This window comes from Mytilus galloprovincialis, chromosome 1 (genome assembly GCF_965363235.1).
Source record: "Mytilus galloprovincialis chromosome 1, xbMytGall1.hap1.1, whole genome shotgun sequence".
Lineage (NCBI taxonomy): Eukaryota > Metazoa > Mollusca > Bivalvia > Mytilida > Mytilidae > Mytilus > Mytilus galloprovincialis.
This window is the reverse complement of record NC_134838.1, coordinates 131760791-131904969: the sequence shown is the minus strand read 5'-3', so window position 1 is coordinate 131904969 and position 144179 is coordinate 131760791. Positions and strand designations below refer to the sequence as shown.

General features: G+C 33.1%; 3 protein-coding genes across 3 annotated transcripts in view; all 3 read left to right on the top strand.

Moving 5' to 3' along the window:
- The first annotated feature begins 26846 nt into the window (after positions 1-26846).
- On the top strand, positions 26847-87456 carry LOC143067416 (uncharacterized). Its single transcript, XM_076240715.1, has 8 exons — positions 26847-27231; positions 30502-30743; positions 45571-45781; positions 79831-81325; positions 82487-82820; positions 82944-83063; positions 84629-84710; positions 87452-87456. Exons 1-8 carry the CDS (start codon positions 27012-27014, stop codon positions 87454-87456), a joined length of 2709 nt encoding a protein of 902 aa, XP_076096830.1. The 5' UTR covers positions 26847-27011.
- Positions 87457-96645: 9189 nt separating this feature from the next.
- Positions 96646-100660, top strand: LOC143060233 (uncharacterized). The gene is made up of 2 exons (XM_076233554.1): positions 96646-97134; positions 99140-100660. Exons 1-2 carry the CDS (start codon positions 96778-96780, stop codon positions 99728-99730), a joined length of 948 nt encoding a protein of 315 aa, XP_076089669.1. The 5' UTR covers positions 96646-96777; the 3' UTR covers positions 99731-100660.
- Positions 100661-126367: 25707 nt separating this feature from the next.
- LOC143060217 (uncharacterized) overlaps positions 126368-144179 on the top strand; it is a 25600-nt gene continuing 7788 nt past the window's right edge. Inside the window, exons 1-2 of the mRNA XM_076233552.1 lie at positions 126368-126753; positions 138409-138641. Of these exons, the coding sequence (XP_076089667.1) occupies positions 126534-126753; positions 138409-138641 (453 nt within the window). The 5' untranslated portion in view covers positions 126368-126533. The remainder of the gene's footprint in view (positions 126754-138408; positions 138642-144179) is intronic.

The following is a 144179-nucleotide window of genomic DNA, read 5'->3' as shown; positions in this document are numbered from 1 at the left end:
CCAAGTGTTGTTACTTTGTAGCAGATACATCATCCAAGATGGCCGCCAGCAGGGGACTTAGTTTAACATAAGACCCTATGGGAAATGCATACAAATGACTTCTTTTAGAGAACCACTGAATGGAATAAAACTAAACATTGCATGAATGTTCCTTATGAGGTGCTGACCAAGTGTTGTTACTTTGTAGCAGATACATCATCCAAGATGGCCGCCAGCAGGGGACTTAGTTTAACATAAGACCCTATGGGAAATGCATACAAATGACTTCTTTTAGAGAACCACTGAATGGAATAAAACCAAACATGGCATGAATGTTCCTTATGAGGTGCTGACCAAGTGTTGTTACTTTGTAGCCGATCCGCCATCCAAGATGGCCGCCAGTGGGGGACTTTTGAATGAAATTAAACATGTTCCTTTCCTTATCAATGAGGTTGTGTTGTCACTTTTAGCCAAATTTTATATTTTTTCATATGATTTCAAAAACCCAAGTAGAATCAGGTGAGCGATACAGGCTCTTGAGAGCCTCTAGTTAATTATTGGCCTAGTTTTCAAGTTGGTCCAAATGGGGGTCCAAAATTAAACTTTGTTTGATTTCATCAAAAATTGAATAAATGGGTTCTTTGATATGCCAAATCTAACTGTGTATGTAGATTCTTAATTTTTGGTCCCGTTTTCAAATTGGTCTACATTAAGGTCCAAAGGGTCCAAAATTAAACTTAGTTTGATTCTAACAAAAATTGAATCCTTGGGGTTCTTTGATATGCTGAATTTAAAAATGTACTTAGATGTTTTATACAATAAACAATGTATATTCACTTTTACTACCAACCAATCTTTACCATTCAGTGATAACAAGCACTTTATTTTACATTTTAATATTTTATGATGTATTTAAAAGAGTAGTTATTGTTGCAAACGCCATTAGAAATTTGAATTGATATCAGTTTTGGAAAAAGGGAAACGGGGATGTGAAAAAAAGGGGGGGGGGTTTAATTTTTCTCATTTCAGATTTCATAAATAAAAAGAAAATTTCTTCAAACATTTTTTTGAGAGGATTAATATTCAACAGCATAGTGAATTGCTCAAAGGCAAAAAAAAACTTTTAAGTTCATTAGACCACATTCATTCTGTGTCAGAAACCTATGCTGTGTCAACTATTTAATTTTAGATTTAAAAAGTTTGAAGAAGAAATATTTAATTGATTTGTAAAATCTTGACATTTGTTTTGTGTAAAAAAAAAACCATGTAATGTCAAAAATTTAATCACAATCCAAATTCAGAGCTGTATCACGCTTGAATGTTTTGTCCATACTTGCCCCAACTGTTCAGGGTTCGACCTCTGCGGTCGTATAAAGCTGCGCCCTGCGGAGCACCTGGTTTATTTTATATTAGAACTTTGTAAAGTTGGTTGAAAATGACTTTAAAGACAATTGTCGACAACTTTACGGTTGGGTGATTTTTGGAACAAATGCGAAGTAAGGGTTATTTTGAACAGACATAAACCGAGTTCACCGCTTTTCAATATACGCACCATTTTCACGATTTTGTCATTTAAAGCTTGGCTAATGTCATGAATTTTCCCGCCCTTATTGTAAGGAAACTGCAATAAACATCTGAGTAAATGCCAGGACTTTCTGACAACCAGCGACATGCAGTTTCCGGCATGATCCAATGAAGCCTTTCACAGCATACAATTTCGAGAAGACTGTAGCCTCTACAATAACCCAAATCATCCACAAATTCAACAAAAATGGATCAGTTAATGATAAGCCACATCCCGGGTTCAAAAAGCAAGAAACGCTCAGCATACATTTGGTCTTTAACATATCCGATATCGACTCTGATGGATGTCCAAAGGTCACGAGAGTTCAATGGTAGTCAAGGTAGATCCTCTGAAGCAATTTCAGTAAAGCACCATTTGCGCAGAAATTCAACAGTTAAAGAACACCACAGCCGACATCTTAATGGCCGTCTGGCGTAAACATCGAATTCTGTAGACCAAAAATCATTCATTATGTACCAAAAATCGTCAGTGGTGGTTACATAGACGTTTGGCACCCGCCTTGGCCAAAAGTCATGCGTTTCGCCAGATTTAGGTCCGATAGAGCAAATTTTGCATCAGATTTGACATGGTTTAGACGATGAAAACCACCACCAATATCAAAAAGTCAGCTTGAGTTTGCTTTGCAGGACAAGTGGAATAACATTCCTCGAGATCACATTAAACGTCCGGGATGATCAATTCCGCGGCGCTGTCGAGATTGCACTGCACAACAGGGTTGTAACATTTTTTGTTAGGACTGTGATTTGATGATTCGACATTGGATGTTTCGTTTATCTATTGCGCCCGAAAGATGACAATGAAACATTTTTGTTTGATATCGATCTATTGTTAGAATTGTTAATTTTCAAGAACAATTCATTTTGAAAGATCATGATTTCTAATATAAATTTTATTTTTGAAAAACCAAGTGTTGCGTTTTCATTGGCACTCAGTATATATAAATAGAACCATACAAATAGTTAGCAAATACATATAAAAAAAAGATGTGATATGATTGCCAATGAGACAATTCTCCACAACAGACCAAAATGACATAGAAATTAACAAATACAGGTCGCCACACACCCTTCAACAATGAGCAAAGCTAATGCAGCATAGTCGGCTATAAAAGGTCTCAAAATGACAATGTGAAACAATTCAAAGGAGAAAAATAACGCTTATTTATGTACAAAAAATAAAGAAAAAACGAATATGTAACGCATAAACAAACAACAACCACTGAATTACAGGCTCCTTATATCATGTTCTCAGATATCATCTCCCAATTTAAAAAAATCACGAAAAATTGAACCTATTATGTGTTGCTCTCCTAGCTATAAAATGTGTCCAAAATCAAAGATGTGGAACATATTCTATCATAATCATTTGGTAACTAATACAATTAGTGTCTCTTCCATGCCTGTCTTGAACATAAAAACTAAACTACATATAAAATAAACAATACTCCTAATGCTCCGGTTGGTTGTCATCGTGCAACACAGTTAATAACACATATAGGAAAATCATAGAACTACTTTATCATAAAACACTGTCAAACATTCAAACATACTATCCACACTCATCTGTGTCCACACTTGTTATTAATTATAATATATCATATTGTAAATATAAAGATATCCGCTTAAATATTTTTAAATAGCTCATCCGACCCACTTTATCCGACCAGTGAAATGCTCCGAATATAAACGGAGATAAATACCTGAACAGAATACCTGTATAGGGAAATAACCTAAAGTTTACAAACTGTGACATCGAACGTGAATGTCGTTTTGTGTCTACAGGATAATGACGATCATTGACTAACTTGTTTCGTGTTGTAATATACAATGTAAGTTACATTTAATACTTTTTAAATGATTAAAACTTTTAAGACTTAGTTCGTTAAAAATCAGTCGAAATGTCAACTGACCCACCCCATTGACCAGGTCAGGAATAACCACCAATTGGTGGATTATACCTCAATTGACGTATAATCCACCAATTGAGGTATATTGGTATAGACCAATTGATGTATAATGCATTTTTTTTTGTAATAGAATGCTAGTGTGAGATAGGAGCATGATTTTGCAACTTGCAACCTATTTTATGACCCTTATTGAGTCCTCTGAAAGTTTCAGTTTTTTCAAAGCCTGTTGCATCTCTTCAGAATGCATGTGTACAACAATTCTTTTGTTGAAACATTTGTGCTATTGACCATAATTGACTTTTGATAATGAAAGTCAAGTATTAACAAAGAGCTCCGTTCACCTGTTGAGTTGTACTCATGATCGCATGACTGCAGACAGTAATGATGTCCATTGACAGGTGATTACAGGTAAATTTGCCAATCAAGAATTGACAAGATGACAATAGAAGAAACTGCAAATACAATTATTGATTAAATGTAATATGTTATGTCACTATACTAAACTAGGAATGTTTGACAAGTTTTCATACCATAATATGGTTTTAAGAAAACAATGCTCCATTTTGATAGAATAATTTCTTTTGAAAAACAAAGAATTATACACCAATTGGTCTATACCATTATACGTCAATTGGTGGATTATACGTCAATTGGTGGATTATACGTCAATTGAGGTATAATCCACCAATTGGTGGTTATTCCTGACCTGTTGACTTTTCCAGGTACAATAATTATCTTCTACATCATAGACATCTACAACAAGGTCTTCCCATAAAGATTCCTACATATATAAATCGTCGGTGACGACGGTAATGTCAGTAATTCGTCTAAACTCGACCATTTGGATACCTGATATCAGATTATGGCTAAACCTCAGACACTTAATCAAATGGAAACAATATTTTATTTACAACTCTACCTAAATGGACAAAGGAAGATAACTTCAATTCAAATGTAGTCTTAAATTCACATTACAAAAATGATACGAAATGAGAGCAACTTTATCATTGTATGTGTTTAGAGAACGTGATAGACACACTTATTTAAATTAATGGAAATGTTTATTGTATCTTTCTTTGTGTTTAAAGATAAATATTGTACTTTGAAATTGTCTTGAATTTACATGAAATATTTGCCTCTTGATGTCAAGTAACAATTAATCAATCATGCATTCCTTATATTTTTGGACATTTGGTTTATTTCTGCTTTAAGAAATCCAGATATATGTGAAACCAATGTGACGTGAAATGCTGGAATTTGGAAAAATTAACTGAATACAGGTTAGTAAGAGAAACAAAAAGGTCAATACATATCTAAAGATAAAAATCGAAGTTTGTGACAAGGCCAGCGTTATTATAAGGGAAAAAATACAAGTCAATGATGTTTGGTATGTAGTTTTATTAGCATATTTCATTTCCGTGGATATTACATAGTCCCTTTTTTTTCAATCTAAATACTTATATAAAAGAAAGACGAAAGACACCAGAAGGAACATGTTCGATATCATCTGTTGAATGGCAATTCCATAACGTAATAAATTATATCCTTGTCAATCGGAGGAGGATTCTATACAATTACTGTCTTTTGATGAGGTAAATGTGCGATTTTATTGTCTTTTGAAAAACTGATATTCACTAAGGCCAACGGCCGAAGTGAATATCAGTTTTTCAAAAGTCAATTAAACCACATCTTTACCGACAGTAATTTTTTTTATTCCATATTCCGAGAGAAATGAATGTAATGCACATATTTACCAAAACCAATTGTACATCAAACGTATTTTACCAAAATTATACACGTAAAAGCACGCGACGTTTTGCGCGGTGAATATCCCTTTTCCGCAGGTGAATATGCTTATTTATTTATAGTCACATTCATATAGAAAACCCTTTTTTTTATCAATATGGAATAAACTTCTTAATGGTTTTCGATGGACCGAAATTTTCGTCCATCAGTCCCATGAAATTTCCATTAAATCATTCTCTAAAACTACATACTAGAGAAGAGGCCTTGGGCGCTGTGTTCAGAATGCTTAAGTCTAGTTGTACGATTCTATCGTCCCTCGGCAACTTTATGTCAATAAATACGTTACCCATCTTAAATTCTGACTACATCCACTGTGTCTAAACCACACCGGCAAAATTTGCTCGGACTCGATGGTATCTAACATCCGGCACAATGACGGAACACCAATAGACAAAAGAAAGGTAAGTTTCTCCTTATTTTTTTATTTTTTTTATGATATCGAAGAATATATATATACAACATATACAACTATTTTCTATTGTGAGATGCAATATTTTCTACAACCGTTCTATATTAACGGAGAAATAAGTCAAAATGAATGTCAAAATGACGAATTGAGTGAACCTTGCCTCGAAATTGTTTAATTTCTCGTTAAATTGTTCACATTGTACGGAAAGAAAGGTACGGGAAGATAGATATTGACACGGAGATTGCAAAATTAGTTATTATGAGCATCTCTATAATTGTATCTCTGTGTATGGAACGAAAGAAATGGGTCATGTCAAAATGGAACTGGCCGGTTTCGTCAATGTATACAACCCGGTTTCGTCATAGATTTCAAAATGCATAACCCGGTTTGGTCAAATAAAAAAAATCATAATCGCATTAAATTATAATTGACTATTTAACTGTAGCGTTCAAAAGGAGTTTGGTGGGTCGTTGGAAAACAAGTTCGTTCACCGGACAACGACTTATTATTTATATGAGTCTCAGATTCAAATAAATAATAAGCAAAAACTTGAATTTCTACTCTTATAGAACACAAGTATTTTAATTTACTTTGCATTTCGAAATTTTTTAACAGCATATTGCGATTAAAGCTCTCTAAATATGCATTTTCTATATGAGTTATGGGAAAATATGTTGAACATGTTTAAACTTGACATTAAAGTTTACGGTCTTAATGCCCGCGTCACACTGTCCCGATTTTTATATACGATGGACACCCGAATGCGAAAATTGTAAGTTCGTACGAAGTTGGTCCCGATCTCGTTAAAATACCAAAAAGTGACCGAAGAAAGTACGATGAATATCGAAGTCTATACGATGGTGCCGAAATTATATACGATAGCAAAAGATAGACATACGAAGGTTAACCGAAGACGGGTATTTAAGCTTCATATCTCAGCCGAAGCCTACACGATGGATCACGAAGGCTACACGATAGATCATTACGAAGGCTACAGGATGGATTACGATGATGGCGCGATGGCCATACGATGTCTAAAAGATACGAAAACAATTTCGACAACATATCGTTTCTGTACAAGTCTGCCATGCATGGCGGGAAATCGATCTTTTTGTCTAATTCTTATAAAACTTAGTTTATTATCCCCTCGCCTATTACATGTACGTTGCGTGTATATAAAATTGTTATTGACACTCTAGACCCAAAATGCTCAAAACTTGGTATGGTGTTACTCGTTAAGAATATCTTAAGCGCTATTGACTTTAAAGTGCAAAGGTCGAGGTCACAGTGGCAGTTGTAATACAGGGCAATATCACCCTTGTGTACACTCTAAAACCAATATGCTTCAAAAGATTTTAACCACATTTGGTATATGGTCAAGGTCATGCAGATGGACTTGTTTTTTCTCCTCGAAATAGCATAATACACAGGAATTGGTTGCTCATTATTTTACCTGCTGGTTCTAAAGACAATATTAAAGGTATTTCCAGTTACTGAATGTTTTGGTTGATTTCTAGAAAAATAGTTTATGTATCAAATATGCATATTCAATTTACCATTTTCTGCATGTGTATATACAAATATAGTTTTCTATGGTCGGGTTGTTGTCTCTTTGGCACATTCCCCATTTCCATTCTCAATTTTATGTCCATATTTGTCCCCAATATGTTACATACGAGGGGATGCCACGCTCGGCATTGCCTTGTTTGAACTGTAAAATGTGTGCACTAGTCTGAATAATCACCCATAATTATGCCCATGTTTACTGATCTATCTTAAAGGTAAGGTAATGGGTTCGTTGATCCCTTTTATTCAAATGAGCTCTTTCCAGGAGAATATCATAATAATATAGACAAAAGGAAGGATGTGGGGAAAGCAACAAATGCGGCAAAATATGACATATAGAAAACAAAATGGTTATGGAGTAAATATTCGTGTGACAACAACTCAGACGATACATAAAAAAATCAGAATAATGAAGAAAAAGTTGGTTTCCCTATATACGTGTACCTGCAGTGTTGGTGTACGAGGCGCGTTTATGATTTTCATTATGTTACTTGATATGGAAAATTGACAAAAAATAATATTTTATTTGTAAAAGTAAATCCTGAGCCTGTAATAGCTGCTCTTCTTGTTCCATTTGAATTAATAGAAACAACGCTGTAGCCTTTCTTGTTCTCATAGAATCATATGATATGAGCTCCATGTTTTGTGAACGTCTTTCTTAACTGTCATATTAGACTGACCAGTGCATATCGCGCATGGCACTTTAAATGTATTTTAACGCAAAAATTAACTTACATTTAGCTGGATTTATTGCCGTCGTAGTTCCATCTTGTCGCCTTCGTACTTTTATTCGATGGCAACACGACGGGATTACGAGGTCTTCACGAAGTCGTGTTGCCATCGTTAGACCTTCGGATATCTTCGTGATTCGTTCGTGTAGACATCGTAATGTCAAAACTGCCCGATGGAAACGATGGAAACACGAATGCAATACGATGTGCAAAGATGCATTCCCGGTGACATTACGATAGTGAGGATGGTGATACGAACTCAATACGAACCCTCAACATCGGACGCACCTTCGGGGATTTTTTAACATGTTAAAAAATTTAGAACCCTTCCCGAAGTTGTCCCCGAAGGCTAGAAAAAGTGGCCGATGGTTCTACGATGGTTAAAGATGGCACTACGAATAGCCCGATCTGGATACGATCAGTCCCGATTTTGAAAATTTCCATTATCGTGTTGCGATCGGCGTAAAAATCGGGACAGTGTGACGCGGGCATAAACACGAAACACACAATTGATATGTGATTTTCTCGCACAAAAGGATGGACACCTTTATAAGTAATCTAATCATTCTATGTGTGTTATCTTTTCTACAATCGTTAAAAATAAATCTTCTTAAGGATAAACGTTGATAATAAGACAACTGTATATGCATGCATAATCGACATAGAAAATGAATGTAGGATTACAACTACCATGCATTAAAATAATTTTTTTATCCCTTATTGTAACTATACTGCTATGTAAAAATCAGTATAAAAGTCTCAGGTCATCGACAAAATTCAATAATAATTATTTTGTTAACATTACTAAAAAAAAACGAGTCTGTACTGTCGCCGTTGTGTTATGATGATCGTACACTGACGTTGGTCAATATATTTTGACAATATATACGGACAGACGGATTCAGTTTATTTCAAAGTGGACGTAATTCGAACAACTTTTACATACCGCCGAGCGTAGCGAATCGAACAATATTTTGATTATTTTTTGCTTTACAAATTCGTTAAATACAGGAATCAATATAGTTTTGGCAACCAAAGGTGGGGTCGGGGCGTGCAACCTATACGTCATCTAGATTCGCCACTTATCTTATAAAGTGTATACCGAATTAAAATATTGTAAGAAATGAGAAAACAGGGACACCCGGGAAATCGGATTATGTGAGTTGGATTATGTTTATTATAATAAATGCCGAATATCAAGTTCTTTTTATCGATTTCTATACATTTTTTTCAAATATATATAAAAGTTATAAAGCAAAAATGAGTAAGGAAGACAAATATACAAATAAATCGACTTGGCTGATATCCTAATAAAACTTATTGACCTTTAATTACGAGTTTTTTTTCATTTCTTTGCGTTTTTACACGCCCGTCCCAATTTTGACAGGACGTATTATTGTATACACCCGTCTGTCCGTCCGTCCTTCCATCCGTCCGTTCCTCCATCTATCAGTCATTCGGTCCGTCCGCTGTCCGTCCGTCTGTCCGTCTATCTATCCGTCTGTCCAGCATAAACATGTCGCACCGTAACTTCAGGACAGCTTATCTTATTTTCTTAAAATTTAACATAGTTATTTCTTATAATGTTCAAACGATCTGCAAACCTTTTAGTGAAAATCAAATTAAATCTTTTTGAGTTACAGAAAATGTAAGTGAAACAGAAATATGGGTTTTTTTAACATGTCGCGCCATATCTCAAAAACTATTTATATTCCATTTAAAATTAGTTTGAAGTTAAGTGAAATAAGGGATACGCCTTTCATTAGGAACATGTGTATTATCATAATTAACTATGTCCAAAAGTGCCCTTTTAAAATAGATTTTAACACGCCAAGTTTACTTTACAATAAATATATATTTAAATTCTCGAAAGACAATGTTCAGATCCGTGCCAAAGTTTCTTTTCATAAATTGTTTGTTCAAAAAAACCAAAAAAACAACCGGGTGATATATATAGACGAAACCGGGTGATTGTGTAGTAACAACATTGACGAAACCGGTTTATTTTAATTTGACATGACCCTTTTCTTTCGTTCCATACACAGAAATACAATTATTGAGATGCTCATAATAACTAAATTTGCAATCTCCGTGTCAATATCTATCTTCCCGTACCTTTCTTTCCGTACAATGTGAACAATTTAACGAGAAACTAAACAATTTCGAGGCAAGGTTCACTCAATTCGTCATTTTGACATGTATTTTGACTTATTTCTCCGTTAAGATAGAACGATTGTAGAAAATATTGCATCTCACAATAGAAAATAGTTGTATATGTATATATATATATTCTTCGATATCATAAAAACAAAACAAAAAATAAGGAGAAACCTACCTTTCTTTTGTCTATTGGTGTTCCGTCATTGTGCCGGATGTTAGATACCATCGAGTCCGAGCAAATTTTGCCGGTGTGGTTTAGACACAGTGACATCCATCTTCGCAAGTCTGACAGGCGGAAATGCCAAAATAAAAAATATCATCCAATCAGAATAAGGAAGGACCTTTGCCAATATAACCCCGCCTTTATACGATCTATTTAATTTCAACCTGCACATCCAGACCACTATTGTTTATTAATCATTGTTTTTTCAAATTGTTGTTATAATATTGTACTTTATAAGTATTCAACTTCGTAATTTTTTTAATTATTTTATTATGGAGTTTAATGCTTCCAGTCCTTTTGAGGACATTACAGGTAATGATGTATTGTTACAAAAGGAGTTGGTCCTCAGGGTGCTACATCTAATCTGTCTGTTTCTACCCCTACTGTAGCAGTGTCATAGGTCTAATAGTTGTAGTAGTGTAGCTGTTCTTGCTGCTCTGTTTACATCTTCTGTTAAGCATCAGTTATTGTGCTGGTCCACTGGTTCTACAAGTACGACATAACCTTCTGTCCTATTTTGAGGGCAAGATTCTTCATCCCAATCCAGTGAAGGTACATCTGTTCGCTTGGCTTCTCTCAGGGATAGCTTCAAAGAGAGATGGTTTTCTGAATGCAAAGCCAGACATCTCTCCCGAGCAGTTAGAGATTCAACTCGCATCGTCTCTGATGCAAGGTTGCAATCTTCAGTAGTCGGTGTAGTCTAAATTTCTGCACAGCAACTTGCAGACTTTCTGATCCACTTTTTTTAAGAGAAAGATGTATCTCCTTCTACTATTAAAGTCTATATATCAGATATTTCTAGGACGATTTTACTGGTAATAATAAATTCATATTTCTTTTAGTGAGCCTACTGGTCCTAACACCATCGCAGGCAAAGTACTAAAACAAAACATCGAAATATGAACAGATATCCTCACTTTTATATTTACAAGATCACTACAAACAGGCAAAGTACCATCTGACTGGAACCACGCAAACGTCACACTTGTATTCAAAAAAGGGGATAAACACAACCTAGGCAACTGTAGGCCTATATCCTTAACATGCATAGCTTGCAAATTACTCGAACATATATTTGCAAGCAACATGATGAATCACCTAGAAACAAACTACACTCTGTATAAATTGCAACATGGATTTAGGGCAAAACGATCATGTGAATCCTAAGTCACCTTACTGATACACGAATTATTCCAAAACAACGACAAGAACATACAAAATGAAATACTTTGGCATATCAGATTAAATCACTAACTGGGTAGAATCCATTCTTTCAAACAGAACTCAAACAGTACTTTTAGAAAACATGTCATCTTCAAAAATACCAGTGTCATCAGGTGTACCACATGGTACAGTGCTAGGACCAATACTATTCGTAATCCACATAAATGACCTCCCAGATAACATCCAACATAACAAAATCAGACTAATTGCAGATAACAGTATAATCTACCGACAAATTAAAACTCAAAACGACTGCCTCAAGCTTCAAGAAGACCTAGAAGCTGCCATACATTGGCAAAAAGATTGGCGTATGTCTTTCCAACCAGACAAGTGTAATATCATAAAATTGAGAATGGAAATAGAGAATGTGTCAAAGAGACAACAACCCGACCAAATAAAAAACAACAGCAGAGGGTCACCAACAGGTCTTCAATTTAGCGAGAAATTCCCGCACCCGGAGGCGTCCCTCAGCTGGCCCCTAAACAATTATATACTAGTCCAGTGATAATGAACGCCATACTAATTTCCAAATTGTACACAAGAAACTAAATTTAAAATAATACAAGACTAACAAAGGCCAGAGGCTCCTGACTTGGGACAGGCGCAAAAATGCGGCGGGGTTAAACATGTTTGTGAGATCTCAACCCCCCCCCCCCCCTATACCTCTAACCAATGTAGAAAAGTAAATGAATATAACAACCATAAGAAATCCCATCCACTTTTATTACATCATGTATGGACACATCTTTTAATCTCTAAAACATGCAAAATACTTAGGTCTCACCATCTTAGCAGACTTAAAATGGAACACCAACATCCAACAAACCGCTGCAAAAGCAAATAAATCCTTAGGTTTCATCAGAAGAAACCTTAAAGTCCAAACACAAACAATTAAAGAAAGAGCGTACCAAACACTAATAAGACCAAAGTTAGAACACTGCTGTACTGTATGGGATCCATTTACAAACGAAAATATAAAGACACTAGAAACAGTACAGGGACGAACGGCAAGGTACGTGTGCAATAGACATCACAACACCAGTAGTGTGACTGAGATGCTAGACACCCTGAAATGGCAAATCTTACAAGAACGCCGACTACGAACAAGGCTTATAATATTCCACAAAATGAAAATATAGCCATTCCATCGCATAATGTAATCACTACCCTGAGTGATTAGTGGATTATAACAGGGAACATCAGGAGGAGCTTAGACTCCTGAATGATATTGTAACAAGCCAATATTTGAAATAAATATTTGTTTATGTTGTTAAAAAAAAATGAAATAAAGGCAGATATAAATTTTCTTTTTTCTGTCAAACCATCAAAGACTGGAACAAACTATCATCTGAAATTACTACAAACACTACTACAAAAAACAAGAAAGAGTGCACTCACGCACGCACGATGTGCTCCTTGATACTTACTCTCATCTTAAATAAACAGATACTCTTGTTTTTATCTTATACCAAAAAATAAAAATAAAAAATAAAATATTTAAAACCAAATAAAAATTGTATAAATTAAAAACAGAGAAAAATTGTAAAATTGAAAAAACGAAAATATTTAACCAAAAACAACTTTGAACAAGAAATATTTTGTTAATTTTTTTATGATTCAAGCTCTAAATTACTCTGTATTAATCGGAGTCTTACTTGTATATATTTTCAGTGAACACGGAGTCTTTTTCACGCACTTCCTCTAATTTCAGGTTATTTATTCCTGTTAACAAAGGAAAACAAGATTTGTATTCTAAAACTAATTCAACTTGGATCTGTAAAACTATTCAATTAACGTACAACTCTTCTAAAGAAGAACTTAATAGTATGCTCGTTAAGGCCCATGATGTTGGAGCTATTTATTTCACATGGGTCCTTTTTATTACGCTTTGAGGAAGTTTAGTAGTCATCCCTGTTAGACTAGACCACTTTTTCCCCATAGACCCAATGTTAAAGCCGCCATTTTGTTTGGAGGAGGGAATTTTCGACAAGGGTCAAGTGGTCATTTTTTTTTTATTTAGTAATATAATTAGGGAAATGTTGTGTTTTCTTAATTGATAATTAATTATGTCTTAATTTATAATTAATTATGACAATTAATAATGTAATTAAGTATAATGATTAATTTTTAATCAAATATTTCGTGATGACAAAGTCTAATTCATATTAAATTGATTAATTTCTACTCGGGTAAATAGGGTTTGACCCAATTAATTAATCCAGACAAAACTTTTCTTTTTTGTTGTTGATGACCAGTTCAAGAATACACAGTATGTCATCCTTTGTATTTCAAAACATGTACAGCGTATTCCAAAATATTTTCTTCAACTTTGCCGTATTTTATATGACCTACTAAGTGAACCGTACATTCAATGTTTACATGAGTATAAATAGATGTTTGTGTAAATGTTATTTTTATTGACAGTGAACGTTTATTTATTTTTTGTTTTTTTTTTTGTTTTGTTTGTGAAAGTCGGGTGATATCGATTGTTGTAAATTAGAGACATTTGTTTCAAATGAATATAATCAAAAAGTGATAACTTGGGTCATGTTTACATTTTGACCATGTTAAACTGACGCTATCAATAACTGGATTATACCGGTTTATACCAATACGTACATAGATAAACAAATTTCAGACCGATTCTCGCAATGTATCTTTTTTTTTTTAATTAAGACTTAATAAACAAAGAAAATACACCCAATAGACCCTCACACACACACAAACAAACACACACAAAACACCGTATAATGTAATTTATAAAGAAGTATAAAAGAAATCGGTAGACCTGACCAAAACCGACACGATTTGTTGTTGTTTTTACAGAGAGATCCCCCGTTACGATAATAACTGGTCACTTAAATTAATCCATGTGAAATAAATGATAATTATTAACGCTAATCAATTCCATGAATAAATATTTAACGTTATCCGATAATTTGGGCACATCCATCAATTTTAATCATGTTAAAATGTGATTTTCTGGTAGCAGCAATAAAAACACGACTTATCAACATGGCGGACATATTTAACTGAACAGGTAAAATTTAGGGGAAAATGGATCAGTCCAATTTAAGGGGGATTAAGGAGGATATGAATGTTGATTTTTTATTAAGATCTGTGTTAAAACGATTTTTTCGTGATTGTTTTCTACATAAGTGTAATAAAATGTCATAATTAATATTGTTTGTTATGTAATTCCGTATTTAAATGGGTTTTTAATTTGTGAACATCAGAGTTGTTTTCCCTATTGGTGAACCGGTCCACGAACCACTATAAATACGACAAAACTCAGGTGAGTTCATGTCTCTTGATTTAAAGTTCCAAGGAACCACCACGTCATTTCGAACTGAAAATAGTTGTAAGTATTTAAACACCGTAAAATATTCTGATATATGGAGATAAACTAATTTTCTTTAACTAGAAAGAGTAACTCCGTTCCAATGGCAGAGAGTGTGGTCCTTTATGCTCGCAATTGCCTTGGAATAGATATCAACACGCCACCTCTGTTGATATAAGGGTGATTCTTAAAGGTTATTAAATTCTTAACTTAATTAATGAACATACGTATTTTAATAAGTAATAATTATATTTCAAGGTTAATATACATGAACATCTAGAGTAGATTTCCACGTGCATGTATGTGAATGAGGCTCTAGTTGAGGTCATTTAGCCAATAGCGGATGTTTGGTGCTTGACATGACCTGTCCACTGTTATGAGTCTGACTATTCATCCGATCCTACACATGCATGGTCTCGTTTATCGAGGGGAGACTCCGCCCTTTTAGGAGTCAGCGTGAAATCTTCTGAACGTTTCTCGTAAAGGGCATCAGAAATGTTTAGATTTTCATGTATATTTATCTGTTTTATGATTATTAGTTAATATTTTCGAGAAAATACATATACTATCAATAAAAAAAAAAGTTTGGTACAAAAAAAAATAAATAATATACACTGTGAATTTGGTATTTTTTATTTGTAATACAATTATAAAAGAAAACAATTAGATTAAAAGTCTTTAACATCACTGGCTTTCACCCATGAATTAAACTTGGTTGGCCAGTTTAACCATTTGATATAATATTGTTTATAGGGTCCTCTTCCTTTTGTTTTTAACACTTTCTCAATTTTCCACAAGGAATTGTTTTTGACGTTTATTTGTTGGAGTTCAGATTGGTAGTAGGATCCAGAAATTTCATCTCCATGGTAATCTTTGATGCGATATAACGGTGTCATTCTTCTCCAGAATCGTCCGGATATCGTGAATACCTCACCCGTCCATTTTTCGTCATATTCCCGAGAAAAAATATTTCTCAAATATGTAAGTCTAACCCGATCGCCAAGTTTAAACCTGAAGTGGTAAATTTTCTTTAACTTTCCAGAATGTGGTCTTGAAAAATATTTCGATAAGCGGACCGTTTCAGCATTTTCTTTTTTTACTTCTATGGGTGCCATGTCGATAGTGCTATGAATAGTGTGGTTGTATCCATCTGCAAAGCTTTGAAGCTTGTCTATGTATCTGTAAGACTGATTGTACGAAAAGTAGCGATATATTTTCGCTTTTATTGTTTTTATAACACGCTCGGACACTGATGCTTTGACCTCATTCAACGCATAAAAATGATTAATCTCTTCCTTTTTAAAAACTGTCTGAACTCTCTTTGCCTTGAACTCCTGTCCCATATCCGTTCTTATTCTATTTGGAACTCTTCCTGTTTTAAATATGTCTTGAAATGCAGTTGCCACGGACTCGCCTTTTTTATCTTTAAGTTTTCGTAACCATAAATACTTTGAAAACACATCGATGACTACCAATACGTATTTATATTCTTTGTTGTATTTTGAAAACTTCACCATATCCATAAGGTCAGCAGACCATTGGTCATCTATGCCAGCAACAACAATTTCCGTTCTATTCTGTGGTCTCCTTAATGGTCGTTGTAAACTGTATGGTTCTTGGCTTTGTAACCATTTTCGTATCTTATATTTACTAATTTTGTACTTCCCTTCTTTTTGTACATAATTATAAAGTTTGTCTGGTCCAGAAAAACTGGCAGGATTTGACGGAATGAAGTAAATTTCCTTTAGATATTTCTCCCATGCAGACATGTTGTCAACACAAATATCAAAATGGATATAATGAAACGCGTGTTATACAGTACGTTATAAAGGACTAGTCTTCCTCTTGTATATCTTCGTCAGTGTCCTCTTCATCATCCTCATCGTCATTATCCTCAGTGTCAGTATTTATTTCAAAGTAATCATCATCAAATAATTCATCAAATTGATGTCGCTTTTTCATGAGAATACGCCGAATTTGAGTTTCGTAATCTGTATCGTTTTCAGCAATATCCTGAATTTGTTGTACAATGTCAGAGTGCACTTTGCTTTCATCTAGGGGAACTATCAGTTTCAACAATTCAGTATAGCGTTTAAAAAATTGACGTTGAACAATATGGCTTATTTTTTCATTGCTTCGTTGAATTGCATCTTCCTCATTCATACCTTCTTTCACGTACTTGTCATATTTTGTATCCCAAGTATCTTTCGCTGTATCAATGGCTTCATGTAATAGGCTTTTATATCCTTCATTATCGTCCATATTAACATCTTCACTACCATCGTCTGAAACACTATCATATTTAATCCATTCTGAGGTTGATTTTTTTGAAGGACTTTCATTTCCTAGGTCTTCGTTGTCTCTTTTCCTTTTCAAATATTCGTTTTCTGGACACCAATGTTTGATATGTCTTTGTAAATCGTGCATGCTGTCAAGCACTACTCCACAATCGTCACAGGAGGGCATTTTTTCATACGTCTGTTCACCAGGACCGTCTTCGTAAGAATAAGGAACGGGTGAATGTTGGACTGTTCTTATATCATTTGAAGTAGGAATGACTTTTTTGGTCTTTGCTGATTGTTGCTGTAAAACGTTTCCAAGCAGTCGGTTCGTTTCGGGTGTCGTTGGTTTTAAATCCAGAAGAAGATAGCCAAATGGTTGACTAGTTGATTCTTCAAATTTTTCTAAAAAGTATGGTCCTTTTCCAGGATACATTTGTCTGCCTAAAGTCATTATCTGTTGTTTATCGACAGGGTTGTTAAATAATACCAAGTAGTGACAATTTCTTCTCTGTGTAGGATCTTTACTGAAGTAAAGATTTTGATTTAATACTACAACTGATAGATTTCTATGATGGCTACCTTCCGTAAACAAGTCTGTGATTCTAGGATCTTTTGCTGATGTTGACATTAAATCGTCCAAAATTATCATATTTCTTACACTTGGGTCTATATAACTATCCTTCTCTAAATCAACTGGTATTCCTTGTATAAATTCAACATATGGTCTAACCGTCTTTTGTATTTCGTCGTAGAGTGGTTGCCAACGTCTGTATAGCCATAGTATTCTGTGAATAGTGGGCTGAATCAATCTTAAATTTTGAAGAAGATGTTTCACAAAAAATGTTTTGCCACATGATGTTGGTCCGCTCACCGTCATCGTGAATGGATGTTTAAAAACAAAGTGTTCTGTTTCCTCCTTCCGAGGCGGCAGAGGCATATCCTCATTACGCGGTAGCTGCTGATCCCCCCTTTGCGGCGGCGGCGGCGGCGGCGGCGGCGGAAGTGATGTTCCTTCCCTCTGCGGCGGCGGCGGCGGCGGCGGTGATGTTCCTTCCCTCTGCGGCGGCGGCGGCGGCGGTGATGTTCCTTCCCTCTGCGGCGGCGGCGGGTCTTCATGACTGCTCTGCGGATATGGTTCAGTGATTCCATGTTTGTTTCTATGATGTCGAATCATAACGTCTTTTCTAGAAAATTGAAGTTTACATACGGGACACGTTTTATCGTCCATCTGTTCTCACACGAAGGCAGCTGTATACTGATATATCTATCCAGTGTTTCAATTTATATATTTATATTTGATAATACGGCATTATGTATTTGACAAAAGAGTTATCACTGAAAAGTTCATTACAAAACCTTATGGATACTAGAATGTGTAGCTTCTTAATCTTTTATAGATGAATGTAATTGCTTTTCAATTAAAATATGATTTAAACAAACTGTTTGCTATTTTGTTTATTTATTTACTGCGTATATATAACATATACCGAAAAAATATTCAAACAACAATGAAAGCACAAAATGAAACACATTTATCTTCAAATCTTTAAGATTATACATACAAGAAGCGAGGATCTCATTTTTACTATTTAGATTCGACTTAATTAACAGATGCAATCATCTTTAATCATCTATAACTGACCACCAAAAAAATAAAATCACAAAAATATTGAACTTCAAGAAATTCAAAAAGAAAAGTCTCTAATCAATTGGGAAAATAAAGAAAAATCAAACACACAAACGAATGGATATCTATCTATTTAATTAATTTGATGATCAAATAACTTAATTAAATTATTTTGTTTCATTGTAATGACAATGTCATATATTTGTATGTTTGGTCGATTAAACCATCACTTAAAATTCTGATACGCCATTTAACTGACCAAACAACCATGGTCTAAAACTATAATCAATCAATATGACCATTTGACCAATGTCGACGCTACATAGTAATTAGCAATTTAATTAATAGACTTAGTAATATTATTACTTGTCATAACTAATTATTAATTAAGGAAACACAACATTTCCTTAATTATATTACTAATAAAAAAAAATGACCACTTGACCCTTGTCGAAAATTCCCTCCTCCAAACAAAATGGCGGCTTTAACATTGGGTCTATGGGGGAAAAGTGGTCTAGTCTCATAGGGATGACTACTAAGTTTTATCTGCAGATTTCTGAAAATTCGTCCATTTTCTCTACCTGCAATCTTTACCTTCTCAGGCCCACAGTTTGTATTTCTTATGACCTTTAGTTTCCGCACAAGGAGGTGTTTTCCTCCTCGTCTTCTTATTAAGGGGATTCAGCTTTTTGTTAAATTCTTTATTTTACCCAGACATTATGATGATCACGTATTTATTGAGAAAAAATTTCATATACTTGTAATCATAAATAAAATGTCCCTTTCAACCTCCCCTTTATATTCAGATTACTTTCTAGGGCTCGTTTTACTTTAGAAATTAACATCAATTTTCTTTATGCATCAACCAACAGCTGGCCACATAAAAAAATAATGTGATAGAAAAACTACCTCTAACATCAAAGTTAGTTGCATTATTCATAAAAATCACATTAAAATCTTAATCATCCCAGTCCTTAGTGTCGGTTGCTAAGGAACATAATTTTCCTGAGCAACCAAGGAAAAATTAACCTCAAAATGACAAAATTTCAATTATGAACAGCTCATTTATTATGTCAGATAGCTTTTAATAAATTACCATTAAATGAACAACAGAATATGCTTTATAAAGTCATATACGGTGAAATACAGTATAGAATGTCAGAGCTAATAACTATTTTAGGTACTGTGGATCTTAAGAAAAAAGAGTCAAATTCGACCAAATTTGGTCCCTAAAATATTTATTTTGTAGAAATATAGCCAAAACATGACTCACTACACTTAAAGATTAGGTATTTAGCTAATCATTAATGAAAAAATATCTCTGGGTAAACATATTTTAAATCAATGTCGGATAATTCAAATTGGATCATATTAGGGTCATATTAGGGGTGTAAACTGTTCATGTAGGTCAATTTTTTATATGTTTGCTATCATATATTGCCAGACAATTTCCACCATATAAACCAACTAACATGTTATTTTTATGTTGGTGTTTGTTGATAATGTTTGTTCAAATGACGGACCTATGGTTGACAATAAAAAACCTTAATGCAAACCTTAAAAAGAGGGGGGGGTGTAGTGACATTATTTTTTTTTTTTTTTTTTTTTTTTTTGCACAAAAAATTTAGAAATAGAGAGGCACTAAAATCAAAGAATTTTTGGGATGGTTACTACAAATGATTTTCTTTAAATACAGAGATAAACAAAATGGGTTCATCACTAGGTTCATTATCTATACTATTAAACGAGAAGACCTCATTTTTGGTGTCGCTTCTCTTCTTTCCACAATAAATTAATCAACACGCCTCCGTGTCCTATAGGTACAGTGCATAGTCGCATTTGTCATCCATTCATATGATTATTCAGATTGAGTTATTTTAGGAGAAAAACGAGAAAAAAGGCATCCGGGTATTGTCCCGTCATTGTACGAAATTTTAAGTCAGATTAGACTTCCGGTTTGCGTTTTTCTGTATACTTTGAACATACATATACTACGAATAAAGTGTATTTTCAGAATTTTATCTGCTATCATTTTCAAGTTTACTATCCACGGCAGTCACAGAGTTTATTAAATAGTGAGGGTCTGTATACTATATCAATGATCACCATGGATCGATTAGTAAACTTAGAATTGAAAGTAAATACGCTTTATTTATATAGTAATGAATGTTCATAATATACAGATAAGCGCTAAAATTATTCATGTGAACTTTTGATACTTTTTCTCCAGTCATTAAATCTTTTACAAAATTCATTGATTACAAAAAAAAAGAAGATGTGGTATGATTTCCATGTTGAGATAACTCTCCACAAGAGACCAAAATGACACAGAAATTAACAATTATAGGTTACCGTACGGCCTTCAACAAAGAGCAAAGCCCGTACCGCATACTCAGCTTCAAAAGGCCCCGAAATGACAATGTAAAACAATGCAAACGAGAAAACTAGCGGCCTTATTTATGTACAAAAAATGAACGAAAAACAAATATGTAACACATAAACAAACGACAACCACTGAATTACAGGCTCCTTATTTAAATAAATGTTCATAACATACTAAATGTATGTTCATATTGAAATTGATAGAAAACCAAAAATTTGGAACTTTTGAAATAAAGGTGGAGGGTAAAAAAAACATTTTCCTGTCCCCAATAACCTATGACTTATGCTACTTTTGCTGAAATTCTACAGTCATTCTGTATTTAACAAAATTCTTCCAACAACACTTTACATACTCAGGCTGATACTTTAAACTACGCTCTGAATGCGAATGCCCGCGATTTCGCGGGTGTGTTCTAGTATTTATGGAAAATTCATCAATTTATTTTACAGGGTTTACTTTGAGTAATTAAGTAAAAACTCTTTTGAATCAAAACTGATCATATAATTTAGTAATTTTACTTCAATTCAATTTAAAGTAAAGGTTAGAGGACAAAATACTACATCTTTGTTGAAAAACCGTAATTTTGGAATGAAGTGTACTTTAGGCAGATGCTAATTTTAATAAGTATCACTTTTTCTATGTTGTGATGTTATGCTATTGTTTCAGAACTAGAGTTTCTAAAGAGCCTGTGTCGCTCACCTTGGTCTATGTGAATATTAAACAAAGGAAGCGCTTGATTCATGACAAAATTGTGTTTTGGTGATAGCAAGACAAGACAAAATATTTTATTTCCTCAGACACAAACGTGTACAAGAGGTCAAAACAAAATAAAGTATACATATAAATCGATGGTGATGTGTTTGTACATCTTACTTTACTAAACATTCTTACTGCTTACAATTATTTCTATCTACAATGAACTTGGCCCAGTAGTTTCAGGGGAAAATGTTAATAAAAATTTACATATTTTATGAAAATTGTTAAAATTGACTATAAAGGACAATAACTCCTAAGGGGGTCAATTGACCATTTTTGTCATTTTGACTTATTTTAGGTCTAACTTTGCTGTAAATAATTGCTGTTTACAGTTTATCTCTATCTATAATAATATTCAAGATAATAAACAAAAACAGAAAAATTATCTTAAAATTACTAATACAGGGGCAGCAACCCAACAACGGGTTGTCCGATTTATCTGAAAATTTCAAGGCAGATAGATCTTGACCTGATAAACAATTTTACCCCGTCAAATTTGCTCTAAATGCTTTGGTTTTTGTGTAATGAGCCAAAAACTGCATTTTACCAGTATGTTCTATTATTCGTCAAGGCGGCCATCTTGGTTGGTTGGCCGGGTTACCGGACACATTTTTTAAACTAGATACCCCAATAATGATTGTTGCCAAGTTTGGTTTAGTTTGGCCAAGTAGTTTCAGGGGAGAAGATTTTTGTAAAAGTTAACGACGACGGACGAAGATTTTCAAAAAGGGGAAATAACTCATTTTTCGAAATTACATCCAAATTAGTTTGAGCATGAAATTTTCAATTGCTGGAATATGTTATATGATAAATTTACCCTCAATACATCTAAAAATAGTTGTTTTCATAAGAAAGGTTTATTTTATAATGAAAATATTCATATGAAAAATATTTATTTACAAATAGAACGTAAAAAAGGGGAATTTCAGGGTAAATTACAATGACTAGTATTCCTCTTTTGGCAACTTTCTGCAACATTTACCCAAGAATTTTTTTGCAGCATTTTGTTGACAAAACATCAATAATTTTATATTTCATAGTCCTTTATGTGAGGATTTCTGCGTTTTCGATAAAATCAGATGTAAAAAATGACAAAAATCGGGAAAAAACATGCAGTTTTTTGTGTTAGGTGGACCAAAAAACTGTTTTTATTCGAAAAATTTGTCAGTTAGCAGTTTAAATGATTGAATTCTTCTCTTATACCCATGAAAATAACAAAAAATGTTATGCTTTATCTCATTTTTACCATAAAATACGATGTTAGCCATTTCTCCTTGCTATACTAATAGATACATATGATGTCATATTGTTTCCATGGCAACCAGACTATACAGATTTTTTTTATTGATTTTTTTTTTAATTTGACTGTTAGTTTGGACCATTTCAACTTGAAAAAAAGTAATCGAAAAAAAAAAATCTGGCCAAAATTTTTCATATTTGGTCTATTATTACAGAGAATTGATGTTAAAAGAATGATATAAAGACATTGTTATATGGGCACAAGTCATCACTTATAAAAAAAAATCAAAAATATGTAGTCAGTTAATTTATAATTTATAATAATGACCATATATAAAGACAACAGTAGTAGTTCGAAATTCATAAATCGATAAAGAAAAAAAAAAAAAAATCCGTGTTACAAACTAAAACTTAGGCACTCATTTTAAAGTACAGCTATTTGTAAGATCCAGGCAGGGGGTGATTCATGTACGTCTCAGAACTGCTTTATTCTTTTATATAAAAGGCAGCTAAGATTGAAATAAAGTTTGCAAGCTTTTTTTTAAATTTTGTTGAACGGTTGCTATGGAAACATGCAGCCATTTTTTTTAGGAATTTATGATGAAATCGGGCATGAAAATTGGAAAATGTCTACTTTTTGGTTGCAGCAATTTCATGATAATGGCAATTTCAAGAAAAAAAATAATTTCAACATATAATTAGGCATTATTTGAAGTTTATACTTTGATGTTGAGGTTGTGAATTTTTTTTTTTTTTTTTATATTAGGCTAAAATGGTATTTAAAAAGGTGCAAAAATCTGTATTTTGACATATTCTGAAAATAGCTTAAATATCATACTTTAAATCAAGAAAAATTGACATTGAGCAGACCAGTTCATTATAAACTATGATTGCAACTAAAGTTCATACATTGAATTATTAAAAACAGGAAAAAAACATCTGTTTTTTTTTTAAATTTGTTGTTACCATGTCAACAAAAATTGGTAAAATTCATAAAAATGACAAAACACAATACTTGTTCATTATCAAAAATTTTGCTATTATTTTATATTAATGTAATTGTTTGAAAATGATAAAAAAAAAATATGTAAGCTTTAATTTAAGTGGCTGAAAGACCATAGCAACCAAAAAAAGCCCTAGCAACCTGTCTGAAATTGCTGAATTAATTTAGAATCAGCATCAAATACATGGTTTTCTAGGTATTGGATACATATAAATAATGGAGTTTGAATAATATACTCAACAGTTAGATAGTTAATTTACACTTGATCTGCTTTTGGTTAACATTGGAACAAAAAAGTTCAGATTTGATACAAACTATTATGTACCTTATAATATCTGTTTTGCAGCCCTGTAAATGGACTTCTTTCAACCATAATCAACAAAAATCATATTTCTCTATATTTACAACTCATATATCTCTTGATTTCATGAAAGGTCATTTGTTTATTGTAATAACAAAGTATGGCATAGAAATTTTAGATGGAGAGACAAGGTTAATGTTGTAGGACTGCTGAGTTTGGTGCATGGTTTCCTCAAAAATTTGTATTCCTGGATTTTTCTCAATATCTCAAAATTCAAATTTTATTTTGGTCTAGAATCGTAAAAGTGAACGGTGCGTCTAAACACTGCTAAGGACTCCTCAGTGCACTAAAGACCTATACAATGCCACTAAGGACTAGTAGGAGTGCTGTTATATATATTATTTTTACATATTATGGTAAAGATAGATATTTAATGCAAAAAATTCAAATTTTATAGAAAAATGATCATAAATAAATAAGATATTCCACATTATTTAAACGGTTTATTCCTCCTATTCCCACTTTTTTATAAATCTGGTAAGAAAAGTTAAAATTTCATGCGGGAATAGGAAGAAAACTTATGCAAACAAAGGATTATACTTAATCAACTTTTAATTGGCCAATGTTTTTTTGGATAGGAAATAGGTTATTTTTGTATATGTTTGAATTTTGAGTTTTTAATTCAAATAAAAATGAAAGAAATGGAATCAAATTGAGAATGGAAATTCTGAATATCAATAAGTGAAAGAGACAAAAACGTGACCATATAGCATAAAACAATCGAAATAAAGAAATGTAGCAAATTATCTAATATTTCTTTTATAACACAAATTCAAAAGTAAAGTCACGCAAGCATTATAATATATAAGAGAACTACGGCACAACAGAAGCACAACATTAAAATGTAACACACACATAAACGAACTATAATATAACAATGGCCATTTGCGCCTGAAGTTCATACGGAAATCATGTTGTCAAGCAAGCAATTCAGAAAAAAATATAATTTTCTTGTTATTTGGACAAATTAAAGAATTTTCCTCAAAAAAGTATATGTACATGTACATTAGTTGAAGAATTAAAACTAGCCATTAAGTTATAAGAAACATATACAATCTTTTTTGTTAAGTTGAAGTTTCAAATTACTTTAAGTCTATAGTCGTGTGTTCGTAATAAGTCGCTAAAAAAAGATTTCCGGTGAGTGAAATAGCCAAAGTATTTGTCAAATCTTCGAGTACATATAAACTCTTGTTTATTTTAATTATTTTGAAAACAAAACAATAACAATTTTGTCTCCTGAATAGCCATGATGAAAAACTATATTTTTTTTATAATTGAATCTTGCATTATTAGTAGTTGGATTGCTAAGTTGCATTCTCTCTAGTGTAATCAGAGGTTTGTTCACCTCAATGGCGAAATATAGCAATATTTGAAATTCAGTATTTTACAACTTATTCCCCGATTACAAACTTTAAACCGACTGTACTTCTGTCTATCTGTCCATGCATCCTTCCGTCTGGTCTGGTTGGCACTCTTACATGTACAAGTCTTGCCAGACTGCGATTTATATTAATCTTTTATCATAGATTTTTATAATCCATGTCATGGAAGAGTTCGTAAATTCAATCATCTAAATTATTAAGAGTTTTGACCCTTTGGAAATATTAAAATTATTCGTAAGCACTATCGTGTGAACAATTCCTGCCAGATCTTTGTGAAAAATATGTTATAGGTTCATATCAGCAATGTCGGAGACAGTCAATCTTTTTTTCGAATGTGTTATGTGCCTTAGAAATATAAACTTTATACCAGATTTGTATTACCTTGAGCAACATGATGGGTTCCACATGTGGAGCAGTACCTGCTTACCCTTCCTGGACACTTAAATCACTTCCAGTCTTTTGTGGGGTTCGTGTTACTGAACCTTGAGTTTTCTACGTGTGCCTTGTGTGCAGTTATTTGACTGATATGTCCTTTCTAGCCATGGCGTTGTCAGTTTATTTTCAATTTATGAGTTTGACTGTCCTTTGGGTATCTTTCAATCCTCTTCTATATAAAAATGTGCATTATAAATGCTAACACTATACATGTTTTGTCAGATTTTTATCAAATTAATATTAAATATTGATAACAGAAATTTCTCTGACAACATCAAAATTAAGTGCTGATCAATTTTGTTAAATGAGGTATGCTCCTCTTTTTCTACGATAATTCAAAATAAATATTAAAGAACAAAAAACAAACAAACAAATGTGCAACATTGAGGACATTGGGGCTCTGTTCTTTTGTTTATTTTGAATAACTTTAAAGAAAATATTTTCAGATGTTCTCCAAGTTCAGAAACAGACCTCAGTAAAATTATGAAAAGCGCAGCTATGAACATACAGATCCAAATATGCATTAATTGCTGTGATGAACTTTGTCTGAGGAAATAAAAACAGAACTCTGTAGAAAAGATAGATAATCTGCTAAATTATTAAAACCTTTCATCATGGCATCTGGACTTACACAAGAGGAAGAAAACTATGTGCGGATGAGCTTGCTACTAACAGGAATATCTCCTCGTGCAGCACGAGCTTTGTTTGATCAGGAATTTGCTCCATTATGCTTGAATGCCACTATAACGAAAGAGTACAATAAACTAAGAGACCTTCAGTCGAAGCGAATAATTAACCAGCCGCAATGGAACTTGCTGTTCCCAAGACGTCCCGGTAAGAAACATTGGCCTAGCTTTGTTAACATAAAAAGGCACATGTCTACAAAGAGTGATACCAAATAACAAAATTAGTTGTGTAATATTTTATTCTCATATATTTCATGATGGTATAATACTAAACACCTAACGGGAGGGATTGTGCCTGATATTCATATGATGAAAACATAATCCATCAACCAGTTTAATTGAGGTCTGGAGCTGGCATTTCAGGAGTCCTTTTTTTATTAATGTATCATTTTTAAGTTTCTTTTTTTTTTTATCTATTCTGACATCAGACTCGGACTTCTTTTAAACTGCGTATTGTTGTGTGTTTCTTTTTTCTACATTTGCTAGAGGTAAAGGGGGATGATTGATCTCACTAAACTCTTTGTTAGAGTTGTCTGATTATTGATTTTAGTTCATTTATGTATTGTAGAGTTTAGCATGACGTTCATAATCACTGAACTAGTACACATTATTGTTAAGTGGCCAACTGAAGCACGTTTCCGGGTGCAGGATTGTCACGCTCTGTTGAAGATCAATATGGTTGACTGCGGCTATTGTCTGCTCTTTGGTCGGGTTGTTGTCTCTTTGATATATTCCCCGTTTTCATTCTCAATGTTATTGCGTTTCCAGTTGTGCAACCTAATAAGTAATTTAAAATCTCTTCCTTAAGGTAGCACAATACAAAGATTTGTTTACTTCCAATCACTAACCTTTGAAATGCTGTAACTTTCTTATGAATGCATAGAAAATAATAAAAGAGGTATATATAGATAGATAAAATATTTATCTTTTAAATGAATGCAATATTTTTATTATGTAATCATTATGTAATCAATTATTATGTAATTAGTGGCAAAATCTGGGTAAGTTCACTTGAATGAATTTAGCTCGATCATCTCTTTAACTATACAGAAAATTTTAACAAAATCTTAATCAACACATTTTGGGCTTCAAAAGAGTGTCTCAGATTGTCTCTATGGTATTCCATTCTCTCATAAACCTCTAATTAGTGTAAACATCCTAACCACATAAAAGAAGATAATGATTAATTAGGTGTAAAATTTGTTCTATACAATCTATCTAAAATCTGAGACACCCTTTTGCAGATAATGGCCATAGGAACAACATATAATAAAATCAACCCTCTAGGGACACCTATGCAGAAGCTAATTTCATTTGAAAGTGGAAATTTGGTGAAAAATATTTTAGACACGGTTAACATTATAATTGGTTACATAATTGTTGCATAATACTAATGTTGCATTTATTTGAAAGAGTAATCTGTAAGCTATCCAAAACTACCACTTTTATAAATTTTCAAGCTTTATTAAGAAAGTTACAGCATTTTAAAACTTGGGAGTTAGAGTTATAAAATCTTTGTATTGTGCTACCTTAATGTAGCAATATACAGTTTGGAGGTGGGTTGCGCATCTTGGCCACCGTGAATTGTTTAGTTCTACTTCTATATGAAAGTTATTGTGCAATAAAATTGATTGTTAGATTGCTTGAAAATGATATAGACTTTGAAGTATGTTTATTTAAACATCAAGATTAATTTTGCATGTTACAGACTATTTTCTGTTTGACAGTCCATATTTTCACATCTGGTCCATAAATAGTTGTAGTGTCGTAACGTCAAAGTTTTCCAGGAAAATCACCGATTGGAGGATTATGTATGCTTGAGGCATAACAGATAGATCATATGGCAAAATTTGGGGTCATTTGCTTATATGCATAGCGGCCATTTTGCCTTATCATGACGACAGTAATTACAATAGGATTATATAAGCCTCTTAAGTAAAAATGCCAATATGCCAATACATATGTCGGTCGAATGAACAATTTTTTCGCATATAGGTGAATTGTACAGGTTTTTAGGCTTCTGTCCGTGTACAAATGGAAATTGTCTACTCTGAAATCTTTCGGCCTTTTAAGTTTAAAAATCGGAAGCGTAACCATAGTAGTATTGCTATATACAATCTTATCAAATGACGGAAAATTGTAAAATAGCAAGATTCAAAACAGAAATACATATGCAAGAACATATTGTTCATGATTTGTTCGCATATAGGGAAACACCTTGTAGGTTAAATTTTAAAGTTAAATAACTCTTACCTGCTTTCTTAAGTTTTCGGCCAAATTCTTTTAAAAACATGATGATTTCAACCTTCCCATTTCGTAAAAAGTCAAATTTCAAGCATTTTCCCTTAGAATTAAACAATTTAGTTTGTAAACATCCGCCAAAAGGAAATTTTCAAATATACATTAGTTTTAGATACATGATGAAAAAAGGTCTGGATTATCCTCAAATCTAAAATAAATTATATATTCAATCTTAAGCTAAGGGAAGTATTTTGATCAAAAGGGGCAAAGTCACGTGGTGCAAATCATTTAAATAAAGTACCTTTGATTTTACCAGATGTTGTTTAAAAACACAATGCAAGCAGGCACACACACAATTTGTTCCCATTTTTAGGGAACATGTAACTGAATTAAAAACTATTGTTGTTGTTGCCTGTAAATAAATATTAATGTGTATGCCTCCCTGTGGTAATGGAGCCATTTCGTTTTCTTGTCTCTGACTCTATTGTCATCGAAAGACCTAACTCATAGTTATACTGTACAGTCTTTATTATCAAACAAACAATAAAGAACTTCAACACATAAAATATATCCGTCATAATAATGCTGTGATGGATCCAGGAATTTGTCAGAGGGTGGTCACCTAGGGAACCCTGAAACAATCTGTTCTTTACTGTGTATTTCTTTACGGAAATTTTTTTAATTTGATTCATTGTCTTCACTAATCAATGAGCTTTTTTATGTCCCACCTACGATAGAAGAGGGGCATTATGTTTTCTGGTCTGTGCGTCCGTCTGTTCGTTCGTCCGTCTTTCCGTGCTTCCGTCCGTCTGTCCCGTTTCAGGTTAACATTTTTGGTTAATGTAATTTTGATGAAGTTGAAGTCCAATCAACTTCAAACTTAGTACACATGTTTCCTATGATGTGATCTTTCTTATTTTAATGCTTATAAGATTTTTGATCCCAACTTCACGGTCCACTGAACATAGAAAATGAAAGTGGAAGTTTCAGGTTTAGGTTTTTGGTCAAGGTAATTTTGAGGAAGTTGAAGTCTAATCAACTTGAAACTTATTACACATGTTCCTTATGCTATTCCACTTTCACGGTCCACTGAACATAGAAAATGATAATGAGAGTGGGGCATCCTTGTACTATGAACACATTCTTGTTTTATCTTGCATACATCATTTTATTTTAGATGTACCAGATTCTAAAACATTTGACGTAACACTGATTATAACTTTAATTAGACACCTGACTGATCTGACCCCTCCTCGTGGTGGGTATGACCAGTTACCATCTGATAATGAAACGACACCAACCTCAGATTTAGCCAGGATAAAATATTACAGAAACATCTTGGCTCACCTGGATGAAGGGAAAATAAACAATACTACATTCAAAACTATGTTCACCACAGCATGGAACGATATAACTGGTGTAAGTTCATTTTAAATTAAGTATTCTGTACTTGCCATATACGTTAGACATGTACTGGTTGTAATATTTTGAATTTTTAAGATTCCATCTTTCCAGCTCACCTGACCAATAGGTTTTTTTCTCATCACTTGACATCCATCGTCAGTCGTCCACCGTCGTGATATCACATTACAAAATTTGTTTCCTTTGAAACTAATTTGTCAAATCTAACAAAACTTAACCTTAAACATTGTTAGAGTATGAAGTTTTAAAAATGTATCCGATGCCCCCAACCTGCCCAACCAGCATGACTGACATGGCCTTGGTAAAATGCAAGTTTTGTCTGTTATATTGAGAACCCCTATAATAAAGAAAATTTTGACCGGGGAAGAAATGTCCAGAATGTTGAGAAACTGTTGTTCATTAACATCAAAACTGTCAGGTGACTTCGTCTAGGAGTTATCGTGCCCTTAAATATCATATTTCACTTTTTATTTCATTTTGCTCATTATTTTGAAAACGTGTATAGATAGAGGAAAACTTTATTTTGAAAAAACGATCAAAAAGACAAGATTTACAAATAAGTCAACGTGGCTTAAATTGTCAGACGACTCCTTATTGGAGTTATTGTCCTTTATTATGAATTTTACCTTCTTTTTTTTGGCATTGATGATTATTATCTTACGAAACTCTTTTCCTCTGAAACTTAAGGTTCATTATAACAAACGGACAAATATGGCTGTATTTACATGTCAAAAATTACTCTGAGTACATACTTTACTGTGAAGTTTGAAAAGTTTTAATGCCTGACATCCACTAGATATAATAAAGTTACATGCATTTTGTGTTTCAGAAAGATAAAATCTCTTTTGGATTTTGATGGGCATTTTTTTTTCCTTCATGCAAAAGGTGTGAAAATTAACTAAGTTGCGGTACAACTATGAGATGCTCCGTCAGGTAAAAAAACCGGTTTGTATTGTTTTGATTGTCCTTAATTGACATGGACAAGAGTTATCTTCACAACTATAGGTGAGTTAAAGAGTTTATCTGAGTCAGTGAGTGGACAGTATCAAAGTAATTCAGGTGTTTGTTTATTTTCACACCTTCTGCAGAAAGGAAAAAAATGCCCATCAAAAACTAAGAAAGATTTTATCTTTCTTAAACACAAAATGCATTTAACTATTATATATCTAGTGAAATTCAATGCTAGGCATTAAAACTTTCCAAACAGCACAGGGAAGTCTGTACACAGAGTAGTTTTTGGGGTGAAAATACGGCCATATTTGTTCATTTGTTATGATGAACATTAAAGTCATAAGAAACGAGTGACCGGTGAAAAATAGTGTTCTTCCAATTCTTGAACCAATGCATACAAACATATAAACTTAGTCTTCTGTTCAAGAATTTTTCATTTTTTTCGCATAAAAGCGTTTATACTGCACTCGTTCTATTTGAGCAGTCAAACTGCGTTGACCGTATATTTCTATGTCATATACAGTCACTGACATGATATCACTTTTCCTCATGAATATTTAAATAGAAATAGTCGAAACTATCTTTAATTATTCATACGACCTCTTCAACCTGTTCTTGTTTCCAATGTAAACAACGATGCGTTTAACCACTCAAACTTGTTTCTTCTATAATTTTTGTAAAAAATATATTTCACTTGTTAATATTTTTTTGTTTGCAACCTATAAATCATTATGTTTTATGTTTATTGTTGATATTTTAGTCTATAAACAAATGAATTTCGTTCACCACTGTTTTCAACAGGTAATGATGTACATTTCATCGTGCTGTATATTTCTCCGCCTGTGTGATATGAGGCCTTTTTAAAGGGTGATTTCCCCCAATATTTAAATCAAATAAATAATATTAACACAATGAACAACAATTGAAAATGTTTTTTAGATTGCAGTATAAAGACAATAATAGTGCATTGACTTGACATATCAACGATATAAGGATTCGGCCCGAAACGGGGAAAGTGCTCGGCACAGCCTCGCATTTCCCCGTTTCTATGCCTCATCCTTATATCGTTGATATGTCACGTCAATGCACTATTATTGTCTATAATCGTCAATTTTTTTTCAATCGGTCAGTGTTGTTGTGAAAATATGGCAGGTAATTTTAAAAAGTTCGTGTTTTGAAGCCGAAGTTTAACGATTGTCACCTGTTTGTCAACTGTTTGTCAACAATCAACAAAAAATCAACAATAAAGCATGGAAATTAAGCACGTGTTTTTAAAACATGTAAATTCAGATAATAGTTTATTTTAAGGACATCCATGCGTATTGCGGTCACTGGCTTTTTACCAGATGGGTCACACTGAGGTCACTTTGCATACGGAAAATATGTCGGGGGGAATTGCTTCCTGTAAAGTAAAGTTCTTCTTGATATGAATAAATTAAAAAATTTTCTTCAGAAAAAAGTCTATGTACATAAGTTTCATAATGAAAACTATCCATTGAGTTATAAAAAAAACATATGCATTTTTTTTTTTAATTTGAGGTTTCTTATGACTTTAAAGAAGTTATTGAACTCAAATGTTTTACCCTTTTTTGCCTTTTTGTGTAATATCTTAAAAACTATAAAAGATAGATAGAAACTTTATGATCAACACAAATAAGTCAACAGGACGTTAATCTATAATGATGATTTTTTTCTAAAAAGTGTCCATTACAGTTTACCAAAAAGAAATAAGGAAGTGTTGTCTAATTGTATATAAGACATCTATATACAAATGTTTCCTAAGCTATTGATTATGCTTCATTGAAATAACACATCTTAGCTGAATACGATCTATAAAATTAAGACACAATTCAACCACGTATCTTTCATATCCCTTGCAGTACTTCAATAGAGACCTTCAAATATTAGCAGACTGTTTTCTGTACATTTCTAGGCTATCAGCAGATTAGGTGGACATTTGATAAAGCACGAGTGTAAAAAGTCATTTTAATCTGTGTTATTAAACTGATGAAAACTGTTTTCTGTACATTTCTAAGCTATCAGCAGATTAGGTGGACATTTGATAAAGCACGAGTGTAGAAAGTCATTTTAATCTGTGTTATTAAACTGATGAAAACTGTTTTCTGTACATTTCTAAGCTATCAGCAGATTAGGTGGACATTTGATAAAGCACGAGTATAAAAAGTCATTTTAATCTGTGTTATTAAACTGATGAAAACTGTTTTCTGTACATTTCTAAGCTATCAGCAGATTAGGTGGACATTTGATAAAGCACGAGTGTAAAAAGTCATTTTAATCTGTGTTATTAAACTGATGAAAACTGTTTTCTGTACATTTCTAAGCTATCAGCAGATTAGGTGGACATTTGATAAAGCACGAGTGTAAAAAGTCATTTTAATCTGTGTTATTAAACTGATGAAAACTGTTTTCTGTACATTTCTAGGCTATCAGCAGATTTGGTGGACATTTGATAAAGCACGAGTATAAAAAGTCATTTTAATCTGTGTTATTAAACTGATGAAAACTGTTTTCTGTACATTTCTAAGCTATCAGCAGATTAGGTGGACATTTGATAAAGCACGAGTGTAAAAAGTCATTTTAATCTGTGTTATTAAACTGATGAAAACTGTTTTCTGTACATTTCTAGGCTATCAGCAGATTAGGTGGACATTTGATAAAGCACGAGTATAAAAAGTCATTTTAATCTGTGTTATTAAACTGATGAAAACTGTTTTCTGTACATTTCTAGGCTATCAGCAGATTAGGTGGACATTTGATAAAGCACGAGTGTAAAAAGTCATTTTAATCTGTGTTATTAAACTGATGAAAACTGTTTTCTGTACATTTCTAAGCTATCAGCAGATTAGGTGGACATTTGATAAAGCACGAGTGTAAAAAGTCATTTTAATCTGTGTTATTAAACTGATGAAAACTGTTTTCTGTACATTTCTAGGCTATCAGCAGATTAGGTGGACATTTGATAAAGCACGAGTGTAAAAAGTCATTTTAATCTGTGTTATTAAACTGATGAAAACTGTTTTCTGTACATTTCTAAGCTATCAGCAGATTAGGTGGACATTTGATAAAGCACGAGTATAAAAAGTCATTTTAATCTGTGTTATTAAACTGATGAAAACTGTTTTCTGTACATTTCTAAGCTATCAGCAGATTAGGTGGACATTTGATAAAGCACGAGTGTAAAAAGTCATTTTAATCTGTGTTATTAAACTGATGAAAACTGTTTTCTGTACATTTCTAGGCTATCAGCAGATTTGGTGGACATTTGATAAAGCACGAGTATAAAAAGTCATTTTAATCTGTGTTATTAAACTGATGAAAACTGTTTTCTGTACATTTCTAAGCTATCAGCTAGATTAGGTGGACATTTGATAAAGCACGAGTGTAAAAAGTCATTTTAATCTGTGTTATTAAACTGATGAAAACTGATTTCTGTACATTTCTAGGCTATCAGCAGATTAGGTGGACATTTGATAAAGCACGAGTATAAAAAGTCATTTTAATCTGTGTTATTAAACTGATGAAAACTGTTTTCTGTACATTTCTAAGCTATCAGCAGATTAGGTGGACATTTGATAAAGCACGAGTGTAAAAAGTCATTTTAATCTGTGTTATTAAACTGATGAATAAAATTGAGAAAGGAAATGGTGAATATGTCAAAGCGACAACCACCCGACCATAGAGCAAACAACAGCCGAAGGCAACCAATGGGTCTTCAATGTAGCGAGAATTCCCGCACCCGTAGGTGTCCTTCAGCTGGCCCCTAAAATATGCATAATAGTACAGTGATAATGGACGTCATACTAAACTCCGAATTATACACAAGAAACTAAAATTTAAAATCATACAAGACTAACAAAGGCCAGAGGCTCCTGACTTGGGACAGGCGCAAAATTGCGGCGGGGTTAAACATGTTTATGAGATCTCAACCCTCCCCCTATACCTCTAGCCAATGTAGAAAAGTAAAACAATAACAATACGCACATTAAAATTCAGTTCAAGAGAAGTCCGAGTCTGATGTCAAAAGATGTAACAAAAGAAAATAAATAAAATGACAATAATACATAAATAACAACAGACTACTAGCAGTTAACTGACATGCCAGCTCCAGACCTCAATTAAACTGATTGAAAGATTATGTCTTCATCATATGAATATCAGGTACAATCCCTCCCGTTAGGGGTTTAGTATCATACTATCATAAAATATATGAGAAGAACATAACCCGTGTCATGCCAACAACTGTTTTTTTAGAAATAAATGTGTTTAGTTCCGATGCAAAGACCCTATCAGTGAATCAATGTTAAAGCCAAAATATGCAATCTTTAATGACCTGACAACAGTATCGTAACTATATCCCCTTTTAATAAGTCTATTTAAAGGTTTTGTTAGTTTCTGAGGAGAATACTGACATTTTTGTGCTTTATAAAGAATATTTCCATAAAATTTTGGATGTGAAATACCTGAACGTATAAGATGTCTGCATGTTGAGTTATATTTACGAATTATTTCCTTATACCGGTGATAAAATTTAGTAAATGTTTTGACCAGTTTGTGATATCGAAAACCCTGGTGTAATAATTTTTCAGTAATACATAAATTTCTCTCGCTAAAATCTAATACATTGTTACATACACGAGCGAATCGTACAAGTTGAGATATATAAACACCATAAGATGGTGACAAGGGAACGTCACCATCTAAAAATGGATAATTAACAATAGGAAATGAAAAATCATCTCTTTTATCATAAATTTTTGTATTAAGCTTCCCGTTTATGATATAGATATCAAGATCGAGGAAAGGGCAGTGGTCATTGTTATCATTAGCTTTATTTAAAGTAAGTTCTACAGGATAAATTTCTTTAGTATACATACTGAAGTCGTCATTATTTAGAGCCAATATATCATCCAAATATCTAAAAGTATTGTTAAATTTTTGTATCAAATGTTGTTTTGATGGGTCTTTGCTAATTTTAGTCATAAATTGTAACTCATAACAATACAAAAACAGGTCCGCAATAAGTGGTGCACAGTTAGTCCCCATTGGAATTCCAAACTGTTTTCTGTACATTTCTAAGCTATCAGCAGATTAGGTGGACATTTGATAAAGCACGAGTGTAAAAAGTCATTTTAATCTGTGTTATTAAACTGATGAAAACTGTTTTCTGTACATTTCTAGGCTATCAGCAGATTTGGTGGACATTTGATAAAGCACGAGTGTAAAAAGTCATTTTAATCTGTGTTATTAAACTGATGAAAACTGTTTTCTGTACATTTCTAGGCTATCAGCAGATTTGGTGGACATTTGATAAAACAGGAGTGTAAAAAGTCATTTTAATCTGTGTTATTAAACTGATGAAAACTGTTTTATGTACATTTCTAGGCTATCAGCAGATTAGGTGGACATTTGATAAAGCACGAGTGTAAAAAGTCATTTTAATCTGAGTTATTAAACTGATGAAAACTGTTTTCTGTACATTTCTAGGCTATCAGCAGATTAGGTGGACATTTGATAAAGCACGAGTGTAAAAAGTCATTTTAATCTGTGTTATTAAACTGATGAAAACTGTTTTCTGTACATTTCTAGGCTATCAGCAGATTAGGTGGACATTTGATAAAGCACGAGTGTAAAAAGTCATTTTAATCTGTGTTATTAAACTGATGAATAAAATTGAGAAAGGAAATGGTGAATATGTCAAAGCGACAACCACCCGACCATAGAGCAAACAACAGCCGAAGGCAACCAATGGGTCTTCAATGTAGCGAGAATTCCCGCACCCGTAGTTGTCCTTCAGCTGGCCCCTAAAATATGCATAATAGTACAGTGATAATGGACGTCATACTAAACTCCGAATTATACACAAGAAACTAAAATTTAAAATCATACAAGACTAACAAAGGCCAGAGGCTCCTGACTTGGGACAGGCGCAAAATTGCGGCGGGGTTAAACATGTTTATGAGATCTCAACCCTCCCCCTATACCTCTAGCCAATGTAGAAAAGTAAAACAATAACAATACGCACATTAAAATTCAGTTCAAGAGAAGTCCGAGTCTGATGTCAAAAGATGTAACAAAAGAAAATAAATAAAATGACAATAATACATAAATAACAACAGACTACTAGCAGTTAACTGACATGCCAGCTCCAGACCTCAATTAAACTGATTGAAAGATTATGTCTTCATCATATGAATATCAGGTACAATCCCTCCCGTTAGGGGTTTAGTATCATACTATCATAAAATATATGAGAAGAACATAACCCGTGTCATGCCAACAACTGTTTTTTTAGAAATAAATGTGTTTAGTTCCGATGCAAAGACCCTATCAGTGAATCAATGTTAAAGCCAAAATATGCAATCTTTAATGACCTGACAACAGTATCGTAACTATATCCCCTTTTAATAAGTCTATTTAAAGGTTTTGTTAGTTTCTGAGGAGAATACTGACATTTTTGTGCTTTATAAAGAATATTTCCATAAAATTTTGGATGTGAAATACCTGAACGTATAAGATGTCTGCATGTTGAGTTATATTTACGAATTATTTCCTTATACCGGTGATAAAATTTAGTAAATGTTTTGACCAGTTTGTGATATCGAAAACCCTGGTGTAATAATTTTTCAGTAATACATAAATTTCTCTCGCTAAAATCTAATACATTGTTACATACACGAGCGAATCGTACAAGTTGAGATATATAAACACCATAAGATGGTGACAAGGGAACGTCACCATCTAAAAATGGATAATTAACAATAGGAAATGAAAAATCATCTCTTTTATCATAAATTTTTGTATTAAGCTTCCCGTTTATGATATAGATATCAAGATCGAGGAAAGGGCAGTGGTCATTGTTATCATTAGCTTTATTTAAAGTAAGTTCTACAGGATAAATTTCTTTAGTATACATACTGAAGTCGTCATTATTTAGAGCCAATATATCATCCAAATATCTAAAAGTATTGTTAAATTTTTGTATCAAATGTTGTTTTGATGGGTCTTTGCTAATTTTAGTCATAAATTGTAACTCATAACAATACAAAAACAGGTCCGCAATAAGTGGTGCACAGTTAGTCCCCATTGGAATTCCAAACTGTTTTCTGTACATTTCTAAGCTATCAGCAGATTAGGTGGACATTTGATAAAGCACGAGTGTAAAAAGTCATTTTAATCTGTGTTATTAAACTGATGAAAACTGTTTTCTGTACATTTCTAGGCTATCAGCAGATTTGGTGGACATTTGATAAAGCACGAGTGTAAAAAGTCATTTTAATCTGTGTTATTAAACTGATGAAAACTGTTTTCTGTACATTTCTAGGCTATCAGCAGATTTGGTGGACATTTGATAAAACAGGAGTGTAAAAAGTCATTTTAATCTGTGTTATTAAACTGATGAAAACTGTTTTATGTACATTTCTAGGCTATCAGCAGATTAGGTGGACATTTGATAAAGCACGAGTGTAAAAAGTCATTTTAATCTGAGTTATTAAACTGATGAAAACTGTTTTCTGTACATTTCTAGGCTATCAGCAGATTAGGTGGACATTTGATAAAGCACGAGTGTAAAAAGTCATTTTAATCTGTGTTATTAAACTGATGAAAACTGTTTTCTGTACATTTCTAGGCTATCAGCAGATTAGGTGGACATTTGATAAAGCACGAGTGTAAAAAGTCATTTTAATCTGTGTTATTAAACTGATGAATAAAATTGAGAAAGGAAATGGTGAATATGTCAAAGCGACAACCACCCGACCATAGAGCAAACAACAGCCGAAGGCAACCAATGGGTCTTCAATGTAGCGAGAATTCCCGCACCCGTAGTTGTCCTTCAGCTGGCCCCTAAAATATGCATAATAGTACAGTGATAATGGACGTCATACTAAACTCCGAATTATACACAAGAAACTAAAATTTAAAATCATACAAGACTAACAAAGGCCAGAGGCTCCTGACTTGGGACAGGCGCAAAATTGCGGCGGGGTTAAACATGTTTATGAGATCTCAACCCTCCCCCTATACCTCTAGCCAATGTAGAAAAGTAAAACAATAACAATACGCACATTAAAATTCAGTTCAAGAGAAGTCCGAGTCTGATGTCAAAAGATGTAACAAAAGAAAATAAATAAAATGACAATAATACATAAATAACAACAGACTACTAGCAGTTAACTGACATGCCAGCTCCAGACCTCAATTAAACTGATTGAAAGATTATGTCTTCATCATATGAATATCAGGTACAATCCCTCCCGTTAGGGGTTTAGTATCATACTATCATAAAATATATGAGAAGAACATAACCCGTGTCATGCCAACAACTGTTTTTTTAGAAATAAATGTGTTTAGTTCCGATGCAAAGACCCTATCAGTGAATCAATGTTAAAGCCAAAATATGCAATCTTTAATGACCTGACAACAGTATCGTAACTATATCCCCTTTTAATAAGTCTATTTAAAGGTTTTGTTAGTTTCTGAGGAGAATACTGACATTTTTGTGCTTTATAAAGAATATTTCCATAAAATTTTGGATGTGAAATACCTGAACGTATAAGATGTCTGCATGTTGAGTTATATTTACGAATTATTTCCTTATACCGGTGATAAAATTTAGTAAATGTTTTGACCAGTTTGTGATATCGAAAACCCTGGTGTAATAATTTTTCAGTAATACATAAATTTCTCTCGCTAAAATCTAATACATTGTTACATACACGAGCGAATCGTACAAGTTGAGATATATAAACACCATAAGATGGTGACAAGGGAACGTCACCATCTAAAAATGGATAATTAACAATAGGAAATGAAAAATCATCTCTTTTATCATAAATTTTTGTATTAAGCTTCCCGTTTATGATATAGATATCAAGATCGAGGAAAGGGCAGTGGTCATTGTTATCATTAGCTTTATTTAAAGTAAGTTCTACAGGATAAATTTCTTTAGTATACATACTGAAGTCGTCATTATTTAGAGCCAATATATCATCCAAATATCTAAAAGTATTGTTAAATTTTTGTATCAAATGTTGTTTTGATGGGTCTTTGCTAATTTTAGTCATAAATTGTAACTCATAACAATACAAAAACAGGTCCGCAATAAGTGGTGCACAGTTAGTCCCCATTGGAATTCCAAACTGTTTTCTGTACATTTCTAAGCTATCAGCAGATTAGGTGGACATTTGATAAAGCACGAGTGTAAAAAGTCATTTTAATCTGTGTTATTAAACTGATGAAAACTGTTTTCTGTACATTTCTAGGCTATCAGCAGATTTGGTGGACATTTGATAAAGCACGAGTGTAAAAAGTCATTTTAATCTGTGTTATTAAACTGATGAAAACTGTTTTCTGTACATTTCTAGGCTATCAGCAGATTTGGTTGACATTTGATAAAACAGGAGTGTAAAAAGTCATTTTAATCTGTGTTATTAAACTGATGAAAACTGTTTTATGTACATTTCTAGGCTATCAGCAGATTAGGTGGACATTTGATAAAGCACGAGTGTAAAAAGTCATTTTAATCTGAGTTATTAAACTGATGAAAACTGTTTTCTGTACATTTCTAGGCTATCAGCAGATTAGGTGGACATTTGATAAAGCACGAGTGTAAAAAGTCATTTTAATCTGTGTTATTAAACTGATGAAAACTGTTTTCTGTACATTTCTAGGCTATCAGCAGATTAGGTGGACATTTGATAAAGCACGAGTGTAAAAAGTCATTTTAATCTGTGTTATTAAACTGATGAATAAAATTGAGAAAGGAAATGGTGAATATGTCAAAGCGACAACCACCCGACCATAGAGCAAACAACAGCCGAAGGCAACCAATGGGTCTTCAATGTAGCGAGAATTCCCGCACCCGTAGTTGTCCTTCAGCTGGCCCCTAAAATATGCATAATAGTACAGTGATAATGGACGTCATACTAAACTCCGAATTATACACAAGAAACTAAAATTTAAAATCATACAAGACTAACAAAGGCCAGAGGCTCCTGACTTGGGACAGGCGCAAAATTGCGGCGGGGTTAAACATGTTTATGAGATCTCAACCCTCCCCCTATACCTCTAGCCAATGTAGAAAAGTAAAACAATAACAATACGCACATTAAAATTCAGTTCAAGAGAAGTCCGAGTCTGATGTCAAAAGATGTAACAAAAGAAAATAAATAAAATGACAATAATACATAAATAACAACAGACTACTAGCAGTTAACTGACATGCCAGCTCCAGACCTCAATTAAACTGATTGAAAGATTATGTCTTCATCATATGAATATCAGGTACAATCCCTCCCGTTAGGGGTTTAGTATCATACTATCATAAAATATATGAGAAGAACATAACCCGTGTCATGCCAACAACTGTTTTTTTAGAAATAAATGTGTTTAGTTCCGATGCAAAGACCCTATCAGTGAATCAATGTTAAAGCCAAAATATGCAATCTTTAATGACCTGACAACAGTATCGTAACTATATCCCCTTTTAATAAGTCTATTTAAAGGTTTTGTTAGTTTCTGAGGAGAATACTGACATTTTTGTGCTTTATAAAGAATATTTCCATAAAATTTTGGATGTGAAATACCTGAACGTATAAGATGTCTGCATGTTGAGTTATATTTACGAATTATTTCCTTATACCGGTGATAAAATTTAGTAAATGTTTTGACCAGTTTGTGATATCGAAAACCCTGGTGTAATAATTTTTCAGTAATACATAAATTTCTCTCGCTAAAATCTAATACATTGTTACATACACGAGCGAATCGTACAAGTTGAGATATATAAACACCATAAGATGGTGACAAGGGAACGTCACCATCTAAAAATGGATAATTAACAATAGGAAATGAAAAATCATCTCTTTTATCATAAATTTTTGTATTAAGCTTCCCGTTTATGATATAGATATCAAGATCGAGGAAAGGGCAGTGGTCATTGTTATCATTAGCTTTATTTAAAGTAAGTTCTACAGGATAAATTTCTTTAGTATACATACTGAAGTCGTCATTATTTAGAGCCAATATATCATCCAAATATCTAAAAGTATTGTTAAATTTTTGTATCAAATGTTGTTTTGATGGGTCTTTGCTAATTTTAGTCATAAATTGTAACTCATAACAATACAAAAACAGGTCCGCAATAAGTGGTGCACAGTTAGTCCCCATTGGAATTCCAAACTGTTTTCTGTACATTTCTAAGCTATCAGCAGATTAGGTGGACATTTGATAAAGCACGAGTGTAAAAAGTCATTTTAATCTGTGTTATTAAACTGATGAAAACTGTTTTCTGTACATTTCTAGGCTATCAGCAGATTTGGTGGACATTTGATAAAGCACGAGTGTAAAAAGTCATTTTAATCTGTGTTATTAAACTGATGAAAACTGTTTTCTGTACATTTCTAGGCTATCAGCAGATTTGGTTGACATTTGATAAAACAGGAGTGTAAAAAGTCATTTTAATCTGTGTTATTAAACTGATGAAAACTGTTTTATGTACATTTCTAGGCTATCAGCAGATTAGGTGGACATTTGATAAAGCACGAGTGTAAAAAGTCATTTTAATCTGAGTTATTAAACTGATGAAAACTGTTTTCTGTACATTTCTAGGCTATCAGCAGATTAGGTGGACATTTGATAAAGCACGAGTGTAAAAAGTCATTTTAATCTGTGTTATTAAACTGATGAAAACTGTTTTCTGTACATTTCTAGGCTATCAGCAGATTAGGTGGACATTTGATAAAGCACGAGTGTAAAAAGTCATTTTAATCTGTGTTATTAAACTGATGAATAAAATTGAGAAAGGAAATGGTGAATATGTCAAAGCGACAACCACCCGACCATAGAGCAAACAACAGCCGAAGGCAACCAATGGGTCTTCAATGTAGCGAGAATTCCCGCACCCGTAGTTGTCCTTCAGCTGGCCCCTAAAATATGCATAATAGTACAGTGATAATGGACGTCATACTAAACTCCGAATTATACACAAGAAACTAAAATTTAAAATCATACAAGACTAACAAAGGCCAGAGGCTCCTGACTTGGGACAGGCGCAAAATTGCGGCGGGGTTAAACATGTTTATGAGATCTCAACCCTCCCCCTATACCTCTAGCCAATGTAGAAAAGTAAAACAATAACAATACGCACATTAAAATTCAGTTCAAGAGAAGTCCGAGTCTGATGTCAAAAGATGTAACAAAAGAAAATAAATAAAATGACAATAATACATAAATAACAACAGACTACTAGCAGTTAACTGACATGCCAGCTCCAGACCTCAATTAAACTGATTGAAAGATTATGTCTTCATCATATGAATATCAGGTACAATCCCTCCCGTTAGGGGTTTAGTATCATACTATCATAAAATATATGAGAAGAACATAACCCGTGTCATGCCAACAACTGTTTTTTTAGAAATAAATGTGTTTAGTTCCGATGCAAAGACCCTATCAGTGAATCAATGTTAAAGCCAAAATATGCAATCTTTAATGACCTGACAACAGTATCGTAACTATATCCCCTTTTAATAAGTCTATTTAAAGGTTTTGTTAGTTTCTGAGGAGAATACTGACATTTTTGTGCTTTATAAAGAATATTTCCATAAAATTTTGGATGTGAAATACCTGAACGTATAAGATGTCTGCATGTTGAGTTATATTTACGAATTATTTCCTTATACCGGTGATAAAATTTAGTAAATGTTTTGACCAGTTTGTGATATCGAAAACCCTGGTGTAATAATTTTTCAGTAATACATAAATTTCTCTCGCTAAAATCTAATACATTGTTACATACACGAGCGAATCGTACAAGTTGAGATATATAAACACCATAAGATGGTGACAAGGGAACGTCACCATCTAAAAATGGATAATTAACAATAGGAAATGAAAAATCATCTCTTTTATCATAAATTTTTGTATTAAGCTTCCCGTTTATGATATAGATATCAAGATCGAGGAAAGGGCAGTGGTCATTGTTATCATTAGCTTTATTTAAAGTAAGTTCTACAGGATAAATTTCTTTAGTATACATACTGAAGTCGTCATTATTTAGAGCCAATATATCATCCAAATATCTAAAAGTATTGTTAAATTTTTGTATCAAATGTTGTTTTGATGGGTCTTTGCTAATTTTAGTCATAAATTGTAACTCATAACAATACAAAAACAGGTCCGCAATAAGTGGTGCACAGTTAGTCCCCATTGGAATTCCAAACTGTTTTCTGTACATTTCTAAGCTATCAGCAGATTAGGTGGACATTTGATAAAGCACGAGTGTAAAAAGTCATTTTAATCTGTGTTATTAAACTGATGAAAACTGTTTTCTGTACATTTCTAGGCTATCAGCAGATTTGGTGGACATTTGATAAAGCACGAGTGTAAAAAGTCATTTTAATCTGTGTTATTAAACTGATGAAAACTGTTTTCTGTACATTTCTAGGCTATCAGCAGATTTGGTTGACATTTGATAAAACAGGAGTGTAAAAAGTCATTTTAATCTGTGTTATTAAACTGATGAAAACTGTTTTCTGTACATTTCTAGGCTATCAGCAGATTAGGTGGACATTTGATAAAGCACGAGTGTAAAAAGTCATTTTAATCTGAGTTATTAAACTGATGAAAACTGTTTTCTGTACATTTCTAGGCTATCAGCAGATTAGGTGGACATTTGATAAAGCACGAGTGTAAAAAGTCATTTTAATCTGTGTTATTAAACTGATGAAAACTGTTTTCTGTACATTTCTAGGCTATCAGCAGATTAGGTGGACATTTGATAAAGCACGAGTGTAAAAAGTCATTTTAATCTGAGTTATTAAACTGATGAAAACTGTTTTCTGTACATTTCTAGGCTATCAGCAGATTAGGTGGACAGCAAATGAAGGAGGAGTGTGATATATTGAAGACGAAGATACTGGATCAGAGTAATCAGGAAATAATGCTTGACATTAAACATTCCAATGATGAAATAATGGAACTGAAAAAAGCCAATGAGGAGATGACAGTTGAAGTGCAAAAGTTGAAAATATCTCTTGAAGATACAGTTCAATGGAATATAAGAGGTAAATATTAGGCAGTCAACAATAGTACTATACAAGGATTAGGTTCTTTTTTGGCCGAATTGACCCTAAAAAAACAAATATATCTTTTGCACTTAATCTGATTTTTATGCCCAATTGTGGCGGAGCCGGCATTAAGTTGTACACTTGCTCGTCTGTATATCAGTCCGTCTGTTTGTCCATCTGTTCGTCTGTCCTTCCGATCTTGTTAGCCCTCTCACGTGTACTTTTCTTGCCAGGTTTTTATGAAACTTATGTCATTGGTTTATATCACCAATGCATTGGACAAGAATGAAACTTAGTGACGATCAATTATTTGTAAACATTAATTATATTAAAAATTGCATTGTTAGTGCTCTCAATTGCTTTTGTAGACGAAATACGCGTCTGTTGTATATACTAAATTTAGTCCTGGTATCTATGATGAGTTTATTGTACAATTCTTGGCAGATTATAATGAAACTTATATCAAGGGTCAATATTAGCAATGTCTTGGACAAGTTCTGATATCTGCCGATCAATTATTTTTAAAGAGTTATGCCCCTTTGAAACATTAATCTTATGGAAAATTGCATAATTTGTAGCAGATTCATCATTCAAGATGGCCGACATTGGGGGACTTCGATTAACATAGTACCCTATGTACTATACATACAAAGTCTTCTTTTAAAGAACCACTGAATAGAATGAAATCAAACATGGCATGAATGTTTCTTATGAGGAGCTAACCAAGTGTTGTTACTTTGAAGCGGATCCATCATCCAAGATGGCCACCAGCAGGGGACTTTGTTTAACAAAGGGTGCTATAAACAGTTTCGTATAAAAAAACTAGGGGTTATTCCCCGACTAAAAATAACCAGGGAGGGAAACCCCTGTTTATTTACTCAATTGGTGAAAAAGTATCATGTTTTTTGTATTTGATTGTAAAAATTAGTTAATTAGCTTTCAATTAAAACAGGTTGAATGATGGAAATAATTTTGAAAATTATATTAACTTTACATGTTTTGAGGGGAGACAACACTGTAAACATTCTGTTTTTTTGGCAGTGAAAATTGAAAACTTATTTGCAGCCACTGTAGCTCTTTTCGGAGCAGGAAACCGTACCCTGAAACAAGATTTTTTTGAAAGGCCAGGTAAAAACCTACAAATTTCATACAGTTTTGATTATGTAAAATTTGCATGAATCATAGCTTCATGGGTGTGCACATGACCTGGTTTCAAGTTTTTTATGTTCAAATTAGATCTTTTTTTGCCCATGTTCATTGGATGGAATATTTTTAATATATTAAAAGTACACATTATTTTTATTTCATTATAAACTAGAGAACATTCTGATTCCAGTGATATCTAGTTTTATACAAGTATCTTTATTAATCAGTCCACCACTAAGGGTCACTTATGCATGGTCCCTCAAAATGTGACGTCATAGAAAAAACTGTTGATTGCACACAAAGGACCCTACGGACAATACATACAAATGTTTTCTTTTAGAGAACCACTAAATGGAAAGAAACCAAACCTGGCATGAATGTGCCTTATGAGGTGCGGACCAAGTGTTGTTACTTTGTAGTCGATCAATAGTTCAAGATTACCGTCATCGGGGGACTTTATAAAACATAGGACCTTATGGACAATACATACAAACGTCTTCTTTTAGAGAACCACTAAATGGAATGAAACCAAATATGGCAAGAATGTTCCTTATGAGGTGCTGACCAAGTGTTATTACTTGGAAGCTGATCCATCATCTAAGATTGCCACCAGCAGGAGACTTTGTTTAACATAGGACCCTATGGACAATACATACAAACAGATATAGGAAGATGTGGTGTGAGTGCCAATGAGACAACTCTTCATCCAAATAACAATTTATAAAAGTAAACCAACGATCTAATCTAAATACAAAATCGGGAAACAAGAAACACTAATGAACCAAATCAACAAACGACAACCACTGAACATCTGCTCTTCTTTTAGAGAACCACTAATTTCAATGAATTTATTGGTAATTTTTGTAAACTTTACAACAGTCATATGCTTTTGATTAAATTATGTTAAACCAAATTTGGCCTCACTCATTATTAGGGTATCTCTTATGAGTTTAAACTATCTTTACATGATTTCCAAATCTAAAGGATCAATCATGCATTGGTGATTTGATAGGGATTTTATCTTTTGATTAGATTGGATTTTCTTTATATATATATTTCCTGTCCTTTTTATTAAAAAATTAACGTCGGTATCAGCTTTTCTTTACTTTCAGCATTGTTCAGAATACTATTCATGTCCACATTTTGAAAACAAAATCATTTACGGACCGACCATTTAGCTTCAAAAGGGGTTATGTTCTTTTCTGAGTAGAAAATTATTTAGTTTTTTCAACGTTATCACACAATTTGTTCTCGAATTTAACACTAACATATACAGTATTCGAATAATCAGGAATCAAAATGTTATTTCGTCATCTGTTTGACCTCATTATATTTTTTCTCATAAAATTGGGAATTAAAATGTTTTTAGGAAAAAGCCATCAACCCACTTTTGAAGACTAATGGTCGATTCTTTAGTGCAGTGATATAAATTGTCCTTTACTGGAATTGTTTGGATAAGATATTTATTGATGCTAAAGTAAATATTTTAATAAAAAAAAATGACAGATAATATGTCGGTGAAACAAAAAGTTCAAATCTTATTGTAACTTAAATTGGCCATTGACTCACTGATCATGCACGGATGATTATTTTCATAAAGAGTCTGGTAACAACTAAAAAGTGTTCGTGTATCATCTACAAAGAGTCCGCGTAACACCCGTTAAAGTACTGTTTTTCTATAGCTCTGCTGGGGGCAAAGTCGTAAAATATTTTAAAACTCAATTTGTGTTGAGCAATGTTCTCTAGTGTTGTTATTTGTACACTACTATCAGATTGTTTAAGTTAGTTTTCTAACGCTCTCATCTTTTCTTCCTCAGGCATAGATAACCTTAGCTGTATTTGGCAAAACTTTTAGGAATTTTGGTCCTCAGTGCTCTTCAACTTCGTACTTTATTTGGCCTTTTTAACTTTTTTGGATTCGAGCGTCACTGATGATATAAAAAAGAAGATGTGGTATGATTGCCAATGAGACAACTATCCACAAAAGACCAAAATGACACAGACATTAACAACTATAGGTCACCGTACGGCCTTCAACAATGAGCAAAGCCCATACCGCATAGTCAGCTATAAAAGGCCTCGATAAGACAATGTAAAACAATTCAAACGAGAAAACTAACGGCCTTATTTATGTAAAAAAATGAACGAAAAACAAATATGTAACACATAAACAAACGACAACCACTAAATATACAGGCTCCTGAGTCTTTTGTAGACGAAACGCGCGTCTGGCGTATATACTAAATTTAGTCCTGGTATCTATGATGAGTTTATTTACAACCACTGGGTCGATGTCACTTGTGGTGGATATTTATTTCCCCGATGGTATCACAAGCCCAGTAGTCAGCACTTTTTTTGCTGACATGAGTTGTCATTGATATGGTTATATTTATAAATTTACTGTTTATAAATTTTTAAATTTTTTGAAATACTAAGGCTTTTCTACCTCCGGCATAGATTACCTTAGCTGTATTTGGCAAAACTGATAGGAATGTTGGTCCTCAATGCTCTTCAACTTCGTACTTTATTTGGTCTTTTTAGTTTTTTTTTATTCGAGCGTCACTGATGAGTCTTTTGTAGACGAAACGCGCGTCTGGCGTATATACTAAATTTAGTCCTGGTATCTATGATGAGTTTATTTATTATTAAATTCTGCATATTCTAATGACATTTCATCTCTGATTTTCTTCATATTAATATGTATTTGCTGCTTGAAGCAAGTCCCTAAATTTGTCATTCTCTGTTCTAAATAATTCCGAAGGTAATCTTGGTTTTGTTTTATTGTCAGCTTAAATGCATATAGATCGTCTGTTGATTTTTCGGATGTCATATTTTTGGAACTACCACTTTTATCTGTGTTGGTCGGCATTTCGTTGCCAATGTTAGCTTTTTGTGATATCGGTTTTGACAAAGATTTCGTGTTTAGACGTTTGGCTCTAGGATAGTATGTTTCACTGAAAGTTTCAGATGAACTATAACGATGAGATCTGAAGTTTGGTATGTTTTTGTATCTATGCATGGGAGTGATGTGTCGCAGTTTTACCTTATTTGAATATCATTTACAATCTATTTTCCATCTTTATCCCTGTTATATATCATCGTGTTTTTAGAAACGTAAACAACGTCCTTGTTGACGAGCCTGGCTTCCGCCTTTGGGGTTAATATGCATGGTACCTATATGACACAAATGCATAATGATTAATTCATTGTGGAAGGAAGAGAAGCGACACACAAAATGAGGTCTTCTCATTTAATAGTTTAGAGAATTATAATAGATAGATAGAAACGTATACAAGCAAAGATGATCAGCAAGACAAGATCTTGCAATTTAGACAAATGGAGGAAATTGTCTGACGACTCCTTATTGGAGTTATTGCCTTTTCTTGACAGTTTTTATACGACTGCAAATTGGTATTGGTATCACGTTGTCGTCGAAATCTATGAAATTTAAACACAAGGTTTGAAACCTCAAAAGGAAGGTTGAGATTGATATATGGGGATATGGTCCCAACAGTTTAGGAATAAAGGGGCCAAAAATTAAAAAAAGGGGTAAATAACTTGTCGAACAGTGTATGTATCTCTCTGAAATTATACCACAAGTTTCCATACCACAAAGGGATGATTATGATTGGCTTTGGGGGGTTATGGCTCAAACCGTTTAGGAATTAGGGGCAAAAAAGGGGGAAAACAAGAGTTTCCTGGTTAATGGTCAATTACTTAAGTATTGGTCTTTGTATCTCTATCAAATAGACATTGGACCATTAAGCATTATAAAAGGGATATCATTCGATTGATTCGTGATATTTTACAGTACATAGTAGAGAACAATATTTTTGGATTTTTATTTTGAGAAAGCTTTGATTCTTTATGTTGGGATTTCTTGCTATAAATATTACAAATTCTCATGCTATTAGTATTTCACTTTTTTCATATGCTGAATCTAAGTGTGTATTTGGTCTTTTCTTATTGGTCTAAAATTGTTGTCATAAGTCTATAAAATTTGTTTTGTTTGATTTAATAAACATTAAATAAAAATTTAAAAGATAATAACTGCAATGTTATATTTGAATTACCTCCCTTAAATTGCTTTTAAATTATGTAAAGTTAGTATGAATCATTTTTTTAGCTATTTCTAGAAACATCACATATAGTAATGGAAGTATTTATAATATAATAATAGTGTATATCAAAGGATTCAGTGGTAATACATTTTCATATTCAGAATTCAATATCAATTGTTTGGGTTTTAGCATTTAGAGGAACCTCCCTTACAATGGTTTTGTTATAAAGAAATATTGTATTGTCTTGCGTTGTTAGCTGACAATTTATTTTTATAAGTTACTAGTAAATTTTAGCCATGATTATGTATGTCATTTCCTTTTTAAATACTTTTATGATGTATTTAAATGAATTTTATGGTTGCAAACACCAATGGAAATTTCAATTGAGATTATGACCATATCTTGAGGGGAAAAAAATCTTTTTGGAAAAAGGGGAGGTTAATAATAATAAATTTGGGGTGGGGTTAAAAAATTAGAGGGGATGGGGACAATTTTTATCAAGATTTCAGAAATTAAAAAGAAAATTTCTTTTTTTTGATAGATAGATAGTTTATTTTTCATAAAACCATCCAAGTGCAGAAAAGTTAAAAAAAATAATATACATGAAAATAATAATGCATAAAATATCAGATATCACATAATATATATTACTAGTCATATGGTGTGTCAGTGACCCAGTACGATATATATGGGGTGAGTGCGACGCTTGAATACCCATATTGAATTTACTGACCCCATATATATCGTATTAGGTCACTAGCACACCATGTAACGAATCTATCTTACCGACTATCTTCACATGAAGTATTTTGACTATCGGCCTATCAAAGTGATCAAGTCTTCAATACTTAGTATTAAGATCCTACTTCCATTTGTCTATACAGAAAACAAATGCTAACAATACCAAATCTTTAGCTTTAAATTTGTTTTATAAAAGAAAATCTCTTCAAATATTTTTTGGGGTAAAAAAAGGAGGGGGGATAAACAAATTAATTTTTTGAGGGTCAATTTTATTCAAGATTTAAAAGATTGTTAATTTTTCATAGAAAAATTGTATGTCACAATTGCTAATTCTTGAATATTCCCTGAAAACCGATTTACTAAGTATAGCGTAAGAGCACAGTGTATTGCACAAAAGCAAGAAATTGAATATAATTCAAATTATATAACCAATTCTAAGTTCTTTGACTACAGTTATTCTGTGTCAGAAACCTATTATGTGTCAAATATTTAATTACAATATAAATTCAAACCTGTATCAAGCACAAATAGTGTGTCCATTTTTGCCCCAACTGTGCTAGGTTGGATCTCTGCAGTCGTAACCAGCTGCGCTTGGCGAAGCAATTTTATATCACTTTAGCTCACCTGGACCAATGGGCCAAGTGAGCTTTTCTCATCACTTGGCGTCCGTCGTCCGTCGTTGTCGTCTTCGTTGTCCGTTAACTTTTACAAAAGTCTTCTCCTCTAAAACTACTGGACCAATTGTAACCAAATTAGGCAACAACCATTATTAGAGTATCTAGTTTAGAAAATGTGTCCGCTGACCCCGCTTGCCAACCAAGATGACCGACATGCCTAAAAATAGAACATAGGGTAAAAATGCAGTAATGGTAATTTTACGGAAATTTTGCAGTTTTTGGTTATTATCTTGAATATTATTATAGATAGAGATAAACGGATCTATATTTTCATAGTTACTTAGTATTAATTACTATCTTCAATATTGGTCCTATAAACAGAAAACTTCATTGTTTTTTTTTTTTTGTTGACTAGTATATCTTAAAAACTATATTAGATAGATAGAAACTTTAAGCATCAAAAATGACCAGCAAGACTAGAGATACAAATAAGTCAACATGACACAATTGTTAGTCGTTTTTTATTTAAGTTATTGACCTCCAATAACATTTTTTTCCCTTTTTTGCCTATTATCTTGAAAACTGTAATAGATGGATAGTAGAAACTTTAAATAACAAAAAAACAACAAGACTAGATCTACAAATAAGTCAGTCAACATGACCAAAATTGTTTGTCGTTTCCTTATTGAACTTATTGACCTTTGATAACAATTTTTTCCCTTTTTTGCCTATTATCTTGAAATCTTTTATAGATAGATAGAAACTTTAAATAGCACAAATGATCAACAAGACTAGATCTACAAATAAGTCAGTCAACATGACCAAAATTGTTTGTCGTTTCCTTATTGAACTTATTGACCTTTAATAACAATTTTTTCCCATTTTTTGCCTATTATCTTGAAAACTATTATAGATGGATAGAAACTTTAAATAGCACAAATGATCAGCAAGACAGGATCCACAAATATGTCATTGACATAATGGGCGAAAGCTTCAGTCGGCTTATTATAAGGTTTTTTTTAACATTTGTTTGCATTATTTTGCGTATTATGGTGAAAACTATAATAGACAAATAGAAACTCTAAATTGGAAAAAAATAGCAGCTGGATAAGATCTACAATATGCTAACATGACTGAACTTGTCTGTTACATTTTGTAACTCTTGATAGAGATATTCCTCTTTAATAATGATTTTTTTTGTGTAAAAAGTGGCCAATGTTGAAGATGCAGGTGAGCGACACATGCTCTTTAGAGCCCGTTTAGTTTTACGGTTTCCCCATTATGATTAACATCATAATAGACAAATAGACACTTTAAATCACAAAAATGATAAACAAGGCTAGATCTACTAACAAGTTGAATCTTACACATATAGTTAGTAGACTGTCACTCTTTATAAGAGTTATATTTTGCGCTTTAATGAGGATTTGTTTTGCCCTCTTTTGTGTTTTGAGCAAAAGCTAAAGACGATAGAGAGAAACTAAACAGACTAAATGGTTAGCAATACAAGATAAAAAAAAACAGTCATGAATTCTCTTCTCGTCTACAATGTTAAAGAGTGTCCTTTGTTGAATATGTACGTAGACCAAGGTGAGCAACATCGGCTCTTCATAGCCTCTAGTTTAGTTATTGACCTTGTATCTTGGATAGATAAAATATTTGCAAATAAGAGGACTTTGGAACTCTGTTCTTTTATTTCTTTTGCTTGTTTACAAAAATGAATTCTTCAAGTACATTGAAGATATAAACCTATACTTATACCCCACGCAACGAAGTTGAGGAGGGGATAATGTTTTCGACCCGTCCGTCCGTCTGTCCGTCAGTTCGTCCGTCGTTCCGTCAGTTCGTCCGTCAGTCAGTCAGTCCGGTTCTTGTCATCGCAACTCCTCTGAAACCACACAACAGAATTTCATGAAACTTTGTAGATAATAAGCACAAACTATATAGATGTGCATATCGAGAGGAAATTATGATTCTTTTTTTTTCTAGGATTTACGCTCCTATGAACCTATTTACCTCAATATACTACTGCAACAGTTTGTCATCGGAACTCCTCTGAATTCACACAACAGAATTTCATGAAACTTTGTAGTTATTAAGGACACATTATGCAGATGTGCATATCGACAGGAAATTATGATTCAATTTCTTTCTGGGAGTTATATATGCTCATTTGAACTTAGAATTTTGGCCTGAATGTACTACTGCAACAGTTTGCAATCGTATCTCCTCTGAAAACACAAAACATAATTTCATGAAACTTTTTAGTTAATGAGGAAATAATATGTAAATGTGTATATCCACAAAAAAAAATTATCAGTTGACTTTTGTAGAGTTATGAGTCTTATGGAATCTGATGAGATTGTGTTTGTTCAATGACAATGTGGGGACGTGAGGTATGTGAGCGTGCTCACAAAAGTTCTTAAATTTTTGAAAGAATTTTATGAAATGGATTTTATTGGTTTATATTATCAATGTACTTGCAGAGTTCAAAAATCAGTGCCAATCGATTTTTTTAAAAGAGTTAAGTTTACAAAAATGAACAACAATTCTGGTAGACAGCAACAAATGACACACATACAATTATGGCCTTTGTTAGTCTGGTTCGTTTTTTAATTTCAGTTCATTTATATGTTTTGGAGTTTAGTATGACGCCAATTTTCGTATTTGTTTAGAGGCCAGCTTGTTTTTTACTCATTGATCGGGTTGTTGTCTCCTTGACAAATTCCCCATTTCCATTCTCAATTTCGGATGTAAGAATGCGGCGGAATTATACATGTTTTTAGCTCAGCCCTTTCCCTAACCTTGGATAGTTGTTTAACAGTGTAAAGATTGTTGCCAATCTTTAATTTAAAAACAATATCTTTGGTTTCTGGATATTAAATGATGACTAAACAACTTTTAAAAGTATCAGAGATTATTATTATCAATAATAATAAATACAAGTAAATGAAATACAATAGATTAAAACGTTTGAATGTGTTTTTCGTGAATGCGTTATTACCTCTTGTAATCTTTCAAGCTTGGTTCAAATTCGTTTCGTTATAAGAAAAATCCGGTTTTTATAAGACTTAGCACGCCTTATCCTTGCGTGTAAGAATATAGTCCGTAGCCGGTCAAGGTTAAATGTTATTCTTAACGTTATCGAGAATGTAAACATAGAATTATATTGAAGGAATGGACAATTTCATCCGACTTTACACCGATTTAGGAATATAAAGCAGGTAAAATGCAGTTACTAATGAAATGTAGGATTAATAACAACTGAAAAACAAATGATGTTTTCCGAATGCCACATGTTGGCGGAATTTCGTAACGCAAAATAGGAAACTGTCAATTTTGCCGGGAACAATATTTTCGGCTAAACAAAACTATGAAACTATAATTAACGTTCATAACACTGCCCTCCGTCAAATTAAATTTCGTCTCGAAATTACAAAAAATATTAAAAGTGATATTTTCTCAAATTAAAATAAAGCGATTTTTACAAGCACCTGCCGTGGAGCTTATGAATACATGTATACAAGTAAATTGCAAATTTTATATATGCATATAAATATTTCCGGTCATGTCTCAATTAATTGGATATCAGGATATCACGACACGTATTATTGGTTATGTTAACAATTATATCAATGAAAATAAACACAATTTATATACAAATAAATGTTAAGTATGTAGAAAATTAAAAATGTTCACATCTTCTTTTTGGCACCACAACCACACTTCGTATCCTTTTGTTAGGTTCCTGATAACTCCTCTTTCTATCCTTTCTTCTTTCTTCCTTCTCGCTCGTCTGGTTTTCTTTATTTTTCTGGTTTTGTACATGTAGTTCTGCTTTAGTTTGATTGAGTTCAGATTTTAAATTCTTTTTGGTTTCTTCCATCTTATTTAAATAATTTTCAAATTGATTTCTCTCTTTGACTAATGTGTCTGTTAGATTTGATATCTCTTCTTTAAGAGTAAAAATAGTTTGATCTTCTTCTGTCATTTCAACAATCACAACTTCCTCTGAATATTCAGGTACAGGTTCAATATTTTCTTCAAAAGGTATGTTACTGGGTTGAACAGAAGTATATTCTATTGGTATGAGTTGACCATTGGGACTTATGTCCAGCTCAAATTTCTTATCGGACTCTATACAATAAACTTTATCGGATAACATTGTATGACAGGAATTAACAGCACTAATATGCTTAGGGAAAGAGCTTAAATGTTTCTCCCATTTAAATTTGTTGATGGCTCTAAATTTACACAAAACACAAAAATATGGTACATCATTCTCTGGTAAATGTCTTTTTAAAAAATGATCCACAGCATTTTTCCTTTTTCCTTTAAATTTACAAAGGGAACACTGTAGGAAAACCATTTTACTGAAAATACATAAAATTAACAAAATGTTTATAAATCTTAAGCTATATTTCTATTATCATATCAACTTATAGTACATGTACATGTACAAGCTGATTAGTATTTTATGAAACTCTTGTCAATCAGAAGTACAGGACTTAAGTCTGTCAAAATGAACTATTTCAATTTTATTCTTATAAGATATTTCATATACCACAGGACTTAAAACTTTTGTAACCTTATATGGACCAACCCAAGGTGACTTAAATTTTTTATTAATGTTTTTATCAAATTTATAGACAAGGGACCCAACTTTATATTGACTGTGGAAAATCCTAGTATCGTGATCACGCTTCTGTCGTTCTGCATATGATTTCAAGTGATTGCGTGCAATACTGTAAACTTCCATCATCTTAGCTCGTAATCTGGTGATATACTGATCCTCGTTGTCGTAATCTTTTTCCTTTGGAAAAGGAAATAAAATGGAACTGGAAATGTTGATTTCCCTTCCCAGCATCATGAAATTAGGGGTGTGTCCAGTTGCAGGATGTGGACTACTTCTGTAGGCTGATAAAAGAAGATTTATATACAAATCCCAATTATTAGCATTAGAATTTATGAAACTTTTTATCATTCCAGCTAATGTTCTATTAAATCTTTCTATCATTCCATTTGATGATGGATGATAGGCTGTGGTCCTAGTCTTGGAGATTTCTAGTAGTTTACAAACTTCTGCAAATAACTGGCTCTCAAAATTCCTTCCCTGGTCAGTATGGATCTCCAGTGGTGCTCCAAATCTGGCTATAAATTCCTGAACCAATTTCTCTGCTATAATGTCAGCATTTTGATGAGGAATTGGGTAGACTTCCATCCATCTGGTAAAATAGTCGCCTATGACTAAAAGATATCTATTCTTGTTTTTGGTAATAGGCAAAGGTCCCATTATATCAATTGCTATGCGATCCATTGGATTACCTACTCTGTAATCCACCAGAGGTGCAGTTGGCTTTCTTGAAGAATTTTTCAATCTGTTACAAATCTGGCACATTTTAATGTGAGATGTTACATCTTTTCCAATTCCATACCAGGTGAAATTTTGCCTCATCTTGTCTTTTGTCTTTGCAACTCCTAGATGTCCAGAAAATGGTGTATCATGACAATTTATCATGATTTCCTTTTGAAGAATGGCTGGAACTATTAGCTGTAAATTGTATTTGCCATCTTCGTCTAAAATCCATTTTTGGAATATTACACCCTCTACAAGTACTACATTCTGCCAATTCAACCAGTAACGCCGTACAGCAGGGCTCAAACTTGCCGCCTTATCTCTATCTGGTATAGAACCACTACTCATCCATTGGTGAAGGATTTTTAGATTTTCGTCCTCTTTTTGAAATACAGACATCTCCTGATTAGTATACTTGGCTAACCACGTTCTGTTTGTACCTGGATTTTTGTAATGTTGTTGTCTGGTTGTGACCCTTATTTTACTCTCTGTGTCTTTACGATGATCTATCTTGCTGCTTAATTCTTTGATGTTGTCAATTTCCAACTTAAATTTCTGCCAGTCCTCCATTAGGCCTTTGCAACATTTGCAGTCTTCCTTATATTCATCTCTCTTCTGGTGTTCACATAGCTGATCATTGTAGTCCAACCTTGACAGTGCATCAGCATTGCTATGTTTGATACCAGGGCGGACAGCAATATCAAAATCATACTGTGCCAAGGACTCAATCCACCTTGCTAATTGACCTTGAGGGTCCTTAAATGAATACAACCATTTTAGTGCAGCATGATCAGTTCTAATGGTAAACTTATTGCCTAACAAATAATGTTTGAAATGGTGTATAAAAGTCACCATTGCCAAAAGCTCCCTTCTTGTCACACTATATCTCTGTTTGGTTTGATCTAACTTTTTAGAGGCATAAGCTATGACTTTTTCCTTTCCATCTTGTATCTGCTGAAGGACACGACCTATACCAATGTTTGAAGCATCTGTGTCCAAAATGAATTTTCCATCTGGCTTAGGATATGCAAGTATAGGGGCTGTGCATAGTGCTGTTCGAAGTAGGTCAAAACTCTTTTGTACTGCATCGGTCCATTTAAAAATTGTATCTTTCCTAGTCAAATGACTCAATGGGGCTGCAATATTACTGAATCCTCTGATAAATTGTCTATAATAATTACAGAGTCCCAGGAATTGTTGTATTTCTTTGGTGTTGCTAGGTGTTTTCCAATTTTGAACTCTTTCTATTATCTGGGGGTTAGGTTTCACTCCATGCTTACCAACAATATGCCCTAAATACAAAATTTCTTTCTTAATCAAATCACATTTGGATGGTTTTAACTTTAGTCCTGCTTTCTTCAATCTAGTCAGAACTTCCCCTAGGTGTTGAAAATGTTCATCTATATCAGAACTAAAGATAATGATGTCGTCTAGATAAATCAATAAGGTTTGCCATTGTAATCCACGGAAAATGAGTTCCATGCACCGTTGGAATGTAGCTGGCGCATTACATAATCCAAATGGCATCTTGGTATACTCGAACAACCCATATTTGGTGATGAATGCTGTTTTTGGAATATCATTTTCTTCAACCTGCAGCTGCCAGTAACCACTCTGTAAATCGAAACAGGAGAATACAGAAGCTGAGTGAAGACAATCGATGCACATATCTATTCTCGGAATCGGGTAGGCGCATTTAATTGTTAGATCGTTCAAAAATCTGTAATCAAGACACCACCTAACAGTTTGATCTTTCTTCCGTACTAGGACAACATTTGATGCCCAAGGTGATGTGGAAGGTCTGATGACTCCGTTATCCAACTGGTCTTTTAAATTTTTCATCTCTTCACCTTCAAATCTAATGGGAGTACGTCGTAATGGCTGTCTTATTGGTGCTGCTCCAGCAGTATCAATTTTATGCTTTACAAGGGCACATGTACCTAATTCTGTTCTATTCGAAGCAAATGCGTCCTTATTTGTCAGCAATAGATCTCTTAATTTCTGACGATTAACTTCATCTGTAAGATTCTTTGAGCTCCTTTCATAGATCCTGCAAAAAGTCTGGCATCATTTGAATATCGACCTTATTCATCTGGTTACCATCATTTTCTGCACCACTGATCTTCCATATCTCTGAGCTTTCAGTCCATGACTCTGGAATTTTAACTGCTTCCTTATTTCCTTGATCTGTCAAAAAATCTTGAAGAGTTACACTGTGTTTACTATGTATACTGCAACTATTGGTTGATGTACCACATCTATTAATCTTCTTTTCTTCAAGGTCAATGACTTCTGATATATCTTGAACAGGATGAAGCTCCCCTAGCAGATAATTTTTTCTCAATTTGACAGGGTGTTCATCAAGGTTGATTAATCTAACAGGTACTTTACAACTGTGAGCATCGACTAATGTCCTTGCTACCATAATTTTTCTACTATCTTCAACAACTGGTTCAAGTATAGAATACCGGCTGGACAATCCTTCGGTGTCATAACCCTCTCCAGCAATAATTATCTCAGAATTGGCTGGTATGGTAATTGCTTCTTTTATCCTAACTCTGGCTATACCATCTATTTGTCTTGTGGTTTGGCATTCTATCCATTCACCATTTAATTGGAGTCCCCTCTTGCAGTTGATGGTAATGTCCTTTTCATCAATCAGGTCACATCCTAACAATACATTATCTCCAATTGGGGCTACATACATGGGCCATGTGAAAATCTCATTTCCTAGTTTCATCTCTATCTGTGCTATTCCCCTTGTTGTCATATGCTTCCCAGCCTCTGCAACCACTAAATTCCTTGTTGCCTTCTTCAGTTCTGGTCGCATGTCTTTTGGAATTTTAGAATACAGTTCCTCACTCAAAACTGTCACCTCCGCTCCAGTGTCAATAACTGCCTTGGTTTCAACCTTGTTAATGACCAAAGGAACAGTAATGGTAGCTGCCCTCACCCGATCAATGACGATATTTTTCTCTATTGCCTGACTCGGTTCAGCACTGCCAATTACATCACTAGGTGTACTCTTCTGTAATTCATCAAATCCCTCAAACAACAAATTCAAGCTCAGATCATGAGTCAATGCATCAAATTCATCTCCACATGGTCCATTCCTGGTAGTTATATCCTTAACTTCAATAATTTTATCAATGGCTGATACTTGGTCGACAGTCTCAGCCCTTATTAGTTTAAAGAATCATCTTGTGTCTCATTGCTGTTGGAAAAATCTCTGTTTTCTGTACTGCTTTTATTTTTCTTTGGTTTTTTACAGTCTTTGATGTAATGCCCATCTTCGTTGCAATTAAAACATCTTGTGGTTCTTGTTTTTGTTCTATTGTCTTTGTTATACGGCTTGTTTTGCCTATAACCTTGGTTAACATTTGGTTTGTTAAATTTTGTCATTTCCTTCTGAATTATCTCCCCTAATGACTGAGTGATCCCTCTTTCAAATTGTGTAAGTCTCTCCTCAGTTACGTGTCTTTTCCCGCCAACTTTCCTTATTTCGATATCATCTTCACCTTCATCAAAATCAACAGTTTCCTGCATACTCAGCTGACGGATGTTTCTATCTTTATTTCCTCTTTTATATGTTTCATACAGAGTCACCTGGTGGATTGCTTCAGTCATACTGGTAATTCTCTTTGTCAGTAATTCTATAGCAATGCTCTGGTCGGGTAATCCCCTTAGCATGTACTCTACACTCAATGTACTGTGAGTGGCTACGTCAATAGTTGGAAATGACCGTCTGACTAGCATTTCTACTCTGGAAGCATATTCATGGATGTTTTCTTTGCCCTGTTTCCTTAATGTATGCAATTCTTGTCTATACGTCTCTGGATAACCATGGTCACCAAATCTATTAGACATAGCTGCACATAGCCCAAAGAAAGATCTTTTAGTCTCTGGTGAGAGGTAGGAAGCATAAACCATTGCCTCATCTTTAAGTGCTGTTACTAATTCAATGGCTTTAGTATCAGTATCCCATCTGTTTATCTCTGCAATGAGCTCGAATTGCATAAAGTAGGCACTCCATGGATCTCTGCCGTTGTAAAATGGCACTCTGTTTCTTCTCCCATTGTCTATCTTGGAGTTTTCAATATTATGGTACTGTTGCTGTGGTCTGCCATATTGTTGCTGGGGTCTGCCATACTGTTGCCTAGGTAACCAGTTTGATACTGAGGAATTGTTTGGATACTGCTGGTAGTCTGGATGTTGCTGGATTTCAGGCATGATTGTACTCGTACAAGAATAGTTTGGACGATGCTGGATCTCAGGTATTGTCGTATTTGCATAGGCATATGATGGTTGTGGCTGGGTTTCTGACAATGCTGTATCCATATATGTATGTGTAGAACGTTGCTGGGTGTCTGGCAATGTTGTGTTATTATAGGAGTAGGTTGGACGTTGCTGGGTCTCTGGCAATGTTATATTGTTGCAGGAGTTTGTTGAACGTTGCTGGGTCTCTGGCAATGTTGTATTGTTGCAGGAGTTTGCTGAACGTTGCTGGGTCTCTGCATAACTATTTGGACTTCTGATAACAGGGTCAGATTTACTCTCAGTGAAATGTTGAGCATTATTCTTCATCTGAAGGTTCTTAAAATTTCTTAATGCCTCTAACTCTTGTCTCATCTTTACCATTTCTTCACTCTCATATGATTTCTGAAGGTTTTCATTTCTTAATGCCTCTAATTCTTGTCTCATCTTTATTATTTCATCACTCTCACATGATTTTTCTCTTGTTATAGTCGCTATAGCACTATCACTCTTACTTTGAGTTGGGAAAAGAAATGGGTTTGTGCTTACTTCCCTTTGAATATTACTCGCAGTACTACTAAATGGCCTGGGGCTTGTATTTATTTCCCCCTGGTTTAAACTAATAGCCTGGTTTGAGGCTAAATAATTATGAGACGTGACATCCCCAAATGAGCAGGTATCAATATTTGTAGATGCAACAGACCAAGTGGGAATAATTGGACTAGCTAATGTGGTAATACCCCTACTAAGTGAATTGGACCCCTGTGGTATGCGAGATCTGTCTCTTAAATTATACATTTTACTTTAATTGCTAAATGAAATCAAGAGTTTCAATTTACTAATCAACTTGGATTAAACTTTATCCTTGTTAATCTTGTAGTTTTTCAGAATTATTCAACTTAGATTACTTTTTGTCCTTGTTGAAATAGAAAAACAATTTCCTGTCTTACTTTTAAAACACCTTTTAAATTATGAATATATCCTTATTTTGTGAAATAGACTATATAAATAACAAATTTGAAATATACTATAAATTTTTCAACTTTGACCTTTTCCAAATATTATTATATTTACAACTTAGATTTATATTTATCCTTGTTGTAAAAGAAAACTTTTGAAATAGACTATTAAATATTAACTTTGAAATAGACTATAAATATAATTACTGGACGGTCTGGACCTATTTGAATTATTATGGTCTTAATATTTAACTTGGATTCAGATTTATCCTTGTTAAAATAGACTTCTAAATTTAAACTCAACTTGGATTAGAATTTATCCTGGTTGAATATGGTATTTACTTTTACTATATTTAAACTTTCAACTTAGATTAAAATTTATCTTTGTTGAATTGTACCCCTGAACTATTTAATTTCAACTTGGATTTTTATTTATCCTTGTTGATATATATTAAATTTTAAATTATGACCTTTTCAACTTGGATTAGAATTTATCCTTGTTGATATAGATTCTGACCATCTATTATACTATATCCTTTTCAACTTGGATTAGTATTTATCCTTGTTGATATAGATTCTGAGAACTATTATATTTTATCTTTTTCAACTTGGATTATAATTTATCCTTGTTGATATAGATTTTAACTAACTATATTATTTTATTTCAACTTGGATTAGAATTTATTCTTGTTGAATTTAAAATTGCTTAAATATATACTATAATTTAATTATATTCACCAACTGTACTATCTATTTCTCAGCCTTCGTTGAAGTGTCTTTTTTTATGTTTAGGTTTTTTTTTTATGTGTAACCAAATATCATAAAATATGGACAAAAACAATGTATGTACTTAACAAATGCGTGCCTAATAAAATATTCACGTAGATTCTTAAAATTTTCTTAAGAAAGAAAACTAAATTCGCTGCCACCAGTGTAAAGATTGTTGCCAATCTTTAATTTAAAAACAATATCTTTGGTTTCTGGATATTAAATAATGACTAAACAACTTTTAAAAGTATCAGAGATTATTATTATCAATAATAATAAATACAAGTAAATGAAATACAATAGATTAAAACGTTTGAATGTGTTTTTCGTGAATGCGTTATTACCTCTTGTAATCTTTCAAGCTTGGTTCAAATTCGTTTCGTTATAAGAAAAATCCGGTTTTTATAAGACTTAGCACGCCTTATCCTTGCGTGTAAGAATATAGTCCGTAGCCGGTCAAGGTTAAATGTTATTCTTAACGTTATCGAGAATGTAAACATAGAATTATATTGAAGGAATGGACAATTTCATCCGACTTTACACCGATTTAGGAATATAAAGCAGGTAAAATGCAGTTACTAATGAAATGTAGGATTAATAACAACTGAAAAACAAATGATGTTTTCCGAATGCCACATGTTGGCGGAATTTCGTAACGCAAAATAGGAAACTGTCAATTTTGCCGGGAACAATATTTTCGGCTAAACAAAACTATGAAACTATAATTAACGTTCATAACAAACAGCATAACATAACAACAAACTACAAAAATCAAGTCCTGACTCATCATATTGATGTTAAGCACAAACAACAGCTAACAAAGAGATGCAAACTACCGATAAAAAATCACTCACAGCTAGTTAATGGAAGCTAGTTCAAAGTCCGATTTCACTTGATAAATATAAATCCATGTTTTCATAGACAAAATCATTAACCAAAGCAAAGTCAAGGTGACATTCAAACTCATAGTTCAAATGCATTTCCGTGTTACATGTCCAAAGTCCTGTCCGACTTTTGAATGCCTTCAAGGATATTACTTATGTGTCTTTTTAGCTCACCTGGCCCATTGGGACAAGTGAGCTTTTCTCATCTCTTGGCGTCCGTCGTCGTCGTCATCGTCGTCGTCCGTTGAGTTTTACAAAAATCATCTCCTCTGAAACTAGTAAGCCAAATTTAACCAATCCTGGCCTCAACTTTTAATGGGATAACTAGTTTAAAATGTGCCCGACAACGTGAACCCCGCCTGTCAACCAACATGGCCGACATGGCTAAAATAGAACATAGGATTAAAATGCGAGTTTTGGCTATTATTTTGAAAACCGATTTAAATAGAAAAAACTGACTGCACAAAAATGTTCAGAATGTTGAGCTCTACCAATTGTCCATAAATGTCAAAATTGTCAGACGACTTCTTATAGCAGTTATTGCCCTTAAATGACAAATTTTACCATTTTTTTCATTTTTGTCTATTATCTTGAAAACAATAAAAGATGCAGAGAAACATTAAATAGCAAAAATGATTAGCAAGACAAGTTCTACAAAATAAGTTTAATGTCGAAATCCTCAGCTAACTCCTTATTAGAGTTATTGCCCTTTGATGATGATTTTCCAATTTTTTGCGTTTTTGCCTCATATCTTAAAAATTAAAATAGATAGATAAAAACATAAATTAGCAAAAATGATCAGCAAGACAAGATCTACAATTCAGACAACATGGAGGAAATCGTTTGACGACCCTTTATTAGAGTTAATTATTGCCCTTTAATGACAATTTTTATCATTTTTTGGGGTTTTTGCCTTAACATTATAATAGATTAATAGACTCTTTTAATCACAAAAATGATCAGCAAGGCAATATCTACTAACAAGTCACATTTCGCTTATATAGGTAATTGCTGTCACACTTCAAAGGAGTGATTATCTAGTCGCTTAATTTACCCTCTTTTGTGTTTTGAGCAAAAACGTAAGAAGATAGTCAGAAACTAAACAGATTAAATGATCAGCAATACAAGATCAACAAAACAGAGAATTTTGTCATGAAGTCTATTCTCATCTATAATTTTGAAGAGTGTCATTTGTTGAATATGCACATATACATGTACCAAGGTGAGTGACACAGGCTTCTAGTTATTAAAGTGTCCACCATGATGCACATGGTATATGTCGTAAATAAGTATGGAATGTCTGTCTGAAAGTTTAATGTCACACACTTTTTATAATATCAGGAAAACAAGGGGTTGGGCTAGGCTATTATTTTATGGGCTATATATTGTTTATAGAATACAATAGAGTGACTGAAGATTCCAAATGTATATTCAAACTCCTTAAGTGGAAGACAAATTGAAAACGCCATGGCAAAAAAACCAAAAACAACAGTCTACAAAACACAACATAGAAAACTAAAGACTGAGCAATACTAACCCGCTTAAACACGAGGTGATCTCAGATCTCTGGAAGGGTAGGCAGATCCTGCGCCACATGTGGCACCTATCTTGTTCCAAGGTTAACATGTCTATCACAGACCTTCACCTAATCTCAAGGTTATCTGTCTGGGATATTTTACATGATATTTAATTAACATTAATCCATTATTGGACAAACACAGTGAATAATATATTTTATTATATGACTATAAATTTTCTGTTTTCTCATTGGCTAAAAGCATAGGAAATCCTCTTTGATAAAACATTATATTCACCGCGTCAAAAATCACGAGAGGTTAATATAAGATTTGGAACAACGTCCGTGTACCTAAATATAGAAACGGGGAATTCTTGTTAGCTATTTAAGGGATGTATAAATAATATGGTTTTTAATTGGAGGACCGAATAAATATCAACCAATCAGCGCTCTCGACATAAAATCGTTTCGATCTAACAGACGACAGTTACATGTTTCCGGCAACAAAGTATGGCTGTTGTATTCAATATTGTTCATGTTTTGTTCTTTAAAAATTGAAATGATACAATATTCTTCTAGTTTTAATTATGCAGAATTAAATATGCCTAAAAATCAAACCCAAGCATAAAATAAAAACAGTCTAGGCAAAATACCATCTAACCAAGGATATGTTTCACAATCTAAAAATATGAAAATGACACTGAAAACTAAAGAGTCATATAATAAAGCAATTGTTGACTTTTGATATCAGTTGATACAATGATTTATCAACCCCAGATGTGATATTCATCTCGGCCGTTGGCCTTGGTGAATATCACATCTCTGGGATTGATAAATCATTGTATCAACATTGGCCTTGGTGAATAGCACATCTCTGGGGTTGATAAATCATTGTATCAACCTCATCAAAAGTCAATAATTGTATAATATAGAAATAAGAAGATGCGGTTTAAATGCCAATGAGACAACAGTCAACCAGAGACTAAATGACATAGAAGTTAAGGTCATTGTATGGCCTTCAATAATGAGCAAAACCAATTCCACATAGTCAGCTATAAAAGGACCCGAAATAACAAATGTATAACCCCGTTATTGCTGAAGGTGCATTGAAATGAACAAGGAATTATTGACAAATTGAAGGCCTCTCTTGATTTTTGTCTCGCCTGCAACGAAAGTTGCAGTATGCGAAACATAGAGATTACTATCTGGCGGAGGCGGTGTAAACAAATTGTATAAATCTTTATATTTCAGAAGGTATTAGACCTGGATGCTTTATATCTTGTATGCAGATACCTTATGTTTTGAAGTTTTCATCTGTCATATGTCCATTGTCCTTGACCTCATTTTCAAGGTTCAGCGACAGGATTGTGGTAAAACACAAATTTTAGAAACATCTCTTTGTACTAGGATTTTTATTTTATAAGTATGATATGATGTTGCAAGTTGATTCTCAATGTCAAATTTGCAGATAAAACTTTGTTGCAACTTTAAGGGGAAAAGGGAGATGATACCAAGGGGCAATAAAAAGTCATAAGTCCAATATAAGCAGACAACATTAGATACATTGTTTTTTTAATTGATTCTCCTGACATGTTGCTTCAATATGCTGTTCTGTATCTTTAAAGTTATGGTGTTTTTATTCTTCAGATAACTTCTGTTATGTGTGCCTCACCATTCTCTCAATTTTAGACGAGTTTGTGTACTAAAATTTTAATAAGACCCAAACCACCTATTCTTGGCCCTCATTTCTATCCACGTTAAAATTTTCACTTCCAAATATTTTATAAGGGGCTGGATCAAAATACCGTTATTGTCAAGCCTTTGACTTTTGTCGAAAAAGCGAGACATAGCAATCCTACATTCCGTCGGCGTCGTTGGCGGCGGCGGCGTCCACAAATATTCACTCTGTGGTTAAAGTTTTTAAAATTTTAATAACTTTCTTAAACTATCCTTGATTTCTACCAAATTTGGACAGAAGCTTGTTTATGATCATAAGATAGTATCCAGAATTACATTTTGTAAAAAAAAATCCTGTTTTTCCGTATTTATCTTATAAATGGACTTAGTTTTTCTGCCAGTTAACATTGCATACAGTCTGCAGTTAAAGTTTTTAAAACATTTATTAGATTCATAAGCCAACCTGGATTTTTACCAATCTTGGACAGAATCTTTTTACAATCAAAAGATAATATCTAGAGGATTTTTTTTTAATAATTTTACCCCATTTTTGTTGTGCCTGCGACTAACAACAAAAGTAGGCAAGACACTGGGTTCCGCAGAACCCTTATGAATTTTGTTTGGGTAATATCCTTTTTGCATGACTCTGTTTTATACATCTCGCTTTTGTGTTATTGTGCTATGGTGATTTTTATTCCCCCGCAGTAGCGGATGGGGCATTTAGTTTTACCCTTGTCCGTCTGTACATATGTACGAACGTAAATCCGTACGTCCCAAAATTGGTTTCCGTTCTCTAACTTGAGTTTGCCTCAACCAAATGTTATGAAACTTATACACAATGCTTATTACCACAAAACACAGATCAAGTTTGAACTATGGTGGCGTCACTTTAACCAATCTAGAGTTATGTCCCTTTATAAATGGGAAAAATTGCAAAATTTTTAGTTTCCGTTCTCTAACTTAAGTTTGCCTCAACCAAATCTTATGACACTTATACACAATGCTTTTTACCACAAAACATATATCAAGTTTGAAATTTGGTGGGGTCACTTAAATCATTCTAGAGTTATGCCCCTTTATAAATGGAAAAATTGCAAAATTTTTAGTTTCCATTCTCTAACTTAAGTTTGCCTAAACCAAATGTTATGAAACTTATACACAATTATGCTTATTACCACAATATATAGATCATGTTTGAATTTTGGTCGGGTCAAATTAACCATTCGTGAGTTATGCCCCTTTATAATGAAAAAAAAAAGTTTCCGTTCTGTAACTTAAGTTTGCCCCAACTAAATATTATATAAACCTACACAGAATACTTATTACCACAAAACTCAGATCGAGTACAAATTTGGGTAGCCTCACTTTTATCGTTCTTGAGTTATGTCCCTTTATAATGTTGTATGCAAGCGGGGGCATCATCTGTGTCCATGGGGACACATTCTCCATTTATTTGTATTCTTGTCTTTCGTTTTTGCTTAAGTGCTTTGACCGCAAAAAAAATGTGCAGTCGTATATTGGTATCGCGTCGTCGTCGTCCAAAGATACTTAGTTTCCGGACAATAACTTTAGTTTAAGTAAATGGATCTCTATAAACAAATAATTTAAACCACAAAAGGAAGGTTGGGATTGATTTTGGGGGTTATGGTCCCAACAGTTTAGTAATTAGGGGCCTAAAGAGGGGTCCAAATAAGCATTTTTCTAGTTTCCAGACAATAACTTGTGTGAAAGTGTATGGATCTTTCTGAAATTGTACCACAAAGTTCCATACCATTAAAGGAAAGTTGGGATATATTTTGGGGTTGATGGCGCTAACTGTTTAGGAATTAGGGGCCAAAAGGGGCCAAAAACAATACTTTTCTAATACTTTGTATAAATTGCCTATTTCTTGACCAATTTCAATGGGGTTTTATTCTTGAATTCTTGGGGTTCTTTCATATGCTGAAGCAATTCGTGTATTAAGTTTTGGGATTTTGGGCCTCGTTATCAAATTGGTCCACATTGAGGTCCAAAAGGGTCCAAAATTAAACTTTGATTGATTTCATCAAAAATTGAATTATTAGGATTCTTTATTATTCCGAATCTTACCATGTATTTAGATTTTTTATTTTTGTTCCCTTTTTAAAATTGGTCTACATTAAGGTCCAAAGGATCCAAAAATAAACTTAGTTTGATTTTAATAAAAATTGAATTCTTGGGGGTTATTTGATATGCTGAATCTAAACATGTACTTAGATTTTTTTATCATGGGCCGAATTTTCAAATTGGTCCAAATTGGGGTCCAAAATTAAACTTTTGATTTCAACAAAAATTGAATGTATAGGGTTCTTTGATATGCTGAGTGAATCTTAGCATGTATTTAGATTTTTGATTTTTGGGCCCCGTTATCAAATTGGTCCACATTGAGGTCAAAAGGGTCCAAAATTAAACTTTGTTTGATTTCATCAAAAATTGAATTATTGGGGTTCTTTGATATGTTGAATCTAACCATGTATTTAGAACTTGGATATTGGACCATAATTAACGTTGCGCACAATGTTCCTACAACCCGACCGTTTACACCAAAAAAAAATTGTGTTGTTGGTTGATTCTGTCTCTGTTATTTTTGTGGTGTCTCTTTACTATGAATTACCTTAAGGTGTGGAAATCGATTAAACAATTTTTTACCCGTCGTAAATGGTGCCCCGTGGTAAATAATGAAGGAAAGGAAAAATGGGACGGAAGTATACGTTTTTCTATAGATAAATTTAAACAAAATTATAAATGTACAAAACATGAATTATAAAAATAGAAAATTTTACTGTGTCAAAACTATGTTCCGAGTCTAGCAACACGCATCATTTTTTTTTTTCGACAACCATAAATATCTTTTTAAATATTTGACCATACGATTTGTAGTGATTTGTTCCTTTTTAAAATTGAAACAAATTCAACACATGTAACGTCGTATTTTTCGACGTTTTCATACGTTTGGACAAAATGACTACCGTTTTGTAATGTTTCGTAAAATTTTATTCCTTTAAAACACACACATGTAGTTAATAAAAAAAAATCTAGATATTTTGTACTTTTCGTGTATCTAACTTTTGTTTTGGTAAATTATAAATTACTTATTGCAATATCAGGTTAAAAACCCGCATTAGTTGCTTTGACAAATGGAATATTAACTTGGACAAAATTACTACCTCTTGTCAAACGACTGTAAAGAGAAGATTTTTAAAGAATCTATTTTTTTTAACTCAAGAACAATGAGGCAAATGTTTGTACTTTTGGTAGATGATATTATTCTCTTACTTTTTCAAGACACTTTCTGCTATATCTTCTTATAAAAATCACTTGAAGTTGTTGAGTCAACGAAAAACGTCGTTGGATATTTTTCTTATTTCAGCTTAATATGCAGCCACCGAGTCAAATGGCATTTGACAAAATAACAGCTTTAATGTTACAAAAATCGGCACATGTCGTTGTTTCCGCCAAGTTTCAGGTAGATCAAAAATTTAGAAATAGGATCACTTTACATAAGAGTTAAAACAGTTGTTCCAAAATGTAACGTTGGACATCCGTTTTTTGCACAATGCTTTGTTGTTTTAATCCTCAAATATACAAGATATCACTAAGCATACGACCACGAGCTATAGGAACTTAATTAACAACATATACTGAATTTGTTTTTAAAGTGATTACTGTTTGCTAACATTTTTTTGTTTTTGTTTTACGGAGGAAATTTCGATAATTCTGTTTTAAATCATAGGGGTTGTAAGAACGAACAGCGTGCGTAACGTTAATAGGTAAATGTCCAATTTAAAAATTTTAAGTTCTCAGACCGCATTCATTCTGTGTCAGAAACCTATGCTGTGCCAAATATTTAATCACAATCCAAATTCATAGCTGTATCAAGCTTGAATGTTACGTTCAAACTTGCCCCAACTGTTCAGGGTTCGACCTCTGCGGTCGTATCAAGCTGAGCCCTGCGAGCATTTTATTCATTGTTGACATAGTTGTTTGTTTTTAAAGTGATTAAGTTTATATAACAGTACAAGGTTGTGTACACCCCTTTTTAGTCCCCTACTGATGAAGTTGAAGGGGACTTTAGGATTGCACTCTGTCCGTCTGTCCGTCCGTCTGTCTGTCCATCCGTCAGTCCAGCAAATCAGCTTTCCACACTTTTTTTTATTTGTTCTTGAAGACATTGATTTGATATTTATTATATAGTTTCATAGATCAAGTTCTAATTTTGTTCCGGTCTGATGATTGAGTCCAGAATAATCATGGTCCATATCTAATGTTAGAGTACTACATTTTGTATATTAAACCATATTTCTGTACAAAGAGAGATGACTCATTTTTTTAAAGACATTCTTTGGTTAATTGTTTTTTTATTTTGTATAAATTGATTTTCTGAATGCTATATACATAAAAAAAAATGAAGTGAAAGATAATAATCTATTTTTATTAAGGTACACAGGAAAAATTGCAACATATGTTTTTCATATGTTTTCAAAACATATGAAAAACATATGAAAATCATATGTTTTTCATATGTTTAGTTTAAACAATATTTATTCAGATAAATCAACATTAAACATATTATACAATGAAATAATATTAGGGATTCAGAAACAAGCAATTTGCTTTTACAAATCTGTCTCCCTTTAGAGACATAATACACTTATTGAACAATACATAAATATAAATACTGGCATGCTCTGTAATAAATATATGAATATGAAAAAGGTGAAAAGGAAGAAAAAAAAAATTCATGAGAAAAATAAAATAAAAATAATAATAAATAAACGTGAATAATTGTAATTTATACAGTGTGAAATGCTTGGGTTCCTATTGAGCGATGAGGCATTAACATCAAGGGTTAAAACGTTTACTTTTAATAATATATTTTTGCACCAATATGTTTTGAAACATATGAAAACATAAACTTTAAATAAAGATTACTTTACTTTATATGTAAGCAAACATAATTATGTTTAATGACATATGTAAACATATGTTTTCCATATGTTTTTCATATGTTCGAAAACATATGTTTTCATGTCGGGCCTAAACATATGTAAACATATGTAAAACATATAAAAACATATGTTGCAATTTTTCCTATGTATATATTTCATTACATTACATGGTGTATAAATAAAAGTTGTTGACATTTTATAGATAAGTTACACATCTATATTAGTTTGTGACAAATGAGAAAAAAATATTTGGAACTATTAATTATATTTGATTATAACTTGAAAAAAAAATACATTGTATTACATCATATCTAATTTTAGAGTGTTTCCACACTTTTTTTTTCATCATGCCTGAAGATATTGATTGATAATTGGTATATAGTTTTATCATGACAAGTTACAGATCAAGTTCAAATTTTGTTTCGGTCTGATAATTTTGTGCCGAGTTATGATCCTTGGACTTGAAAATTTCACTCATATAATCAGTTTTCCACACTGTTTTAGTCATGCTGGAGGATTTTGACTTGATATTCTCTTTTTGTTTACACCATGACAAGTTATAGAAAAAGTTAGCATTTTGTTCCAGTATAATTAATTTTTAGCCAGTAGGGGACTATATGTATTGCCATGCAATACTCTCAGAATGCTTGTTTTGATAATTTTACCTATTATGTCTGTTTGTTTTGTTCGCAAATGTTGTCAATATTGTAACAAACCTAGGGTTACTGTCATACTGTTTAACTCATTCAGGAGGAGTGGACTCATCACTTAACTCAGCGGCAGTATGAAGAAACAGATTTGTAATACATAACAATAGTATTTATTTCAGTCGTATTTTGACTTCTTCTTTCAATATAATAAACATCAAAATGATACACATTTATCTTTCAGCAATTAAAACAATAAATCGGGTGGTCAATATAAAAGGTAGTTGACGGTTCAAGAGATTGATTCAGAATGACATGTTGTTCTGCAGGCTCCTATTTATGTGTTTTGGCCCTAACTATGACGTAAGAGTAAACGTCCAATCGTCCAATCAAAAGCAACGTTTCTTACGTCTTTTGGCTTGAAACGTTCAAGAGGACAATCAGATTTCGTTATTATTAAATAAATACTCCTTATTGGCTTGTCCTCATTTTGTCCTTCTTGTCCGAATTTTATTTAAAAGCGAATAAAACCAAAAGGACATTTCTACATAATGCTATATTTAAACGGACAGTAAATTCCTTTCTCGATACGGCGTATGAACTTGGGTGTAATTTACATAACCTTACGCATTAGATATAATGCTTAAATGAGATCAATGAAAACCCTGTTCTATCATAAAGACAATGTTAATGAAAAGGGAGGCACAAACATAATAAATACGCAATTTATCTGCATTGATAAAGTGTTAACTTAAACAAATAATAATATGAGATCGCAAAGTGAAAGTACAGAACGGTGTCATGGCAGATGTAAACAAGTTGAATCTCACGACGATATTTGTCAAAATAAATCACTATATGACAGGATAATCAAAGTATTACATAGGTAAACATTACCAAGATATACATATAAAACTGACCCTTATCGCTTGCAAAGTACAAATAGTTTAAATCATGAGTATGAAAGTCAATGCATTTATCAGTGTTTGTGCACTCTCGAGAAGTTGACCACCCGGCAATATTCAAATAAATATATGTCATATACAATAAATAATACGCTAAATAATAACAATAATAAGTCCAGATTTGTCACAATTTCCCCCACCCAAGTCTTAAAATACTCCTGTATTTTCTGGAGGTAACAGTATACCAGTACTTTTATTCTTTACTCAGACTCTGGATTCTTTAATCTTTAATGGAATATATTCACACTGTTTAATTATATCATCCACACTTCTGTGTCTTCAGAGAATTCATCTTTCTGTCATCTGTAGATAATTTTCACTATTACACTCTGATAGCAATTTCTGATAAGACATTGGACACATTTAAAAACCATAGAGAAACACTAGAGCCATTCACGAATTTCTTCCACTTATCTACAAAAAAACACAGTATCACTTTAACATCAAATAATAATTTCTGTTGACGCTGCAACTATAATTATTAACTTCCTTGGAAATATCACAATATTCCACCAAATTTTCTAGAAAACCCCCTCTTTTCAACCAACTCTGGGGTGATCAGTCCCTATAGGCAAATCTGGGCTACGTTTCTAGAAATATCACATAAAAACTGGATGCATTCACAACACTGCACCAATACTTCTTCATATACACTATATCTCAACACATGAATAATCTTATTCATAAAAAAATAAAAATAACGAGTGATACACATTTAAACACATAAGCACAATAAATTTCTAATGGCATCTGTTCTCTTCTTTGGTTTTTTTTTACTACTTGCTGGAATCTGCTGTCACTTTCTTTTTTTTCACTTTAAACCATTTTGTAATATCGTTTCCATTATAGTCTACGAGTCTATCTATGTGAAATACTTTTTCTGCTTTCTTTGTCACTTCAATATTCCGTAATTTACTGGTACTGCACGAATTTAAATAATAAATCTTGTTCTAAAATTTTATCAGGTACTATCACAAATAATTTTATTAGGTACTATCACAAATAATCACATTATTTTCATAAAACATATTTTTCCAAAGTTCTATTATGTTTGTCCATCAACGGAACTATGCATATAAAATCCATTATCTGTTATTTTTCTTGACCCCCTATTTGATTTATTCTGCTATTTATAATTTCAGTCTGAATTTCATTTCCATCATCTTTAAAATCATTTAATTAACATAAAATACGACTTCTGTAACCGTCAACTCCCGACCTATTGAATAAACGGAAGGTTGTCTCCCTGAACCGTTTCCATAGTTGTATTTGGTCTGAAATTTCTAAAATTCTGTGAATTCGGGGGTTTATTCTCCCTAAATTCATGACCATTAGACATAGAACATTGTCTATAAAAATGATCAGGCGAGTCACAAATGAAGCAGGTTCTTTGATTCTGTGTATTGCCCCCATTTTGGTAATTTTTGTGGCAAAATCTAAAGTTGGATCGGTTATTCGTATTCCGAATCTGATTTTCTAACTTATCCATTCTACTTAAAAGCATTTGAATGGTTCTGTCATTATTTGGCTGTTGGGAAATTAATCTGACATTTCGGTCACCATTATTTTGCCATTCCATATCTAATTTATTTTCACTATAATTTTCATAAGAAACAGAGCGGACACTAGTTTTCTTTTGACTTGACTCCCCTAAAAGAGCCTCATATCTTTCAATTATATCCACAGCGTCAGCGACCGTTTTACATTCTCGATCTACACATCGACATTTCATTTCTATAGGAATCGACTTGTATAACTGATTGAGCGCCAACACTTCTTGTGCCAATGAATCTAAATTACAATAAGCTTTTTGTACCATCTGGCGGAGGTCATCACCGAGAGCAGCAACTGTTTCACCGGAATTTCTTGTTCTCAATTCAAAACGCGATAACCATCTGTTTTGTTGACGGGCACTTCCGAATCTTTCTTCTAAGCGTCGGACAAGAATACTATAAGGTCGGCGTTCATGGGAAGGAAGGCTCATATAAAAAGTTCGTGCAGGGCCCTTTAAACTTGCAGCAAGTGTCAATACTCTATCTTCCATACTCCATCTACCGAGTTCTGCACAATCTTGAAAATGCGAACAATATTCTTCCCAACCATCTGATCCACTATAAGCATCTGGACGAATTGTAGCAGGATGTCCAGCAATCGGCAACTGTTCACGGCAAAATCGTGGTGCATTTCCCCATTTTCGTTCATGAACGCTATTATTTTCAAAATACGAAACACCTTGTTCACCTTCAAAATTCCGTTCCGTCTCAACTGTATTTCTCTGTCTAACCATATTGTCTCGTACGTTGTCATTGAATTCGCTTTCCATATCACCTTGACCTTGTTTTATCATTGTATTTAATGCAGAGTCTTCATTATTTTTCTCGACCGTTTCACTTTTATCCATATTAAACTCGATTTCTGAATCAGATTCGTCAGACATTGAAAATTATTACTAGTTTACTAAAATCGTTGAAAATTTAATATTCTATTCAAACTTAAAAATCACAGGCGAGGTATTCGATCACTGGATGACAATTATTTTTTGGTCATCCCACTTCTGACACCAAACTGTAACAAACCTAGGGTTACTGTAATACTGTTTAACTCATTCAGGAGGAGTGGACTCATCACTTAACTCAGCGGCAGTATGAAGAAACAGATTTGTAATACATAACAATAGTATTTATTTCAGTCGTATTTTGACTTCTTCTTTCAATATAATAAACATCAAAATGATACACATTTATCTTTCAGCAATTAAAACAATAAATCGGGTGGTCAATATAAAAGGTAGTTGACGGTTCAAGAGATTGATTCAGAATGACATGTTGTTCTGCAGGCTCCTATTTATGTGTTTTGGCCCTAACTATGACGTAAGAGTAAACGTCCAATCGTCCAATCAAAAGCAACGTTTCTTACGTCTTTTGGCTTGAAACGTTCAAGAGGACAATCAGATTTCGTTATTATTAAATAAATACTCCTTATTGGCTTGTCCTCATTTTGTCCTTCTTGTCCGAATTTTATTTAAAAGCGAATAAAACCAAAAGGACATTTCTACATAATGCTATATTTAAACGGACAGTAAATTCCTTTCTCGATACGGCGTATGAACTTGGGTGTAATTTACATAACCTTACGCATTAGATATAATGCTTAAATGAGATCAATGAAAACCCTGTTCTATCATAAAGACAATGTTAATGAAAAGGGAGGCACAAACATAATAAATACGCAATTTATCTGCATTGATAAAGTGTTAACTTAAACAAATAATAATATGAGATCGCAAAGTGAAAGTACAGAACGGTGTCATGGCAGATGTAAACAAGTTGAATCTCACGACGATATTTGTCAAAATAAATCACTATATGACAGGATAATCAAAGTATTACATAGGTAAACATTACCAAGATATACATATAAAACTGACCCTTGTCGCTTGCAAAGTACAAATAGTTTAAATCATGAGTATGAAAGTCAATGCATTTATCAGTGTTTGTGCACTCTCGAGAAGTTGACCACCCGGCAATATTCAAATAAATATATGTCATATACAATAAATAATACGCTAAATAATAACAATAATAAGTCCAGATTTGTCACAATATAATGAAATTTTCCTTGGGAGTTCAGTATTTCTGTTATTTTACTTTTTTGTCGAGCCTGCAACTTTTGTTGCAGAAAGCTCGACATAGGGATAGTGATCCGGCGGCGGCGGCGGCGGCGGCGGCGGCGGCGGCTACGGCGGCGGTGTTAGCTAACTTCTTAAAAGGTTTATATTTTAGAAGGTGAAAGACCTGGATGCTTCATACTTTGTATATAGATGCCTCATGTTACGAAGTTTCCGTCAGTCACATGTCCAATGTCCTTGACCTCATTTTCATGGTTCAGTGACCACTTGAAAAAAAAAGTTCAAAATGTTTGTAATGTTGAATTCTCTCTTATTATAAGTAATAGAATAACTATATTTGGTATGTGCGTACCTTGCAAGGTCCTCATGCCCGTCAGACAGTTTTCACTTGACCTCGACCTCATATCATGGATCAGTGAACAAGGTTAAGTTTTGGTGGTCAAGTCCATATCTCAGATACTATAAGTAATAGGGCTAGTATATTTGGTGTATGGAAGGACTGGAAGGTGTACATGTCCAACTGGCAGGTGTCATCTGACCTTGACCTCATTTTCATGGTTCAATGGTTATAGTTAAGTTTTTGTGTTTTGGTCTGTTATTCTCATACTTTATGCAATAGGTCTACTATATTTGTTGTATGGAATGGTTGTAAGGTGTACATGTCTAGCGGGTAGATGTCATCTGACCTTGACCTCATTTTCATGGTTCAGTGGTCAAAGTTAAGTTTTTAAGTTTTGGTCTTTTTATCTAATATTATATGCCAAAGGTCAACTATATTTGGTGTATGGAAATATATTATGGTTTATATGTCAGTCCCGCAGGTTTTATTTGACCATGACCTCAATTGCACGGTTCATTGCACAGTGTTACGTTTTTGTGTTTTGGTCTATTTTTCTTAAACTATAAGTAATAGGTCAACTATATTTGTTGAATGGAAGCTTTGTTAGCTGTACATATCTGCCTGGCATGGTTCATCTGACCTTGACCTACCTTTCATGGTTCATTGGTCTTTGTTTAGCTATCTTGGTTAATGTTAAGTTTATGTGACAGTTGTAATCAAGCTTTATACTTAGGACTATCAACATAAAATCAATGATTAGTAAAGAAGGCGAGACATTTCAGTGTGTGCACTCTTGTTGTAAAGTAGGTGTGACATTTCATTGTGGCACTATTGTCTTTGTAATATAAGTCATGTTTGGAATAAGAGAATTAAAATATATCAAGGAACATTCAAAACTTATGACTGGTGAGAAACTGATCATTAAACTATCTGTACTGTATTAATGTTACAAGGAAAAGGAGTAAAAGATTCATGAAAATAAACAGTAGTTTCTTCAACAGATGTATATCTCATCTTATAATATAATGACTTCTTATAAACTAAACAAAATTAATAAAAGAAGTGGGACATATATTAATGATACAGAGAGCAAAAAAATCAGAAACAAAAACCCATAGAGAAATTTGGAATTTTAGTCAAACGAATATGTTGCTAAAAAAGTGTTAAGGAAAACAGTTTAAGTATTTGCACTCATAGAATGCTTTTAAATATCTTCAAAAAGCAAAAAAGATGTTTTGTATCTGTGAGAAAAAAAACATTGTGGTCATTTACACTGACAACAACCCAACAACACCAAAATTCAAAAGAGATATAGAGGTCATTACCTATATAGTTAGAGACAATTATGACTCTGCCTCTTTACTTCAATAAAATGCTCAAAATTGATATAAACAATTATTTGAAACTAGCAAACTCTTGTTTGTGATAAAAAAAAATCTAAATTCAGACACAACCAAATATTTGAAGGCTTTGAACTGCATCTAAATAAAGACAGTAATATTTTATAATTCATTTTTCAGCTCAAATTAATGAGATCCTTGTTGAGTGGAAGGACAATGATAAGATGTTTATAACTACAGAAGCTGCCAAACATGTACTGAAATGCATAAAGGAGAATAGTTGTGTAACTATCGCTGCTAGTTCTGGCGTAGGGAAGACATCCACACTCCGACATGTAGCTTTACAGATGTCAGATGAAGGGTACGATGTACTTTTAGTGACAGATCCAGGTGACATTGTCAAGTTTTATAACCCAAAACAGAAAACATTGTTTGTTATCGATGATTTATGTGGAAACTATTCTTTAAACCAGACTGACATGAAAGTATGGGAACCTGTCATGGAGAGAATTAAAAAAATCCTTTCAAATAAGCTTGCCAAGATAATTGTAGCATGTCGATTACAAGTGTATCAGGATGACAAATTTGAATGTTTATCAGTTTTCAAATCATGTGTATGTAACCTGTTATCAGAAAGCATGTGCTTGACAAAAGCTGAAAAGGTGTCCATAGCTGAGTTATATCTGAAAACTAAAGCTCCTGAGATTATAGATTATTATGATTTATATGATTGTTTCCCACTTTTATGTAAATTATATCATGAAAATCCTGCACTTAATATCACAGATTTTTTCCAGAACCCATTTACAGTTTATGAAGCAGAGATTGACAAACTACAGACAAAAGGATTTTCTAGTAAATACTGTGCTTTGGCTTTGTGTGTCATGTTTAACAACAATTTAAAGGAAGATATATTAACAGAGGATGTGAATGAAGAAACAAGAACCATCATTGAGAACACATGTGAGGCATGTAGACTGGATAGAGGAACATCAAGGTTTACTTTACAGGATGAACTGAACTCATTTATACATACTTTTCTGAAAAAAGAACAAAACATTTACAAAACTATTCATGATAAAATATTTGACTTTCTAGTGTACTACTTTGGACATAAAATGTGTCAATGCTTGATAACGAATGCACATAGTAGTTTGATCAAGGAAAGATTTCTACTGGAAAGACAAGATAATGTGGATAAGTTTATAACATTTGTGCCTCCTAAATATCATGAAATGTACAGACAAAGAATAATTGGTGACTGGTCAAAAGGTCAAGTCAAAAATGTGTTTTGTAACATAAATATGAATATACCTCAATTTAGACAGAGATTTCTAATTTGTTTGAATGAACTTGATGTATCTTACCAGACACAATTAGCACATACCTGTGATGTATATAGTAGCAATACTGCTCTAAATATGTCAGTGTTATCATGGTTATGTTTCATAGGTGATATTCCTTTGATTCATTGGTGTGTTAATCACGGTGTTGATGTTAATCAGTGTACAAATATTGAAATAACACCATTGCACACAGCATCACATACAGGTTTGACAGAAATAGTAAAGATGTTGTTGGACATAGGAGCAGATTATAACAAATGTGACATTAATGGTTGGTCACCTGTAATGTTTGCTTGTAGTAAGGGACATACAGAAGTAGTAAGGATGTTGTTAGACATAGGAGCAGATTATAACAAATGTAACAATGATGGTTGGTCACCTGTAATGTTTGCTTGTAGTGAGGGACATACAGAAGTAGTAAGGATGTTGTTAGACATAGGAGCAGATTATAATAAATGTAACAATAATGGTTGGTCACCTGTAATGAGTGCTTGTAGTGAGGGACATACAGAAATAGTAAGGATGTTGTTAGACATAGGAGCAGATTATAATAACAGTGACAATAATGATTTGTCACCTGTAATGTATGCTTGTATTAAGGGACATACAGAAATAGTTAGGATGTTGTTAGACAAAGGAGTAGATTATAATAAATGTTGCATTCATGGTTGGTCACCAGTAACAAGTGCTTGTAGTCAGGGACATACAGAAATAGTCAGGATGTTGTTAGACATAGGAGCAGATTATAATAAATGTGACGATGGTGGTTGGTCACCTGTAATGATTGCTTGTATGAAGCGACATACAGAAATAGTAAGGATGTTGTTAGACATAGGAGCAGATTATAACAAATGTGACAATGCAGGTTGTTCACCTGTAAGGAAAGCTTGTGGTGCGGGACATACAGAAGTAGTAAGGATGTTGTTAGACATAGGAGCAGATTATAATAAATGTGACAATGATAACGGTTATTCACCTTTAATAATTGCTATTACTAAGCGACATACAGAAATAGTTAGGATGTTGTTAGACATAGGGGCAGATTATAATCAATGTGACAATGAAGGTTGGTCACCTGTACAGTTTGCTAGTAGATTTGGACATATAGAAATAGTAAGGATGTTGTTAGACATAGGGGCAGATTATAATAAATGTAACAAGACTGGTTGGTCACCTTTAATGCATGCTTGTGATATGCGACATACAGAAATAGTAAGGATGTTGTTAGACAAAGGAGCAGATTATAATCAATGTGACAATGGTGGTTGGTCACCTGTAACGTATGCTTGTAGTAAGGAACATACAGAAATAGTAAGGATGTTGTTAGACATAGGAACAGATTATAATAAATGTAACTATATTGGTTGGTCACCTGTAATGTATGCTTGTAGTGAGGGACATACAGAAATAGTAAGGATGTTGCTAGACATAGGAGCAGATTATAATAAATGTAACCATGCAGGTTGGTCACCTGTAATGAGTGCTTGTAGTAAAGGACATACAGGGATAGTACGGATGTTGTTAGACATAGGAGCAGATTATAATATATATGACAAGAATGGTGTGTCACCTGTACTGATTGCTTGTAGTACGGGACAAACAGAAGTAGTAAGGATGTTGTTAGACATAGGGGCAGATTATAATCAATGTGACAATGATGGTTGTTCACCTGTAATGTATGCTTGTAGTAAGGAACATACAGAAATAGTAAGGATGTTGTTAGACATAGGAGCAGATTATAATAAATGTAACAATATTGGTTGGTCACCTGTAATTAGTGCTTGTTTGAAGGAACATACAGAAATAGTAAGGATGTTGTTAGACATAGGAGCAGATTATAATAAATGTAACAATATTGGGTTGTCACCTGTAATGATTGCTTGTAGTACGGGACAAACAGAAGTAGTAAGGATGTTGTTAGACATAGGAGTAGATTATAATAAATGTGACAATGAAGGTTGGTCACCTTTAATTTATGCTTGTTTTAATAGACATACAGAAATAGTAAGGATGTTGTTAGACATAGGAGCAGATTATAATAAATGTAACAATGGACGTTGGTCACCTGTAAGTTATGCTTGTTTAAAGGGACATACAGAAATAGTAAGGATGTTGTTAGACATAGGAGCAGATTATAATAAATGTGACAATGATGGTTGGTCACCTGTAATGCGTGCTTGTAGTAAAGGACATACAGGGATAGTACGGATGTTGTTAGACATAGGAGCAGATTATAATAAATGTGACAATAATGGCTGGCCACCTGTAACGAGTGCTTGTAGTGAAGGACATACAGAAATAGTAAGGATGTTGTTAGACATAGGAGCAGATTATAATAAATGTGACAATGTTAAAGGTTGGTCACCTGTAATGAGTGCTTGTATTAAGGGACATACAGAAATAGTACGGATGTTGTTAGACATAGGAGCAGATTATAATAAATGTGACAATGATAACGGTTTTTCACCTTTAATAATTGCTATTACTAAGCGACATACAGAAATAGTTAGGATGTTGTTAGACATAGGAGCAGATTATAATAAATGTGACAATGATAAAGGTTGGTCACCTGTAATGAGGGCTTGTATTAAGGGACATACAGAAATAGTACGGATGTTGTTAGACATAGGAGCAGATTATAATAAATGTGACATTAATGGCTGGCCACCAGTAACGAGCGCATGTTGTAATGGAAATACAGAAGTAGTAAGGATGTTGTTAGACATAGGAGTAGATTATAATAAATGTGACAATGATAATGGTTGGTCACCTGTAATGCATGCTTGTAGTGAGGGACATACAGAAATAGTAAAGATGTTGTTAGACATAGGAGCAGATTATAATATATATGACAAGAATGGTGTGTCACCTGTTATGATTGCTTGTATTACGCGACATACAGAAATAGTACGGATGTTGTTAGACATAGGAGCAGATTATAATAAATGTGACAATGTTAAAGGTTGGTCACCTGTAATGAGTGCTTGTATTAAGGGACATACTGAAATAGTACGGATGTTGTTAGACATAGGAGTAGATTATAATGAATGTGACAATGTTGGTTGGTCACCTCTAACATTTGCTTGTAGTACGGGACATACAGAAATAGTAAAGATGTTGTTAGACATAGGAGCAGATTATAATAAATGTGACAATGAAAAAATTTGGTCACCTGTAAAAATTGCTTCTGCAAAAGGTCACAGTGATATAGTTAGTTTGATAAATGAACATTCCAGAAAATTAACTGTGATATCTGAGGATATATAGCAGAATAGAAATGAGTTATTAGTAATATTGATGTGATCATCCTAGTAACATATAGGGCCAAAGACAAGTTACAAATCATTTAGAAGATTTTAAATTTAATGTTAAATTCACCATTGTGTTTAATACTTTGTTCTCAATCTGTTAATAATAGATTTAATTTTGTTTCAACATATTCAGTTGTAATTCAAAACTGGCATCCAGTTAGATCAATAAAAACTGACCGCCCCTAAATAGCATAATAAAAGTGGCGTTAAACACCAATCAATCAATCAACCAATCAGTACACATCCAACATCCAATGTTTTAGTTAAAAACGGCATTATCAGTCAGAGAAAAACATGAACTTGTGCAATGCCAAGATACAGGTATTGACAGTTTGTATTGCCTTATATGTGCATATGTACCTAAAAATAATTAGTTTTATGTTATATAAAAAAGGGAGATGTGGTATGATTGTTAATGAGACAACTCTCCACAAGAGACCAAATAACATATATATTAACAACCATAGGTTACCGTACGGCCTTCAACAATGAGCAAAACCCTTACCGCATAGTCAGCTATAAAAGCCCGGAAAGGACAACTGTGAAACAAGTCAAACGAGAAAACTAACGGCCCAAATTATGTACAAATAAGAGTGGGTCCCTAGTACACAGTCCTTACTATTATTTCTATGTTCTGTAGAACATGAAAATGAGGGAAAATCTCTAATTCGGAAAATTAGAAAGATCAAATCATAGGGAACATGTGTTCTAAATTGATTGGACTTCAACTTCATCAAAAACTACCTCGACCAAAAACAGTAACCTGAAGAGGAACGAACGGACGGACAGACGGACGGACAGACCAGAAAACATAATGCCCATAAACGGGGCATACAAATTAACAAAAAACAAATATGCAACAAATCAACGAACGTTAACCTCTGAATTACAGTCTTCTGACTAGTGATAGGCACATAAGTACAGAAAATGGCGGGGTTAAACATGTAATAAGAGCGATCCGATACCTCCCCTAACCTGGGACAGAGGTGTAACAGTACAACATAAGAACAAATTATAAAAATCAGTTGAAGAAGGTTTAAATCATCAGATGGATACAAATAGAAATGAATATAAATAGAACACAGAATGGACGTGGCCGGGTACTTGTATACCCCAACAACAAAATACACTAGGAACAGATCTGAGAGTACTCGCAGTTACTTACAGCTAGTCCAAAACCACCAACAACTAATCAAAAAGGCATGCATCTAAGACAAAACTATCAATCAGTACACATCCAACATCCAATGGAATTAGTGTAAAAACGTCATAAACAGTCAGAGAAAAACATGACCTTGTGCAATGCCAAGATACATATTGAAGATCCATGAATGTGTATATGTATACAACAATGATATTTAGTTAGCTTTTAATTTACTCATAACAAAATCAATATTGATACCAATAAAAACAATACTCAATGATCTAAATACAGTGTTGAATTGGTAACCTTTAAAAATAAGTTGATTGAAATGATCGACTCGTTTATAAATTTCCGGGTATGGTAAACAACATTTCCGTAAAAATCCTCTGTGCTACTCCGTTTAAATAAGGTTTTTTTACAGGAACAACCAAATTTCAAAACCAAATCTTTGTCTATGGAAGAGATTTAGTAAAGGTTTTAAGTAATTCTGGTAACGAAATCCATGGCTCTATTATTTACCCGTTATACATAGACTATGGTAGCTAAAATCAAAAAAGTCTCAACAGACACGGGCATAGCGAACGAGTTGTGAAATATAAATACCGTAAAATAGAGCCAAAGGAACATCACCATCCGAAAAGGGAAAATTAACAATAGGGAACGAACCATCGTCCCTTGTCGTAAATTTCATTGTGGAGTTTCCCTTGTAAAACCGATAATAAGGTTCTTCCGACTTTGACCTCATTTTCTTGGTTCATTGATGAATGTTGAATTTCGAGACACGATCGTTTTCTGCAGCCAATATAGAGAAATTATTGTATGGTGAAGATATCCGCATGATATAAGCATGATTATAACAAAGATACGTGTATGCTCGTATAAGCTGTAGGTTGAGCCAGGTGTTTACAAAGCACATTAAACCTACATATGACAGACAAATAGTGTATCTTTAAGTTCCTCATTATGTATACATAACATGCATAATTAAATTAACTATCATGGAGTTGTTATAAGCTATACGTATAAAGGATAACCAGTACCTCAACACAAGTACACACGCTGAAATGTCTTTCCTGCTTTACTGGCCGTTGATTTTATGTTGAAAGTCTTTAATGTAAAAGTTAAAGAATGTAAAAAAAAGATACTAATAAGCTGTTTAAGAGGCGTTTCAATATACATAAAGAGTACTCAAAAATTAAATTGGAGAAACTAACAAAATAGAACTTATAAGGTGCACTATAGAATTAAATGTATTTATATATATGATAAAAGATTTTTAGACATTTAGAGAAAATTTTAAAGAACAACAAAAAAGTAAAAGGTTATCTTAGTTAATGGCATTGGACATATAAAATATGTGCAGTACAGGGGACATTCAAACTCTGTTCTTTTATTTAACCAAATTATAAGGGGTTCCACGGAAACCTGTGTCTCGCCTGTGATTGCCGCTATCAGTGTAATTGTAATGTTGATTTCAAAAATGATTGCATTTATCCATAAAATACTGAATCAAAATGCTTTTTTTGGGTCTTGGAGATATAACAATCCATGAAGGTTGACAAAATGACCATGTATCTTTTTTTTATTATCCCAGAATGTCTTTGAATGTTACCTGTAAAAAATGAAATCCATCTATCAAAAACAATACTACAAATGAAAAATAAGATTTTTTTTCAAAGTTTTTTTTTCCGACATTATCTCTTAATCGTTTAAAAGCGACTGCCAACGTTTCATATAATTCTATGAAGGTTTGACAGAGAAATTCTTGTGCAAGATCTTTAACCACACTATATCTTCATGCTAACTGTTAAACATAAACTAAGTGCATTTATCAGTATAATTCGGAAAAAGTAGAAAAATGTCTCAAAAATTTGGCCCTAGATACTTTTATCAGAAACAAGCTCTGTCATAATTTCATAAATTTCCGTGAAACTTTGACCAATTCATAAATTTCCGTGAAACTAACCAAGATATTGATAACTTAAAAACTTTAACTTCAGACTGAGCATAAGACTAGTGTAAACTGAAAACAATCCATTTATCAGTAAAATACGGGACAATGAAAACATTTTTTTTGCAAAACTCTGCTGGATACGATCTTTTGGTAATAACCAAGCTTCTGTTTAAATTTTATAAATTCCATTAAGTTTGACAAAGTTAATAATGACTGAAACAAAATAGGAAGTCAACTGCAAAAAAAGGAAGTACATTATTTTCTAAATTTTTCCCTGGATACTATATTGTGGTCATTAAGAAGCTTCTGTCTCCATTTCATAAAATTCCATGTATGTTTGATGTTAGACAAAGTTATTGATGTCCAAAATTTTACACCAGACTGAGCCTAAATGCTGACGCTGTCGTTGCCGGATTCTAGGATTGTTATGTCTTGTTGTCGCGAAATAAATATCGCCAGTTCGACAACAAGCATAACATGTTTTTCTATGCAATTATCAACACTTATGCTGCTGAGGTTCTACATTCTTTTGAATGTCCAATAGTTTGATATTCTACAAAGTCATGCTTTTCTTAGACTGCTAGAAATGACAAATGTTGTTACACTAAACCAATCAAAAGTGAACTGTTAATACTGGATAAGTTTAATCTTTCCACACAAGGTATGGAGTGCTTCACAATATCATTAATTACGTCAACATGAAGCGCTAATTGATGATTGGGTCTGGAATAACCATACTGGATTTTTTTTTAATTTCTTATCTTCTATATACTATTGATACCTTCACCTAACAGAAACATGTTCTCAAGTGTATAGTACTTCAAGCCAATGCGGATAAACCTTAGACACATCACCAGACAACCAATCAGAACCGATAACTGTTAAGCAATGAGTTAAAGATGGCCGAAATATTGTATGAAAATAATAGACAGTTAATAAGTCCTACTAGAGTTATCTTTCTTTGGTATCAAGAAAATTGTAAGATATTTCATCATATTCTCAATTCATTAACATATCGGTCACAGAATCATACTAGTCACAATCGCTGTAGGGCCAGTCATAAGTTAAAGATATTGATTTATTAGACGTGATATTCTAGAACGACGGTGTACTATGAATAAGATAAGGGGGACCAGATTCTGAATTTCAAGTTTGATAATAAAAATCATTCTTGCTATCTGAACCTCAAACCTATGTTATTCTTATATATATTTTATGATGGTATGATACTAAACCCCTAACAGTAGGAATTGTGCTTGATTTTCACATAATGAAAACATATTCTTAAATCAGTAAAATAAATCATATCAAAATATGCAAACAAATACATGTATCTTGTAAAATGTAGACTGATCGATTCTAAATGTTTATTACAAAATCGATATTTATAACGGACTCCAGAGCACGACCGGGAAAATCATCACAGTATTAATGTATTATAGTTTTTCATTTATGATAAGACCAAAAAAATGCCCGAGATTGATTACACTTATAATTAATTATTAATTTCTCAATTAAACTTTTATGGCAGATATATTGTAATTGAAATCTATCATGGCAGAATGTAGTATCAGATTACAAAATAAGGAGCAGGTAGGCCCGTTACATTATTTAGGAAAGCCGTTGAAATGTTTTTCTCATGTTCTTATAATTACTTCACTTTTGATTATTTCTTGATCTTTCAAACAAACAGCATACTCCAGAAATGTGTTCAGAAATACAAATACAGAAGTAGTATAACCTTATATGTCGTCATCAACATTTGCATCCGTCATGCAAACTCCATAGATTGGTGAAAAGAAACCCCTGAGTGACCATTTACCAAGTACATAAAAAGTTGTCAGGAGTTGAGAAAGCTATCATATGTTTGTGAAACCTTGAGTCTGATTAAGAACAAATTGTTTGTAAAGCGACAAAATGTATAGTTTCGTGGAATGTTCTTTGTAGAAACCATCAGGAATAATTTCATTGTAAAGTATCTGTTTTTCTCTGACAGACGGTTTGTATTCGTGCACCCTCGTAAGTTATCTGGTGCCTGTTTTTCTTTGACTGAGACGGTTTTTATTTGTACACCTTCGAAAGTTATCTGTTGCCTGTCTTTCTTGAACAGACGGTTTATATTCGTGCACCCTCATGAGTTATCTGGTGTCTATCATTCTCTGACTTACGGTTTAGACTATCGAAAGTCTGTCTTTCTCTGACTCGCGGTTTATATTCATGCACCCTCGAGCGTTATCTGTTGTCTGTTCTTCTCTGACTGACGGTTTATATTCGTTAGTTATCTCGTGAGTTATCTGGTGTCTGTCTTTCTCTAACTCACGGTTTATATTCCTGCACCCTCGTGAGTTACCTGTTGTCTGTTTTTCTCTGACTGAGATGGTTTATATTTGTACACCTTCGAAAGTTATCTGTTGCCTGTCTTTCTTTAATATACTGTTTATATTCGTGAACCGTCGTGGGTTATCTGAATTGTCTGTCTTTCTTTGTAAGACTGTTTATATTCGTATAACTTCCGCAGTTTAATGTTGTCTGTCTTTCTCTGACAGACGGTTTTTACAGCGGATGACCGTGAGGGCATTTCGGCGTTATGTTGCATTGCCACAGACATTTCTACCCATGTGACTTGCGTTTTTGACTGATAACCGAACGTTTTCGTTAATAATGTCTAAGCAGATATTATCGAGTGCATAATAACAACACTCCTTTGTCTCGCCTTCGCGCTACTACACTGAGGCGAGACAATAAATCATGTCCTAAACAATTTTAAAGCTTACAACCGTCTATCATAATCTGTAACAACAACAACAAAAAATCGACCGATGGGTCCCTACTTTATCAAAGCAACATAAATAATGTATAAGCTTTGATGGAGCTGCAATTTGCTGAAAGTAGATTTGAATAAAATTATAAATAATAAACCTATGTAAACACAATGTCTATTGTTGCCCTCTAGATGTAAACATAATGGTTATTGTTGCCCTTTGGATGTCTTTGATATAAAAATGCCATTATGGCTGACACAATCAAAATTAAGCTTTAGGATGATATGTTCCTTTGAGCAGCTAACATATACATTACCATAACACACGAATACAACAGAAAGAACTAAGATTTACAACTACAAACGATAAGACATTTGAAAAAACAAAAGTTGAAATAAATACAAAAAAGACGTGTTTTGCCAAAGAGTAATGCAGGCTCTAACAATTTATCAAATAAAATAAGAAACCAATCTTTATTATAATTGATAGATGTAATTCAGTTGTAAACTAAGTGCTGTTCGGTAGCTTGTTGTATAAAACATAATAATTGGCTGTAACAAACTCTAAAACCGCGATTGTGTTAATGTGTTAAACAAAACTAAAACCAATGTTTAATATCTAATAGTCAGCATCCAATTACGTAACTTTTGGAACTGAACTCACTTGAGAAGGGTATGTTTTGAACTGTTAGGGCATTAAAAACCAATGCGTTTAATCTACAATATTCGTGTATACTCAATTATCAAAAGAAACAGAACGACAGTTTCAAATCAAATACATGTAGCAAAACACATTCCGTTTTGAATGGGTAGATATATAGAGAATAATACATGGCAAAATCCTTATCATATGTTGTATCATCACGAGATACCAATATCAGCACGAGGGCCTTTAGGCCCGAGGGATGATATTGGTCGAGGGTGATACGGTGTGTGATACGGATTTTGCCATGTATTATTCTGTTTATCATATATTTTTTAAAACCAAATTGAAATAGTAAAAAAATGCATTTGTGCAGAAACAAACTTCACGAGAATTATGACCAAATAAACAATAAAACTTCAGATATTTCTACATTTTATTGTACTATTTTATATAAAAATCGCTCGTCAAGTTACAGGGTAATAAATATTTGGGGAAAAAATCGATTTTAGTTGAAATGATAGGACTTTTTTTTCTATTAGAAATCATTTTTTCCGTAAGCCTGAAAATGCGGCAACTGGACGTCATAGGTCAAACGTTGACGTCATTCTAATCATGACGTCACGCCAGGTATGCGATACGGATTTTGCTATGCGATACGGGGTATGCGATACGGGTTTAGCTATGCGATACAGGGTATGCGATACAGGGTAGGTGATACAGACCGGAAAAAAGCACCTTTATAAGACAAACAAAATTGCTGTATTTTGTACTAAATATATGATAAATAGAGAATAATACATGGCAAAATCCGTATCATATGCCGTATCATCACGAGATACCAATATCAGCACGAGGGCCTTTAGGCCCGAGGGATGATATTGGTCGAGGGTGATACGGTGTGTGATACGGATTTTGCCATGTATTATTCTGTTTATCATATATTTTTTAAAACCAAATTGAAATAGTAAAAAAATGCATTTGTGCAGAAACAAACTTCACGAGAATTATGACCAAATAAACAATAAAACTTCAGATATTTCTACATTTTATTGTACTATTTTATATAAAAATCGCTCGTCAAGTTACAGGGTAATAAATATTTGGGGAAAAAATCGATTTTAGTTGAAATGATAGGACTTTTTTTCTATTAGAAATCATTTTTTCCGTAAGCCTGAAAATGCGGCAACTGGACGTCATAGGTCAAACGTTGACGTCATTCTAATCATGACGTCACGCCAGGTATGCGATACGGATTTTGCTATGCGATACGGGGTATGCGATACGGGTTTAGCTATGCGATACAGGGTATGCGATACAGGGTAGGTGATACAGACCGGAAAAAAGCACCTTTATAAGACAAACAAAATTGCTGTATTTTGTACTAAATATATGATAAATAGAGAATAATACATGGCAAAATCCGTATCATATGCCGTAACATCACGAGATACCAATATCAGCACGAGGGCCTTTAGGCCCGAGGGATGATATTGGTCGAGGGTGATACGGTGTGTGATACGGATTTTGCCATGTATTATTCTGTTTATCATATATTTTTTAAAACCAAATTGAAATAGTAAAAAAATGCATTTGTGCAGAAACAAACTTCACGAGAATTATGACCAAATAAACAATAAAACTTCAGATATTTCTACATTTTATTGTACTATTTTATATAAAAATCGCTCGTCAAGTTACAGGGTAATAAATATTTGGGGAAAAAATCGATTTTAGTTGAAATGATAGGACTTTTTTTTCTATTAGAAATCATTTTTTCCGTAAGCCTGAAAATGCGGCAACTGGACGTCATAGGTCAAACGTTGACGTCATTCTAATCATGACGTCACGCCAGGTATGCGATACGGATTTGCTATGCGATACGGGGTATGCGATACGGGGTATGCGATACGGGTTTAGCTATGCGATACAGGGTATGCGATACAGGGTAGGTGATACAGACCGGAAAAAAGCACCTTTATACAAAAATTGCTGTATTTTGTACTAAATATATGATAAATATGTATAAAGTTAATCGATATAGGTATGCGTTTCATTATAAAACATAAGAGTACATTTTATCCTCACCCCAAACCAACACAAATTATCGTGTAGCAGTAATATTTGTTTTTATGACTTGTTATTTGCTTGAAGGGTCGATCAATTCTTGTTTCTACATTTAAACATTTCTTGTTATACATTGGTAAAGTTCTAAAATTCATATGTTTGCATTGAACATGAAAAAAGTATGAAAAATATGGAGATTTTATAAAATTTCAAAATCAATAATTTTGTGCTTGTGTAACCTTTTTTTTCTTTTCTCAACTAACTACACGGGTTATTCTAAGAACAGATCGTAATAGACTATTTACTTTATTCCGGATCGTTTTACGACAAATTACCTTTTCTGGGGTAGGACATCCTGGTACTCTGTTAAGTAAGAGCAACCACAATAAGTAAAATCAAATATAATATCGGTGAAATGTTAGGGAAAATTTAATGATTTCCGATGATTTTGTCGTGTAAAGAAAATATGAAGCGGTTAATTTTCCCCAATAATTATTCCGATTGAAAGCCTAATTTTTAGCTAACTAAATGATAATGGTTGCCTCACATTTCTAAGTCCGTTGTAGTGTCTGCCAGTGACTTTTAATAGTTAGTCAACATTGACATATTAATGTATAATGAATGTTCTTACAACGGAAACAGACTACAAAAATGTCTTTGACCTTTGAAATCCCAATACGAGTTCTTCATTTGAACATTTTGTGGTGAAATTTACACTTTCAACATTCATAGAAAATTTTGTAACTTTATTTGGTTTAAATGTTTCCTATCAAGTATTCCATATGGACAGTCAGCCATTACAAAGTTTTGACATGATAAGTATCGATATCTGTTGAATTGTGACTTTCTCCGATGATTTATTGATTCTTAATGCGGCATGGGATCAAATTTGTATGAATAGAATTAGAATTTTGATGATGTTAGTCAGAATGATGATATTTACAAAGCCTTACTCTAACCATTTATAATGCTTGAAACATAGATTCACCAAGACTGACAAAAACGTATCAATAATATTTCTATCATGAAATTCATTTGTTAGATCTTTATGTGTTTTATTCCTTACCCACATCACATATTGGTAAAATTGAGAAATGGGAAATGTGTCAAAAACAACCCGACCAAAGAGCAAACAACAGCCGACGGCCACTAATGGGTCTTCAATGCAGCGAGAAACTTCAGCACCTGCTGCGTGCTTCAGCTGGCCCCTAAACAAAAATATATACTAGTTTACTGATAATGAACTTTATAATAAACTCTGAAATATACACAAGAAACTAAAATTAAAAATCATACAAGACTAACAAAGGGCAGAGGCTCCTGACTTGGCACATGCACAGTAAAACTCAGTTCAAGAGACGTCTAAGTCCGATGTCAGAATAAGAAACAAAAGAAACTAAACAAAATGACGATGATACATAAATTAACAAAGGACTGCTAGGAGTTACTGACATGTCTATATCATATGAATATCAAGTACAATCCGTCTCGTTAGGTGTTTAGTTTTATACCATTATAAAATATATGAGAAGAATATAACCCGTATCATGTCAACAACTGGTGTTAGAATAAATGTGTTTTCTGATGCAAAGACCCTATAGGTGAATCAATATTAAAGCCAAAATATGCAAAAAACAGGGGAAAAAATACATAAAAATAAACAAGGTGTACAGAAAAAAATATTTAGTAGGTTGCCATGAACGTAATATATACCGTATTGCATATAATAAATTTCTGAAAATAGTGTGCGAGTTTTTGTAAAAATAAGAATTTGTAAAAATTGGGTACGACTTGGCAAAGGTACGAGTTGATAGACCTGAATTTAAAATGTAGTCGGCATGCCAAGCTAACTGTTTCAGTCTATAAATACCCACACACCAAGATACTATTTTATACTTTTAACATAAGCTTTGGCAGGGCACTTATCGATTATAAATTACTAAGTTGTATATAACATTTGTTATTTATAATGGTGAATCATATTGCCGCAATTTGTGCTGTGTACATATATATATGTGATCCGTACATCCTATATTGACTCTTAAAATTCAAGAGTCTATCTAAAAATGAGGGTACATTTTATATGGCCTTCCAAATACCATTTCGATCCCTAACATCACTGAAGAGACATTTATTGTCGAAATCCGGATCTGGTGTACAAAAAAGTATTAACACCTTATGTTTATGGCATAACATCGTGGCCACAAGTTAATTGTTTTCTGTTTAGTATTAAATTTATATTAAGATCCATTTTGTTACATCTAGTGATCATTTTTATTTGGCAATCGCCAATGGCAGTCAGCAGGGTTAAAGAACATCAGTCGTTCGACCTGTTAGTCAAATGCGTTTTGTTTAAATATACTTCTTCACTTTTTTGGTCTTTTGGAAAATGTTGTTTGTGCTGTTTTCAGACCCTTCTACAACGAAATTTGTTTTACATGCACACGTATACAAATTGCGGTTTTTATCCAACGCAATCATAGGTTTGAACGTAGTTTTCAATTTAGACTCGTTTATATTTTTTTGTTTGGGCTTGTATCATATTTTCCCTCCGGTTTATATGATCCGTTCATCCTATATTGACTCTTAAAATTCAAGAGTCTATCTTAAAATGAGGGTACATTTTATATGGCCTTCCAAATACCATTTCGATCCCTAACATCACTGAAGAGACATTTATTGTCGAAATCCGGATCTGGTGTACAAAAAAGTATTAACACCTTATGTTTATGGCATAACATCGTGGCCACAAGTTAATTGTTTTCTGTTTAGTATTAAATTTATATTAAGATCCATTTTGTTACATCTTGTGATCAATTTTATTTGGCAATCGCCAATGGCAGTCAGCAGGGTTAAAGAACATCAGTTGTTCGACCTGTTAGTCAAATGCGTTTTGTTTAAATATACTTCTTCACTTTTTTGGTCTTTTGGAAAATGTTGTTTGTGCTGTATTTAGACCCTTCTACAACGAAATTTATTTTACATGCACACGTATAAAAATTGCGGTTTTTATCCAACGCAATCATAGGTTTGAACGTAGTTTTCAATTTAGACTCGTTCATATTATAAATATCTTTTTTCAATAGTTTAACGCACCAAAGACATTTAAACATATTGCAAATATAAAGATATCCGCTTTTTTTGGTTAACTAAATATTTTTAAATTGCTCATCCGACAAGTGGAGTGCTCCGAATATAGACGGAGATACATACCTGAACAGAATATGACATCTGTATAGGGAAATAACCTAAAGTTTACAAACTGTGAAATCGAAAGTGAAAGTCGTTTTTTGTCTACAGGATAATGACGATCACTGAATAACTTGTTTCGTGTGGTAATATACAATGTAAGTTACATTTAATACTTTAAAAATAATTAAAACTTTTAATACTTAGTTCGTTAAAAAATCACTCGAAATGTCAAATGACCCACCCCATTCACTTTTCCAGGTAAAATAGATGTCTCCGGGTGCGGGAATTTCTCGCTACATTGAAGACCTGTTGGTGACCCTCTGCTGTTGTTTTTTATTTGGTCGGGTTGTTGTCTCTTTGACACATTCCCCATTTCCATTCTCAATTTTATGTAGTCAAATTAATTATCTTCTACATCATATAGACCTCTACAACAAGGTCATAACATCAAAGATTCCTATATATAAATCTTCGTTGACTATGGTAATGTCAGTAATTCGTCAAAAATCATCCATCTGGATACCTGATACCAGATTATGGCTAAACAACAGACACTAAATCAAATGGGAACACTATTCTAAATGATTAACACATGTTCCTATATAGATAAGAACTTCCCAGGACTGGTGTCAGTTTGATCACAGGCTTTGGTCAGTCAGCATCGTTTATCTTTAGATTAATTACTTGCTATCTATATATATTTCTAATCATGTTGCTGGACAAAGAAATATCAGAGTTTAGTGCTGAAATGTATTTAGAACTTATAATGACGTATAATAATGATATTCATTATGATGAATTACATAGTTTTAAAGAGGAGGAGGATTTAAGGACGTTAAGTGTTTTGAAATTAAAAAACCGGTTAGAAAAAAGTTTGTCTGTTTCCATTGCCAAAGTGGAAAAGATGTTGAAAAGGGAACTAGAATCTAGTGACTTAATTAGACTTTGCCATATTGGCATAGAATTGGCAAATGCCAACTCAAGTGATAGTAGGAGACAAGAGAAAAAGAGAAAATCAGGGAATGATGATAGCTCACCAAGTAAAAAGATATCTGGAGAACCTACAGTAAGTTAAAATTATGCAATTATTGGTGAAGTAATTTTATTTTCATGCTCCCTGGGTAAATGCATTACAAGTTGCCATATGGAGTTACATTGTATATGTAAAAGTAGAAGTTACTGTAATAGAGAGTTTGAGCTCTGGTGAATGAATAGAAGTGTTGAATATGGCTTTAATTTGGCATCAGGGGTACTCCTGAGCAGGTGTGTCTGTGAATCTGTTGATTCGAAAATGCAGAATACCTTCAAAAAGTAAATGAGTTGTAATGCAGGTTTTAGATCAAATCCACAGTGGGCATGCATATTAGAACGGGAACTGTGGTAGTTTAGATCTCATTTCAATGAAATGGTCAAAATTTAAAAAAATAAATAATCTGGGAGCAGGTATACTTGTATAGTATAGAGAATTAAAAAAGAAATGATGTGTGAAGGAAAACACAGTGGGCATAAAAAGAATAAGAACTGTGGAGTTATTTTAAGGAAACAACAGTTTCTATGAATTTTACATCGGTATACAGATGAAGGCATGTGTATTTCAGTGAAATAGCTTAAGTAACTTATTAAGACGGTCTAAGTTAAGATTTTAACGACGACTAGATATTTTATATTATTTTAATTTTTTATCTGTTACTTTATTAAAGTTAACAGCAACACATAAAAGACATCGATGTGAACACGTATAAGTCTTTAATTAAATAATGTGTGCACATATTTCTTTCATATTAATAGTAGTTCAATAAAAAAAATTGTTTCCGATTTTACAGCATACATGTGATAATTGTGCGTCAGGAGAGATGTCTTTTAGAGAAGAAGAGTTAAATGACAGGATACTTGAATTAGACTCTTTACTTCAGAGTACAAAATATTCTAAACAGAAACTCGTATTACAAAAAAGTATTGTATCATTTCTAAGTGATTTAAATCCTCAAAAATCATTAAATGACGCCCTACCATCTGACATTAGGAAATTCTTGGTATACAAAGATGATAGCGGAAAAACCCAAATTCATAAAGCACAATGTAAAAATAGGGGAGTCAAAGGAAAATTTCAATGTGGATGTTCCCTTCGACTTTCAGCTGGATCGGTTGATAGTTTGATTGGTCAACTAAGGGCAATTTTTCGTGATCACGGTCGTGGCACAGATTGGAATGACATGTTAGGATTAGGTAATCCAGCAGCATCTTCGATTATAAAAAAGTACCTATCAGCTATAAAGTTAGAACAATCAATGGCAGCCGCATTACCAAAACACGCAGTGCCACTTTTTTCAAATAAGTTAATACTTGTTTCAAGATATATATCATATAAGATGTCAAACAAAAAATTAGGAATATTTCAAAAGTATATACTTGTTCGTGATAAGACCTTTTTTAACATACTGTCTTTTACTGGTGATAGAGCAGGAGATCTCGGTTCTGTGTTGACTGATCAAGTTCGTTGGTTACCTGGAGAAGAAGGTGTTATAATTTCCATGATGAAGGGTAAAACAATAGATATAAGTGACCCCAGGGTAGTTATCATTTATAATTCTGTTAATACAGAATTTTGTCCTGTGACTGTATTACGTGACTATATAGAGTTCTGTAAAGTGAGTAAATTGGAAATTGTAGGTGGCTATTTATTTCGACCATTGGCACCATCTTGTATGGCACTTTCTGATGTACCTTTCACTTCTGCTGCTGCTAATGCTCGTTTAAAATCTCATCTAACAGATTTGAATATATGGGAAGGTGAAACGCCACATAGTACAAGAAGTGGGTGTGCCTTGACATTAACATGGCTAGGTTTAAATTCTGAGTGCATAAAATCACATGTAGGCTGGAAATCGGATAAAATGCTAAAACATTATACAGTAACTAATGAAATCAATGAAAAATTAGTGTCTGCAAGGTCTTTGTCAAAACTGAGTGATTCTGAAATTTCTCATTTAACTGGGAAATACCAACGCTACAATAATTTTGAACATTTTAAAAAGGTAACTGATTAATTAGTTTATTTGATCACATTGTAGACAACCCAGTTAAAAGCAGAAATTGAACTTCTAAAAAAAGGGATAAATGTAGATGTAATAGAACAAGCTCTGAGGGAGGTCAAAGAATATGCAGCTAGGTCAAGAGAAATTAATGTTGATACTTTACAATTAAAACTTATGCACCTGGATGAGGTAGCTAGAAGGGTTGGTCATCAAGATAGAGAACTTTATTCAATGGTTTTACAGAGATTTCTGTGCCATAAAAATCATGAAAGAGTGGGATTTTTAGTCACTTCGCTTTTGTCATCACCTGCTGAGACTAAATTATTTGAAAAAGAACAGAAATTTTTAAAGATACATGGAAATGAACTTTTAAGTACAAAACAACAAAAAGAGGAGGTTGAAACAAAAAACTTGGGAAATGAGAATCAGTTTCAACAATTTGCAACAATGATGCAATGTATGCAGTCTGTATTAAACCCTAGGCCGAGTACCCCATTTATGGCCCAAAGATTTGCCCAGAATCCTCGTAGGATGCCAGGAAATGGACAGAGGAAACCCCCATCAAATTACACTGGATGTTTCAAGTGTGGAGATATTAATCATTTTAAAATAGACTGTCCAAAATAACTGATCAATCCTGTATTATTTTTACAGGAACTTTCTTCAACTGATCTTCGTGTTAGACCTTATGCATGGGAATATAGCATTGATTTTTTACCTGCTCTAGTGAATCCAAGGTTATATAATGATGTACAGTATGTAGATGTTAAAAATATTTTAGTGACACAGGATATGAGAACATTTGACTGCAATAAGGATGTTTTAGATGAAAATCTTGATGAAGATTTTTACTTTTTGGACCCATCACGTTTTGTTGCTGGGAATGTTCACAAAAATACGGAGTTGTGGGGGAAAATTCTGGACAAAAACCAGGAGATGAAGAATTGGATAGAGAATTTTGTTGACATTAACAATTTCATGCAACCATTTAAAGGAATTTTCTGGAATGTAAAATACAACAATGATTATCCACCTACACGTATTTTTAAAAATGCCTCAAACTGTGAACAACATGTTGATTTTATTAATACAGAACTTTTATCAAGGCTACGTTCTGGTGCTATATCGTACCTAGGAAAATTGGGTGAAGTAAAGCCACCTCACATTGTATCACCAATAACTATAGAACCATTGAAACCTAGATTGTGCATAAATCTTATGTATTTAAACTGTTTTATGAAAGATACCCCATTTAATTTAGATACCTTAGTGGACGTCCCTAGAACAATTAAACAAAATGCTTATCTCACGAAATTAGATGATAAATCTGGATATGATAATGTTTTTGTGACAGAATCAAGTAGAATGTTATTAGGTTTTCAATGGGGAGGTCATTATTTTTGTTGTAATACACTGCCTTTCGGATGGAAGAATTCCGCATATGTTTATCATAATTTAAATTTACAGGCAATTTCCTTTTTAAGAAAGAAATCAATTTCTTGTTTATTATATATTGATGATAGGTTAATTGAATCTTTTAATGGTTACATTGACCCTGGGTTAGATAATGAATTAATGAGGTCAAATATTGCCATAAAATATTCTGTAAAATTGTTTGTAAATTTAGGTTACTTTCTAAATATTGACAAGTCAGTCTTGATTCCTACCCAGTCAATTGTATTTTTAGGAATGATTATAGACTCAGTTAAAGCTTCATTTTTATAACAAAAAAACGTAAGGAAAAGTTTTGTGCTCTTCGAGAATCTATCCTTAAAAAATCAACTTGTCCAATTACTATTCTCCAGAAATTTGTAGAAATATGCATTTCTTTGTCTTTGGCAATTCCTGGAGCAAAATTATATACATCAACGTGTAACAGGGCAATTTCAAAGGCTATTAAAGGTCCAATGTTTATTATAATAGATGAAGATCTACGAAAAGAGTTACAATATTGGAGTTTCATAGACAACTGGACAAAACCCTTCCCTTGGGTTAACGAACGTCATAATGTATTATCTTTGTCACTTTCTTCTGATGCGTCCGATTATAAATGGGGAGCTATTTTTAATAATGAAGGAGTAAGACATGATTTTTCTGATTATTGGAATGGTGAAACTAAAGACCTACCTATCATGGTTAAGGAAGCTCTAGCATTAAAAAACGCCCTCATTTGTATAAAAACACTGATAATAAACAAGAGAGTAACTGCAGAAGTAGATAATCAAGCTGTAGTCTATGCTTGGAATAATCAATACTCAAAAAACAACTTAATCAATGAAATAATGAAAGAAATTTTTCAGTTAACGTTTCAGCAAAATTGTAATCTTTCTTTGTCTTATATTCATACTTCTGAAAACCCTTCTGATTATTTGTCTAGAGTGTATTCTAAGTCAGATGCATCTATTTCAAAAAGAACTTGGATTTACATACAACAAAAATTTGGACCACATTCAGTTGATATGTTTTCATTAGATAGTAATGCTATGTTAGATAATGAAGGTTTTGAAATATCCCATTTTACTCCTTATAAAACACCATTATCGTCTGGTGTAGATGCCTTTGCACAGATTTACAAGTCAAGTGAAATTTATTACGCATTTCCACCATTCTGTTTAATCTCAGCAGTTGTCAAATTTATTATACAAGAAAAAATTACATGCACTTTAATTTTTCCTGACTTTAAACCGGTGAAGCCATGGTTTACGGTTATTTTATCTTATTCTAAAGAGATTGTTACTATTGGTTATAAAGGAGACAAGGGAGTTTTATTGTATCCTTCAAAGAAAGGGTTTTTACCAGATAAAAGAGGTCTTCAGTGCAATTTATGTGCTGCAAAATTTTCTTTCATTGGAGACAATAATACATGTGCAGATAAGTATTCGAAAATCATTTCCACAAATCCCCAAAAATTCATTCCAGTGTTATTCATTGGGGATTCTATAATTCGATTTTTGACAGATGTTTATGATAATGTACATGTAGTGTCAAATGGCGGTGCAAAATTGAGGGATTCTTTCCATTGTTTGATACGTTTGATTGATATATTAGATGTATTCGTTGTTATTTTTCATTCTGGAACTAATGATTTAAATAAACATTTTAAACCTGGAGACATCCAATTAAAAAACGCAAAAAAGGATATACAGTATGTTTTCAGTTCTATACGTGATTTACAAACAAAGCATGATATAGCATTTGTTTTCTCTGGATGTATAAAAACATGCAATGATGTAGTAAACTTTAGAATTAATGATTTCAATACACACAGTAAAGAATTGTGTAGAAGGTTTATTTTTTTCTTTATTGATAACTCGAACATTTCAAAGAGAGGACTTGTAGATAGTGTACATTTAAATGAGACAGGAAGAAACATGTTTATTCAGAACCTGAATGGATTTATGAGCTAATAGTGTGAAATATAGCATGCATGTTAGTGATATAGTTTAGTGATATGTAATTATTTGTTGTGGTAATAAAAATATGAATTACAACAATAAAGTTTTTTTAGAATTTGTAAAATTAGTCAATTTTCTATAATCAATAAGAGTTGCTTGATTAATTGTTTGGTAAATATGCCTAGTTTGATTTATATCATGGTAAGAATACTTGGATACTGTCAGAATAAGTAGCTTTATCTGGTATTTGGATGTTGTGTCATTCGTCAGTATCATGTGCTTCTTATATATATATATAGTTATCCAGTATATATATTACAAAAAGTTTTCATTGGTGTTGATAAAATTTGCCAATAATCATTAAAAGTTTTTAGTTGAAATTTGTTGATGTAGTTTAAGGTTAATATATATTTTAAATTTAAATTCAAATTTAAAATTTGACGGAACAATTTTATTTTGGGGTCCTATGTTTTATTCAGTGAAATTTTCCAAACAATATTGAACATTCCAAACATTATTTTCAACATTTTAGAATTAAAAGAAATAATTAATTTGTTTTAATTGTAGGGAGGAAGGTAAATTATTTAATTGAGTATTGATAAGGATCATAGGGCTGTTGTTAGTTAAGGTGGCACTTGCAGTATTTTGATATGTTATTTAAGTAACGAGGTTTTTGAGATGCTTTTCAATCCAAATCTTATATATTGGGACATGGGAATCATTTATAATAGAACACTATTCTAAATGATTAACACATGTTCCTATATAGATAAGAACTTCCCAGGACTGGTGTCAGTTTGATCACAGGTGAGGGATGAAAGTATTGTTGATTTAGTACATACAACATGGAAGAACTGGTCAAATGATGAGGTTACATGTGGACTATGGAAATATTGTCATGACATCTCAGGAGATGATAACACTGATAAGGGATTAATATATCACAATATATTTATTTATTCTATTCTGTGCCTGTTACACCCCATTGATAGTTGTGGCTTTTGTATGTACAGATACACTGATATTTCATTTATAATTATATTGACACCTGACATAATTTGTATAGTTGTTGAGTCTCATGGTATACAAGGATTTCATCGTTAAGTGTATCGTTAAGTGTATCGGTAACTAAAGCTTGATCCTGTGAAAAAAAAAAAAAAAAAAAAAAAAAAACAGAAAGAAAAAAAAAAAAAACAGAAAGAAAAAAAAAAAAAAAACAAAAACAAAAACAAACAAAAACAAAAAGCAAAAAACAACCCATTAAAAAGTTGAAGGTAGAAAATAGAACAAAAATGTCAGTTTATGGCTTATCATCCTCGTTCAGAGGCAAAATAAAGTATGAATTTATTATTTTATTTTAGAAAAGGCAAATTTTATTTGTCAAGACATTATCATTGAAGCTGGTGATAACTACAAATTGTAGAATATAGATTAGAAATATAAGCAATGAAAGGAATTTTCGCTATAGACAGGAACAAAATTTGTTAACACATTTTGTCTTTTGTCCCTTTAGCACCTCGTTTAGAGATGCTTTTCAATCCAAATCTTATATATTGGGACATGGGAATCATTTATAATAGAACACTATTTTATTTACAACTCTACACAGGCAAATTTTGTTCACGTGAATTTGTAGCCTTTTCATGTAAATTTGGGGTTTTAATGTAAAATTACAATAATAGGTGAAAAAGCCTTTATGAGACCTCAAAATTGAAAGTATTACCCTTTTCCTTTGTTAAACTATTGTTAATCATTAAAAAATCACCAAACAAATAATCGTGCTTTGGTACTGGCTGTTATCAAAGGGAGACAATTCAATCTCAATCTCAATGTGTTTAATCCCAAGAGATAAATCTTGTTACACGGAGGGGTAGTTCATAAACTATAGTCTATTTTCAAAACATCTTCTAGATATTTATTTTGCTTAACGATGTTTTATAATTAATTCCTCACTTTGGGCTCGCAAAGTAAACTTTGATAACAACCTGAATATGTATTTGCTATGTAATCTTTGTGGTTTTGTGAAAAGATAGTTTGTATTGTGTGCGTTGAGGCCATATAGTTGATAGTAAAAAATATGCATGGGAGTTAAAAATGAGATGTGTAAAAAAAAATGTTCATTATTAAAGCAAAAAACCTGACTCTTAATTTTTGCAAAAAGGAAACAAATCAGGTAGTATAATATGATTTGTCACCGAATGATGGATTGTTAATGGGTGCGAGTCATTGTGACACTAATAAGGGGGAGGGGTGAACAGAATTATGGGAACTATGGAATCAGAAGACTAGAAATGAGAATTTGATGGATGAAAGCTTGAGGTAGGGTGATTTTAATCGTGAGAAAAGTGTTGTTAAAACAGAGATAATTCATGTTGATGAAAAAATAGGAGGGCAGAGGAACAGAATACGGAGTGACTAAGGAGCTTGGGGGTGGGGGGGGACTGGGAATCAATTCCCCCTGTCCACCAAATAACAGAAAGCCATTAAAGAAATAAGGTGGTGGAAAAGGATCGATTATGCAGGGGATGAAGACCACAGATTGCCATCATTGGTCTAATTTGACAACAGATAAATAAGAAGACGATGGATGCCGAATGTAATAGAGATATCGAAATTAAAAAAAATGAAAACGATATATAATTTATTCAAGTACAATATTTATTATATAGACCAAAAGTAGAAAGGAAGCATTTAATGACTCCAATAATTAAGAACACATCCGACAGAGCACAGCTTCCCATGGTCAGACTGAACGTCAGTTGAAAGTCATCTCAATCATTGAATGTGGTCAACAACTATATAGCTTTAGCCTAGTTAGCTCTGTTTAGTGCCTTTGAGAGCTTTCAGTCGACAATATATTTCCAAACAACATATATAAAATGATTAAAAGTCTTTCAACAAAGGTTATGAATGATAAGCAACGATGCAAATATTGAATTTTAGAACATAGATAATTATCTTTAACAAATGAATTCAAAACAGCAATATTTATTCGATTTAACAAATATGTACTAAATAGTGTCATGTATGATGTAAATCGTTAAATATAGAAACACGCAATTTCTATTTTTAAACAAGGGAAATAATAAGTACCATGATGACAATCTTGTCTTCCAAATGTATTTAAAAACATTTTGTTTTTATAAACAATTACTAATTGAAAAGAAAGAAACACACACACACACACACTGTAGATAACAGTCATGTATTTTAGTTGCAACAACTTTATTATTGATAAACAACTGCCAACTTGTACCAGAAACAAACAATGGTTTAGAACAAACTATACACTAAGAACGACAACTCGACCTTGAATGTTACTCAAATTTGTTGATAATGTAAACAAATATGGATTTATTTGTCTCCAAAAATAAAAATTCTAAAATTGAGTTATCGTCCTTATCGCGCCAGACGACTATTGAAAAGGCTAGAATTTGGCTGTATACACAAATGGACAAAGGAAGATAACTTCATTTCAATAGTTTTAGGTTTAATTTTATATTTACATTGCAAAAATGATACAAAATGAGAGCAACCTTATTGGGCTTATAGTATGGAGAGAATATGATAGACACACATATTTAAATTAATGGGAAATTTATTGAAAGATATATATTGTATTGTTAAAATTTTCGTATAATGGGAAGTCAATGATGAAGTTGTACTGTCATCGTAGTTTATGAACATAACTAATTTCTTTAAATATTGTATGCCCCACCCCTTTAGTCATGGTTCGTTTACTTCATTCAAAGTGTTTGTAAAGTCATGCTAGTACATATGTTAAAATTTGTTATTTGGTTAGTTTAAGGACACCACTAAGGGTTTGTCAATGATATTTGGGAGGCATTGTTTGTCCTTAGCATATCTCATTTCCATTAATAGTCTGTATCCCCCTTGAGTCATGGTTCATAGACTTTAACATTTTTGGCGTCAGCGATGTTTACATATCAAAGTGTGTGACAATGCCAGTTTAAGGAAAAAACAAGTTTCTCTGGTGAACCTGCTCCAGTCTCCTTATCCAGATACTCTCCACAGAAGATGGTATCTGGATAAGGAGACTGGAGCAGGTTCACCAGAGAACAAGTTGACAATTGTTTTACATAAAGATTTTGATTAAACTTGAAACATACTGTTACATAAAAATAAAATAAATAGAAGATTTTTTTTTATTAAGATTTTTTTTCACATGCAACGTCATAATAAATTATTGTCAACTTATTTCTATCAAAACTTATGCTTTATCATTGCAACTTTATATAAAATGCAAAATAAAGAAAATTACTAAACCATTAATGAAATTATCTAAGTAATAAATACCATCAACAGTCTGGCATGTTGGAGAACCATTCAGAGCTGGAACTGGTGAGATGGGTTCAACTGTAAACATTTGGTCAGATGTTATGCTGTCTGAAAATAATGTAAAAAGACTTGTTTTATTTAAAGAAGTGAATTGATACTTTATACTCTTCATAATAGAACAAATTATACAATTATTACAATTGTTTCTCTCTTCCCAAATTTGCATATCAATATATAAAACATTTATTTGACAGTACAGTTTACAGATCTGGAATACTTGTAAAATAACAAAGTGACTGAAATTTGCTAAACAATCCTTGCTTTCTATAAACCTTCATTATGAACTGATCAGACATAATTTGGCATGTTTGCTATACAATTATAAAAACCATGCATATGGAACTGTTTATAAGTTACTATTTCAAGGCTTAATATATTAAATCAGTTGACAAATTGATTGCACTTCTTAGATTTGTAGAAACTTGAATTTCATGCATAATAATAAAGTCTCATAGGCATTCAGACCAAATCTTCTTAATATCTATGAAACACAATTTCTTAAGTAATTTATAGTATTATGTATAAATCATGTAATATATATACACACCTTGTGAGTGTCTGCTGTTACAGGTGTCTTGGTGAGAAATCCCTGAAAAAATCCATAACTTTTAAGATGATAAGGCACAAAGAAAGATAACTCAATTATGTTTTTATACTGCATGCTATTTTGAAAAGAACTATAGACATGTCAAATATCCGTGGAAATTTAATCATTGCAAGTGCCTTTAAGATTGTATCTGTAATAGCTGACTTTTAGGCCTCAAGGAAAACTAAAGTCGCTTTGCTAGGGTTCAGGATATTTATTAATCAGTAACGTAAAACACCCAACTTGTGGAGCAAGGTAGTTACTGTTGTGGCACAAACCAATTCAAACGTACATACTGGTATATCACACAGTGATATTTATATAACAGCTTACAAATTATCAAAAATGTCAAGTCTGTCAATATAATACAATGCTGACTATTCAATATACTTTCAAACTATTTCAATGGCTACTGAACATAAACGTCTGTCCAGTTTGACTCCATTAGTCCTTCTAACTCAAAACGAAGAAACTAAGAACTGAGCGGTAAAACTTTAAACTAACCAATCAAATCCAAGTAATCATGAATAATGTATGGAAACATTTCAGTGTAATAAAAGTTTATATAAGACAGTATGTTTTGAAGTTTTATTTAATATTAACATAATTATACATCTTTATTTTACAATTAAAATATAACAAAATAAAGAGACTACCACATTCTCCCCTGTGTTGGAAAAATGACTTCCACGTCATACGACTCCTCCTCCCTCTGACGAAGAAATGACGTTCTCGGCATTCTAACTGGTATTTTACTATGGTGTTTCTTTCACAATCTCAATGATGGTACGTGTGATGTCATTCTCCATTCCTCTAAACATTCCGTCTTTCAGTTGTCTTGTTAACCATTCTACTTTCTGTAGCCAAGATGATGTTTGTCCAATAGCTTGTTTGGTGATGTAATCTTTCAAATATGCGGGTGGTTTTCTAATTCTTGTTCTTGATGGTAATTCTCTTGGTGGTGTAGGTAATATTCTACGTCGTCTGAGCCTTGCTGGTTGTTGCTGTATGTTATCTTGAGCCGTTGTGTTATCTGTGTCTGCCTCGGTATCACCTGATGTGTCTGGGAGCGTACTGCCATCCTGCTCATCCTGTTTGTCAGAAGTATCACCTCTGTCAATCTGGTCAGTCGCTTCTTGACCTGTTGTCACATCAGCCCCAAGAGGTGGTTCACCAGTGTTTATCTGTACTGGAGGGATAACGTCTTGTCCAAAACCATTCTCTTGACTACCATCAACTAATAACTGATCGTCACCAGCCAAGTTGACGGTTCCTTGTTGCCCATCTACCACAGGTACAGCATCACTGTTGGTGTTACTCTGTGCGTCTTCCTCTGGCAAATAAATCATATAGCCCTGCTGTGACTCCTCGTCCGATTCTATGTCAGTTTCCTCTTTGGTACTGTCGGAGTTCGTCTTCTTTTCCTCAAGGACTGTCTTTATAGGTGGTTTCCTTGGTGCAGGGTTTCTCTTAGGCTCTGTAGCCTTTTCCAAACCGGGCAGATGTCCAATCGGTAGAAGGAGGTTTCTATGCAGTGTTCTTTTGCGTCCTTCTCCATTTTCCTTCTGGACCACATAAACAGGTATGTCTTTGTTAGGCTCTCTAACAATTCTGTATGTGTCCTCTTCCCATTTATCTGCTATCTTATGCTTCCCTTCAAAGGCTACTACTTTAATAAGTACACGATCTCCAGGTTGCAAAATGGCTCCACGGTCTCTTTTATCGTATCCTTCTTTCTGTCGACTTTGTGCTGTCTTTGCTGAACGAGATGCAAGTTTATATGCTTTCTTCAGACGCTCCTTCATTGCTTCGGCATACTTTGTAGATGGTTCCTTAGTACCAGTATCATCAATTCCAAATGCTATGTCCACAGGCAAACGTGGATGTCTACCAAACATCAAGAAGTACGGAGAAAATCCAGTGGTTGTCTGTTTGGTACAGTTGTACGCATGTACAAGTCCAGCTACGTGGGACTTCCAATCTCTCTTCTGTGTAGTCTGTAGAGTTCCAAGCATATTCAACAAGGTACGGTTGAATCTCTCTGTAAGTCCGTTACCCATAGGATGGTAAGGTGTTGTTCGGGACTTTTCCATTCCTGTAATGTTGCAGAGTTCTTTGATGATCTTGCTCTCAAAGTTCGTTCCTGGATCCGAATGAATACGACTAGGCCATCCATAGTGTGCAATGAAGTTGTTGAAAAACGCATCTGCTGTAGTTCGTGCTGTTTGATTCTTTGTAGGAACTGCTAAAGCATATCTGGTGAAGTGGTCTGTGATTACCAAAATGTTTTCATATCCACCTTTTGATCTTTCAAGTTTCAAGTAATCCATGCAAACCAGTTCTAAAGGTTGTGTTGTTTCTATGCTGATAAGTGGAGCTCTATCATTCGGAAGCTGTTTTCGACGAATACATCTTTCGCAGTTGGTAATCCAGTTCTCGATGTCTCTGTTCATACCATACCAGATGAAGCGGTCACGTACCAATGATAAGGTCTTGTCTCTTCCCTGGTGGCCCATATCATCATGTAAAGATGTGAGAACTGTGGATATGCACTTTTCTGGGAGAACTAGTTGTCTTGAAGTTTCACCATCAGATTCTATCTCTCTGTACAACACTCCGTCTATAATCTTCAGCTTCTCATAGTTGTTAAGGAACCAGTTGTTTAGTGGTGAATAGCTCAGCTGTTGTTTATCTGGTTTGCGATGTTCGTTTGTCCAATATATCCAGTCTTTGATGAATCTGTCTCTGCGTTGTTCGACTTTAACATCAACTAACTTCTGAGATGGTAATGATGGATCCACAGATGCATCTGAAATTATCGATAAGCTCTGGTGATGAGGTTGAGCATGTTGCAGGTTACAGATGGCCTTCACTGACTCTGGTTGGATGGTTTCAGTACATCTAGATAATCCTGGAAGTCTAGATAATCCATCGGCATCTGCATTAGCCTTTCCTGGTCTGTATACAATGTTGAAGTTGTAAGATGACAGAGCTGCTATCCATCTGTGTCCGGTAGCATCTAGTTTAGCTGACGTCAAGACATAGGTGAGTGGGTTGTTGTCCGTTACTACAGTGAAGGTGTTTCCAAATAGGTAGTCATGGAACTTTTCTGTCACTGCCCACTTTAAAGCCAAGAACTCCAGTTTGTGGACAGGGTAATTCTTCTCGGATTTACTCAAACCTCGACTGGCATAAGCAATGACTTTCTTCTTCTCATTCTGTTCCTGGTACAACACAGCACCTAGTCCAAGCATCGATGCATCTGTATGGAGTTCAAAGGGCTTGGAGTACGATGGAAATCCAAGGATCGGATGGCATGTGAGCTTTGACTTCAGTTGTTGAAATGCATCTTCTTGTGATTTTCCCCATATCCATGATGTATTAGCTGGTTGTAGTTTCGTCTTGCGCTTTCTTGTCTTCTTTGGTGGTGGCATAAGGTCAGTAAGCGGTCTGGCAATCTTCGAAAAGTCTTTAATGAACTTCCGGTAATATCCAATGAAACCCAGGAACTGTCTTACCTCGTCTGCAGATGTTGGAGGTGGCCAGTTGACAACTTTCTCTATCTTCGCTGGGTCGGGTTGTATACCATCTCTAGATACTATATGACCAATGTACTTCACCTTTTCCTGGAAAAATGCGCACTTCTTTGGTGAAAGCTTCAGTCCACTCTCTCGTAGTCTCTGTAGAACTCTTTGTAGTCTATCTAGGTGTTCTTCGTAGGTATCAGAGAAGATAATGAGGTCATCAAGGTAGATGAAACAGATGTTCAGGTGTAAGTCTCCAAGGATTTCTTCCATCAAACGTTGATAAGTGGCTGGACTGTTGACAAGTCCGAATGGCAGTCTGTTGAATTCATAAAATCCAAGGGGTCCTACGGTGAACGCTGTCCGTTGTTTATGGGTTTCTTCTAGCTCTACCTGATGATATCCACTCTTCATGTCTAGTACTGTGTAAAAGTTGTTTCCTCCAAGTGCATCAAGTATTTCCTCGCTTCTCGGCAATGCGTAGGCGTCTTTGTTCTGGTTCAATTGACGATAATCTATGCACATGCGCAGCTTTCCGTCCTTCTTGCGGCATAAAACAACGTTCGAAGACCATGGTGAATGAGAGCGGCGGATAATCCCAGCAGCTAATAACTGGTGAAGATGGTCACGTACTTCGTTGATCATGGCTGGAGGAATACGGCGATGTCTCTGCTTAAAAGGTCTTTCATCCATGAGATCAATGCGGTGATGAACTGCTGTACTATGGCCAATGTCTATGTCGCTCTTGCTGAAAACATCTCTGAACTGTTGAATCAAATCTTTCCCTTGCTGCAATTGTACATCTGACAAGTTCGTTGGCATGGTAACTTGATGTGTAGGATCCTCATCTAAATCAGCATCTATCTCTATATCAGCTACGGAAACTGGCTGTATCTCGCATAAGATGGCATTCGGCGAAATAGTAACTGTCCTAGTTGTGACGTTGCTTATGTGAACTGGAATAGTACTGTTGTTTCTGTAACTGTATGACAACAATGTAGGAGCCACATCTAAGTCAGTTGGAATTGCTGCTTTATCAGTTGGTTGTAGCATAGCACATACTGTGTGGTACGGTAACTCGTGATCTGTGTAACCTTGAACAATTACATCTCTGTTTGGAAGAATCTTGATGGTCTTTCCTTCAGCTGATTTTACAAGTCCCAATCTGTTTGACCTCTTCTGAAGTTCCTTCTCTCTCAATAGCAAACATCGAAAGGTAAGGTACCAGTTGGTATGTAGGTTGACATCTTGAAGAAACTTTGTACCAAACCGTAACTTGACATCTTCCATGATTTCCTTTAATATGTTAGTACCAAGTAGTAGTGAAACCTCTCTGTTGTAATTGCTGTCAGGTACAACCAAAAATAAACAAAGGTGACGACTACCAGTTGTTGCTGCTCCTGGTAACTCGATGCTAGCTGTGATGTATCCTAAGTATGGCATATCTTTTCCATCAGCACATTCTATCTTGATAATCAGGTCCAATGGCTGAATAATCTGATCTTGAAGATATCTGTTGTAAAATGTCTCGCTAACTGTACTAACGGTTGATCCTGTATCAAGTAAAGCTGATGTTGTAATGTCGTTGATCTTTACTGAAACTTCATTTGGACTTCCAAGTAAGCCAGGTGATTCTTTAGATGATTGTTGTTGATAAGAGGCATAAGTACGGTCTTCAGCACCAATCTGTTGGAAGTTATATGCCTTGCGAGAGTGATCTAGTATAACTCGACATCCTATAGCTATATGACCTTCATTTCCACATCTGTAGCATATGAAAGGCTTTTTCCTATTGTCAAAAGGTATGCATGGTTCATGTGGTAATTCCTGTTGCTGTGCTATATCATGTTCCTGGTCATACCAATACGGCTTTTTCTTTCTACGTGATCGTCTCTTTTTAGGTTGTTGGTTAAATATGTTGAGATCTTCTTCATATCTATCAAGGACGTGTCCAAGTCGTAACAACTCCTGGTTAAAATCCAAACTCGACATACTAATCTAAATAAATGTGAAAGTAAAACTATCAAACAAAAGTCTGAATGTGAATGAAATAGTCTGTAATAAATCTAATGTTCTATTCAGAACTTTCAGAATTCAAATAAAGTATTTAAATAAATCAGATATAAATCTGCAAAAGAGAATAAAAATCAGTGCAAAGTGAAAATAATAAATCAATAAAGTATGACTTAATAATAAAATCTGAAACTAAATTCAATAATTAAAGTAAGATCCTGAAATTCAAAAGTAATTATATGAAAATAATCAAAGCATATAATCAATATATCAATAAGAAATGTAAATGTAAGGTAGTTACTGTTGTGGCACAAACCAATTCAAACGTACATACTGGTATATCACACAGTGATATTTATATAACAGCTTACAAATTATCAAAAATGTCAAGTCTGTCAATATAATACAATGCTGACTATTCAATATACTTTCAAACTATTTCAATGGCTACTGAACATAAACGTCTGTCCAGTTTGACTCCATTAGTCCTTCTAACTCAAAACAAAGAAACTAAGAACTAAGCGGTAAAACTTTAAACTAACCAATCAAATCCAAGTAATCATGAATAATGTATGGAAACATTTCAGTGTAATAAAAGTTTATATAAGACAGTATGTTTTGAAGTTTTATATAATATTAACATAACTATACATCTTTATTTTACAATTAAAATATAACAAAATAAAGAGACTACCACATATCAACAAATTAATATTAATTTTATAATTATTATATCAGGAAGTAAATAAATTTTGTATGGAATTTTTACCGCACTTTATTTTATTTATTTTTTTTCAATGGGGCAAATTTTGACATAAGGGGCATTGCAAAATTGACCACCATAATAAAGCCATGGCAAGAAAACTTCAGCATTTAATTACCATCTTATCCATCGTGAACAACAATTTGTTTTGTAGATGGTGGTTCTTTCAACAATATGAAATAAAGGAATTATATAAATAAAAGGTAACATGAATGTCATACTAAGTAATCGCAAAACACATGAATCTATTTTTAGAACATTGGCGACGTCTGCAGGGAATTTCTTTAAAAGGGATATCCTACTGTCATAGCAGACGACTGCTTTAGTTTTGGGGTTTTCTTTGTAACTTTAATAAAGAAAACAATAAAAACAGACAAATTTAGGCGAAACAAAGGAATGAAAATTCGGTAATATTACTATTTCTCAAATACCAACTTACAGAGGTCTCCATGCCACCGTCTATTCCCTTGAAGGAGGATGTATCTTTCATGGCATTGCTGATGTTTTCCTCTGCCATACTTATGGGTTTTGGTGCTGGTCCTCCCCCTGTTTTATTTCTCTCCTTTCTCTCGTATGTAAACTCTTCCTTGGCATCTCGGGGTAAATTCCTGATTTGGTTTTGACAGTTGAAAGTTTCCTGTAACTGACCCCCAGAGCATTCACCTCATCTGGAATCTTGGCCCACATCTTGTTTTTTGCATCTGCAGTTATGTCAGGGCCAAATTTTCCTCTCAATAACCCTAGCTCCTCCACCACTCTTCTACTGATCAAATTCACTTCCATACTTGTGAAAATAGTCCCTCTAATTCTTGGTAGTTTCTTGTTGGGGGTTTGTTGTTCAGCTATTGTTAAACAGGAAGTGGAAGAATTTTGGGGATTTATGGGAAAATGTTTAATTAATCAGTTGTTAAATTTTTAACAAGTTGTTAGTTAACTTGTAAGAGATGTTGAGTATGTTGAGAAAATTAAGACATGTATAAAAGATACTATTTCTGAGTACTATCTTTCAGGTGACATTCAAAATTGTCTCGATGTTAAACTTACATGTAATGATCAATTATTTTTTGAAATCTTGAAGATGAAGATCAGGACTTTGTCCATTTCTTATAGTATTGAAAAAAATAGAGAGGATAGAGAACATACATCTAAGCTTGAAAAAGAGGTTGAACAATTAGAAAATATTATGAATATGTCACCAAATGTTAATGTTCAAGCTACTTTATATGGGAAGAAACTAGAGCTAGAAAATAAAAGGGAACAAAAGATTGAAGGTTTACTCCTCAGATCAAGAGCAAACTGGCATGAAAATGGAGAAAAATGCTCTGAATACTTTTGCAAATTAGAGAAGAGTAATTTCATTAAAAAGACAATGGCTGAATTGATTGATGACCAAGGTAAACATATTTCTGAACAGTCAAGCATTCTTTTTGAACAACAGAAATTTTATAAAACTCTGTATTCAAGCAGAAGATCTGACAGGGAAGACAACTCTTTTTATAACCATAATGTTAAACTCACACAGGAACAAAGTGATCTGTGTGAGGGTAACTTGACATTTGATGAATGTGCTCTGGCACTGAAACATATGACAAATGGTAAGAGTCCTGGTTCCGATGGATTTACAGTTGATTTTTATAAATTTTTTTGGAGAGATCTCGGTCCATTTGTATATCGATCTTTATATTTTGGGTATGAGCATAGAAATTTTTCTAGTTTTCAATATCAGAGTGTCATTACTTGCCTTCCAAAAGATGGAAAATATAGGAGATATATGAGTAATTGGCGACCCATCAGTTTACTGAATACTGACATTAAAATAGCTTCTGCAGCTATAGCTAACAAACTCAAACCAGTATTGCCATTTATTATAAGTGACACTCAGAATGGGTTATTAAAGATAGGTTCATTGGGGAAAACATTCGCTTATTATATGATCTTATGCACTATCTGGAAGAGCATAATATGACTGGTTTACTGTTACTTGTTGATTTTGAGAAAGCATTTGATTCTGTTGAGTGGGATTTTCTAGTAAAAGCTCTAAAAAGCTTTAATTTCGGACCATCTATATGCAAATGGTTTGAGACTCTCTATTCAGAAGCTAAAAGCTGTGTAATAAATAATGGTAATTTGTCAAGTTTCTTCAATCTTGAGCGAGGCTGTAGACAAGGTGACCCCCCTATCCCCATATTTATTTAATATAGGTGTTGAATTATTAGCTCTTAAACTAAAATCTACATCTGACATCCATGGTATTCCTATTCACAACAAAGAATTATTGTTGAGCCAGTATGCTGATGACACATTTCTTGTTTTAGATGGAAAGGAAAAATCTTTAGAGGAGACTTTAAAATGTTTTGATTCTTTTAACAGGGTCTCTGGGCTTAAGTACCGGTCTTTGTAAGAATCATGCAGGTTCCTGTTGATAGGCGATTCATGACCCCTCTTCAAATGTCTTTATATTTTGTCGATGAAGAGGGTAAGGTATAGAAATAAGTTTTATGTATTATTTTTTTTCTTTTGAACCTTGGTTGCCATGGAAACCATCCTTACAAAATTTTGCCTAAATACATAAATAAGTAGCCTTTGAAAAATGAAATATAAGGGATTTTAAAGAACCATAAAAATAAAGTTAATCAATACAAACAATATGTATATTTACAGTATTGACAAACTAAACCCCAAACTATACAAAAACGTTAAAATTTTGAATTTACTAAATAGTTTGTTTCCATAGCAACCATTTAAAAATGTGTAAAAATTCGAAAATGAAAATTTTTAAAAACTCTTAAATTTTAAATCTGTTTATCTCCCAAGACCAACAATATTATGACATGTCATTGACAAATTTTGAAAGACCACATTCTATATATTGATAAAATAAAAAGAAAGTCGTGTGTTTTTTTTTCTTTAAAAAAATAATTTTAGTCAAAAATTGTCAATTTTCACCAAAATTCAGATTACCAAACAGATGAATACTGAAACATTTTGAACTTAAAAAGCTAAATCATTCCATTTATACGTGCATTTCTGACACAAATTTGGTAATAAATAAATGAAAATATATGATTGATAGAGATATTTTGGTGGAGAAGGAAAATGTTTCTCTCTGGGCATGGGGCCCCCCCTTTTTTTGAAAAAAAAATCATTTTTTTCAAAATTAAAAAAAAAATTTTAAAAATTTAAAACATGAAATTTCTTCAAAGGGTGAGGGCAACAATAGAACCCCCTATACCATTTTTATATATTAAGATTTTTTTTTAGAAATTGGGAATGTGTCAAAGAGACAACAACCCAAACAATCAACAGAAAAAAGTTGAAAAGCTGATGACTGAATGAAGGATAGCTGCGTCCCTAAATACACTTGTTTTGTGCAAATTGAAATTAAAAACTTTTATATGCTGTTTCATGGTTTTTTAAATTAGACTCTGTCCAAGTTTCATTTCAATCTATGTAAAAAAAAACTTAGTCTCAGACTGTCTTTAAATTTTTACTCAAACAAAAGGCTTTAAAGAGCCTGAATCGATCACCTGTAATTTTTTGGTTAAATCTTGTATCAATGATTATCTGTGCTTTTCAATATATATCAATGAGTGGCTTAAAAATTCCATTTAAATGTTCTTTGTATCTGTCGTTTTTTCTTCAAAAGCAAAAAATGCATTTTACCCCGATGTTCCATTTTAGCCATAGTGGCTAAGTTTCTTGAAGTACAAGGAAATAAAATACAAAATTTATACAAGATACTCCCAAGTTGGGCTGACATTGATTTAGCATATTCAGATTAAGAAGATTTTTTTTAAAGTAAGCATACTAGAACAAATTGTGAAAAATTTCTTTAAAGGGCAATAACTCCATATGGATTCAATTGACAATTTTGGTCATAAAAACTTATTTGTAGATATTACTTTGGCACATATTTGGCACAACTTTTTGGAATTTTGGATCCTCAATGCTCTTCAACTTTGTACTTGTTTGGCTTTATAAATATTTTGATATGAGCGTCACTGATGAGTCTTATGTAGACGAAACGTGCGTCTGGCGTACTAAATTATAATCCTGGTACCTTTGATAACTATTTACTTTGCTGAATAATAAAGGCAACAGTAGTATACCGCTGTTCAAAATTCATAAATTGATAGAGAAAAAACAAATCCGGGTTACAAACTAAAACTGAGGGAAATATATCAAATATAAGAGAACTACGATATAACAGAGACACACTACCGAAATGTAACACACACAGAAACGAACTATAATAATGTAACAATGGCCATTATCCTGACTTGGTACAGGGCATCTTATGAAAAAAGGGTGGGTTGAACCTGGTTTTGTGGCATGCCAAACCTCCCGCTTTAATGGCAGAGGATGAATTGTTTGCTGTTTACAGTTTATCTTTGTCATTAATGATATTCAAGATAATAACCAAAAACTGCTAAATTTCTGTACACTTAACAATTTAGTGACAGCAACCCAACAATGGGTTGTTAGATTCATCTAAAAATTTGCTCTTAAGGCTTTAGTGTTTGAGATATAAGCCACACACTGCATTTTACCCCTATGTTCTATTTTTACCCATAGCGGCCATGTTTTTTTTACAAAATAGAAAATAAAACACACACTTTATTCTAGATATCCTAAGGATCATTCAGTTTAAGTTTCATTGGAATTGGTTAAGTAGTTTCAGAGGAAATGTTTCAAATATTTAACACCGTACAGACGACGGACGCCAAGTGATGGCAAAATTCACAGTTCCTTTGAAACGGTGATCTAAAAAAATATGTCCGTTCTATCAGAAATAAACTGAAAATAAAAAATAAAAAACTTGTACCATTGAGAGCGCTAACGAGGCGACTTTCCATAAATTTAAATATTTTTAAGGATCATAACTCTTTTTAAAAAGTCCATTGTCCATCATTTTAGAACTTATCCGCGATATTGTTGATGTAAAACTAGTTTATAAGTTTTATTAAAAATCTGGCAAGAATTGTACCTGTGGGAGCGCTAGGGGCTATTTTCCATAAATTTATTATTTTCAAGGGTTATACCTGCTATTATAAAAGTCGATTGGCCACCAATGTATAACTTGTTTGAGATATTGCTTATACCTAAAGTATTAATTTCGTAAAAATCTGACAGGATTTGTACATGTGCGAGCGCTGCAAGGACCGGACAGACAAACACACGGACAGCCCGGTGGACGCAAGGACAGATGGCAATCAAAATGTTAAGCAGACCATGTTTAAATTTAAAAAATTTCGTTCTAATTTAGAAATTTTTGTTTATAAAAATACTATTTTTGATTAACAAAAATTAAAAAAAATCAAATATTTTTTGGGGGGTCTTAAATCAGTGGTTTTGATAAGAAAATAACACTCTGTAAAGATTAGACTAATGGGACAGTTTAAGTTTAGTACAGTGCATCCAATTTCATTATCTATGGAAAATGCATTGCCTTGTATCATTTCTTTTGTTGACTAGTATACTTATTCTTGCGCAGAGTCAGATTATGTACCCATAATGGCTGTTACTATAATTTACTTCCCATGTAAATCGACATGTATCGAAACCTTTATGCAAACACTTATTTGTCACTATGTCGATTTAACTGTGTTAAAATAGAAATTAAAGAAGAACTACAAACCCTTTCTTTCTATTATAATATATAATAATCTTAACTTATGCAAAAGATTTGAAATAAATGCGGAATGTGTCATGATGCTCCCGCTTGCATATCATAAAAGTTATAAACGGACATAACTGAAGTACGGTAAAAGTGACACTCACCAATTGTGTACTAACGTTTATGGTGATCAGTATTGTATAAAAGTTTCATAACATTTGGTTGATGCAAACTAAAGAAATAAATACAAAACAAGAAATTCAGCAACGAGTCATGGCATAGAACAGTAAAAGTGACACCACCAAAATTCAAACTTGATCTGTATTTGGTGGTTTTAAGCATTGTGTATAATTTTAATAGCATTTGGTAAAGACAAACTAAAGTTAGAGAACAGAAAGGGGAAATTCAGTAATATTTCTATTTGTAAAGGGGCATAACTCTTGGACGGTTTAAGTGACACCACCAAAATTCAACCTTAGTCTGTGTTTTATGGCAATAAGCAATGTGATCAAGTTTCATAACATTTGGTTGAGGCACGGTGACCTATAGTTGTTAATGTCTGTGTAATTTTGGTCTCTTGTGGACAGTTGTCTCATTTGCAATCATACCACATCTTCTTTTTTATAAAGATAGAGAACAGAAACCAATTTTGGGACATACTGACGGACGGACAAGGATAAACCTTAATACCCCCTCCACCACGACGGGGCATAAAAATGTGTAAATATAACAATTGATTAAATTAGGCAAAATTCCATGAATGGTCATTGCACATGGTTGTCATGAAGGTTTTAGAATCAAAACAGTATATAATAGTTAGGACCATAAAAGATGCGATTATTCTGCCGTATACCAATAATAATTCAGTTAGGTTATTAAAAAAAATAATAGACAAGCTGTCCTTTTCCACCATATACAATAGAAACATTGACAAATTCTTGCACAATTTAATGTAAATCGTTGGTGTATATTTCCTCAGATAGAACATATAGAATGTGTATGCCCCCACCGTTGTAAAGGGGGCATTACATTGTACCTTTGTCCATAAGTACGTCCGTTCCAGAGTTATATCCTTATACAAATGGAAAAAAAATCCTGATTTTTGTCGAGCCTGCAAGTTTTGTTGCAGAAAGCTCGACATAGGGATAGTGATCCGGTGGCGGCGGCGGCGGTGGTGTTAGCTAATTTCTTAAAAGCTTTATATTTTAGAAGGTGGAAGACCTGGATGCTTCATACTTTGTATATAGATGCCTCATGTTACGAAGTTTCCGTCAGTCACATGTCCAATGTCCTTGACCTCATTTTCATGGTTCAGTGACCACTTGAAAAAAAAGTTCAGATTTTTTGTAATGTTGAATTCTCTCTTGGTATAAGTAATAGGATAACTATATTTGATATGTGCGTACCTTGAAAGGTCCTCATGTCTGTCAGACAGTTTTCACTTGACCTCGACCTCATTTCATGGATCAGTGAACAAGGTTAAGTTTTGGTGGTCAAGTCCATATCTCAGATACTACAAGCAATAGGGCTAGTATATTCGGTGTATGGAAGGACTGTAAGGTGTACATGTCCAACTGGCAGGTGTCATCTGACCTTGACCTCATTTTCATGGTTCAGTGGTTATAGTTAAATTTTTGTGTTTTGGTCTGTTTTCAGTCTCATACTATATGCAATAGGTCTACTATGTTTGTTGTATGGAATGATTGTAAGGTGTACCTATCTAGCGGGCAGATGTCATGTGACCTTGACCTCATTTTCATGGTTCAGTGGTCAAAGTAAAGTTTTTGAGTTTTGGTCTTTTTATCTAATACTATATGCCATAGGTCATCTATATTTGGTGTATGGAAATATTTTATGATCTTTATGTCAGTCGCGCAGGTTTTATTTGACCGTGACCTCATTTTCACGGTTCATTGCACAGTGGTAAGTTTTTGTGTTTTGGTCTATTTTTCTTAAACTATAAGTAATAGGTCAACTATATATGGTGTTAAGAAGCATTGTTAGCTGTACATGTCTGCCTGGCATGGTTCATCTGACCTTGATCTCATTTTCAAGGTTCATTGGTCTTTGTTTAGTTATCTTGGTTAATGTTAAGTTTATGTGACAGTTGTATTAAAGCTTAGCTTTATACTTAGGACTATCAACATAATATCAATGATTAGTATAGAAGGCGAGACATTTCAGCGTGTGCACTCTTGTTTTTGTTTCTGTTCTCTAACTTAAGTTTGCCACAACCAAATGTTTTGAAACTTATACACAATGCTTATTTCCATAAAATACAGAAGAGTAAGAATGTTATTGGTGTTATTTGTACTGTCAATAAGTTATGCCCCTTTAAAAATGGAAAAGGTGCTGAATTTTCCGTTTCCGTTCTCTCTTTTTCATCTGTCAATCTTACCCTGACCTCATTTTCTTAGAACATTGATAATGTTAAGTTATTATGATAATTGTATTATAATCTTTACATAACACTTACAGAGCTGTAAAAGTAATTCAATGATAAATAAAACCAACCAGACATTTCAGGGTGAGCCTTCTTGTTTAGCAGATCTTAGCCTAGGGTTAAAGTTTTTAAAGAATCAATCTGTTGCAAAAACCAACAATGAGTTGCATTAAATTGTTACTGTAACTTCTTTATAACCATTTTGAAAGAGAAAGTATCCTGAGCTATTTTTTTTTAAATGTTCATTAAGATTTGTTTTATAGATAATCATGCTATGCTCATTGTTGAAGGCTATTTGGTGACCTGTGGTTGCTTATTTCTATGTCTTTGCTCTCTGGTGGAGAGTTAATTGTTTCATTGACAATTAAAACACATCCTCTTATTTTTATACATAGACTTACCAGTAATTAAGTTTTGGATTCAACATTATTCTTTTTCACTGACAGCATCAGTCTAAGGCAAGATAACGGGTTTTGCGTATTACCATTTTTAAAAAAACTTATGACAAATCTTACATATAAGATTGAAGGGAGGGGTACATATGCTGCCCTCAACTTTAGAAGTTGTGTTATGCTTAAATTCTTAAAATACTTAGTTCACAAGTAAACACTATGAGATACCACAATTTTTTCAACAAAATTTATAATTTTGAAAAAAAAAAAAAAAAAAAATCGAAAAAAAGGGGGGTGCACCATACCCAGAGTAATGATTTTTCATTTTGTACAAGTATATCTTCATTTATCATATATTTTCGTTTAAAATTACCATATTTGTGTCAGAAATGCACGTATAAATGGAAAGTTATAGCTTTTTAAGTTCAAAATGTTTCAGTATTCATCTGTTTGGTAATCTAAATTTTGGTGAAATTGACAATTTTTGACTAAAATTATTTTTTTCAAGAAAAAAAAAACACACGACTTTCTTTTTATTTTATTAATTTATAGAATGTGGTCTTTCAAAATTTGTCAATGACATGTCATAATATTGTTGGTCTTGGGAGATAAACAGATTTAAAATTTAGGTGTTTTTGAAATTTTTCATTTCGAATTTTAACACATTTTTAAATGGTTGCTATGGAAAGAAACTATTTAGTAAATTCAAAATTTTAACGTTTTTGTATAGTTTGGGGTTTAGTTTGTCAATACTGTAAATATTCATATTGTTTGAATTGACTAACTTTATTTCTATCGGATTTTAAATTCCCTTATTTTATATTTTCAAAAGGGTCTTTTTTCACATATTCAGGCAAAATGTTGATTTGATGGTTACCATGGCAACGGGCATAATACAGGGAAAATAAAGACAGAATTTTACTCATCTACCAAAGTTCTTATGATATAGGGCAAAAACAATTACTTCTGTGACATGTCATGAATCACCTTCTGCATGACTTTTACAAAGACCGGTACTTAAAATGAATGCATCCAAGACCAAAGCTGTTTGGATTGGAACCAAAAAATATTCAGACCATATACTTTGTCCTAATTATAATCTTCAATGGACAAAGTCAAATTTCAAACCTTTGGGAATAGATTGCTCATTAGATTTACAAGCTATGTTAGATATAAATTTTACAAAGAAAATCAAGGAAATGTCATCAATACTTAAGGCTTGGGAACACAGAAAACTTACATTACTTGGTAAAATTACTGTTGTAAAGACTCTGGCATTACCAAAGATAATTCATTTGCTCACAGCTTTACCAAATCTATCCCAGATTAAAATTAAAGAGTTAAATACTCTCTTTTATAACTTAATTTGGAATGGGAAATTAGAACGTATAAAACGCAATACACTAATTGGGGATTTTATGCAGGGAGGTTTGAACATGGTGCATTTGTCATCTTTTAGTACATATCTAAAAATAAGCTGGGTCAGAAGACTTTTGAATTTAGAGGGATCATGGCAGACATTATTACTGTCTGAATAAACCAAATTTGGTGGTGACAGAGTCTTTTCTTTACAAAAAGAAAAACTGCTAGAAATTCATGGCTATGTTAAGAATCCTTTTTGGAAAGATGTTTTATTTTGCTTACATACTGCAAAGCCTTATACTAAGGCTTGTACAAATGATATATTATCGCTAGATATTTTAAATTTTGTGCCACTTTCAGATTACACTATTTATATGCAATGGAAGGACTTTGGTGTACAGTATATAAAAGACCTTGTAAATGGTCAAAACAAAGACTTCTTTACATTTGAAAAGATAACCATAAGATTCTTACAAATAATTTTCTGAAATATTACAGTCTAATCTCCAATATTCCAAAATTTATTAAGATCACATAAAAGAATATTGTGATTCTCAACAGATTGAAAATGTCAACATCTCTGATGCTTTTTGTACTCAGATTATTAATAATAAGAAACCAAAATTTGTGTATAAGAGTCTTATTGATCATATATTTCAACCTCCCCTTGAAAAATTTCAGAAATGGGAGCAGTTGATAGACTCAGAAATTGAAAATTGGCAAAAATATTTTATGCTACTAAGGAAGTCTTCCAAAGATACCTATTTAAAAAGCTTTCAATACAAAATACTTCACCAAATAATTCCTACAAACTCTTTTTTGTACAAGATAAAGAAGAAAGATTCTAGTTCATGTACTTTTTGTAAACTTGATGACGAAACTATTGTACATTTTTTCTATGATTGTCCAATAACATATCAATTTTGGTCATCATTATTACAGCAAATAAGATTGTATAGCAGGGATTTTGCCATCAGTAAAAAAGCAGATATTCCTTGGTTTCTATTCAGAAAGCTTATTCATGAATCTTTTATTTATAGTAGCAAAAAATTATATATATAAATGTAAGTTTAAGGAACTTACTCCTAATATTTTTGGTTTTAAAAATAGAATAAAACAATATCAGTCATATGAATATTATATTGCAAAGAAAAATAATAATGTTGATGTATACGAAAAATTTTGGACCCCATTACAATATATATTTCCACCAAAGAGTATGATATTAATCTGTGAGCAAATTTTTTGATTAGATTTTGTTTATTCTTTGATGCATATAATTGTAAACAATAAAGGGATAGTGAACGCAAGTGGTTCTCATTTCTTTTTTCTATTTACCTCTTTACATTGGTATTTCCTGATATTTATTTATATATTCATAAATTTTTACCCTTTCCGTTTTTTTTTTTTTTGTTTTTTTTTTTGGCTTTCTCATTTCTTAATTACTTTTAGTGTGTTTTAAAGCTTATCTTAGTTATTTATTTATTTATTTTTATTTTATTTATTTATATTTTTTTCTTGTGAGGGAGGAGTTAAAATTTAATAAAATCATTTAAACATTTATTGCTTTAAAAAAGGGAGGGAAGAGAGAAGAAAGAGAAAAAAGAAATGAAACTACTCTTGATTTATAATCTTTGTTTGATTCCTTAAAATCCAAGACTAAATAATATGTCATTTATGAAGAATTGTTTATTTTTTGTTTGTTAGACATTAGACATTTATGTCGAACCATCTTTATATTTGTTACCCTTATAACTTACATGTATTTATACCGGTATATTATATATATATATTTGTTGAATATTACTAACAACCACTAACTCCTGTATATATAAATATCATTACTAATGTTAACGAGGCCGGGATAAGGTACCGGTAATCGATGTTTTAAACTAACAAATGTAAAGATTGCAATAAAATATATAAACCTTAAAAAAAAAAAAAAAATAAAAAAAGTTGTTAGTTAACGCAGTCGTTAAATATTTGTGAACATCATAATTTAACACAGAAATTAACTAACAACAATGTTAAAATTTAACGAGTTGTTAGGCTTAACAAGTCGTTAGCTTAACGACACTTTTGAACAACTGGGCCCAGGTAATGAAATAAACTCATCATAGATACATGTACCAGGACTAAATTTTGTATATACGCCAGACGCGCGTTTCGTCTACAAAAGACTCATCAGTGACGCTCGAATCCAAAAAAGTTTAAAAGGCCAAATAAAGTACGAAGTTGAAGAGCATTGAGGACAAAAATTCCTAAAAGTTTTGCCAAATACAGCTAAGGTAATCTTTGCCTGAGTTACAAACTTCACGAAAATTATGATAAAATAAACAATAAAACTTCATATATTTCTACATCTTATTCTGTCTTTTTATATATATAAAAAATATCGATTTTGGTTGAAATGATAGGACATTTTTTTTTTGTGGGAACTCATTTTTTTCCTATGCCAGGAAATACAGCAACTGAGCGTTATAGGTCAAACGTTGACGTCACTCGAATTGTGACGTCATGCCAGGTATGCGATACAGGTTTTGCTATGCGATACTGGTTTAGCCATGCGATACGGGGTATGCGATACAGGATAGGTGATACAGACTGGAAAAAAAACCTTTATTAGATATACAAAATTGCTGTATGTTGTACTAAATATATGATAAAACTAAATAACATGTGTATATCTGAATAGTTTGACAGTATTTCATTCGCGTACCAATGTAACGTCAATGAAAAACATTAGATTGAATATCATATTTGTATTCACAATTTCATATTATTTTTTTTTTTTTTCATTTTAGAAAATATTCTCAGATGTTTGATAATTATTATCGCTCGTAATCACGAGAATTGCAGTTGTGCGTTAAAATCCATAAATGTAAAAGAAAAAAGCTTTCATGAACACTGTTTGAAGAAATCATATTAGAACTCTGAAACCGATAGTTGTAAACTTACTTAGTATAGCCTAACGTCATGGCATCTAGACTTACCCAAGAGGAGGAAAACTATGTCAGGATGAGCTTGTTACTAACAGGAATATCACCTCGTGCAGTACGAGCTTTGTTTGATCGTGAATTTGCTCCAGCATGTTTGGATTCCTCAATGAAGAAAGAGTACAACAAACTGAAGGACCTTCAAAAGAAGAGAATTATTAGCCAGTCACAGATGAACCTACTAATCCCTAGATTTCCTGGTAAGTAGAGTAGTTGCCTAGTTACGTCATTTACTTGAATGAAAACTCATGTAAAATTAAATGCTGTTAGTCCGGCGTCTACAAGCATATTTCAGACGAATTGTGCACATCCTGCTACAAGCATGAAATTTGGCATAGACCTTCCTCAACTATTACTCTTTTATTTCAGATAGGGAGGCATTTGAAAAAAATGTCTCACTTCCGGTAAAATCCAAAATGGCGGACCTCATACATAAATCAGCCCAATATCAAAGGCTAGTATTTGAAAAGGTGTTATTATCATGCTACAACCATAATATTTGGTACAAATCTTTGTTTTGTACTACTTTTGGATAAATTATATTGTTTAGATGTCTGCAAAAATCCTACTTCCGGTAAATTCCAACATGGCGGACATTGTACTAAAATAAGCTTATTTTTTAAGGAGGGTAATTGAAATGTGGTTAAACGTATTGCTACTATCATTACATTGTGCAGGAACCTTTCTTTGGTACTTTTAATGGATACAACGTATAAAAAAATCTGTCTTTTAAACCCCTACTTCCGATAATATTCAAAATGGCGGACATAGAAATATCAATTCATTATTTAAATATTCAACTTTTTTACAAAATGTAAAGTAAATGTTGTTTTTTGTGCTGGTCATTAATATTTTGGCTTTAAGTTATCCTCAAAACTCCTAATTCTATTCTGTTGTAAATGTTTACATACAAAGTTGACACTTCCGGTGAAAAATATGGCGTAAATTTCAAAGATGAGTACTCAATCCATTTCTTCGATGTAGAGTTTTGGATAGATTGATTAAAAAACAGGAAGAGGAAAGACTTATTGAGGCTATTCCCATGACTCGGTCTAGTCTTTCTCAGCATGCATAGAAAGCGTGCAATATACCATGGCGGCTATGAATGAGTAACAAGCTTGGAATTGGTTCCTATGCTAACTAGTCCCGACGCTTATGAATGGCGAAGGAACAAATATATGATCCATGGGAACCCTTTTGAACTCTTAGTGAAGCCTCTTCATCTTATCTGGATCTTGTACATTATGGATGTAAGAAACAATACCAGTCTTTGTAAATGTGGAAAATCTGCTCTCCGATTGTGAATAAACATGTATTTGCGGTCTAACGAGTATGCTGATTGGGTATTATGTCCTTACCTCAATAAAATACCTTAAAACTGTAACACGAGTGGATGAATTCTAGGATGCGTATGGTAGTTGTAGCAACAAATGTTCAGGATATTCCATCTTATCCACCACGTTATGTATTTCAAGTTTAGCACTATGTTCACTTTAAGAGGCAGACACTAGAATCATGGTGCATGTGTCTGATGCAGTGAAACACGAACTTAAACGAGTCATGAATCGAACAGTCGTTACTGATGATGCTGTCATTACTGTTTCGCTTCTCCGTGATATTAGTGGTAGACGAACTATGGATTGTGTTTGGGATGGCAAAAAACTTTGAATTAATATCTATCAATGACCTTTCAAATGAACTAGGCAATGAGTAATCACACACACTTATTGTGATACATGCCTTTACCAGTGGTGATACAGTTCTATCTTTGCTTGAAAAGAAAAAAAGACTGCATGTGAGACATTGATGGCATTTGAAAATGTGACTTTAACATAAAGAACAATGATTGATCAACCTAAATCACCGGGATTTTACTATAAGATCGCACCACACAAATTTAACAGATTGGGTTAACATGGTTAACGAAGCAAGAAAATAACTATTTGCGAAAAAGGGAAGGCTAATTGAGGCTATACCCTCAACTTGATCTAGTCTTTTCCAGCATGTAAAACGTACAATATACTAACGGAGGTATTATGGGGACAAGCTTGGAATTGGCTCTTATGCTATCCAGTCCAGGCGCTAATGGATGGCAAAGGGACAAAGAGGATCCCTTTTTAAAAAAACTCTTTCTGAGGCCTCATCATTTTGTCAGAAGCTTGTACATGTTGATGTAAGAAAGGATGATGTGAAAAATCGTGTCTCCCGTAGACTGCCTTGTGTGCATGAGGCGGTGATCGTGAATGAACATGTATTTTTGGCCGAATTGTAGTAGCAGTTTTAAAAATGTTTTAGTAATTAAGTAATTTTATTTAGTTTTAATCAATCTATCCAAAATCTACATCGAAGATATGGATTGAGGACTCATCTTTGAAATTTACGCCAGATTTTTTTTTTTACCGGAAGTGATATCTTTGTATTTAAACATTTACAGCAGAATAGAATAAGTGGTTTTGAGGATAACTTAAAGTCAGCAGAATAAACAACATTTTCTTTACATTTTGAAAAAAGTTGAATATTTTAAAAAAAGAAATTGATATTTCTATGTCCGCCATTGTGGATATTACCGGAAGTAAGGGTTTTAAAGAAATATGTTTTATACATTGTATCCATGAGTAGCACCAAAGAAATGGTTCCTGCACAATGTAATGATAGTAGCAATATGTTTAAACATATTTCAATTACCCTCCCTATAAAATAAGCTTATTTTAGTACAATGTCCGCCATATTAGATTTTACCGGATGTAGGGTTTTTCAAGACATCTAATCTATATAATATATCCAAAAGTAGTAAATAACAAAGGTTTGTACCAAATATTATGATAGTAGCATGATTATAACACCTTTTCACATATAGTGCGGTGACTGAGGGCAATTTTTTGGAATTTAATCTCCCCACCGAACACACACCTACATAATATATCATTGGAAAGAGGAAATCGTGTACTATAATAATATGCCTGTCGTCAGGACTTGATATGGTCACATTTTTTTTTTAATTGAGGTCAAAGGTCATATGTAAAAATCTGTGAAAGTTTGGGAGGGTTTCAATTTTGACATTTTTTTCTATTTCTAAACTCTACCTATATACAAATGATACTGTTTTGGCTTTAGTAATGTTTGTTTTTATACATAAACGATAATCATTGAGATTTTTTTTTATCAAAAAAATCCTAAAACGACGTTTTATAACCAAAACTTCAAAAATCAAGTTTTCAACCTATAAAATGTTTAGAGCACCTTAACCTTATGAAAAATATCAATTTCAGGTAAAAATCAAGTGTCATGCAAGACAATACTTTAAAATTATTTTTTAAGCTATCATAGTGGGTGAGTCATCAAACCAAAGCCATAGAACACTACAGTCAAATATGACCTCAAATTGAATTTGAGGATACTTCAGTTTTTTTATAGACTACTCGTTGCTTTTTTTTCACAATTATTACTGCTACCATAGTATTATCTTTTGTTGTGTATTTGTTACTCTGGTTCATATCTATTACATTATAGGTTTTGTAACTATATCCCCCCTTTTTTCCCTTGCAACGTACCCCAAACTTCAAAAGTATTCCATATAAAAAAGAAGATGTGATATGATGCAAATGAGACAACTCTCCAAATGAGACGAAATGGGACATAAAACAATTATAGGTCCCGTACGGGCTTCAACAATGAGTAAAATTCATACTGCATAGTCTTCAATTCCCGAAATGAATAATATAAAACAAACAAAAATCTAACGTCCTGATTAATGTACAAAATAAATAAGAAACAAATATAGTATATAGAAACAAACGACAAACACTGCATTACCGTCTCGTGACTTGAAACAGACCCGTGTGTACCAGTGCAACAAGCTTTATACCAAATCAACCGTTATCTCCATCATCTTCATTTTCACCAACCGTCACAAGACGTGTTTTAATATTTCTACACATTTCACTCATGGCCACAGGTCTGCACATGAAAGGTTCTGCTCAAAGCAAACACGTTATTTTGAGTTTTTCTTTACAAGTACAGACAATGTATTGTAGGAAGTCCGAAGACCTTTGTTTCTAAAAAAAATACCATCTTCAAACCATTCCTATCAATTCATCCAAGATTTTAAAAGAGATCTAAAAGGGGGTTTATGAAGGTGTGATGACATCCATATGCTTGTCTGCAAAGATGCTGGGGAAATATTATACGAGACGTACACACTATCTTGAATTCGCTCAATTAATTTCCATGGTTGGCAACACATTAAATAGCGTCGCATTTTACTTTAAGTAGCATAAAATCCATTGGCATTCAATGTTTCAACAAGGTGTTTTGAACCAAACTCATGGTACATTTGTAAAGCCAATCCTAAATGAAAAGGAGTAAAACAAATACGATTGCCTCAACAACTGCTTAGCATTTCCACAATTTCTCTGGTGCCATTTCCTGAGAATAGTCTTGGCTGTATGCATTTTCATTGAGTAACCATAGAATGAATTGTAATAAATACGAAGGCATTGGCTGAATTAAGAAGGAAGAGACAATTCATCCGAAGTTGGGTAGTCTTGTTTAGAGTTTCGATGTCTTGTCTAAGTAAACTTGCAGCGAAATGAAATATCTGTCCGTTATTTGTGTCTATTACAGTTGACATTGAGATTTTGAGGTCAGTTTTCAATTGACTAGAAGCTTATATGGCATCTTAAATAGTTATTTTGCTACTAAATATTATGTTATATTTGCCTTGAACTTGTTGAAGTTGTTTGACAACTGAATTTCTATAGAAATAAATTAGTTTAGACTGCAATTTACATGTAGAATATTTTAAATTAGAATCAACCGGAAGAAATGATCTATATTTATCGAGTAACGGTGTGATGAGGAATGACAATTAAATCGTTGTCAATAGCCAAAATAAAATTACTAAAAGCAGTAAAGTGTTTTGAGATATCTGCTTCCACGGGTTTGGATTTTTTTTTAACGTTTTTAGCAAATAATTTGTAATGCAACCAAAATGGCAGAGTGGTTGAAGTTTAAAAGATGGACGGGAAACTATTTCAACTTTAACTTTATTTGACACGGATAAAACATTTTTAATACGCTCTTCTGATTCAAACGAGTAATTTTTTATCTTTCTAAAATGTTTTGTTGCAACAAAATATACAAGCGCTCCAGTTGAACGACTGCATTCTAGAACGTGTACAAATACCCGAAACTGAGGGACAACAGTCAGATAATTGTATATCGTCATTAAATATTAGAATAGAAGCTTCCTCGCTAAAAAAGGGGGAACAAATATGTTTACTTGTGTAAGTTTTGTAGCATGAACGATGATAAACTGCCTGCACGGAGTTCTTCAAATTAACAGCTATTGCATGAAACAGCTTTCAAGATGTTCACCTCATCCAATCTGTTATGCAATGCAGATACAAAAATCGACTTCCCTAAACTGGTATATTTAATGGAGCAAGTTGCAAAGGACTTGACATATCACGAAATATTTACTGAAACTATCCGTCAATTATTTTGATTTTACAATAAGACTTGTCTGACAAAGTATATTTATTTTAAAACGAAAGAACATAGAATATAAATATATACAAACAAAGTATGTGGCATATATCAGTGCACTTTAATTGAAAATATGTGTATTTATCCTGCAATTGAGTGTCCTATTATACAGATACAACTCTACAGATATCGCTATGCTGTATCTGTATACTATCAATCGTAACTACTCGGCCATTCTCGCTACGCAGTACAATAGCCTCGTATGCACTACGGAGAAATTCTTCTTAAATTGTTGGCCGGAATTGTAGTGATCCGCGACACAAAGAAGTTCTATCCTCCAGGTGGCGCTATAATTTGGTTACATATCATAGTAATCAAGAACTTTAACTCTACCAAATATTTTGGCGCGAAAGAAGGAGCAAAGTAAATAAGTAATGGTAAAAAATTTGTACCATTCCAGTCGAAAAAATATAAAATTCAATCGGATCGGAAAATTTTCCGGACAGGAGCAAGTTAAATCAGTAGTGGTAAAAAAAATGTACCAGTCCAGTCGAAAAAATATAATTTTGAATCGAATCGGAAAATTTTCCGGACAATGATTCCTCCGCCTAATGCATACGAGGTTATTTCTTCGTGCAACCAGAAAGGCCGAGTTGTTCCGATTGTGTATACTATACAGATATCGCTTTAAAGCTCCGCCTACAGCCGGACTGAGTATTGTTTGAACCTGTGTGACCTCAGAATGTGTATTCCAGTTGCATTCCAATGACGATGACAATTGTCGATTTCAAAACTTGAATGTGTATGGTTGTGTTACAAAATCAACCATGTCAATTTCAGCATGCATGTTTAGTGAATTTCAAGTCTGAAGCGTAGGACAACTCGTACACTTCTGTTTCAAATTTGACAATGTTTTGTTATTTGTTTTTACTGTTGAAATTAGTTGTTATGTTAAAATAGATAATTATTCACCTTGAGCGATGTCTTATTGTTGACCATTCGAGATTCTTTTTTGCGAACCCGTCTTCAGCGTAATGTGTGATTTGATATTACTACGCGGGCCTCAAGGGATAACAAATCGAAAATAAATGCTAAATATGTTAGTTTTTGTGTCTTTCAAAACACAAACAATATACAGAATTAATTGCAGGATAAAGACAATAACTGTTTAGTGTCTTTAAATATCAGCTGTATTTGTACTCGGCTCGAAACAGGTGTAGTAGCTCGCTAAAAGCTCGCATGCCATACACCTTGTTTCCTAGCCTCGTACAAATACAGCTGATATTTAAAGACACTAAACAGTTATTGTCTATATAATAGCGAAAAAGGTAGTAATTTCATATATCATTTGAGAGCAAATTATTGACTAATACACAAAATGTGACGGAAGGCAAGTGATTGAGTTCCGTGTTGAAATTGAAGATTTTTACTCCATTCTTTTTCCATTGATTTCTTAAGTTTTTTTTTCATATTTTGGTTCCGAAATTTTTATCACTAATTAGTTTTATTAAATATTACATGCTTAAAATATTATGGGATAATTTTTATTACTACTATGAAGAGGAAACTAAAGTTTGAGTCTGAATTTGCAATTAAAATTACCTCAATTTTAAATAGTCTAAACTTCGCAAATTTAAAGATTAGAAGAAAATGAAATACTGAATGGAATATTTTGACATATAGAAATAGCTTCAGGAAAAACTATTTCAATTAAATGTAAGCACACATACACATTTTTTTCATTTTGAAAAAGGGGGGTTGAAACTCTCCAATATACTACCAGTCATTAAAACGACTTTTTAGATAAAAGTGACCGTACGAAATTCTGACGACAGGGCAAAAACTAAAGAAGACATATTTGTCTTTAAGTTAAGACCATTTTAAGCCGTGTGTTATTTGGGGAGATTAAACTCGCGATCTAGACGACTTTTTACACTTCTGTCACCGCACTAATACTAACCTTCGATATTGGGTTGATTTAAGTATGAAGTCCGCCATTTTGGATTTTACCGGAAGTGCGACATTTTTTTCAAATGCCTCCCTATCTGAAATAAAAGAGATATATATGAGGAAGGTCTATGCCAAATTTCATGCTTGTAGCAGGATGTGCACAATTTTTCACAAAGCCGCCGTACTATCTAGATATGCATTACAACAATCAATGTATTTTGATTGACGTATGACGCCGAAATATCTTAAAATGCACCAGATAAGCACCAAATAAGCACCAGAAATGCAATAATTTTGATGCAAAAATATTTAAAAATCAAAAATCTTGTAACAAAATATCAAAGAGCCGATAAAACCAATCAGGGCAAAAAGCAAAGCCAACCCCGGACAAGGAAGCAGAGCTATGCAGCGTGTAATAAAGATACCCAAAGAAAACCGGAATTAATAGTAAAAGAAAAAAATATGATCCTGTTTTTTGTAAGTAGACAATTTAACGATTGAGTCTTCAACTTAAGAAAAGAACTGAAACTGGGGAAGGGACTATTTAAAAAAAAATGCTGACTTCAAAACCGTAAGAAATAGTTTTACCTGAGTAGAAAATAATACTCTTTATACCAAATCGCCTTTATTAAAGAAATTTGAAAATGCTTAAAACAATAAGTTCTTTAAAGTCAGGAGCGTCAGGCCTTTGTTAGGCCGTGTTCACATTGACCTTAACTCGGTGTTGTGTAAGTGTAACTCCCACGTAAACTAAACACAAGCACGTTCCCATTGATAAAACTCAATGTTTACATGTAGTTTAATCATGTTTTTTTCTACATGAAGTCTCTAGTCAATGTAGGCCTTGTGTAGATTAAGTGTACACAAAACTAGGCATTTAGAACATTAATTTTACCATGTATATTTAGGGAAGAATTGATTTTTTAAATAAAACTGATATTTATAACAGTTATTAATAAAGTTCTGTACAGAAATATTTATCTAAACTTGATATATAATTATTTGTTTTAAAAAAAAAATTAACGCAGATTTATTAACCCCTTATCAAGACTCAAAGCATCATCATTGCCGAACACATAATTCATTTGAAAAGGTCTTCATGAATCGACTTGACGTACACAGAGATATTTGCCACTGGATTTTACTCAAAAAGAATTCACTCATAACTGCATTACTAAAACAAAGTGTGAGGTAAATTTTATTGTTTGTCTAGTATCTCAGATCCATTAAAATACACTTAGAAAATAAAAATAAAAAAAACAAAAAAAAAATACCTCTCCCTTTGTCAAATATTCTTGGACATGCGAAGAAGAAATAACATTTGAAAGAATCAGAAAAGATATAAATGTAGTGATCCTTAACATCGCAATCCTTTTTTTTTCGTCTGTAAGAACGCTGCTGCGGCCGACGTTTTCTGGCCTTCTTTTACTTTAAGGGTCCCTATACTTTAGAGTTAGAGTTCAGTCATGGTTATGGTTAGATTAGTGGATGTTCTAGGTAAGGGTTAGGTTTTACGGTTAAGGCTAGGTTTGGGGTTAGGGATAGTTTAGTATAGCTTTATATGGGTTGGGAGCCCTGAGGTGAAGGAAGGCCCGTTTTCAAATGTGTAAACGACACATCTTTAGTATCTTTAAACTACTGCAAATCATAAAATTGGCTTTCATAAAGGAGCAACCATTTAACTTCAATATTTTGCGCGAACGTTTTTATTCAGTTCTTTTTTCGATGCTAGCAATCAAATATTTTTTTTCAATATTTTACACTATAATGTATGGAAAAACTCTGGATTCAGAATATTTTATTTTTTTTTATCAAATTGAGGATCAGACTATTTTTCATGGAAAAATCCTGCGACCCCCTCCCCCCCCCTCCTTTTCGATGTTAAATGGTCGTTCCAAAACTGCTAAAAAAATTGCCCGAAAAAATCTTATGTATAGATGTGAACAAATTTAATGTGAAACCAGTGTACATTACAGTTAACTAATTGTAAACATTTTTACTGTACATGGCGTATGTTGTGAACACGGCCTAGGTCTTGTATATATTTTTGTATTTGTATAATATAGTATGACGTTTATTATTACTGGACTAGTTCGCATAATTGTTTAGGAGGCAGCTGCAGTACGACTCTGGGTGCGTGATTTTTTTTCGCTATATTGAAAGCCTATTGGTAGCCTTGAACTTTTTTCTGCTCTTTGGTCGGGTTGTTGTCTCTTTGACATATTCCCCATTTCAATTCTCAATTATATTTCTTTACCACATGTACTAGTTGACTCTCTAGCCTAACTTTGTTCCAATTCAACGAAAATGAGATAAAAATACTCATCAATATCTGTCTTTGTTAAACATCGAATAGATTGAGTTCCATGTCATCCCTGCTGAAGTGACAGCGTATTCTATTAGCGTATCTCATGCGCGTTATTCTAATATTCACTGGGATTAATCCGATGTCGGTAACTGTCCAAAAATGGCTAATGCAGATCTATTGATAATAATTCTTGAAAGGGAGCAACCCATGTACAGTACCGTATCTCGTGCAGAGGGTTCTGTTTAATGATGAAATAAACCTTTTCAAATTAAGATATCCTGAAGATAAATTCAAAAATGTAAATTGATGTCCATAATTGATTTTTTCTTTGGCTGAAACTGATAGTGTCGATGCCAGTCAATGATATCATTCCAATAATCTACGGTTCGAATACCATTTTCCATTTACAAATATATATCACCTGATGAAGAGTTGTCTCAATGGCACTCGTATCAAATCTTCATATTTTTATAGTGATTTTTATATGTCATTACCATTACTTAAGACACAAAAAAGAATATCAAAATTGACAGATGCCATGAAGCTATTAACTGAACTTCGAAGTCTCCACTTAAGTATGTTGTAAGTCTCAAGAAAAATGTAAAATCACAAAATTACTCCGAGGAAAATTCAAAACGGAATGTCCCTAATCAAATGTCTAATCAGAAGCACAAACACTTCAAGTCAAACGAAAAGATACAAAGGCTGTATACATGCATCTTAAAACATAAAAGATTGATTGATTGTTGGTTGTTAAAAGTCCAAAGAAAAGAGAGACAAACCCAATTGTGAAGAGCAGATTAATTATCTGCTACAGCTAATTAAAGCAAATACTTTTTATATAAAAAAAAAAAAAAAAGACATCAATATTATAACAGGAAACCGATAAGTCGATTATCGTTTAATTATTCGATACTTGGTACTTAAATTTGGGTGAATTACCTTTCGACAGACTGTTACCTTATGAGCTGTTATGTAAAATTAAAACCAGCTCATTGTGTCAGTCTAGTAATAAGCATGTTGTTGCCCTAATATGTATTTAAAATGGCTTTTGGCGACATAAAACATGCATATATCAGCAACATATAGGAGTCGTCTTGTCTATTTGCAGGTCTGTCATTCTGTCTGTTCATTCTACGTTGTGTCTGACGCATAACAATTGTAACATTTAATAAAATTAAATTTAATAAAATTAGATCAAACTTGGTATGCAGATGCATCATCGGAGGCATGTCATTAAACAACGTCACATAACTCAAGTTGCATTTCCTATCATAATTTTCTTGATAGAGGGTTGCTGCTCACAACGAAGCTATTAAATCAAGAGTTCCAAATGGTGAAGTTGAATTCATCTTTTCGTAAATTTTATGGACGCCATCACGAGTTGGTTGACCGTTATGGAATAACCGTTTCACAAATGATATCGGATATGTTCCTTACGTCGTAACTACAATCCCCTTCCCTTGACCTACCGAATTAGACTATTTACCGGATTTGATATCTCATAAACAACACGACTAGCGCCATATGTGGAGCAGGATTTGCTTACCCTTCCGGAGCACCTGAGACACCCCTAGTTTTTGGTGGGGTTCGTGTTGTTTATTCTTTAGTTTTCTATGTTGTGTCATGTGTACTATTGTTTGTCTGTTTGTCCTTTTCATTTTTAGCCATGGCGTTGTCAGTTTATTTTCGATTTATGAGTTTGACTGTCCCTCTGGTATCTTTCGTCCCTCTTTTCATCAACAACGTTGTTATCCTCTTACAGGTGATGTTTTTTTCTCGGTTTTGGTATGTGACCCGGATTTGTTTGGCTTAATCGATTAAGGACTATCAAACAGCAGTATACCACTGTTGCCTTTATATATATGTAGTTGTAGGCTATTAAGAGATCATTGGGATTTTTTTTGACAGGAAAAGGAAGGTTGTATAAGAGCCTCTATAGAATGTAGATCGTAAATGACAGCAATGATCAGTGAATAGAGTAAAAAATGATACTTTAATTCACAGCAACTAAAATGCAAGTATAGAGTGGTATTATTCAGACGATGCAGATAACACTTTGTTTTAATTGTGTCCAGTGTTTAAGGATTTGACGATCTTTTATTTATAGCTGTACCTGATTCTAAAATATTTGACGTAACTCTTATGATAACGTTACTTAGAAACCTGACCAACTTGACTCCTCCACGTGGTGGATATGACTGCCTACCGCCGGTTGCTACCGAAGTTACACCTCCTTCAGATTTGGCCAGGATAAAACATTACAGAAACATCTTGGCTCACCTGGATGAGGGGAAAATAGACAATGCTATGTTCACCACAGCATGGGAAGATATAACTGGTGTAAGTATCTTAGAACAATACATTATTATATAGCATATAAATGCAGAATGTTACCATGAATACAATATATACATACATCATATTTTACCATTTAGAGTATCTAAAAACCCATCAATGACCGGTATTCATTAACACATGAATGAAACATACAGTTACCGTAATGTGTTAGAAAGCATGGAAAAGCGAATGGTTAAAAATTAGATTTTTCTTCCATGTTTCTACTAATTTACTATTACTACCCTAGCATGCTTATACTCAGTACAAATTTATCAGAAGAAGACTGGCAATGACTGGGATTTATCGTCTTTCTACGCGTGTTGCGCTTAGTTAACAGAGAATGATAATGAGCCAAATAGGAAACAACAGGAACTCAGCGTACATACTTAGGTGTTTTGTTAATATCCTTTATGATAAGTACCATATTTTATTCAATGTGTAAATTCGTTAAAGAGAATCAAGAGATAAAGTGAGTCAATGCAGTATTGGAATCCTGTTTTTGTCAGAAGAACTGTAAATTCAGAAATTATTGCGATGTTTTTATTATTGCAAAAATTGCAACAGGGTTATAATTGCATTAATTAAAACTCGGATTTTGATTTTTTTTTTATGAATTAAAAACTATTGACGTTTACAAATTAGAATAAAAGGTGTGGTTTGATTGTATATAAGACAACTATCTATAAAAGCTGATATCGAACTATTGATTAAACTTCATCACCCCGTATAACCCCGATACAAATGAAACCGGACGTTGACGCGTTCGAAGCGATAATCAGGACAATATTTAGGATGACAACAATTAGGAATGCCTCTCTAGAACTTATTTGAGTATATATAAATATGTCAATGTGCATGATATTTTATTTATTCAATTATACAATTGTTGTTAGTTTTAGATATTGCATAGAACGATTGATAAAACTGCAAGATGCAAAACGCACAGACATGGTGCAATTTCATACGTTTTATAAGATAAACAATGCTGAATATCTTTTCGTGCATACACCTTTGCGTATTAATACCTTAAGCAATAACAAATAACTATAATTTGAATTACTACGTGCCTTCAAATGTTCCTTAGAACTAAGAATAAACACAATATCATAGTAAATAAGTTTTCTCTTACTGTATTGTTCGTTCCACTAAATGTGTCGCGTTCGTTGTGCGTTTTAAAAAAATCACTGTGCAGTTCGTTGACAAAAACCGTCACAAATCACTTTCTTGTCAAGGTATTCGAGATGATTTCGGCGACCCTTTTTTCTATATTTTATTGTAAATGTTTATCCGTTAAATTAGTCAAAATAGTTGAACTTAAATCGCCAGTCACCCAAAGCCAAAACTGCAGTGTTTAACCAGCGTACATCTGATAGGAATGTTTCTATTGAAAATTGGGACTTTCAACGTTATTCCAGATGAAATAAACAGTTAATAAATATATTCCAGAGGAAATAAAGGTTCAAAAAGTATTGAACAGTCATTAAAACATTAATGACTTCCTTTTCACAATTTGAGGCTCTTCAAAATGCTGATGTTGGTCCAAATTCGCATAGACGAAAGCAGACATAGGAGCTCGTTGAACTTAGGTTTGCCGAATGCCTTAGATGGCATTCCAACTGCTTTATCTATGGGTGGGTTTTTTTTTTTTATTTACATATAAAGCTTTTTAGATGTGGTGTGATGGCCAGTGATACAACTTTCCACCAAAGTTTAAATGAAGTGGGTGAATAAAGCAATTATTATAGTCCAATGTACAACATTTAACAGTGAGGAAAACCTATACCATATAGTCGGCTATAAAAGACACCAATTATGTTCCAGACCTTATAAGTATTTGGACCGTACGTGTACGGTCTGGGCCGAATGCGTACTTTTTCAAAATACCCATACGGTCGGACCGTACGCGTACGGTCTGACTTATATTAAGAAGTATACATAAAATATCGACAAAGGACGAATGGGAATATACGATCCAATGTCTCGTGTACTTTACAAACCCTTGAAAAACTTTTTGAGAGGTCCATAAATTGCCTGTTGAAAGGCAACAATTGTGTCCTTATCATCAATATACCTCATTTTATCCAGTGGCAGTAATTCCGGAGGGCCTCCTTCCAGGACCTACATGTAGTATGTGTTGCTACTTTGTGCTTATCTTGAACGTTAAGCAGCCAATAATCAGCTATTACGTACGCGTGTCATTAACAAATAAAGGGGTCTAGAAATTGTTAAGTATCAACTGTGAAACGTTTCAAATTTTTTATTGATAACTATTAAGACATGATAAAAGAAAGAAAGCAAATGTATAAGGTTAGGATGATGGTTGATGATTGATGCTTTGCTCAATTGCATGATTTGCCGATGACGCCAAAGGTAACTGGGGAATATAAATATGGTCTTTTTGGTCTTCTCCGAAATAAGTCAAAATTTGAATGAAATGCATATGGGTGGGCATAGACTTCAAGGTGCTTAAAGTACCATAATTACCAATCATGTAGATTTTGGCATCACAGTAGAAAGACTGTAATGTTCGAGGAAACTGAACATAATCTTTATACCTTAAAAATTAAACAAACAAAAAAAACATAATCGAAGAAAGCAATTCAGTTAATATTAAGAAGTATCTCTTCATCTTTATATCTTTACATTAAAGAAACTGTATTACTATTGACGGTTATAAGTTACATGTTCAATGTATACACATATTCTCTAGCCTTAATGTAACTATGTTGTACTCTATGGATTAGGACCCTTGGACCCGCCTCTGAGATTCAGGCCAAAAGCCTATAATCCATTAATTGTTTTTGATGGGGGTCTTTGATTGCCGTCTACATCAAAAAGAAGATGTACTATTGAAACAACTCTTCGCAAGAGACCAGACGACACAAAAATGAACAACTATAGGTCCCCGCACGGCCTTCAACAATGAACAAAAGCCCATACCGCATAGTCAGCTAAAAATCACACAGAAATGACAATTGTTTTAACAATTCATAAGAGAAAACTAACAGCCTATTTTTTGCAAAAAATAGTGAACACAAAAATATATATAACCACTGATTACAAGCTCCTGTCTTTAGACAGGCACATACAGAATATGGCGGGATTAAACATGTTAGCGGGTACCTAACCCACCCCTAACCGTACAATGACTGTCGTATGGTAAACATTTTCTAAAATGCTATCAAATTAGATATTCGGACGTGTGAATCTGTATGCTTAGTCATATTTGCATCTGTCGAGTTAATCTGTTAATGTATTTCTACCAATTCATCTTTCGTATACATAAGGAATTTTTTTACATGTACAAAATACCTCCAAGAGTGTTTCGACAATACAACGGATATTATGGGTTGCTGTCTCCATGTTATGGTGGTAAATTATTTATTTTTTAAACATGCATATTGGTTATAATCATATCAAAGCATTATTTTATACACGCAAAATTCATTGACAAACGCAATATTGTGTCAACGAAGCGTACAGTATAAAAAGGTGTAATGACAACGAAGCGTACAACATGAAAATAAAGACACTTTAAAACGTGTATTTTTTTGTTTCTAGACACAACATACGACCTTTATAAGTTTGCTAATTTTAACTATGAAATTTTCAAAAATGTATGTTATAAAAACTATGAGGTACAAGAAACATTAAGTTTTGAATATTTTAAAATACCAAGCACGTTTTATCATTGATATCGTCGTGCGTTATTTGATGTTTGTATATAAAAATTCAACATATTTGAAAAGCCTTTTAGTAACTATTGAGTATTATGGCAAAGAATATATTGGAGCAAAATATCCGAAGAATAGATATTGGATTTTCTTTAAAAGTATTAATTTCTTACTGTCTGAACTCAGTGTTACACGATGTGTTCGATTCGAACGCGTCAACGTCCGGTTTCATCTGTTTCGGGGTTATACAGGGTGTTCATTTAAATAACGAACTTTGCTTGATTAAGATGTTAAAAAGTGAAACATAATGTAGCCATGTCCCCTTCATATCCCTTGTATTACTAAATAAAAGGCCTGCAGACATTTGCTGCTTCAAATAAAATATTTTAAAATATTTGATTTAATGTTATATTTTAAATGTTGGTAGTCAGATTGGCTGCATCACAGCTCTAACATGCTTTGATTTGTATACATGGCATATTTTTCTATGAATTTAAAAGCTGTGCTATGTCAATTTAACATAAGGACGTTCAAAAGGACCTATTTTGTTAGAAGTATATATATTAAACATTTCTTTCCCAGAATGTGACCTACCAATTTAAACTTATCACCGGGTTTGTACTAACATGAGCAACATGATGGGTGCCACATTTTGAGTAGAATATGCTTACCCTTCCAGAGCACATGAGACCTGTTGCTATGTCTTTTGTTTTCTATGTTGTATTTTGTGTACTGTTGTTTGTCTGGGGTTTTTTTTCTTTTCTTTTTTAGCCATGTCATTGTCGGTTTATTTTCGCCAGTTTGAATGTCTCTTTGGTACCTTTCGCCTCTCTTTTGTAAATAAAAGATAAACATGATAAGAGCAAGTAATTCATCACGTCAATCATATTATATTGTTATATTCTAAGTTAAATGTGTCATAGAAAATCAATTTTTAGTAGTTTTGTGAAAATATAAAGAATTAACTTAGTTTTCTAACAGTTTCTGATCAAATACATGTACATTGTATCAAAATACTTATAAAATTATTTAACACAGTGTTTGTCAATGTCAGGAATATTTTCTTCAAAAAATGTACATAATGCATGCATTTGATTAATCTTTTAGTCATTATTAAATTCAAAGCTTTCCATTTTTTTAGCCCACCGTTCCAAAAGGAAGGGTGAGCTGCCATCAGTTGGCGTCCGTGGTCGTCGTCCATCCTGTGTTAACTATTCCAAACATCTTCTTCTCTGAAACTACTGAACCAATTCCAACCAAACTTAAGCTGAATGATCCTTAGGGTATCTATAAAACGATCCTTAGTGCATCTGGTTTTATTTTCTGTTTCCTCAGAAAACATGGTTGCCATGGCTAAAATTAGAACATAGGGTAATGCAGTTTTCGACTCATATCTCAAAAACTAAAGCATTTAGAGGAAATCAGACAAGAATTTAAAGTATTTATTAGGTCAATGTCTACCTACTCTGAAATTATCAGCCAAATCAGGTATTTGATTTTTAGGTTATTGCCCCTGAATTGATGAGTTATTTTGCAGTTTTTGGTTATTATCTTGAATATTATTATAGATAAAGATAAACTGTAAGTAGCAAAAATGTTAAGCAAAGTAAGATCTACAAATAAGTTCTATTTGACCAAAATTGTCAATGGACCCCTCAAGGAGTTATTGCCCTTTAAAGACAATTTTTCACAATATGTTCATCTAGTTTGCTTACTTTAAAAAATCTTCTCCTTTGAAACTACTGAATCAATTTCAGCCAAACTTGGGCTGAATGAGTTTCAGAGTGTCTTATATAAATTTTGTATTTTATTTCCTTGTACGTCAAGAACCATAGCCACTATGGCTAAAATAGAACATAGGGATAAA

Bases quoted from the DNA above. Each gene is read 5' to 3' on its own strand.
- LOC143067416 (XM_076240715.1), top strand. From the start codon at position 27,012: ATGGCATCTGGACTTACACAAGAGGAAGAAAACTATGTGCGGATGAGC. The intron at 45,782-79,830 runs GTAAATATTAGG...TTCATTTTTCAG, and splicing joins AGTTCAATGGAATATAAGAG to CTCAAATTAATGAGATCCTT. The intron at 82,821-82,943 runs ATAGGAGCAGAT...TATAATAAATGT, and splicing joins TAGTAAGGATGTTGTTAGAC to GACAATGAAGGTTGGTCACC.
- LOC143060233 (XM_076233554.1), top strand. From the start codon at position 96,778: ATGTTGCTGGACAAAGAAATATCAGAGTTTAGTGCTGAAATGTATTTA. The intron at 97,135-99,139 runs GTAAGTTAAAAT...ATCACATTGTAG, and splicing joins AGATATCTGGAGAACCTACA to ACAACCCAGTTAAAAGCAGA.